The sequence below is a fragment of the Schistocerca americana genome, chromosome 1, assembly GCF_021461395.2.
Source record: "Schistocerca americana isolate TAMUIC-IGC-003095 chromosome 1, iqSchAmer2.1, whole genome shotgun sequence".
NCBI classification, from domain to species: domain Eukaryota; kingdom Metazoa; phylum Arthropoda; class Insecta; order Orthoptera; family Acrididae; genus Schistocerca; species Schistocerca americana.
The window spans coordinates 112,823,810-112,967,660 of record NC_060119.1 but is presented as its reverse complement, the minus strand read 5'-3'; the positions used below and the strand labels follow the sequence as shown (position 1 = coordinate 112,967,660).

Here is a 143,851-nt window from a genome sequence, read left to right as displayed (position 1 = left end):
TTCGGCAGCTTAAGCAGGCATGTTGGTGGCATCTAAATGCTCTTCGATGCTTGAGCCACACCAGCTGGGGCGCCGACCGATCTACCCTGTTGCGGCTCTATCAGGCATTAATCCAGTCTCGGCTGGATTATGGGAACCTGGCTTATGGCTCAGCATCCCCATCGGTGTTGCGGATGCTGGACCCCATCTTAGACAGCGGAATACGCCTTGCCGTTGGTGCCTTCCGGACCTGCCCAGTGGACAGCATACTTGTGTAGGCGGGTGTCCCTCCACTGCGATTACGCCGCCAACGTTTGCCGGCTTCTTATTCCGCCCATGTTTTCAGCTTGCCCGGGCATTCTAACTATCGGCTACTATTCCCACAGTCGCACATCCATCTTCCAGAACACAGGCCCAGGGCTGGATGTTCGATCGCGGCCCGCGTCCAAGAGCTTCTCCCGGGGCTTGGGGCTTTACCTCTCCCGCCTCCTTTCCGGGCACCTCAGCATACACCCCCGTGGTTTGTGCCTCGCCTTCGCTTTCAGCTGGCATTGGCACAGGGCCCGAAGGACTCAGTCCCTCTGCCGGCTTTCCGCCGCCGCTTTCTTTCCATCCTTGCAATGTATCAGGGCTGTGGCATTGTTTACAGTGACTGTTCGATTGTTGCTGGTCGTGTCAGTTATGCGCTAACTCTAGGGGACCATTCCGAACAACGTTCCTTCTCAGCTGGCTGCAGCGTTTACACTGCTGAGCTGGTCGCCATCTTTCGTGCCCTAGAGTATATCCGCTCCTGCTCAGGTGAGTCCTTCGTTACCTGTAGCGATTCCCAGAGCGGTTTACTAGCTGTCGACAAGAGTTTCCCTCGTTCTCGTCTGGTGATGGCTATCCAGGAGTCCCTGCATACTCTTGCCCGTTGCGGCCGCTCTGTGGTCTTTGTTTAGACCCCGGGCCATGTTGGGGTATCCGGCAATGAAAATGTTGACCGCCTGGCGAAAGAGGCCACCAGCAAACCATCTCTGGACGTTGGCCTCCCAGAGACTGATTTGAGGTCAGTCTTACGCCACAAAGTTTTTGCGCTATGGGACGATGAATGGTGCGAACTGGCCACGCGTAATAAACTCCGTGCCGTCAAGGAGACACAGCTGCATGGAGGTCATCCCTGCAAGACACCCACAGGGACTCAGTAGTCCTTTGTCGGCTCCGCATTGGCCACTCTCGGCTGACACACAGTTTTTTACTGCGCTGGGAGGACCCTCCTCTATGTCGCTGCCGATTAATAATGGATGTATGGCCGTTCTTTCGTTTAAGGCTATCGCTAAGTTTATATATTCCTATAACTGTGATCGCTGTAAGCACTCGTATATGTAATGGCTGAAGCAGACGACATTTCTGAGTGTGGAGAGAGTGGTTTTGCCCCAGTGAGCAAAACGGGTACCTCTGGGGGACTGGAAGCCACATTCCCCAGTTTAGGACACCCAATGACTTTTGCTTCTTTCCTTTTTCTTTATCCAAGCCGGACGCCTTACCTGTTTATTCAGCACCTTAACCACATTTTTCGGAGGGTTAACTACTTTTCTCTCAGATCCTTAGCCACTTTTTTCAGTGCGCTGTGCATATTTTTTGCCATTGATATACCATTTATTTTTTTCTGTGAAAATAATCCGTGCCAGGCAGGTGGGGGCACGGCAAGCATACATCAAAAATTTGAGAACTGGGCCCGATGTCTCCCCATACCCGTTCCTGAGAGACTCCCACATTTTCACCTGTGTGACAATCTTTCCTTTTTCCTCTATTTTAACTATTTTAAGTAGTTTGTATTTGTTTGTACTGGTTTTTCCCTTATGAAATAAAACACATGCTTGGCGTAAATATAAATGGAGCTACATTAAAGCAATAGAAGTTTTACCTTTCTGCCACTAAGCGGTATTAACGCCTGCTGTAAAGGGCGACTAAAAGGAGTCTCAAACGTTTCGGCCTAGATGTGATGGTCCCCTAAGGGATTGACCACTACCTTTCAAAATTTTCTGTTAGTGCGTACCATTTGGGGAAGGACGTCCTACGTGGTGCATTATCTGTCCATCTTGCCCTAAGATCTGTCATATTCGTTATTGTCATCGAGTTGGACTTAGACTGAGCTTCTGGCCACATCGGCAGCAGTGGTTTCTGGGTAGCATACATTCCTTCCATTGTGCACTTCCATCTTTGCTCCCTATACACATGGATATTTGACACCCAACAACCAGCACGGTAGCCAGTCCGTTGTAGTGTGGTCGTCATGAACCCTCTTGGTGGTAGCCACCTGATTACAGAGGGATCGCACTGCTGATGCCTGAGCTGTTACCTCCCCGCGTATGCCAAGGATTAGCTGCCTATCCCTCTGGGGCATCAGGACTATCGGCAAAGGCCATCCTACTAGGTGGTCTTCGCTGTGGCTGGGTGGCGCCTGTGGGGAGATCCCCTGTTCGGAGAGGGTGGCATCGGGGCGGATGACCCACAATGAAGCGTGGTACATCATCTCTCGCTGGTGGGCCTCCACCAGGAGTCTCCAAGCGGTCGAGGTGTAACCTCAACGGGAAGAAATATGATCCGAGATGATTGCCCTCCCTGCCCACTCCATGGGAGGAACGTATGGCTAAAGAAGGTAGTGCAGATTATTCACCCCGGTACATAGTCTGTACGCGAGCTGATTGTGAACCATTTATGGCGAACAAGCCCAAGTATTTTGTGGAGCATTTAGAGGACAGTCAGTGAGGTGGAGGGCTTGTCCAAAATGCGCTGTGGGTCAGTTCTAATCAAGACATCATCCTCAGCCCAGTCATGGGAGTTGCTCGGTTGTGATAAGTTGGGGGATGTTTCAGTTACCATCACGCCCCATAAGAGTTTAAACATGGTCCAGGGTGTTATATCCCACAGGGATCTTCTTCTGCAGTCAGACGTTGAACTACGTGCCATCCTAGAACAACGAGGTGTTCATTTTGTCTGGCACGTCCATCGGGGTCCGAGGGATAATCAGGTAGCCACCGGTGCCTTCGACTTGGCTTTCGGTGGTGACGCCTTACCCAAAAAGGTCAAGGTGATGGTTTACCGGTGTGATGTGAAACCGTATATCTCATCTCCAATGTGGTATTTTAAATGCTGGAATTTTGGGCATACGTCATCTCGATGTACTTCCGCAATCACGTGTTGAGATTGTGGACATCCTTCGCATCCCAATACTCCATGTGCACTGCCTACCGTATGTGTTAATTATGGAGAACACCATTCCCCCAGCTCACTGTACTGTGGGCTTTTCCAGAAAGAACGGAGGGTAATGACATATAATACCCTGGACCGCCTGAGATAAACTGAGACTAGGCAGAAATATGAGCAGCTACATCCTGTGCCAGTGCCATCAACCTATGCTGCTGCTGCATCATCATCTCCCGTGTTGACACATACAGCTGGATCTCTGCTACGTCAGTCTGCAGCTCGTGGTCGTGCGGTAGAATTCTCGCTTCCCATGCCCGGGTTCCCGGGATCGATTCCCGGTGGGGTCAGGGATTTTCTCTGCCTCGTGATGGCTGGGTGTTGTGTGCTGTCCTTAGGTTGGTTAGGTTTAAGTAGTTCTAAGTTCTAGGGGACTGATGACCATAGATGTTAAGTCCCATAGTCCTCAGAGCCATTTGAACCATTTTTTTTCTGCTACGTCAGAATCCACCGGCCCCCTTGATGGTGGGGGGGCACTTCACGCTCTGTTGCTACAGCTCCATCTTCTTCAGGAGCCACCCCCCCCCCCAAACCCATCGTGGACATTTGTTCCCCCTTCCCAGCTGGAGATCCACCAGATGGTGATGTTCCACAGAATGTCCTGGCTGCACTGATAGCGCAATTGCCGCCGCCTTTCATGTTACTGGGTAACTTCAATGCCCATAACCCTCTGGGGGTGGGTCAGTGGCGACAGGTCGTGGCGCCACCATTGACCGTTTCTTGGCACAGCTCGATCTTCCGATTTTAAATGATGGTGCCTTCACACACTTCAGTGCGGCGCATGGCACATAATCCGCCATCGACCTTTCGATCTGCAGCCCTAGCCTCTTACCTAGTGTCCACTGGAGTGTGCATGACGATCAGTGTTGTAGTGACCTCTTTTCGATCTTTCTGTCACTGCCACAGCATCAGTCTTCTGGGCGCTCCCCCTGTGGGTTTGGGGGTAAGAATAGGCTCGAGGTATTCCTGCCTGTCGTAAGAGGCAACCAAGAGGAGTCTAATCTGTTTTGGCCTTTAATGTGATGGTCCCCTAAGGGGTTTGACCACTACCTTTCCAAATTATCCGTTAGTGCGTACCTTTTGGGGAAGGACACCGTATGTGGCGCATCTTAAATCCATCTTGCCCTAAGATCTGGCAAACCTGATATTTTCATGGAGTTGGACTTACATCGAGCTTCCAGCCACATCTGCTGCAGGGTGTTCCGGATAGCATACATTCCCTCCATTGTGCACTTCCATCTTTACCCTTGTGATGTACATGGATATCTCAACACCCAACATCCAGCACGGTAGCCAGTCCGTTGTGGTGGGGTCGTCATGTACCCTCTTCGTGGTAGCCCCCTGACTACACAGGGATCGCACTGCTGATGCATGAGCTGTTACCTCCCCACGTATGCAGAGGAGTAAATGCCTATCCCTCTGGGGCATCGGGACTCCTGGCAAAGGCCATCCTGCCAGTTGGTCTTCGCTGCGGCTGGGTGGTGCCCGTGGGGAGAGCCCCTGGTCGGAGTGGGTGGCATAAGGGCGGATGACCCCCAATGAAGCGTGGTACATCATCTCTCGCTGGTGGGCCTCCACCATCAGTCCCTAAGCGATCGAGGTCTAACCTCAATGGCAAGCAATACAATCAAAGATTATTTCCCTTCCTGGCCACTCCATGGGAGGAACGCATGGCTAAAGACAGCAGTGGACATTATTCACACTGGTACCTTGTCTGTACATGGGTCTATGGTGAATCTTTTATGCCAACCAAGCCTCACTTTTTTGTGGCGCAATTAGAGGACTAGTCCGGGGAGGTGGAGGGATTGTCCAAAATGCGCTCTGGGTCAGTTCTCATTAAAACAGCATCCTCTGCCCAGTCATGGAGGTTGCTCACTTGTAACAAGTTGGGGGATGTTTCCGTCACCATCACTCCCCATAAGAGTTTAAACATGGTCCAGGGTATTATATTCCACAGGAATCCTCGTCTACATCCAGACGATGAACTACGCACCAACCTAGAACGATGAGGTGTTCACTTCGTCTGGCGCATCCATCGGGGTCAGAGGGTTAATCGGGTGCCTTGGACTTGGCCTTAGAGGGTGATGTCTTACCCGAAAAGGTTAAGGTGATAGTTTACCGTTGTGATGTGAAGCCATACAGGTATATCCCTTCTCTGATGTGGTGTTTTAAATGCTGGAAGTTCGGGCACATCATCTCGCTGTACTTCCGGCATCACGTGTCGAGATAGCGGACGTCCTTCCCATCCCAATACTCCATGTGCCCTGCCCCCTATCTGTGTTAACTGCAGAGAACACCACCCCCCCCTGTTCGCTGGACTGTAGGATCTTCCAGAAAGAAAGGAAGATAATGGAATGTAAGACCCTGGACCACCTGACCTACACCGAGGCGAGGCGGAAATATGAGTGGCTACATCCTGTGCCAATGACATCCACCTATGCCGCTGCTGCAACACCAATTCGAACCTCTCCCGTGTCATCACATACTGTTGCCTCTCAGCTATGTCAGATTGCACCAGACCCCTTTGTTGTGGGGGGCACTTCCCCCTCTGTTGCTCCTGCTCCATCAACTCCAGGAGCAACGCCACCCCAACCGTTGGGGACATCCGTTTCCCCTTCCCAGCCGGAGAAGCGTGAGGCTTCTTCAGCTACTCTAGCCGGGAAGGGGTCCCTTGGGGCCCTCCCATCCCAGGCTTTGCCCAGTGCCAAAGCGGACACCCGCAAATTTCTGAAACAACAACCGATTGCTGGTCATAGGGCTTCACGGTCGTCGTCTGTCCCTGAGACTGACCCAGTGGGGCCCTCCCAGCCAGACCCTCCAAAGGCACAGCATGCAAAGCAGTTGAAGGAAAAGGCTCCCAAGCATCCTGACATTGCAGTGGCATCTGTCCCACCGCAACCTTCCAACTCTGCGTCTGAGGATGAGGTGGAGGTCCTGGCGTCCGCTGCGGACCTCGATCTCGCCGGTCCCTCCGACGCCATGGAAAGCACTAGCACAATTGCTCAATCGGAGGCAGCAGGTGACCCAGTGGCGTAATCTGCCTTCCCAGTCCCGTCATGCCTTCCTCAGACATGGACAATATCCTCCTCCAGTGGAACTGCAGCGATTTCTTCCATCATCTGAGCTCCGACAACGTATCAGCCTTCACACTTTCTACTGCATTGCTATTCAGGAAACGTGCTTTCCAGCAATGTGAAGCCCCGCCCTCCGTGGCTATCGGGGTTATTATAAGAACCGAGCAGCTTATAAAAGGGTGTCTGGTGGCGTCTGCAAATGTCCTTAACTCTCTTCACAGTGAGTCTGTCCCTCTACACACAGCTTTATAGGCTGTCGCTGTTAGGGTGTGGACGCCGCAGGCTATTACCGTCTGCTGTCGTTACCTTCCACCGGATGGTGATGTCGCGCTGCATGTCCAGGCTGCACTGATAGCCCAATTGCCGCCACCTTTCTTGCTGCTGGGCGATTTCAATGCCCACTATCCTCTATGGGGTGGGACTGTCTCCGATGACCGCGGTCATCCCGTGTAGCATGTGTTGGCTCAGCTCAACCTTAGCCTCTTGAATACCGGTGCTCCCACGCATTTCTGTGTGGCCCATGGCTCGTTCTCGGCCATCGATCTCTCTCTTTGCAGCCCCGGACTTGTCCCATCCCTCCACTGGAGAGTGCATCCTGACCTGTGTGGTAGTGACCAACCCATCTGTCACTGCCCCAGTGTCATTCTTCTGGGCGCCTGCCCCGCTGGGCTCTCCACAGGGCAGACTGGCCGGCTTTTACTTCCGCTGCAACCATTGAGTCTCCCCCACAGCGTGACATTGACGAGGTGGTCCGTGTCTTGACCACGTCAATCATTTCGGTGGCCGAGGCTGCCATCCCCCGCTCTTCTGGACTCCATTGGAGGAAGGCTGTAGCCTGGTGGTCGCCGGAGATTTCTGAGGCTATTCGCAACCATAGGCGGGCTCTCCAGAGTCATAGGCGGCACCCGTCTCTGGAGACCCTCATCGCCTTTAAGAGGCTCTGAGCTTTCCTTGGACCGTCGTCTTATTGCACGGCGTAAGCAGGAGTGCTGGGAGAGGTATGTCTCATCCTTGTGCTCCTGTCTCCCCCTCGCTCGTGTGGTCCCGGATCCGGCGGATTTACGGATACCAGACCCCTATGGGTGTCCCTGGGATCTCCTTGGACGGCGCTGTCTGCACGGACGCTGCCGCCATTGCTGAACACCTTGCTGCGCACTTTGCTAAGAGCTCTGCGACTGCAACTTATCCCCCCGCCTTTCGCTCTCTAAAGGAGCGAGCCGAGCAGACGCCGTTATCATTCTACACATCGTTCTGAAAAATGCAATGCTCCTTTCAGCGAGAGGGAATTCCTCGCTGCCCTCGCCGATATCCCTGATACAGCACCAGGACCAGACTGCATCCACGCCCAGATGCTGAAGCATCTCTCCAGGGACTGCCAGAGTCACATTCTCACCATCTTTAACCACATTTGGAGCGAGGGCGTGTTCCCATCGAAATGGCGAGAGGGTCTTACTGTCCCCATCTTGAAGCCCGGTGCGGACCCACTGGCGGTGGACAGCTATCGTCCCATTACCCTCACCAACGTTTTGTGCAAATTGCTCGAACGTATGGTGGGGCGGCGTTTGTGTTGGGTCCTTGCGTCGCGCGGTCTCGTCGCTCCATCTCAGGGTGGCTTACGTCGGGGCTGGTCTGCTGCGGACAATTTGGTGCAGCTGGAATAGGTTATCCATTGGGCTTTTGCCCGACGTCAGCATCTCGTTGTTGTATTTTTTGATCTGCGGAAGGTGTATGACACCACATGGAGGCATCACATCCTTGCTACGTTGCATGAGTGGGGTCTTAGTGATCGGCTCCTGGCTTTTCTTCAAACCTTTCTATTGCGACGCTGTTTCCGGGTGCAAGTCGGTGCCGCCTCTAGTTCATCTTATACACAGGAAAATGGGGTCCCGCAGGGCTCAGTGTTGAGCGTGTCCTTATTTCTAGTGGCCATTAATGGTCTGGCTGCAGCTGTGGGGTCGTCGGTGTCTCCTTCTTTCTATGCTGACGACTTCTTCATTTCCTGTAGCTCCACGACTACGGGAGTTGCCGAACGCAGGCTGCAAGTAGCTGTTCGCAAGGCAGCATCGTGGGCTCTGACTCATGCTTTTCAGTTCTCTGCAGCCAAGACTAGAGTTGTGTGCTTCTGCAGGCGTCGGACGGTCCACTCTCATCCTGAACTTTACCTCGATGGCCACCTGCTTGAATTGGTGGACACTTGCCGCTTCTTAGGACTCGTCTTTGATGCCCGCCTCACATGGGTTCCTCACATTACTCAGCTGAAGCAAAAGGGCTGGCGGCACCTCAACGCCCTCCGCTGCCTGAGCCACACATCTTGGGGTGCAGATCGCTGCACTTTGTTGCGATTATACAGGGCATTTGTGCAGTCCAGGCTTGATTATTGGAGCCTGGCCTATGGGTCTGCATCACCCTCAGTGTTAACGTTGTTAGACCCCATACACCACTGTTGGGTTCGGCTTGCAACTGGCGCCTTTCGTACGAGCCCCGTGGATAGTCTACTGGTGGAGGCCGGGGTTCCCCACTGCGGATTCGCCGCCATCGCTTGCTCGCCGACTATGCTGTCCACGTGCATTGCTCGCCAGGCCATCCCAATCGTCGCCTGCTTTTCCCTGCCATGGTCCTCCATCTACACGAGAGGCGACCTAGGTCTGGGCTTTCCATAGCTGTCCGCGTCCAGTACCTGCTGTCGGAACTGGGTTCATTCCCTCTTCCGCCTCCCTTCCGGGTCCGTGCACCTACGCCTCCCTGGTGTTTGTCCCGGCCGTCCATCCGTCTGGACTTGGCACAGGGACCCAAGGACTCGGTTCCGCCTGTGGCCCTCCGTTGCCGTTTTCTTGCTCTCCTCGCCTCATTTTCGGACTGTGAGACTGTCTACACTGATGGTTCCCTGGTTGATGGTCGCACTGCCTACTCTTTTGCTCATGGTGCCCATGTTGAGCAGCGCTCCTTGCCGGCTGGCAGCAGTATTTTTACTGCAGAGCTGGTGGCCATATTGCGCGCTCTTGAGCATATGCGTTTCTGCTCAGGTAGGTCCGTCGTCATCTGCAGTGACTCCCTGAGCAGCCTTCAGGCCATCGACCGCTGCTATCCCTCCTCTCCTCTGGTGTCCTCCATTCAGGAGTCTGTTTCCGCCATTGCCCGTTCTGGTCGTTCGGTGGTCTTTGTTTGGACGCCAGGTCACGTTGGCATCCCGGGGAACGAACGTGTTGACAGGCTGGCCAAAGGGGCGATCGACGTCCCAGCTTTGGAGATCGGCCTCACGGCTCGCGATCAACAGTTGGTGTTGCGCCATAAGGTGCTTGGGATGTGGACTGCTGAGTGGCCTGGCACGACATTTCCGAATAAACTGCGGGCTGTTAAGGTGACGACTGATGTGTGTCGGTCCTCCCTGCAGGCTTCTCACAGGGACTCTGTTATCCTGTGTGGGCTCCGAATCGGCCATACCTACCTGACGCACGGTCATCTTTTGCGTCAGGAGGATCCCCCCTGTGTCGGTGTGGGTCCCGGCTGACGGTCGCCCACATTTTGTTGGAGTGTCCCCGACTGCACACCCTCCGGCAGTCTTTTAATCTCCCGGGCAATTTGCCTTTGGTTTTATGCGACGATGCCTCCATGGCTGATGACGTTTTAAATTTTATCCGTGGTAGTCCTTTTTATGGTTCCATTTAGGGAGGTGCTGCACCTTTCCCTTTCTGTGTCTTTTGTCCTCGCGTCTCTCAATAATTGTTGCTGTTTTGGTGTGTCGTCAGATAGTTGACTCTTTCCCTTTTTTTTGTTCTCGTGGTCAGTCAACCAGTCTCCGGCCATCTTCTTTTCATGTGTTTGTTTTTGTCTGGTGTTCATCTGTACTCTTCGTGTCTGTAGTGTTCGTTGCTGCATTTGTGTTCTTTTAGAGCCTGGGGGGAGTCTCCTTCCCCTTGGGGTTTTACCTGCTTCGTGAATCTGTCGTTTTCGGAATGGGGGACTGAGGACCTTCGCTGTTTAGTCCTCCTTACCCATCCCAATAACCACCACCACCACCACCACCACCACCACCACCATACACAGTGATGTAGGACGGAATGTGCTTCAACATGTCAATCTTCACCTGCCGGACACCGTTTAACGCCGGGAAAATGTGCATATTCGACCACTTTTCTGCCATATTGCTGATGACCGTTCCATATTCCCTCAATTTGGCATTAATTTGGTCAGCGGATATTTGAAAGTGTAATTCAAATATTCGAACAGTTCTCACTCAAAGACCAGCAAGCGAAACTCTGACATCACCAACATTGCCGTCAGAATGGTTGAACTGTAAAACTCCTTCTCAAGATTGAATTACTTTCTCGCATTTCTCGGGTCTCAACAATTATAGGTACACCGTACTGCTGACGATAGAAAGGTGAATGCCAACAATATCAATAGTGATTTTCATAACGTCTCTAATAAATAACTCAACTTCAAAGGACTTGAGTCGTGCATAGTTTGTGTCAAAACTCAATTTCAACGTGTCTTTCTGTATAAGTTGATCCATTATAATCGAGTGCAATTCATCACTCCACACTAAAACAACGCAGCTAACCGCACACTTAACAAACAATACGCGACCGCCAAAGGCGAGAGCGTAAACAACCTGCGTCCGACCGCTACGGTCGCTGCCGGCTGACTGTATCCATTAGGCCACAGAGGCTGACTGGCGTTAAGCTGGCGGTGTGCTCGCTCATATCAACACTTGCCAAGTGTACCCTTCCTGATGCGCTACTCTACGTCTGCAGAGAGTCAGGACGTCGCATGAGCCTTTCCTGTGTGCCTGTACATACTCAGACGTATCGAAGTCCAGGCACCTACTTTCTGCTGGCAATTCTTGTACCTACCGTCTTAGGCTATTCCCTTTCTGAACTCTTGCCCCCCCCCCCCCTCCGGGTTCGGGGGTTAGAATAGGCCCGCGGTATTCCTGCCTGTCGTAAGAGGTGACTAAAAGGAGTCTCAAACTTTTCGGCCGTATGTGATGGTCCCCTGTTGGGTTTGACCTCTATCTGTCAAAATATTTCCGAAGAGCGAGCCGATTGGGGAAGGGCGCCTTACTTGGTGCATTGTGTCCATCTAGCGATCAGACCTTTCGCCAGCTTCTTTGTAGTTGCATTGCAGTCCTGCCTGCTCTCCATCTCTTGGGCATGGATACGTTCCTGCGTGCACTTTCCACCTTGTGCTGTGCAGTCCACTTTCTGCACTGATGGCGACCATGGACCACATATCACCTAACATCCAGCATGGTAGCCAGTCCGTTGTGGTGGGGCCGCCATGTACCCTGTTTGTTGTAGCCCCCTGACAACACAGGGATCGCTCTACTGATGCCTGCGCCGTTAACTCACCACGTATGCCAAGGAGTAGATGCCCATCTCCCTGGGGCATCAGGACTCCCGGCAATGGCCATCCTGCCAGGTGGCTATTGCTGCGGCTGGGTGGCGCACGTGGGTAGGGCCCTTGGTCGGAGTAGGTGGCATCAGGGCGGATGACCCGCAATGAAGCGTGGTACATGATCTTTCGCTGGCGGCCAGCCGCCAGCAGTCTCTAAGTGTTCTCGGGCTCAATTTAATGCTCAGAAGTACGATCCGAAAACATTCCCCTCACTTGCCACGCCGTGGGAGGAGCGTATGTCTCAGGATGGAGGTAACAGTTATTCGCCCCGATTCTTAGTTTGCACGAGAGCTGATGGGGAGTCTTTTCTATCCACAAAGCCTCAGTTTTTCGTCGAGCATTTAGAGGACAAGTTTGGGGAGGTGGAGGGCTAGTCCAAAATGCACTCTGGGTCAGTACTGATACAAACGGCATCCTTCGCCCAGTCACGCAGGTTACTTGCTTGTGACAAGTTGGGGGATGTTAGCGTTACCATTACACCACATAAGAGTTTAAATATGGTCCTGGGTGTTATTTTCCATAGGGACCTACTTTTGCAGTCTGATGACGAGCTGCGCGCCAACTTAGAGCGTAGAGGTGTTCATTTCGTCTGGCGCGTTCATCGGGGTCCGAAGGACAATCAGGTTGCTACCAGTGCCTTCATCTTGGCCTTCGAGGGTGATACATTACCGGAGAAGGTAAAGGTGATAGTCTACCATTGTGACGTCAAGCCCTATATCCCTCCCCCGATGCGGTGCTTTAAGTGCTGAAAGTTCGGCCATATGTCTTCCCGCCGCACTTCCAGCCTCACATGTCGAGATTGCGGACGCACGTCGCATCTCAATACTCCATGTGCCCTGCCTCCCATCTGTGTCAACTGGGGAGAGCATCATTCACCTTGCTCGCCTGACTGCAAAGTCTTTCAGAAAGAGCGCAAAATCATCGAATATAAGACCCTGGACCGGCTGACCTATACTGAGGCCAAAAGGAAATACGACAGACTCCATCCTGTGAGAATGACATCTTCTTACGCAGCTGCCACAACAACTGTGCTAGCCCCCATCAGTTTTGAGACTTCCAGCCAGCTCGATGAGCAGTACGACTCCTCCTGCTCCCTTGCTCGTGGGGGGGCTCTACCCAACCGGTTGCTCCTGCACCACCTACCTCAGGAGCAGCATTCTCCAACCCATCGGGGACGTCTGTCCCTGCTTCTCAGCCGGAGAAGCGTCTAACTTCTTCGGCTACTCTCGCCCGTAAGGGTTCCCTTGGGTCCCTCCTTTCCCAGGCTCCCACCAGTAGGAAGGATGACGGCCAACAGTGGCATAAGCCCCCACCAGCGGCCGGGCGTAGTAGGGCTTCACGATCTTCCTCTGTCCCGGAGACTGAATTGGTGAAGCCTTCCCAGCCGGTGAAACCAAAGGTTCAGTGAGAGAAGTCAAAGAGAAAGACCTCTAAGGCCAAAGACCTTCCGGTGGCACCGACCCCACCGCAACCTTCTAGCTCTGCGTCTGAGGATGAGGTCGAGATTCTGGCGTACGCTGAGGACCTTGATCTCGCCGGTCCCTCCATGGATGTCACTCGCATGGGTACTGAATCGGTGGCAGTGAGTGAACAAACGGCGTAAATTGCCTTCCCAGTCCCTTCACGCCTTTCTCAGCCATGGACAATATCATCTTCCAGTGGAACTGCAGCGGTTTTTTCCACCATCTAGCTGAGCTCCGACAACTTATCAGCCCCCCCCCCCTCTGTCGGTCCGGGGCTTAGAATAGGCCCGAGGTGTTCCTGCCTGTCGTAAGAGGCGACTAAAAGGAATCCCACCCCCTTAAGGGGGTCGTTAGCGCCTGCGTCCGGAGACGGACGGTTCCACGACCTCTATTTGCGGTCATTTTGCTTTTTCACTTCTCGTTTCTTCCTTCCTTTGGTTGGTTCCTTTCTTTGCTCTTCTCCACCTCACTGTCTTCCTTACTCTTTCCCTTTTCCTTGTCTTCTTCTCCTTGCCTTCTCATTTCCTTCTTCTCCTTGCCTTCTCATTTCCTTCTTCTCATTGCCTTCTTCTCCTTGCCTTCTCATTACCTTCTTCTCCTTGCCTTCTCTGGTCTCCGCCTCGGCGTTTGAGACAGTCTGTCCTCCCTCTCCCTCTCTCTCTTCTTTTTCCTCTTCTTCCTTCCTCCCTGTGCGTGCCTGAAGGCCGACCCACGCGTTCGCACGCGTAGCCGGTGACTGGGTAACGCGTAATTCCCCGCCCTGGGTAGACATGTAAGGCACACACGTACCCCCTGGTAAAGGCCAGGCCCAGGGAGGGGTGATTGCCTGAGCTGATACCTTCTGACCATGCCGATTGGTCCCTCAGTTTGTTTCTCGGGAGGTGTGACCTGAGGTGTAAACATTCACCTAAGGCGGGAGTGCCCTCTGAGAGGGTCCCCACAAGGAAGGAGCGCGCTATCGGAGACGCTGGCAATCATGGGGGATTCCTCCGCAATGGATTTCACTCCATCTGTCTCGACTTCTGCCCAAAAATGGAAACGTGACCAGCCACCAGTGACAAAAGTACTACCGCCTGCCCCAGAGTTCCTCGTCGTTTCTCGATCTGAGGACGGAAAGGATTTTTCCTCTGTCAACCCTTTCGTTATCCAGAAGGGCGTAGATGCCATAGCCGGATCTGTCAAATCTTGTACCAGGTTGCGTAACGGTACCTTATTACTAGAAACTGAGAGCGCCTTTCAGGCACAAAAACTGCTTCTGGCCACACTCCTGTATACGTTCCCTGTGTGGGTGGAGGCTCACCGAACTTTCAATTCGTGTTGTGGTGTGGTCTATACTAGCTCCCTCGACGGATTGACTGACGAGGAGCTTCAATCATTCCTCGCTGAGCAGGGCGTGACGGCTGTCCATAGGGTCATGAAAAAGGTCAACAATGACCTTGTACTGACCCGGACACTTTTTTTGACCTTCGATAGTGTTAAGCTGCCACCGCGCATCAAGGCGGGCTACGAGGTTATTTCTGTTCGCCCCTATGTCCCGACACCTACGCGCTGCTACCAGTGTCAGCGTTTCAATCACACTCGACAGTCTTGTTCCAATGCGGCTAAATGTGTCACTTGTGGCAAGGATGCCCATGAGGGTGACTGTCCACCTCCGTCTCCTCGTTGTGTGAACTGTCAGGGTGACCATGCCGCATCCTCCCGCGACTGTCCTGTCTATAAGGAAGAACGCTGTATCCAAGAAATTCGGGTCAAAGAGAAAGTGTCCACCTCGGCTGCTCGCAAGCTATTGGCTAGTAGGAAGCCCACGCTGCTCCCAGCGGGGAAATACAGTACTGTCCTCGCCTCTCCTCAGACTACCAGGAAGGTGGCAACCCAGACATGCGATCTGACCTTCAGCACCACGGTCGTCCGTTCGGCCAGTGCTAAGATCGCGCGGTCGACGTCTCCTCTTCCTCCCGTCACCCCTCTGACACAAGCACCTTCATCAGCTTCTGCCAAGACGAAGACCCAGAAGTCAGATGCACGGGCCTTCAAGAAGGAACCGTCCCGTGCAGACTTCCTACGTACCTCGACCTCCCAGCCTTCGACCGGTACTTCCACCAAACGTCCTTCCAAGAAGGCTCATAGGAAGCACAGTTCTCCTTCTCCGCCACGGCGCATTTCTTCTCCTGCGCCACCCAGCGGTTGCCGCCCCAGGCCGTCATCCGTTTCGCCCTGCCGCACCGCTGGTAGCCGAACATCTGGCCGTTCACCGGCGGAGGAAGCTCCCCCTCCCGGCCATCTTCCCAAGATGGCCGATGAACCTATAGACCCAGTGGACGATGACTGTCCGCCTACTGATAGCGGCGGCAGTGCTTGCTCGAAGCCAGGCCCTCAGCGGCCTTCGAGGTGACCCCTTCTTTCATCTTCCTTTTCTTCTTACGATGGCACTTGTTCACTGGAATATTCGCAGCATTCGCTCCAACCGAGAGGACTTGAAGTTGCTGCTCCGCTTGCACCGTCCGCTCGTCGTAGCCCTTCAGGAAACGAAGCTACGCCCATGCGATCAAATTGCCTTGGCACACTACACCACTGTGCGTTTTGACCTACCCCCTGTGGTAGGTATCCTGGCTCATGGAGGGGTTATGTTGCTGGTCCGGGATGATATTTACTACGATCCCATCACGTTGCACACCGGCCTGCAGGCAGTTGCCATCCGCATTACTCTCCCCACTTTTACATTTTCCATTTGTACCGTTTACACTCCATCGTCATCTGCCGTTACCAGGGCAGACATGATGCAGCTTATTGCTCAGCTACCTGCCCGATTTTTGTTAACTGGAGACTTCAATGCCCACCATCCCCTTTGGGGCTCTCCAGCATCCTGCCCGAGGGGCTCCCTGTTAGCAGACCTTTTCAACCAGCTCAATCTTGTCTGCCTCAATACTGGCGCCCCTACTTTTCTTTCGGCCACATCTCACACCTATTCCCATTTAGACCTCTCTATATGTACTCCCCAACTTGCACGCCAGTTTGAGTGGTATGCACTTTCTGATACATATTCGAGCGACCACTTCCCGTGTGTTATCCATCTCGTGCAGCATACCCCCTCTCCGTGCTCCTCTAGTTGGACCATCTCCAAGGCAGACTGGGGGCTCTTCTCTTCCAGGGCGACCTTTCAGGATCAAACCTTCACAAGCTGCGATCGTCAGGTCGCACACCTCACGGAAGTCATTCTCGCTGCTGCTGAATATTCCATCCCTCACCCTACTACTTCTCCACGTCGCGTACCGGTCCCCTGGTGGACTGCAGCATGTAGAGACGCTTTACGTGCTCGTCGACGTGCTTTACGCACCTTTAAACGCCACCCTACAGTGGCGAATTGTATCAATTATAAACGATTACGTGCTCAGTGTCGTCGTATTATTAAAGAAAGCAAGAAAGCCAGCTGGGCTGCTTTCACAAGCACCTTCAACAGTTTTACTCCTTCTTCTGTTGTCTGGGGTAGCCTGCGCCGGCTATCTGGCACTAAGGTCCACTCACCAGTTTCTAGCTTGACGGTCGCGAATGACGTCCTTGTGGCCCCTGAGGATGTCTCCAATGCCTTCGGCCGCTTTTTCGCTGAGGTTTCGATCTCCGCTCATTACCACCCTGCCTTCCTCCCCCGCAAACAGGCAGAGGAGGCTAGGCCACCTAACTTCCGCTCCTCGAAACGTGAAAGTTATAATGCCCCATTCACCATGCGGGAACTCGAAAACGCACTTGGCCGATCACGGTCCTCCGCTCCAGGGCCTGATTCTATTCATATTCAGATGCTGAAGAACCTTTCTCCTGCGGGTAAAGGTTTTCTTCTTCGTACTTACAATCGCATCTGGATTGAGGGACATGTTCCCGCATGCTGGCGCGAGTCTATTGTTGTCCCGATTCCTAAGCCGGGGAAGGACAAGCACTTGCCTTCCAGTTATCGACCCATCTCGCTTACCAGCTGTATCTGTAAAGTGATGGAGCGAATGGTTAATTCTCGATTGGTTTGGCTGCTCGAGTCTCGACGCCTACTTACCAATGTACAATGTGGATTTCGTACGCGCCGCTCTGCTGTTGACCATCTGGTTACCTTGTCGACCTTCATTATGAATAACTTCTTGCGGAAGCGCCCGACCGCGGCTGTGTTCTTTGATTTGGAGAAGGCTTACGACACCTGTTGGAGGGCAGGCATTCTCTGCACCATGCATACATGGGGCCGTCGCGGTCGCCTCCCTCTTTTTATTCGTTCTTTTTTAATGGATCGACAGTTCAGGGTACGTGTGGGTTCTGTCCTGTCAGACACCTTTCGCCAGGAGAATGGGGTGCCACAGGGCTCAGTTTTGAGCGTCGCTCTCTTCGCCATCGCGATCAATCCAATAATGGATTGCCTCCCAGCTGATGTATCAGGCTCCCTTTTCGTGGACGATTTTACCATCTATTGCAGCGCCCAGTGTACACGTGTCCTGGAGCGCTATCTTCAGCGTTCTCTTGACAGTCTTTACTCCTGGAGTGTCGCCAATGGCTTCCGTTTTTCTGCCGAGAAGACGGTCTGTATTAACTTCTGGCGCTACAAAGAGTTTCTACCACCGTCCTTACGACTCGGTCCCGTTGCTCTCCCAATCGTGGAGACGACAAAATTTTTAGGTCTTACATTTGACAGGAAACTTAGCTGGTCTCCACATGTCATATTTGGCTGCCCGTTGTACCCGTTCTTTAAATGTCCTCCGTGTTCGCAGTGGTATGTCGTGGGGAGCTGATCGAACCGTCCTGCTTCGTCTATATCGGTCGATCGTCCGCTCCAAGCTGGATAATGGAGCTTCGTATACTCCTCTGCACGGCCATCCATCTTACGCGATCGGAGCGTTTTATACTAGTCCCGTAGAGAGTCTTCATGCTGCCGCTGGCGAATTGCCACTCACCTACCGGCGCGATATACTGCTTTGTCGGTATGCCTGTCGGCTACTGTCAATGCCCGACCACCCGTCTTATCGTTCCTTTTTTGACGTTTCTCTCGACCGTCAATACGGGTTGTATGTCTCTGCCCTGCTACCCTCTGGAGTTCGCTTTCGTCGCCTCCTTCAACACCTTAATTTTTCACTCCCTACAACCTTTCGAGTGGGCGAGAGCCACACGCCACCTTGGCTCCAGGCTCAGGTCCGCGTTCACCTTGACCTCAGCTCGCTCCTAAGAGAGGTTACCCCCGGTTCGGTCTACCACTCCCGTTTTGTTGAACTTCGTTCAAAGTTCATCAATATGACCTTCATTTATACAGATGGCTCAAAGACCAATGACGGGGTTGGGTGTTCTTTTATTGTCAGGGCACAAAGTTTCAAATACCAGCTCCATGGCCATTGTTTGGTCTTCACAGCTGAGCTCTTTGCCCTCTACCAGGCTGTTCTTTACATCTGCCGCCACCGACATTCTGCTTATGTCATCTGCTCCGATTCCCTGAGCGCCATCCAGAGCCTCAGTGATCCGTATCCGGTTGACCCTTTCGTGCACCGGATCCAACGCTCTCTTCAGCAGCTGGTGGACGTCGGTTCTCCGGTTAGCTTTATGTGGGTCTCTGGCCATGTCGGTATCTCTGGGAACGAAGCTGCAGATGCCGCGGCCAAGGTTGCTGTCCTCCAGCCTCGGACAGCTTCTTGTCGTGTCCCTTCATCAGATTGTAGTAGGGTCATTTGTCGGCGCATTTTATCACTGTGGCATGCCGATTGGGCTGCACTTACAGACAACAAGCTTCGGGCCTTGAAACCTCTTCCCGCGGCTTGGACGTCCTCCTCCCGCCCTTCTCGGCAGGAGGAGGTCGTTTTGGCCCGGTTACGCATTGGACACTGCCGGTTCAGCCATCGCCATCTGCTGACGGCTGCGCCGGCGCCGTTCTGCCCATGTAGGCAATTGCTGACGGTCTGCCACATTTTAATGTCCTGTCCGGATTTTAACACACTGCGTCTAGATCTTAACCTGCCATGTACTTTAGATGCCATTTTAGCGGATGACCCACAAGCAGCTGCTCGTGTTCTTCGTTTTATCAATTTGACAAACCTCTCTAAGGACATTTGATGATGCTGTTTTTTAATCCTATGCCTGTCAGTCTGTCTTTTATCGTGTTTTCCCTTTTAGTTGTTTTAAACTTGTGCTTCGCGGTGCATTCTTAACGTAGTCAGGGCGCTAATGACAATTGATGTTGTGCGCCCTAAAACCACAAAAAAAAAAACTTATCAGCTTTCACCCTTTCTTCTGCATTGCTCTTCAAGAAACTTGGTTTCCAGCAATGCGAACCCCCGCCCTCTGTGGCTATCGGGGTTATTATAAGAACCGGGCAGCTTATGAAAGGGTGTCTGGTGGCGTCTGCCTCTGTCCTTCCCACTCTGCACAGCGAGTCTGTCCCTCTCCAGACACCTTTCGAGGCTGTTGCTGTTCGGGTGTGGACGCCACAGGCTGTTACTGTCTGCAGTCTTTACCTTCCACTGGCTGGTGATGTCTCACAGCATGTCCTGGCAGCGCTGATAGCCCAATTGCCGCCACCTTTCTTGCTACTGGGTGACTTCAACGCCCATAACCCTCTGTGGGGTGGGTCAGTGGCAACAGGTCGAGGCGCCACCGTTGAGCATTTATTGTCACAGCTCGATCTCTCGATTTTAAATGATGGTGCCTTCACACACTTCAGTGTGGCGCATGGCACATACTCCGCCATTGACCGTTCGATCTGTAGTCCTACCCTCTTACTGTCTGTCCAATGGAGTGTGCATGACGACCTGTGTGGTAGTGACCACTTTCCGATCTTCCTGTCACTACCACAGCGTCACTCTTCTGGGCGCCTTGGCAGATGGGCTATGAATAAGGCCGACTGGGACTTGTTCTCCTCCACTGCCGCTATTGAGCCTCTCTCTAATGATGATACTGATGCGGTGGTTCAATCGGTCACCACCGGCATCGTTACTGCCGTCGAATCTGCCGTTCCCCGTTCCTCTGGGTCCCCTCGGCGGCGGACTGGGCCTTGGTGGTCGCCTAAGGGCGCTACAGCGTCACACGCGACATCCCTGCATTGAACACCTCATCACCTTCAAATGGCTGCGTGCGCGGTCCCGCTGCCTTACCCGCCAAAGCAAGCAGGAGTGCTGGGAGCGGTATGTGTCCACCATTGGCCTCCATGTCTCTCCATCGCAGGTCTGGGCCAAGATCCGACGCCTCTATGGCAATCGGACCCCTGTCAGCGTCCCTGCGCTCTCACTGAATGGAGCACTTTGTACAGACTCCGACGAAATTGCCAACAGCTTGGCAGAGCATTTTCCTCTTAGTTCCGCTTCTTCCAATTACCCACTGGCCTCCCGCTCCTTTAAAGAGCGGATGGAACGTCGGAGTCTTCAGTTTCACACCCACCACCCAGAATCTTACAATGCTCCATTCAGTGATTCGGAATTTCGCAGTGCCCTAGCCGCTTGCCCTGATACCGCTCCTGGGCCAGATGACATCCACTGTCAGATGCTGAAACACCTTTCAGTGGACTGCCAGCGACGCCTCCTCGCCCTTTACAACCGTTTTTGGGTCGAGGGGTAGTTTCCGTCGCAATTTCGGGAAAGCATTGTCATCCCCGTTTTGAAACCTGGAAAGAACCCTCTGGAGGTGGACAGCTACCGTCCCATTAGCCTCACCAAAGTTCTTCGCAAGTTGCTTGAACGGATGGTGAGCCGGCGCTTGAATTAGGTACTGGAGTCTCGGGGCCTTCTGGCTCCATCTCAGGGTGGGTTCCGTAAATGCCGCTCCGCCACCGACAATCTGGTGAGCCTGGAGTCGGCCATCCGTACTGCCTTTGCCCGCCGTCAGCACCTGTTCGCTGTCTTTTTCGACATTCGGAAGGCGTACGATACGACATGGCGTCATCACATCCTTTCTACTCTTCATGGATGGGGTCTTCGGGGTCCTCTGGCGATTTTTATGCGCAATTTTCTGTCGTGTCGTACCTTCCGCGTACAAGTCGCGGCCTCATATAGTTCCTCCCACGTCCAGGAGAATGGTGTGCCACAGGGTTCTGTTTTAAGTGTCTACCTGTTTTTAATCGCAATAAACGGGCTCGCTGCAGCGGTGGGAAATTCTGTCTCCGCTTCCCTGTATGCTGACGACTTCTGCCTTGACTACAGCTCTACTGGCATTGCAGCTGTTGAACGTCAGCTACAGGGCGCCATCCGCAGGGCGCGGTCTTGGGCTGTAGCGCATGGTTTTCAGTTTTCGGCTGTCAAGACCCGCGTTATGCATTTCTGCCGGCGCCGAACAGTCCATCCTGAACCGCGGCTTTATCTTGCCGACGAACTCCTTGCTGTCGTTGAGACCCACAGGTTTTTGGGTGTAGATTTTGATGCCCGGTTGACTTGGCTGCCTCATATTCGGCAGCTTAAGCAGGCGTGTTGGCGGCATCTAAACACTCTGTGATGCTTGAGCCACACCAGCTGGGGCGCCAACCGATCTACCCTGTTACGGCTCTACCAGGTGTTAATCCAATCCTGTCTGGATTATGGGAGTCTGGCTTATGGCTCCGCTTCCCCATCTGCGTTGTGGGTGCTGGACCCAATACTACACAGTGGGATACGACTTGCCACTGGTGCCTTCCGCACCAGCCCTGTGGACAGCATACTAGTGGAGGCAGGTGTCTCTCTCCTGCGGTTCCGACGCCAACGTTTTCTGGCCCCTTATGCTGCCCATGTTGTTAGCTTGCCCGGGCATCCAAACTATGGTCTCCTCGTCCTGCAATCGGTCGTCCATCTGCCAGAACGTCGGCCCCGGTCAGGTTGCACGCTCGCGGTCCACGTCAAAGAGCTCCTCTCTGGGCTTAGGATTTTCTCTTCCACCTCCTTTCCAGGCCACCTCGCGTACACCCCCATGGTGTGTTCCTCGCCCTTGCCTTCGGCTCGACTTGGCACAGGGCCCGAAGGACTTAGTCCCTCCAGAGGCCTTCCGCCGCCGCTTTTATTCCATCATGGCCACGTATCAGGGCTCTGGTATTGTTTACACTGACGGTTCGATGGTTGCTGGTTGTGTCAGTTATGCGCCTACTCTAGGGGACCATTCCGTACAACGTCCCTTGCCGGATGGCTGCAGCGTTTACGCTGCTGAGCTGGTCGCCATCTTTCGTGCCCTAGAGTATATCCGCTCCTGCTCAGGTGAGTCCTTCGTTATCTGTAGCGATTACCTGAGCGGTTTACGAGCTCTCGACCAGTGTTTCCCTCTTTCTCGTCTGGTGATGGCTATCCATGAGTCCCTGCATACTCTTGCCCATTGCGGCCGCTCTGTGGTCTTCGTGTGGACCCCCGGTCATGTCGGTATCCCGGGCAATGAACATGAACATGTTGACGGCCGGCCAAACAGGCCACTGGTGAACCCATCCTGGACATTGGTCTCCCGGAGACTGATTTGCGGGCAGTCTTACGCCGCGAAGTTCACTCCGTGCCATTATGGAGACGACGACTGTGTGGCGGTCATCCATGAGAGCCAACCGCCAGGACTCAGTCGTCCTTTGTCGAATCCGCATTGGCCACTCCTGGCTGAGACACAGTTACTTACTGCGTCGGGAGGAACCTCCTCTGTGTCGCTGCGGGGCGGCTTTGACAGTGGCCCACCTTTTGTTGGCTTGCCCCCTTTTAGCGGTGGTCAGGCAGACGTTTGCGCTGCCTGATACGCTCCCTGCCCTTTTTTCTGATGACCCTGTCATGGTTAGCTTAGTTTTACGTTTTATTCAGGCAGGGGGTTTTTATCGTTTACTCCAAGTGTTTGTTACGTTCTTTTGTGTTGATTCTGGCCATTGGCCTACGATTTTAATCTGAGTTTTTAATGCGTTTCTCGGTGGTTGGCTTTTCCTTTTTTTGTTTCTATGGTCGGCCAACCTCCGTCACACTCTGTGTGATGTTAGTTTGTCTTGTCTGGTCTTTGTCTAAGTCTCTCTTGTTCTGTGTTGTCTGTGATCTATTCTGTTAATCGTTTTTATTCCCTGTGGGTGTTTCTTAGTATTTGGAAAAAGGGACCAATGACCATCGCAGTCTGGTCCCTTTCATCCCACAAACCAACCATCGTTAAGGTGTAGATCACTTATTAACATTTATAACTGTGGCGAGTAGTTGAAGTTGCGTTGTTCATCTTTCTGGTTTAAAACACAGTTAAAATCTCCACCTAGTATAAGAGAACACGGATTTTTCCTCAATAAATAAATCAGTTCATCTTGAAAAAACTTCGCACGATCCAATTTGTGGGAATTTCCTGATGGGGCGTAAAGGTTAAGCACTGTCACATCGAATATATTTATGCGTATGGCTCTTCCTGATTCTAGTCGTTTGATTTCAGTCACCGGAATGCCTTCCCTTATAAGAATGGCTGTACCGATATTGGCTTCTGTAGAAACATTAACAATTTCAAAAAAGCCTGGGATCCGAAATTCCTTTATCGCAACTTCTTGTAACAATGCGATATCCATCCCAGACTGGTACAAGAATTCTTTTAGTGCTGCCAATTTCAAGGGTGACTGTATTTAATTAATGTTAATAGCAGTAATGCTATAAGCTTGCATCACAGACATACCATAAGAAGCTATTTGGGATGAGGATCAGTATGATTATAGCAGCAAAGTGCTTCCCTACAGGGCACGATCTTTACAAGCTGTGTGCCCATTACATGTACTAAATTCCTAGAAAAATTTGCACTGCTTTTAAACAAAGAGCTTGAGAAGAAAAGTATCCTGAAATCCCGACAATGCATTGCTATGTCACTGTGGCCATTCTCTTTCTTCTCGTCAGTGTTGGCCCTGATGACTTCATGTTTAATATTTTTCTTGATGTCTTTCTTCTCAGCCCCCTGCGGGTTCGGGGGTTAGAATAGGCCCGCGGTATTCCTGCCTGTCGTAAGAGGTGACTAAAAGGAGTCTCAAACGTTTCGGCCTTATGTGATGGTCCCCTGTCGGGTTTGACCTCCATATCTCAAAATTTTTCCGAAGAGCGAGCCAATTGGATAAGGGCGCCTTACTTGGTGCATTGTGTCCATGTTGTGTTGAGGACTTTCGCCATCTTATTCGTCGTTGCATTGCAGTCCTGCCCGCTCTCCATCGCTTGGGCATGGATGCGCTCCTGCGTGCTCTTTCTGCCAAGCACTGTGCAGGGCCATTTTCTGCACTGGCGACGCCCATGGACCACATGTCACCTAACATCCAGCACGGTAGCCAGTCCGTTGTGGTGGGGCCGCCATGTACCCTCTTGGTTGTAGCCCCCTGACAACACAGGGATCGCTCTGCTGATGCCTGCGCCGTTAACTCCCCACGTATACCAAGGAGTAGTTCCCCATCTCCCTGGGGCATCGGGACTCCCGGCACTGGCCATCCTGCCAGGTGGCCCTTGCTGTGGCTGGGTGGCGCCCGTGGGGAGGGCCCTTGGTCGGAGTAGGTGGCATCAGGGCGGATGACCCGCAATGAAGCGTGGTACATCATCTTTCGCTGGCGGCCAGCCGTCAGCAGTCTCTAAGCGTTCGAGAGCCCATTTTAAAGGTAACCTTTATGACCCCAAATCGTTCCCATCCCTCGCCACACCATGGGAGGAACGACAGGCATTGCGTGACAGTGAGACGTATTCGCCCAGATATCTTGTGTGTACCAGAGCTGATGGGGAATCTTTTCTATCTGTGAAGCCTCAGTTCTTTGTAGAGCATTTAGAGGACAAGTTCGGTAAGGTGGAGGGCTTGTCCAAGATGCGGTCTGGATCGGTGTTGATAAAAACGGCATCCTCTGCCCAGTCACGGAGGTTGCTCAATTGTGACAAGTTGGGGGATGTTTCCGTTAGCATCACACCGCATAAGAGTCTGAACATGGTCCAGGGTATTATCTTCCACCGGGATCTTCTTCTGCAGTCCGACGATGAATTACGCGCCAACCTCGAACGACGAGGTGTTCACTTCGTCCGGCGCGTCCATCGGGGTCCGAGGGATAATAAGGTCGCCACCGGTGCCTTCATCTTGGCCTTTGAGGGTGATGTCTTACCCGAAAAGGTTAAGGTGATGGTTTACCGTTGTGATGTGAAACCATATATCCCTCCTCCGATGCGGTGTTTTAAATGCTGGAAGTTCGGGCACATGTCATCTCGCTGTACTTCCAGCATGACGTGTCGGGATTGCGGACGTCCTTCGCATCCCGATACTCCATGTGCCCCGCCTCCTATCTGTGTTAACTGCGGAGAACACCATTCCCCCTGCTCGCCGGACTGTAGGATATTGCAGAAAGAATGGAAGATAATGGAATATAAGACATTGGACCGGCTGACCTACCCCGAGGCTAGACGGAAATATGAGAGGCTCCATCCTGTGGCAATGCCGTCAACCTACGCCGCTGCTGCAACGACGGTTCTCCCATCATCACGAATCGGCTCTAAGATCGGTCAGCATTCACCGGCCTCCTTGCTTGTGGGGGGCACTTCACACCCTGTTGCTCCTGCTCCATCTTCTCCAGGAGCAACACCCTCCCAACCTTCGGGGACATCAGCTCCCCCTTCCCAGCCGGAGAAGCGTAAGACTTCTTCGGCTGCTCTCGCCAGGAAGGGATCCCTTGGGGACCTCCCTTCGCAAGTTCCGACCAGTGGAAAAGCGGAAGCCCGCAAGTGGTTGAAACAACCGCCAGTCCCTGGTCGTCGGGCCTCGCGGTCGTCGTCTGTCCCTGAGACTGACCCAGTGAAGCCCATGCAGCCTGAACCGCCGAAGGCACAGCGTGACAAGCAGAAAAAGAAGAAAGTCCCCAAGACCAACGGTATTGCTGTGGCACTGATCCCACCGCTTCCTACAAGCTCTGCCTCTGAAGACGAGGTGGAGATTCTGGCGTCTGCTGAGGACCTCGCTCTTGCCGGTCCCGCGGACGCAATGGATGGCATTTGCACGGATGCTCCATCGGAGGCAGCAGGTGACCCATTGGCGTAATCTGCCTTCCCAGTCCCGTCACGCCTTTCCCAGCCATGGACAACACCATCCTCCAGTGGAACTGCAGCGGATTCTTCCACCATCTAGCTGAGCTCTGTCAACTTGCCAGCCTTCACCCTTTCTTCTGCATTGCTCTCCAGGAAACTTGGTTTCCAGCAATGCGAACCCCCGCCCTCCGTGGCTATCGGGGTTATTATAAGAACCGAGCAGCTTATGAAAGGGTGTCTGGTGGCGTCTGCATATATGTCCTTCACACTCTGCACAGCGAGACTGTCCCTCTCCAGACGCCTTTAGAGGCTGTCGCTGTACGCGTGTGGACGCCACAGGCTGTTACCGTCTGCAGTCTTTACATTCCACCGGATGGTGATGTCTCGCAGCATGTTCTGGCTGCACTGGTCGCCCAATTGCCGCCACCTTTCTTGCTATTGGGCGACTTCAACGCCCATAACTCTCTGTGGGGTGGGTCAGTGGCAACAGGTCGAGGCGCCATCGTTGAGCATTTATTGTCGCAGCTCGATCTCTCGCTGTTAAATGATGGTGCCTTCACACGCTTCAGTGTGGCGCATGGCACCTACTCCGCCATTGACCTTTCAATCTGTAGCCATAGCCTCTTACTGTCTGTCCAATGGAGTGTGCATGACGACCTGTGTGGTAGTGTCCATTTTCCGATCATTTTGTCACTACCACAGCGCCACTCTTCTGGGCGCCCTAGCAGATGGGCTATGAATAAGGCTGACTGGGACTTGTTCTCCTCCACTGCCGCTTTTGAGCCTCTCTCTACCGATGACATTGATGCGGTGGTTCAATCGGTCACCACCGGCATCGTTACTGCCGCCGAATCTGCCATTCCCCATTCCTGTGGGTCCCCTCTGCGGAAGGCTGTGCCTTGGTGGTCGCCTGAGATCGCTGAAGCGATTAAAGATCGCCGGCGGGCGCTCCAGCGTCACAAGCGACACCCCTCCCTCGACCACCTTAACGCCTTCAAACGGCTGCGTGCGCGGGCCCGCCTCCTTATCCGCCAAGGCAAGAAGGAGTGCTGGGAGCGGTATGTGTCCACAATTGGCCTCCATGTCACTCCATAGCAGGTTTGGGCCAAGATTCGACGCGTCTACGGCTATCGGCCACCTCTCAGCGTCCCTGCGCTCTCACTGAATGGAGCAGTTTGTACTGACTCCGACGTCATTGCAAATCGCTTAGCAGAGCATTTTGCTATGAGTTCCGCTTCTGCGAATTACCCCCAGGCCTTCCGCTCCATTAAAGAGCGGATGGAACGTCGGAGCCTTTCGTTTCGCACCAACCACCCAGAATCTTACAATGCTCCATTTAGTGAGTGGGAATTTCGCAGTGCCCTCGCTGCTTGCCCTGATACCGCTCCTGGGCCAGATGGCATCCACTGTCAGATGCTGAAACACCTTTCAGTGGACTGCCAGCGGCGCCTTCTCGATCTTTACAACCGTCTTAGGGTCGAGGGGGAGTTCCCGTCGCAATGGCGGGAAGGCATTGTCATCCCCGTTTTGAAACCTGGAAAGAACCCTCTGGAGGTGGACAGATACCGTCCCATTAGCCTCACCAACGTTCTTTGCAAGTTGCTTGAACGGATTGTGAGCCGGCACTTGCATTGGGTACTGGAGTCTCGGGGCCTTCTGGCTCCATCTCAGGGTGGGTTCCGTAAAGGCCGCTCCGCCGCCGAGAATCTGGTGAGCCTGGAGTCGGCCATCCGTACTGCCTTTTCCCGCCGTCAGCACCTGGTCGCTGTCTTTTTCGACATGCGGAAGGCGTACGATACGACATGGCGTCATCACATTCTTTCTACGCTTCATGGATGGGGTCTTCGGGGTCCTCTGCCGATTTTTATCCGCAATTTTCTGTCGTGTCGTACCTTCCGTGTGCAAGTCGCGGCCTCGTATAGTTCCTCCCACGTCCAGGAGAACGGTGTGCCACAGGGCTCTGTTTTAAGTGTCTGTCTGTTTTTAATAGCCATTAACGGGCTTGCTGCGGCCGTGGGAAATTCTGTCTCCGTTTCCGTGTATGCTGACGACTTCTGCCTTTATTACAGCTCTACTGGCATTGCAGCTGTTGAACGTCAGCTACAGGGCGCTATCCGTAAGGCGCAGTCTTGGGCTGTAGCGCATGGGTTTCAGTTTTCGGCAGCCAAGACCTGCGTTATGCATTTCTGCCGGCGCCGAACAGTCCATCCTGAGCCGCGGCCTTATGTTGCCGACGAACTCCTTGCTGTGGTGGAGACCCACAGGTTTTTGGGGGTGGTTTTCGATGCCCGGTTGACTTGGCTGCCTCATATCCGGCAGCTGAAACAGACGTGTTGTCGGCATCTAAACGCTCTGAGATGCTTGAGCAACACCCGCTGGGGCGCCGACCGCTCTACACTGTTGCGGCTCTACCAGGCGTTAATCCAGTCCCGTCTGGATTATGGGAGCCTGGCTTATGGCTCAGCATCCCCATCTGTGTTACGGGTGCTGGACCCGATTCTCCACAGCGGGATACGCCTTGCCACTGGTGCTTTCCGCACCAGCCCTGTGGACAGCGTACTAGTGGAGGCAGGTGTACCTCCACTGCGGTTCCGACGCCAACGTTTGCTGGCCGCTTATGCTGCCCATGTTCTAAGCTCGCCCGGGCATCCAAACTATCGCCTCCTGTTCCCGCGGTTGGTCGTCCGTATGCCAGAACGTCGGCCCCGGTCTGGTTGTACAATAGCGGTCCGCGTCAAAGAGCTTCTCTCTGGGCTCCAGGGTTTCACTGTTCCACCTCCTTTCCGGGCTACTTTGCATACACCCCCATGGTGTGTTCGTCGCCCTAGCCTTCGGCTCGACTTGGCACAGGGCCCTAAGGCCGCAGTCCCTCCAGAGGCCTTCCGCCGCCGCTTTTATTCCATCCTGGCCACGTATCAGGGCTCTGGTGTTGTTTACACCGACGGTTCGATGGTTGCTGGTCGTGTCGGATATGCGCTCACTCTAGGGGACCTTTCCGAACAACGTTCCTTGCCGGATGGCTGCAGCGTTTACACTGCTGAACTGGTCGCCATCTTTCGTGCCCTAGAGTATATCCGCTCCTGCTCAGGTGAGTCCTTCGTTATCTGTAGCGATTCCCTGAGCGGTTTACGAGCTCTCGACCAGTGTTTCCCTCGTTCTCGTTTGGTGATGGCTATCCACGAGTCTCTGCATACTCTCGCCTGTTGCGGCCGCTCTGTGGTCTTTGTGTGGACCCCCGGTCATGTCGGTATCCCGGGTAACGAACATGTTGACCGCCTGGCGAAAGAGGCCACCAGCAAGCCATCTCTGGACGTTGGCCTCCCAGCGACTGATTTGCGGGCAGTCTTCCGCCGCAAAATCTTGGCGCTATGGGACGATGAATGGCGCGAACTGCCAATGCGCAATAAACTCCGTGCTGTCAAGGAGACGACGGCTGTGTGGCGGTCATCCCTGCGAGCCACTCGCAGGGACTCAGTAGTTCTTTGCCGGCTCCGCATTGGCCACTCCCGGCTGACACACAGTTATTTACTGCGCTGGGAGGACCCTCCTCTATGTCGCTGTGGGGCAGCTTTGACAGTGGCCCACATTTTGCTGGCCTGCCCCCTTTTAGCTATGGTCAGGCAGACATTTGCGCTGCCTGCTACGCTCCCTGCCCTTTTAACAGATGACTCGGCTATGGCTGACTTAGTTTTACGTTTTCTCCGGGCAGGGGGTTTTTATTCTTTAATCTGAGTGTTTCTGTTTTTATCTTATTGTTTTGTGTTGATTCTGGCCTTTGGCCTCCGGTTTTAAACTGATTTTTTAATGTGTTTCAAGTGGTTGGCTTTTCCTTTTTTATTTCTCTGGTCGGCCAACCACCGTCACACTCTGTGTGCTTTTAGTTCGTTTTGTCTGGTCTTTGTCTCAGTTTCTCTCGTTCCGTGTCGTCTGTGCTCTATTCTGTTACTCGTATTTTATTCTCTGTGGGTGTTTTTTTAGTACTTGAACAAAGGGACCGATGACCGTAGCAGTCTGGTCCCTTTAATCCCCCAAACCAACCAACCAACCAACCAATCTTTCTTCTTTGGTGTGGCTTTCGCTTGATGACGCGGGGCAGCAAGACCCGGTGTCGGTCGCTGCCGCCGGCAGTGGCTGAATGGGGCAACGGCCGTGGCTTGCGAGTCGTCAATATTTGGTTCCGGCGTGGTGTCTGTTGTGCTGTCTTGCTGGCGAGGCGGTGATGCTTGTGTATTTCCTCCTTCGGCGCGGCGTTGCGCTTCGGAGTCAGCAGGTTGTTTACTTGGTACTTCCTCGTACTGTTCGCACTGTATGGGCTGTGCACTTGATGCGGTTATTTCAGTCGTGACCTCAGGCTCAGGGTCACATTTCCGTGAAAGGCCACTACCAGCTGCGTCACTATTTGTTCGTGGCGGTGTAAGTCATTGTGCCGAAGTGGGAGCCACATCGACCTGCATTCCATCTCCTTTTTCCGCTTCCAACAGATCTTCAGGACTTGGCTTCGGCCTCCTGGCAACGGGTGTTTCACAGGAAGAGTCCTCATCAACATTTTTTTCAGTGTCCTCTAGAGGACGCTTTTTAGTGGGAATCTCGCTGTCACGGGACGGAATTTCAGCAGTTAATGCAGGTTTTAAAGACGGAAAGTCATTAACATTAAGTGCAACATTTTCAGAGGTAGTAACAGGATCCACGACAGCCGCCGGCTCTGTTGTATTACTGGCTGGCAACAAATCGTTGAGTGTTAATTTCCGACGTTGCGTAAGGTTATTTGTTAGCACAAAGACACGGCGAGGGCAGTCCTGACGGAGGTGACCAGACTCGTTACATACATGACATGCAGGGGTTTGCCCTGAGTACATAACATGCGCCTTGTGCCCGTCAACAAAGATGTCGGAGGGAATGTTTACCTTCACTTCCATCTCAACGGAGCGAATGCCGTTAAAGCCCTGCAGCTTGAAATGCGAAGCCCACCTTTCGTTGACCATTTGCCTGACAACCCCATGTTTTGAAAGGACATCTTTAATTTTCGAGTTGTCTACTTCTATGGGAATATTCAAAACCCTAACATTCCTAATTACAGACTCGGAATTCCGGAGTTTTACAGTACTTTTAGTACCATCAAGGTGTATGAATTCCGTTTCATAACCAAATTTTGCCAGAAAGCGGTCTACACTCACGGAATCGTTAAACTTTACAAAAATGCAGTATTCATCAGAGTCTAGCTGCGTGGTATGAACAGATTCAGAATGAAGGCTAATTACCTCGGTAATCCAGTCGTGTATTTAAAGTGCAGAGGGCTGTACTCGACGAGTGTACTTGTCGAAGGTGAAAATCACGGTGTTTTCTCTCACGGAGTTTGCCATGGTGTTCTGCAGCGAAGAAATCTCGGACAACGCCGAAATCCCAACAGTACTACGTAGAAAGATGACACGACGAAGACAAAATGCTCAATTGATAACGCTTAATTCACGTGCAAAACGTCAATAAACGAGCACGAAACTCGAAAACACTGGCGTGAACACTGAACGTTCACGGAGCAAACTTCAGGAGCGTGAGACCGCTGCGACAGCTAAAGCCAGACTGCCATTAGGCCACAGAGGCTGACTGGCGTTAAGCTGGCGGTGTGCTCGCTCAAATCATCACTTGCCAAGTGTACGCTTCCTGATGCGCTACTCTACGTCTGCAGAGAGTCTGGACGTCGCATTAGCCTTTCCTGTGTGCCCGTTCATACTCAGACGTATCGAAGTCGAGGCACCTATTTTCGGCTGGCAATTCTTGTACCTGCCGTCATAGGCTATTCCCTTTCTGAACTGTAAGTCCTGCACACAAGACAGTTAAGTGACTATTCATACGGGTCATACTGTTTACCAACAAGTAATTTTAAAATAGCGTTTCCTTTCAGAGCGCCATCACGCTTTGAAACACTTCCGCAGCTAACAGGTCGATTGATAATGGCCGTCGTTTCGTTTCCGGTTGTCAGTAAGTGCTTATTTTCATATCGTCGTCGTACCTGTGATACCTGTAAGCACTCGGAAACGCCAACTTTCTCAACTATTACACCTGTATGTGGTGAGAGTGATTTTGCTCCAGTGAGTAAAACGTGTACCTATGGTGGGACTCTAACCCACAATCCCCGGTTTAGGAGACCGATGCCTTATCCATTTTTTTTTATTTTTTCTTGTGTTGATTGAACCGGGGACCTCTCGATCTGCAGTCGAATGCTCTACGACCTTTTTTTTCTCGTTTAATGAAGACGTATATTTTCCACTCATAAAACTACTTTTACATTTACCTTAGAATAGTGGTTACAAGGTACAAAAATTTTTTGCTCTGCTACTTTTTTTTAATATTATTTTCCCAAAACGAGGCGTCAGGGGCAAGGCGGTCAGGCCTCGGGATTCAACCAACTAACGTGCTTCTTGTTATTTATTTATTTAATGCGTTGCAGTGCGCTGCCACTGAAGTTAGTGATGTAAAAAAAAGGTTACTCCTAGAAAATATAACATTTCTTCTTGAAACATTTTGTGTCCTCCTTTGATGTGTTGGCGCGTCGCAATTATGTAAAAGTGGTGTTCCTGGAGAGGAAGTAAGCCAATGTAGAACGTCCCTCAGGTTGGAGGTACAGTGCAGATAAAGTTTTGGAACAACTGTTTATACTTAGGACGTTGTTTCAAATGATAATGTTGGTCCTGAAGATACAAAATGAAGGCGCTGAGATCTGCATGATTGGTAACAATGTAGTATGCACAATGTCAAAGGAGCCAGACGTAACTATTATTCTTCGCGGCGGGGAACAATCGCCAATCCGGATGTATCACATCTTCCACAGTGATCGTATGTTCCGACGTCCTGTTAATAATCGACAGCTTTTTCCTCGTCCAGTTCCAGATGACGACATTCTCTCTGCAAACGAAGGTGCGAGCCAGGGTATCTATAAGCTGACAACGAGTACAGTATGGTGTAGGACGCAGTTCTATTTTATGCAGCTTTTCGCCTGTGATGATCTTTTCATTGACAATATCATACCATACTGACGCTACGTCCTACGGCAGAATTGGGTTGCTGATGTTCGCCCATATACGTTGCCACGTTTTTTCCGGATGTTTTGTTTCGATCGGATGTCGGTGCTGCCGCTTCGTCAGTTGAGTGTAAAGGGTATAGGTAGTAAAATGTTGGGGCGACTGAGGCAGGTAACTGATTTCCGTGTAATAGACGCGGACGTATCCCAACTGTTCATTAATGCGCCCAACATTGATTGGCGGCCTCACATCCTGAGGTAGTAAGGAGGTGAAGATGCTCTTCGATAGTCCAGTGTGATTACTGCGAAGTAGTTTGGACGTTCTATTAATGAAGACTGCAAGACACTGTGAGCGTACATCGTTGATGCCTAAACAGCCTGCTTGGCGAGCCAGTGTTAACGTTTGAAGTGGAGTTTTGAAGATATTGCCTCTCCAGACAAACCAATAGATAGCAACAAGCAGCTTGTGAGCGATGTCATCGGGTATTGGCAACACGGCGGCGATGTGATAGATTTTACTAAGAACATACACATTGATAAACTGGGCTCGTTGGAGACGGTTCAGAGATCTAGTCTTATGTTCCTGGCCCCCCTGCGGGTTCGTGGGTTAGAATAGGCCCGCGGTATTCCTGCCTGTCGTAAGAGGCGACTAAAAGGAGTCTTCAACGTTTAGGCCTTAATGTGATGGCCCCCATTAGGGTTTGACCTGCATTTTTCCAAATTCCACAGAAGTACGAGCCTTTTGGGGAAGGACACCTTACTTGGTTCACCATCAGTCCTCTGTGCCCTAAGGCCTTGGCACTCTTGATCGTCTTGGCGTCGTCACTGCACCCTCCATCCGTCATTTTGGGCATACACACCTGATGGATTGTGTATGTAACGCCCTTAGTGCGTCACCATCTGCACCCACGATCACTATGGGCTACCCATGGCACCCAAAATCCAGCACAGTAGCCAGCCCGTTGTGGTGGGGTCGTCATGTACCCTCTAGGTTGTAGCCCCCTGACAACACAGGGATCGTACTGCCAATGCCTGAGCTGACACCTCCCCACGTAAGCCGAGGAGTCGATGCTCGTCTCTCAGGGGCATCAGGACCCCCGGCAACGGCCATCCTGCCAGGTGGCCTTTGCTGTGGTTGGGTGGCGCCCGTGGGGAGAGCCCCTGGACGGAGTGGGTGGCTTTGTGGCGGATGCCCCGCAATGAAGTGGGTGAAGTCTCAATCCGGTGGTCGCACGACCGCCAACGTCTCTAAGCGCGGTAAGACAGAATTTAATGCTGTGACATATAACCCCACATCGTTCCCTTCCCTAGCCACGCCATGGGAGGAACGTAGGGCTGTGTACAGACAGGAGCCACTTTCACCGTGATACCTTGTGTGCAGCAGAACCGATGGGGATTCGTTTTTGGGGACTAAGCCTCTATTCTTTGTTCACCATCTTGAAGATAAGTTTGGGGAAGTGGCATCTGTTTCCAAAACGAGGAGCGGGGCTATTTTGATACAAGCAGTTACATCTGCACAGTCACGAGCGTTACTCGCCTGTGAGAAGCTCGGTGACATCCCCGTTCATGTCACTCCCCATAAGTCCTTAAATTTGGTCCAGGGGATTATTTTTCATAAAGATCTTCTGCTACAGTGTGATGACGAGCTACGGGAGAACCTGGCACGACGAAGTGTGTACTTTGTCCGTCGTGTTTTTAGGGGGCCCAAGGATAATAGGGTCGCTACCGGTGCCTTCATCCTGGCGTTTGAGGGTGACTGCCTGCCTGAGAAGGTCAAGGTCATGATCTACCAGTGCGATGTCAAGCCCTATGTCCCACCCCCTATGTGATGCTTCCAGTGCTGGAAGTTAGGACATATGTCCTCCAGATGCACTGCCAGCCCCACGTGTCGTGATTGTGGACGATCTTCACAACCTAATGCACCATGTGCACCGCCTCCCACCTGCGTTAACTGTGGGGAGCATCATTCTCCCTGCTCGCCAGACTGTGGAGTCTACCAAAGAGAGCGGAAGATACAAGAAATTAAGACCCTGGACAGTTTAACTTACCAAGAGGCAAGGAAGAAGCTAGACCGGCTGTACCCCACTTCTATGTTGAGGAGTTATGCTGCTGCAACTCTGCCGCCACCAGTTCCTGCAAAGACTCCCTTCTCATTTGGCCCATAGAACAGTAAAGTTACGCCTGCCCCACCGCTGGTAGGGGTCACACTCTCTTCCACTGCTCCCATAACACCCGGTTTGGGGGCAGTGGACCCCGAACAAATGGGGACATCGATCCCCACCACTCAGCCGGAGAGGCGCCAGCCTCCTCCGTCTGCTCAGCCGGAGAGGCGCCAGCCTCCTCCGTCTGCTCAGCCGGAGGAGGCGCCAGCCTCCTCCGTCTGCTCAGCCGGAGGAGGCGCCAGCCTCCTCCGTCTGCTCAGCCGGAGGAGGCGCCAGCCTCCTCCGTCTGCTCAGCCGGAGGAGGCGCCAGCCTCCTCCGTCTGCTCAGCCGGAGGAGGCGCCAGCCTCCTCCGTCTGCTCAGCCGGAGGAGGCGCCAGCCTCCTCCGGCCCCAATCATTCGGAGGAGGCGCCAGCCTCCTCCGGCCCCAATCATTCGGAGGAGGCGCCAGCCTCCTCCGGCCCCAATCATTCGGAAAGGGTCCCTTGGGGGAGTCCCTTCCAAGGATTTTACCAGTGTCTCGCTAGACGCTAGCCAGTGGCTGAGGAAGCCACCAGCTGCTGGTCGAAGGGCTTCACACTCTTCCTCTGTTCATGACAATGCATCTGGAAAGCCCTCGCAGCATGCGAACCCTCCTCCCAAAGACAGGAGAGAGAAAAAGAAGCTGTCTAAGAAGCCTAAGGACCCAGTGGTTCCCGCTCCAACGCTTCCTGTCAGCTCAGCCTCTGAGGATGAGGTCGAGCTCTTTGCGTCCCCAGATGACCTCGATCTCGCCGTCTCGGAAACGATGGTAGTTGCGACGTCAGTCACTCCGTCGGGGGCAGCATGTGACTCTGTGAAGTAATTTGCTTTTTCAGTACCTTCATGCCCTTACAGGACACGCTTTGTACGATCCTCCAGTGGAATTGTGGCGGTTATTTTAGCTATCTCCCTGAGCTGCGACAGCTTCTAAGCATGACACCTGCTTTCTGCATCGCCCTCCAGGAAACCTGGTTCCTGGCAATGCGGACCCCTGTCCTTCGTGGAATACAGGGGTTACTGCTGCAACCGTAGCACTTACAATTGTGTGTCAGGTGGAGCCTGCGTGTATGTCCTTAACTCTGTATATAGTGCTCCTGTGCCCCTTCAAACATCTTTGGAAGCTGTGGCTGTACGCGTAAGGACTACCCAGGACATAATCGTCTGCGATGTCTATCTCCCTCCAGGTGGTACAGTCTCCCAGACCGAATTGGCTGCACTTGTCGCCCAACTCCCCACGCCTTTTCTTCTCCTGGGGGGATTTTAACGCCCACAATCCCTTGTGGGGTGGAACGAAGGTTACTGGCCGAGGAAGAGAGGTCGAGAATCTCATCTCCCAACTCGACCTCTGCCTCTTAAACACTGGCGCCGCCACACATTTCAGTGTGGGGCATGGCACGTTCTCGGCCATAGATCTGTCGTTGTGCAGCCCAGGGCTTGTACCATTGGTCCACTGGAGAGTACATGACGACTTGTGTGGTAGTGACCATTTTCCCAACTTCCTTTCACTACCCCAGCGTTGATCCCATGAACGCCTGCCTCGATGGGCATTTAGCAAGGCAAACTGGGAAACGTTCTCCTCTGCTGCCACTGTTGACTGCCTCCCCCACGGTACTATCGATGTGGCGGTTGAGACACTGACTGCAGCGGTTGTTTCCGCTGCGGAACGTACCATTCCTCGTTCGTTAGGGTGCCCCCGGCGAAAGTCAGTGCCTTGGTGGTCACCGGCGGTCGCTGAAGCCATTAAAGAACGTCGGCGGGCTCTTCAGCGACATAAGCGGCACCCGTCTTTGGAGAACCAAATTTTTTTCGAACGTCTCCGTGCTCGGGCACGGCGGCTGCTCAAAAGGCGGAAACAGGAGTGCTGGGAGACTTACGTTTCCACCACCTGTACTTCACCCTCCCAGGTGTGGATGAAGATTCGACGTATCTTTGGATTGCAGCACTCTATGGGTGTCGCAGGGCTTGTCATCAACGGGGTGGTATCCACCGATGCCGATGCAATCGCCGACCATTTCGCTTAGCACTATGTTCGGGCCTCTGCGTCGGGGAATTACCCGCCTGCGCTCCGCGCGCACAAACACCGGGAGGAAGGCAAACGGATTTCCTTTGCTTCTCGCCACTGTGAGGCGTATAACGCCCCATTTAGTTTGTGGGAACACCAGAGCGCCCTGGCACAGTGCCCCGATACAGCCTCTGGGCCAGATGGCATCCACAATCAGATGCTCAAACACCTTTCCCCGGACTGTCAGCGGTGTGTTCTTGCCATCTTCAACCACATATGGGGCGATGGTGTCTTTCCGTCGCAGTGGCGGTAGAGTACCGTCATTCCGGTGCTGAAGCCTGGTAAGGACCCGCTTAATGTGGATAGCTATCGGCCCATCAGCTTGACAAATACTCTGTGCAAGCTATCGGAACGCATGGTGAGTCGACGGCTGTGTTGGCTGCTCGAGTCTTAGGGTCTTCTGGCTCCGTGCCAGAGCGGCTTCCGTCAGGGCCGTTCCACTGCCGATACTTTGGTCTTTCTTGAGTCTACAATCCGCACTGCTTTTTCCAGGCGCCAACACCTCGTCTCCGTCTTTTTCGACCTCTCCAGAGCATATGACACAACGTGGCGGCACCATATTCTCGCCACGTTGCACGGGTGGGGTCTCCGGGGCTCTCCCCATTTTTATTCAGAATTTGTTATTTATTCGGACATTCCGCGTTTTAATTGGCACATCCCATAGTTCACTTCATATCCAGGAGAACGGCGTTCCACAGGGCTCTGTATTGAGCGTGCCCCTTTTCCTTGTGGCCATTAATGGCCTTGCAGCAGCAGTAGGGTCGTCTGTCTCACCCACGTTATATGCTGACGATTTCTGCATCTTTTTCAGCTCCTCCACCATTAGTGTTGCAGAATGTAGGTTGCAGGGAGCCATACGCAAGGTGCAGGCGTGGGCCCTCGCCCATGGTTTTCAATTTTCTCCTGACCTGTGTTATCCACTTTTGTCGGCGTCGTACTGTCCATCCCCACCCTGAGCTCTATCTTCAGGATGCCATGCTCAGGGTTGTTGACTCTTACCGTTTTCTGGGATTGCTGTTTGATGCCCGGCTTACTGGCTTCCACATATTCGTCAGCTCAAGCATCAGTGCTGGCAGCATCTGAATGCCCTCCGCTGCCTACGCAACACAACTTGGGGTGCAGATCGTAATACGCCCCCCCCTCTCCGGGGTCGGGGGTTAGAATAGGCCCGCGGTATTCCTGCTTGTCGTAAGAGGCGACTAAAAGGAGTCTCAAACGTTTCGGCCTTATGTGATGGTCCCCTCTTGGGTTTGACCTCCTTTTTTCTTCCAAATTTCCGTTGTCAGTGCATGCCATTTGGGGAAGGACACCTTACGTGGTGGTTTTCTATTGGTCCATCATGCTCCACCATCTTGTATGTTACGTATTGTCGTGTGGGGGGGGGGGGGGACTATGCCCAATATCTTCTGGGTTGTCTCCTTCTCGCCTTGTGCGCACTCTTCTTCTTAGCGCCCAAGACAACTGTGGACCCTTTCAACACCTAAAATCCAGCACGGTAGCCAGTCCGTTGTGGTGGGGTCGTCATGTACCCTCTTGGTGGTAGCCCCCTGACCACACAGGGATAGCACTACAGATGCCAGAGCTGTTTCCTCCCCATGCATGCCAAGGACTATGTGCCCATCTTGTCTGGGGCACGGGGACTCCGGGCAACGGGATATCGGCCAGGTACCCGTTGCTTTGGCTGAGTGGCACCCTTGGGGAGAGCCCTCGTTCGGAGTAGGTGGCATCTGGGCGGATGTGGCGCAATGAAGCGCAATAAATCACACCAAGCTGGTGGTCGCACGGCCACCAGCGTCTCTAAGCTAGGTAGAGTAGACTTTGATGCTGCGCAATATGACCCTCAGTCGTTCCCCTCGTTGGCTGCGCCATGGGAGGGACGCCGATCTAGTGCCAAGCGGGAGCCTTACGTACCGCAATACCTTGTCTGCAGCAGGACTGATGGTGACTCCTTTCTTACGACGAAGCCTCTGTTTTATGTGGAACACCTGGAGGATAAGTTTGGGGAAGTGGCGGGGTTGTCTAAAATGAGGAATGGGTCCATCCTCCTCAAGACGTCCTCCCCAGCCCAGTCACGAGCGTTGCTCTTGTGTGATAAGCTGGGTGACGTCCCTGTTACCGTCACTCCCCACAGTAGCTTAAATATGGTCCGGGGGATTATTTACCATCGTGACCTCTTGTTACAATCCGATGACGAGCTGAGAGCCGACTTGGAACGACGTGGTGTACATTTTGTCCGTCGTGTACATAGAGGACCCAAGACTAACAGGGTGGCCACCGGTGCCTTTATCTTGGCCTTCGAGGGTGATGTCTTGCCCAAGAAGGTCAAGGTGATGGTTTACCGTTGCGACGTCAAGCCATACGTCCCTTCCCCGATGCGGTGCTTCCAGTGCTGGAAGTTTGGGCATATGTCCTCCCATTGCCCATCCAGCGCTACATGTCGAGATTGCGGACGCCCCTCTCATCCCGATTCTCCATGTGCGCCTACGCCTCTGTGTGTCAACTGTGGGGAGCACCACACTCCATGCTTGCCGGATTGCCCCGTTCTTCATAAGGAGCGGAAGATCGTGGAATGTGAGACCCTGCACCGGCTTACTTATCGAGAGGCAAAACTGAAATATGAAAGGTTGTATCCTGCTTCCATTCGAACATCTTATGCTGCAGCCACGTTATCGTCGCCCACGCAAGCGACGGTTGTCGCCTCATCTGTGCCGCCTTCAGTGGGCCCTCGGGCCGTGTATCTCTGTCTGCCCCCCTCGTGTCTGGGGGCAAGCCATCCTCTGTTGCCCCCTTAGCAGTTGGGGGCAAACCCTCTTCTGTCGCTCCCCCCACGCTTACTTCGGGAGCGACATCTGCTCCACAACCGGGAGGCACGATCCCTCCCCCTCCTTCTCCGCCGGCGTTGCCTTCGCCAGTTCCTCTCTCGCAGAAGGGGTCCGTCGGGGCTCTCCCTTCCTCCGTTTCTTCTCCTACCCAGCCGGATGTCAGCCAGTGGCTGAAGATTCCGCCACCTGCTGGTCGTAGGGCTTCTGCGTCGTCGTCAGTCTCCGATGCTCCTTCAGAGAAGCTCTCCCAGCCCTCTCACCCTAAGGGCCGACGTGAGAAGAAGGAACGGCATGTGTCCAAGAAGAAGGACGTTCTGGCGGTTTCAGCACCGCCTGCTGTACATAGTCCTGGCTCCGGGGATGAGGTGGAGATCCTCGCCTCTGCCGCAGATCTCGCCCTCGCGGAACCCTTGGGGGCATCTCCTATGGACTCAGCTGACTCTCCCCGGTGGCGGCAGTTTGCGCTGAGGCGCTGTCTGCCTCTTAGTCGCATGCACACCCTCCCAGTCCCTTCCTGCTTCCATTCTCCAATGGAACTGCGGCGGTTATTTCCGCCACCTGCCTGAGCTCCGGATACTTCTGAGTGATTCCCCTGTTCTCTGCATTGCTCTGCAGGAAACTTTGTTTCTGGCAATGTGGACCCATGCCCTTCGCGGTTATCGGGGATACTATAAGAACCGCGTTGCCTGTCAACGAACGTCAGGTGGGGTTTGCCTCTATGTTCACCACTCTATCTGTAGCTCACCAGTACCCCTTCTGACGCCTTTAGAGGCAGTCGCTGCCAGGGTTGAGCTCTCGCCGGCTATTACTGTTTGCTCTGTTTACATTCCTCCGGATGGGGAGCTCCCTCGACATGTCTTGGCTGCGCTGCTGGCTCAACTCCCGCCACCTTTGCTGCTTCTGGGCGATTTCAATGCCCACAACCCTCTCTGGGGTGGGACTGTCTCCGATGACTGCGGTCGGGCCGTGGAGCATGTGTTGGCTCAGCTCGACCTTAGCCTCTTCAACACCGGTGCTCCCACGCATTTCAGTGTAGCCCATGGCTCGATCTCATCCATAGATCTCTCTATTTGCAGCCCTCGACTTGTCCCATCCCTCCACTGGAGAGTGCATCCTGACCTGTGTGGTAGTGACCATTTTCCCATCTATTTGTCACTGCCGCAGTGTCATTCTTCTGGGCGCCTGCACCGCTGGGCTCTCCACAGGGCTGACTGGCCAGCTATTGCTTCCGATGCAACCATTGAGTCTCCCCCACAGGGTGACATTGATGAGGTGGTCCATGTTTTAACTACGTCCATCATTTCAGCGGCCGAGGCTGCCATCCTCGGTTCTTCTGGCCTCCCTCGGAGGAAGGCTGCACCCTGGTGGTCGCCAGAGATTGCTGAGTCTATTCGCGACCGTCGGCGGGCTCTCCAGCGTCATAGGCGGCACCCGTCTCTCGAGACCCTCATCGCCTTTAAGAGGCTCCGTGCCTTCGCCCGTCGTCTTATTGCACGGCGTAAGCAGGAGTGCTGGGAGAGGGATGTCTCATCCTTGAGCTCCCATGTCTCCCCCTCGCTCGTGTGGTCCCGGATCCGGTGGAATTATGGATACCAGACCCCTATGGGTGTCCCTGGGCTCTCATTGGACGGCGCTGTCTGCACGGACGCTGCCGCCATTGCTGAACGGCTTGCTGCGCACTTTGCTAAGAGCTCTGCGACTGCAACTTATCCCCCTGCCTTTCGCTCTCTCAAGGAGCGAGCCGAGCAGACGCCGTTATCGTTCTGCACGCGTCGTTCTGAAATATACAATGCTCCTTTCAGCGAGAGGGAAATCCTCGCTGCCCTCGCTGATTGCCCTGGTACAGCACCAGGACCGGACTGCATCCACGCCCAGATGCTGAAGCATCTCTCCAGGGACTGCTAGAGACACATCCTCACCATCTTTAACCGAATTTGGGGCGAGGGCCTGTTCCCGTCGCAATGGCGAGAGGGTCTTATTGTCCCCATCTTGAAGCCCGGTGCGGACCCACTGGCGGTGGACAGCTATCGTCCCATTACCCTCACCAACGTTTTGTGCAAATTGCTCGAACGTATGATTGGGCGGCGTTTGTGTTGGGTCCATGAGTAGCGCGGTCTCCACGCTGCCTCCCAGGGTGGCTTCCGTCGGGGCCGGTCTGCCACGGACAATTTGGTGCGGCTGGAATCTGCTATTCGTACGGCCTTTGCCCGACGTCAGCATCTCGTTGCTGTATTTTTCGATCTGCGGAAGGCGTATGACACAACATGGAAGCATCACATCCTCGCCACGTTGCGTGAGTGGGGTCTTCGTGGTCGGCTCCCGGCTTTTCTTCAAACCTTTTTATTGCGCCGCTCTTTCCGGGTGCAAGTAGGTGCCGCCTGTAGTTCATCTTATATACAGGAAAATGGGGTCCCGCAGGGCTCGGTGTTGAGCGTCTCCTTATTTCTGGTGGCCATTAATGGTCTGGCTGCAGCCGTGGGGTCGTCGGTTTCTTCTTCTTTGTGTGCCGACGACTTCTGCATCTCATTTAGCTCCACGACTACGGGAGTCGCCGAACGCAGGCTGCAAGTCGCCGTTCGCAAGGCAGCATCATGGGCTCTGACTCATGGTCTTCAGTTCTCTGCAGCCAAGACTCGAGTTACGCACTTCTGCAGGCGTCGGACGGTCCACCCTCATCCTGACCTTTACCTCAACGGCCACCTGCTTGGAGTGGTGGACGCTTGCCGCTTCTTGGGACTCGTGTTTGATGCCCGGCTCACATGGGTTCCTCATGTTACTCAGCTGAAGCAAAAATGCTGGCGGCACCTCAACACCCTCCACTGCCTTAGCCATACGTCTTGGGATGCAGATCGCTGCACGCTGCTACGATTGTACAGAGCCGTTGTGCAGTCCCGGCTTGATTATGGGAGCCTGGCCTATGGGTCTGCGTCACCCTCAGTGTTGAAGTTGTTAGACCCCATCCACCACTGTGGGGTTCGGCTTGCCACTGGCGCTTTTCGCACTAGCCCCGTGGATAGTCTACTGGTGGAGGCCGGGGTTCCCCCGCTGCGGATTCGCCGCCATCGTCTGCTCGCCGACTATGCTGTCCACGTCCATTGCTCGCCAGGCCATCCCAATCGTCGCCTGCTTTTCCCTGCCATGGTCCTCCATCTGCCCGAACGGCGACCTAGGTCTGGGCTTTCCGTAGCTGTCCGTGTCCAGTCCCTGCTGTCAGAACTGGGGTCATTCCCTCTTCTGCCTCCCTTCCGGGTCTGTACACCTACGCCTCCCTGGTGTTTTTCCCGTCCGTCCGTCCGTCTGGATTTGGCACAGGGACCTAAGGACTCGGTTCCGCCTGTGGCCCTCCGTCGCCGTTTTCTTGCGCTCCTCGCCTCATTTCTGTGCTGTGAGCCTGTCTACACTGATGGTTCCCTGGTTGATGGTCGCACTGCCTACGCTTTTGCTCACGCTGCCCATGTTGAGCAACGCTCCTTGCCGGCTGGCTGCAGTATTTTTACTGCAGAGCTGGTGGCCATCTTGCACGCTCTTGAGCATATGCGTTTCTGCTCAGGTAGGTCCATCGTGATCTGCAGTGACTCCCTGAGCAGCCTTCAGGCCATCGACCGCTGCTATCCCTCTTCTCCTCTGGTGTCCTCTATTCAGGAGTCTGTTTCCGCCATTGCCTGTTCCGGTCGTTCGGTGGTCTTGGTTTGGACGCCCGGTCATGTTGGCATCCCGGGGAAGGAACGTGTTGACAGGCTGGCCAAAAGGGCGATCGACGCCCCAGCTTTGGAGATCGGCCTCACAGCTCGCGACCTCCAGCTGGTGTTGCGCCGTAAGGTGCTTGGGATGTGGTCTACTGAGTGGCGAGGCTTGACAGTGCCTAATAAACTGCGGGCTGTCAAGGAGACGACCGATGTGTGGCGCTCCTCCCTGCGGTCTTCTCGCAGGGACTCTGTTATCCTGTGTCGGCTCCGCATCGGCCATACATACCTGACGCACGGCCGTCTTTTGCGTCAGGAGGATCCCCCCCTGTGTCGGTGTGGGTCCCGGCTGACGGTCGCCCACATTTTATTGGAGTGTCCCCGACTGCGCACCCTCCGGCAGTCTTTTAATGTCCCGGGCACTTTGCCTTTGGTTTTAAGCGACAATGCCTCCGTGGCTGATGACGTTTTACATTTTATCCGTGGTAGTCCTTTTTATGGCTCCATTTAGGGAGGTCCTGCTCCTTTCCCTTTGTGTCTCTCTTGTCCTCGAGTCTCTCTTATTTGGTTGCAGATTTTAGTGTGTAGTCGGTTGGTTGACTCTTTCCCTTTTTTGTTGTCGTGGTCAGTCAACCAGTCTCCTGTCATCTCTTTTGTTCTGTTTCTTTTTGTCTGGTGTCTTCGTGTCTGTAGTGTTCGTTCCCGCATTTGTTCTTTTAGGGCCTGGGGGGTCTCCTTCCCCTTGGGGTTTTACCTGCTTCATGCATTTCTGTCACGCCTGTTTTTGGAATGGGGGACTGATGACCTTAGCTGTTTAGTCCCCCCTTACACATCCCAACAACAACCACCACCACCACCACCACCACCACCACCACCACCAAAGCTGTACCTAATTCGCAACTGGCCACAGGATTAGTAATCACATTATAACCTGGTATGCAATCAAGTCTGATCTGTTACTCCTTGTGCAAATAAAATGTCTACATCAGCTGCATATAAAAAGTCTTTTAAATGTTGTAGTTTAAGAGCGCTACGTATCTTATTAATATTGAGAGTAGCAAGTCGATAGGCCTGTGGCGGAATTGTGGTGGACTAAACAGGAGCAATGCCTAAAATGAGTGCAATATCAAACATAAATAACGCTGGAAAAACAAGTCACGTCGTAAAAGCACTTTGGAAGCAATTCCAGATAACAAAAACATGTATTGACAGTCACTTTAAAGGCAGAGTTAAAAATATTCTCCGTTTGAAAAGGGATCAGTCGTGCGTTCTTTTTTTGCGGTAGTTTCTGTCGAGGCGTTATCTTTCTCATTAACATCGTCGTCTTTGGAGACTGAAGTTACGGCTGTCACCGCTTCGGAAGTATCCATACTGTCGACGTCGGCAGTGGATTCTGTATCGTCTGCCCAACTAGTTGGCGGTGGCTGTGTCGAGGGCGTTACCGACTCGTGAGCAGGTTAGAGTTTGACCATGCGGACATCACAGTCGGCTCGGAGTTGAGCTGACTGTTCGGGGTTCAGAGGTAGAGCATCTGAGACATTGTCAAGGACTGATGGTAAATTAGCTGAGGGATGATCATGGTTTGTGCTATCAGATGCTTTTTCACTGAGTTGTTCACCTATCTGTTTAGCCTTTTCGCGCAGAACCGGTGCAATATGTTCTGCACCCTGGCGGGCAACTCTCCGTTTTTTAGTTTTTCTGGAAGATGTAAAATTTTGTGGGCTTTGATCGTAACCTGCTGGAGATTCCCCCCGTGGAGTAGCAGCGGTCGATGGGGACGCAGCCGTTTGCATGTGTGATGCCAGTTCTTCTGTGACTACGACGGACGGCGATATTTCTACGGGTTTAGGTGGGGTCTCTTCCGGCGTTGCAACAGTCTCCTTTCGCGTCACTGTCGCAGGCACTACAGTATTTTCACTGACTTCGGTGACCGTGGGTGTAGCCGAAAGCCCACGCGCTACGGCGACGTACGTCACAGGCAGTGTTGTCATTGCAGGGGGCCTGGCAGCCTCGCCGGCAAGCAGCTGCGCCACTCGCCTCTGCATGCATTCGTCACGCACGTGACCTGTCGAGTTGCATACGGCACACGTTCGAGGCTGATCATCGTACATTACTATCGCACGATACCCGCATACGTTAACATAAGACGGGATGTGCTTCTGCAGCTCGATTTTCAATTGCCGCACCCCATTAAGAACCGGGAATTTATGTGCACTAGACCAACGTTCCGCAATATTGCTTATGATTTTACCGTACGGACAAAGCACTGCGTTGATCTGTTCACTGGTTATTTCAAATGGAAGTTCAAAAATTCGAACAGTCCGTATTCCTAGGCCGGCATGCGAAACAGCAACTTCTCCATTTCCATCGCTATGATTATACTTTAGGATTCCACCACAAGATTCAACTATTTTCTCACACGTGTCTGATTTAGCTAATTTAACAAAAACGGTGCTATTGACAATCGAAAGATGTATCCCGATTATATCCTCAAGTCCGATCTTTACGTCATCTTCTAACCATTGCTCAACTTCAAAAGATTTAGGTCGGACAAAGTTCCTGTCAAAAGTAAACTTCAGTGTATCTTTCCTACTCGGTTGAGACATCACGAAATCGAGTTCATTTTCAGATCGCACCAAAACACTGGTAGACACTGAAGCAAGCGCAGCGACTCACCACACGTAAACAGCGACGGCGCGGCGCGCAGCACAGCACGTCCGATCTCGACCGCGTCCGCCGGATGACTGTGTCCATTAGGCCACAGAGGCTGACTGGCGTTAAGCTGGCGGTGTGCTCGCTCAAATCAACACTTGCCAAGTGTACCCTTCCTGATGCGCTACTCTTCGTCTGCAGAGAGTCAGGACGTCCCATGAGCCTTTCCTGTGTGCCTCTACATACTCAGACGTATCCAAGTCCAGGCACCTACTTTCTGCTGGCAATTCTTGTACCTGCCGTCTTAGGCTATTCCCTTTCTGAACTCCAAGTCCTGCACACAAGACAGTTAAGTGACTATTCATATGGGTCATTCACAATAAAAGGATGACAGCCAAAAACAGTTGCAGGAAAAAATTTTTTATTAAAATTCTCGACCACGGTTTCGGTACATGTAAATATACCTTCATCAGAAGTAAAACTTCTAAAATTACATCATGCAATGGAGAATAATAAAACAATTATGCCAAAGGCGTCGTCAGTAATTAAGACATCTCCATTTGTACAAACATGTGTAATGGGCTCAGGGTCAAAGCGAACAGTTTAGCACCATTACTTCGCCTATGAACGATCGTTTTTACATTTAACTTAGAATAGTGGTTACAAGGTACAAAAATTTTTTGATCTGATACTTTTTTAATATTATTTTCCCAAAAGGAGGCGTCAGGGGCAAGGCGGTCAGGGGTCGAAACCCGAGGCCTGACCACGATGTCCCGTTCTCCTCCTCTAGGATTCAACCAACTAACGTGCTTCTTGTTATTTATTTATTTAATGCGTTGCAGTGCGCTGCCACTGAAGTTATTTAGTGATGTAAAAAACAAGGTTGCTCCTAGAAAATATAACATTTCTTCTTGAAACATTTTGTGTCCTTGACTGGCGTGGGTACATGTCCTTTGATGTGTTGGCGCGTCGCAATTATGTAAAAGTGGTGTTCCTGGAGAGGAAATAAGCCAATGAAGAACGTCCCTCACGTTGGAGGTACAGTACAGATAAAGTTTTGGAACAACTGTTTATACTTAGGACGTTGTTTCAAATGATAATGTTGGTCCTGAAGATACAAAATGAAGGCGCTGAGATCTGCATGATTGGTAACAATGTAGTATGCACAATGTCAAAGGAGCCAGACGTAACTATTATTCTTCGCGGCGGGGAACAATCGCCAATCCGGATGTATCACATCTTCCACAGTGATCGTATGTTCCGACGTCCTGTTAATAATCGACAGCTTTTTCCTCGTCCAGTTCCAGATGACGACATTCTCTCTGCAAACGAAGGTGCGAGCCAGGGTATCTATAAGCTGACAACGAGTACAGTATGGTGTAGGACGCATTTTTATTTTATGCAGCTTTTCGCCTGTGATGATCTTTTCATTGACAATATCATACCATACCGACGCTACGTCCAACGGCAGAATTGGGTTGCTGATGTTCGCCCATATACGTTGCCACGTTTTTTTCCGGATGTTTTGTTTCGATCGGATGTCGGTGCTGCCGCTTCGTCAGTTGAGTGTAAAGGGTATAGGTAGTAAAATGTTGGGGCGACTGAGGCAGGTAACTGATTTCCGTGTAATAGACGCGGACGTATCCCAACTGTTCATTAATGCGCCCAACATGGATTGGCGGCCTCACATCCTGAGGTAGTAAGGAGGTGAAGAGGCTCTTCGATAGTCCAGTGAGATTACTGCGAAGTAGTTTGGACGTTCTATTAATGAAGACTGCAAGACACTGTGAGCGTACATCGTTGATGCCTAAACCGCCTGCGTGGCGAGCCAGTGTTAACGTTTGAAGTGGAGTTTTGAAGATATTGCCTCTCCAGACAAACCAATAGATGGCAACAAGCAGCTTGTGAGCGATGTCATCGGGTATTGGCAACACGGCGGGGATGTGATAGATTTTACTAAGAACATACACATAGGTAAACTGGGCTCGTTGGAGACGGTTCAGAGTTCTAGTCTTATGTTCCTGGAGCGTTGCTCGAACTGTGTTGAGTATAAGTTGCCAATTCGTCTTGGTCATCTCACGCGGGTCCGGCACCAGAGTCATTCCAAGTTGCTTAATCTTGTCAACACGTTGCAACCAAGATGATACCATACATACATCAATTGGACCGAGAGGAAGAATTTTAGATTTATGGTTATTGATCAACGCACCGGAGGAATGCGTGTACTGTGTGGTCAGGCGGCGCACCGTTTCAATATCATCCGTCGTATTTACAATGACGCTAATGTCATCATCATAAGCATGGCAAACCGTTTTGACATTAAAGACCGTGAGGCCGGCGAGTTGTTCATGCAGATTAAATAACAGCGGCCCAACCGCTATGGCAAACAACGACATCGAGAGAGGGTAACCTTGGCGAACAGATTGTTTGATGGGCACACGAGTAGTGAGTTGACCATTAACCTTTATTCGGGACGTTGTTCCAACGATGCAGTGCTGTACAAGCTGAAGGAACAGATGATTGAACCCCATTTTGTGCATTACATGTGTTAAAAACTTGTGGCTAATCCTGTCAAAGGCCTTTTCAAAATCTAAAACCATAATCCCTAGTTGACATTTACAAAGCCAAGTTAAATGTAGGACGTCCCTGTAGGCACATAAAACAGTCGTCATGGACCGACCTGTGCCGACGCTCGTCTGGTACGGACCGATAACTTTCGTGAGAATGGGTTTCAGCCTATGATTTAAAAGACGAGTCAAGATTTTAAAACCAGTGTTCAACAATGTAATGGGTCGATAATCGTGCAAAGAACGGCTGTGCACTTTCTTGGGAATCAATACGACTAGGCCTTCAGTAAAGTCTATTGGAAAGGGGTCACCGTTCAGCAATTCATTGTACATAGTTGTTAATTCATCACCAATAAGGTCCCAGAAGCGGATGTAAAATTCCACAGGGAGACCGTCTAATACTGCCGCTTTGTGACGTGGTGATCATGCTATGACAACGTTGAGGTCTTAATTCGTGACATTTTCCAGAAGGTCAACATTGTCGTCAGCAGTAACTGTCGTTGCAATGGGAGATAAAAGAATTTCTTCCATTGATGAGTCGATTTCCGGCTCTGCATAAAGATTCATATAGTATGTGACAACATGATTTTTGATGTCATTCTACGTGTTGTACTCCCGTCCTCGGTCGTCTCGAAGATTGTGGAGTAGCTTCTGCCGTCCACGTTTAGCGTCCCTGATACCACGGAAAATTGAAGGCCTTTCCTGCATAATATCAGTCCCAGTCCGCGCTCTTACTTTAGGACCGTCCAGTGACCGCCGCACCAGAGTTGTAATTTTGGCTTCAACGCGTTTGATTTGAAGGTTCTGGCTGATGATCCGTGCGGGATCACCGTACAACTCGCGCAAGCATGAGAAATGAAATTCTAATGTGCGCTTTCTCCAGTATGCTGTTTCCCGTGCGTATTGGATCATACATTTCTTTAATTGCGGCTTTACGAATTCGGTCCACCAAACTAGACGTCGTGCGTATCTCGCTTGATCGCGCATACACTTGTCCCAAGTGCGGACGAGGGATTGTCGCAGTTCGACGTCATCGAGGTGAGAGAGATTTAGCTGCCATACACCGCGTCCCAAAAATGTTGTTTGCTTAGTAGAGTTGACTATTATATGGAAGGCACAATGATCCGAAAAATTTACAGGCCATATCTCACAGTCAGTTACATTGTGCAGGAATCCTTTGGTGACATATATTCTGTCTAATCGACTTGCTGAACTATGGCACACGTAGGTGTACGCCTGAGCCTGTGGACGAAGATGGGTCCAGATATCTATCAGACCTTAACTATCAGTTAAAACTTTCAACTCTTCACAAAAATTAAAATTTGGGCACTGGTCCTCGCGGCGTAACACACAATTAAAATCCCCGCCTAAAATTCTATTACGTCTGACGTTAGTGAAGAGGTGTACTACGTCCTCTCTGTAAAAGTCGCGCCTGTCGCGTCGACCGTCAGACCCAGTTGGGGCATAGATATTTATTAAAAGCAACCCGTTTAGTTTTGCCGTGATCCCGCGCCCAGTTTCTAGCAAGGTGTCTAATTCACACTGAATGCCGGCTTTATACAGGATCGCTGTACCACATTCATCGCCATTGTTCACAATGGCTTCATAACTGGGAATATCTTCGACCTTAGTGGAAACAACTTCTTGTAACATAGCTATGTCGACGTCTGCTGCGTACAAGTAATCACGTAAGCTCTTCCATTTAACGTCTGAGATGATTCTATTGACATTAATTGTTGCAATCTTGTACGCTTGTGTCATCCCTGAGTCTACTAGTCTCGTTCCACGTCCTCAGACCACGAAGTGGTCGTCGCAGGTATTTCTGGGGCCGTCGTTTCCATTGGTTCACCAGTACGGGCATCGACATGCATAGAACCACCATCCTCTCGCGGCTTGGATGTACCGTTCCCCTCTGTGTTGAGCAACAACACTTCAGAGGAATTCTTCTTGAGGATTTCCTGGGTTGGCAACAGCTCACTTTCCAACTCGTCTAGTTCCTCTTGACTTTGTTTCCGAGCAGCACGTTTAGATCTGGCGGCCGGTTGTTTGAAACTGGCTTTGCCAGCAGTTGTCGGACCACCGAAGGATGCGCTATCGACGCCGATGCCATACCTACCTGACGCACGGCCATCTTTTGCGTCAGGAGGATCCCCACTGTGTCGGTGTGGGTCCCGGCTGACGGTCGCCCACATTTTATTGGAGTGTCCCCGACTGCGCTCCATCCGGCAGTCTTTCAATCTCCCGGGCACTTTGCCTTTGATTTTATGCGACGATGCCTTCATGGCTGACAATGTTTTACATTTTATCCGTGGTAGTCCTTTTTATGGTTCCATTTAGGGAGGTGCTGCACCTTTCCCTTTCTGTGTCTTTTGTCCTCGCGTCTCTCAATAATTGTTGCTGTTTTGGTGTGTCGTCAGATAGTTGACTCTTTCCCTTTTTTTTGTTGTCGTGGTCAGTCAACCAGTCTCCGGCCATCTTCTTTTCTTCTGTTTCTTTTTGTCTGGTGTTCATCTGTACTCTTCGTGTTCGTAGTGTTCGTTACCGCATTTGTGTTCTTTTAGGGCCTGGGGGGGGGGAGTCCCCTTCCCCTTGGGGTTTTATCTGCTTCGTGCATTTATGTCTCGCCTGTTTTTGGAATCCCAACAACCACCACCATCGACGCCGACCAGATAGCACAGTTGTTTTCGTGGGAGTAGGAACAACAGACGTCAACTGTTGACGACTTTGGTGCGGAGCCGACGTTTTCTCCCCTTCAAGTCGCACCTGGCTGGCAGGTGGGAGGTCAGGTATGTTATCAGTCTGACGATCGCGATGATCGGCGGCATTTTGACTATGATCGGCAGCGGAGGCCGCAGGCTGTACCGCGGTGGCGGTGTCGCCCGGGTCAGGTTCTGACGCGGCCGCCAGTGTGGTCGGCCGCTGCAAGACAGGCGAGTCTGCCAGCGTCTGCGCGTACGTTAACTTGTCACCCGTCTCGGCGCCCTCCGCACCAAGGAGAGGTCGAAATTCGCGGCGAGGGGACTTAATACGTGGACATCCTGCCTTTATATGATCAGAGGACCCACAACTAACGCAGTGCGTGGTTGTACATCGTAATCAACTAAGGCCTTAAAGCCACGTACAGTTACAAATGACGGTATATGGCGATGCAAATCAATCTTGACATTACGGACACCATTGTCGACATTGAAATGCCTGTTCCCCTGCCACTTCTCGCCATAGATATGAATGACTTGGCCATATGGTTCAAGCGTTCGCTTGATGTGCTCGAATTCCATTTCGAAGGGTAAGTTAAAGACGCGGACCGTTCTCAAACCTAAACCAGAATAACTGATCCCCACTTTCAAAACTTCGCCTTTCGAGGTACGAAAATTAGAAGAACCTTATGTTGTCGTCTTAATCCTATGACACGTCGTCATTTTTAAGACCAACGTACAGAGCGTTAGCGAGAAAATCATACTGCAAACCATTAACATCACCGTCTCGCAAACCTAATTGGTCGAAAAGCCAGTCGTCGATATCGAGTACATTAGGTCGTTCACAACCGAACGGGAACTCAACTTTGATTGCACTTGCGGTATCTAGCCTCCATTATAAGGTTCTTTTATCGTTAATTATAAACACTGAGAAGCTGTAAACAGCAGCAAGCACGCGCGCGGCGAGGGCTGCAACACGTACGCAACACACACGTCCGACCGCTACGGCGACTCGGCCGCGACTGTCCCATTAGGCCACAGAGGCTGACTGGCGTTAAGCTGGCGGTGCTCGCTCAAATCAACACTTGCCAAGTGTACCCTTCCTGATGCGCTACTCTACGTCTGCAGAGAGTCAGGACGTCGCATGAGCCTTTCCTGTGTGCCTGTACATACTCAGACGTATCGAAGTCCAGGCACCTACTTTCTGCTGGCAATTCTTATACCTGCCGTCTTAGGCTATTCCCTTTCTGAACTGTAAGTCCTGCACACAAGACAGTCAAGTGACTATTCATATGGGTTATAGAGTTTACCTACAAGTAATTTTAAAATAGCGTTTCCTTTCACAGCGCCATCACGCTTTGAAACACTCCCGCAGCTAACAGGTCGATTGATAATGGCCGTCGTTTCGTTTCAGGTTGTCAGTAAGTGCGTATTTTCATATCGTCGTCATACCTGTGATACCTGTAAGCACTCAGAAACGCCAGCTTTCTCAACTATTACAGCTGTATGTGGTGAGTGATTTTGCCCCAGTGAGTAAAACGTGTACCTCTGGTGGGACTCGAACCCACAATCCCCGGTTTAGGAGACTGATGCCTTATCCAATTTTTTTTTGTCAATGAACACACACACATTTATGTAATACTCAGTCTGTTACACAATTCAATCTAGAACTATAAAGTGATACATAATACTGTTGCAGGTTCACTTTCATACTGAAATGACAACTAAGCAATGCCTGAAAGTGTACATACAACATTAAATAAATTATTTTAACTGTAAAATGATCTCATTGCAGATGTGAACAGTAAAAAAAAATTGCACAAAAAGGCTCATTTAATCACTAACTAGGATGAAGGTTTTGTACAAGCATCACTGAGTGTAGAAGTAATGGCCTAATACAATTTCTAACTTTGATGTTTTTTCCAAGTGAGATTTTGTATCAGTGTCAACTATAACATAAAATTTGAAGTTGTTTCCAACTCAGTTCTAATTTACTGTTTATTCACAGACATATAAACATAGGTTATGCAACATGTTGAATACACAGATTAAGTATCACTAACTTGTTTTTTCGAACTTCTTGCTACAGAACTGTTAGGCAAGCAAAATTACACATATGCAGCAATTATCTTGCACTGGATAACACAAGTGTTCTTTTTCATCATTATTTGTAGTTACAACAGGTATAGCTTGAGTGTATCTATGTATACAAAGAAGACTGAAAGAACAGATGGTGAACTGTGGATTGTTCAAGTTCTATTTTAGGCCACAGGAAGACTATCACATTCATATATAGATTCAAAAAGTATCTCTTGACACATTTACATACTTGACTATGTTGATGTATAACTGTATGCTTTCCCTGTAACTACCATGTGTATTACAAAGTAAAATATTTATCAGTCTGAATTCTAGCTAAAATTTTTGGAATGGGTAGTAAAAACAGAAACAGAGAAAATTACAATTGCTTCATATAAAAGTTAAAGGCTGTAGGCATTTTGATTCAGATTAAGAATTTTGGGAAACTGATAGTACGGACAAGGATTCTTTATTGTAATTTTCACTCTGTATCTCTCTGTTGATGTAGCAGGTTGTCATAATGACAGGACATTAATAATACAAGTGATCAATGGTAAGCCTATGTTTGAGAGCACCTGTCCTGAATAGATGGTAACACAAACAGTTGCAGAAAGCCAAGATGCTAACTAACACAAAAGAAGGAAAATCTTTTACAAGGAGTATGTTTAACACATTCCTCCTAAACAAGATCAGTGTAGTGTGCTCTCAGTGACAAAGGCCTTGTTTTGCCTAGCAGACAAACAAATCAAGGTGTTTAAGAACTCATTCAAATGGAAGGGAAATTGCCCTTTAAGACTACAATTTAAGTATTTTCAAAATACATTGCTGTCCTTCAAGGCACACACTTCACTTTGTCAAGATACAACATTTTGAGTTGTTGTGATCTCAGGATTGTCTTCTACAAATGAACATGCTGCTGTACTATTCTCATGCACTTAGTTAGCGACGGTGCTATACCCTCCAGCATCAAAATGTGTGTCCAGCAAAAATAACAACACATATCATCTCCAACTTTAAGAACTCACCATGAAGAAATATGAGGGGTATAATGTTTAACAGTCATTTGCAAAGCAGTAAGATAGTTTTACAACACTTGTTGCTTGACACTCCATAAATATGTTAAAATACTATCTACTTAAATGTATCTCTTTAACAATTATTTCTTGTGACGCAACATGTGTCCCTCTCATCATAATGCCCTTTGGGATATGAATTACAAATTGCTAAGACTTCCTGTACCCAAATGACTCGCATAACAATTCTACCCAAATGACTCGCATAACAATTCAAATTTGAGATGGATCAAAAATTCTTCCCAAAACTTGAGCAAATATGTGTATGTAGTCACCTGTGTGAACTGCAAGACAATTACAGAAGTATCACACTGCTGGAAGAACCTATGAATGTCAAGTCAGTCAGTCAGTCTATTGAGAAGTGCTATAGTGTATCTGAAATGGAATAACCTGACATCCTATGCAAAGACTTACCCTGTTTCACAGTAATGCTCAAACAAAATTATTACAAAGACAGAAACTCATACTCTCTAGTTTCACACATCATTTTCTGAATGCAAATGTACTGTCACAATCAAAAGTGCACAATAACAGTGAAAATAATAAAATCTATAAATTGGATATCTTTCAAATGGTCCTTACTAATACAATGCACAGAATATCAACATTATATTTGCCATGTATACATGCCAGCAGCTCAGTCAATCAGTTCCACGTAATTTGCCGGGAAGAGACCAAATGTTCCATCAGGTCCAAGTCCTTGCCACCAGCCTTAATCAATCTGATCAATATGTGTAATTATATCACCAGGGTCAAAAGTTATTTCTGTAGCATCGGCAGCTTGGTAATCATACAGAGCTCGAGCTCCAAGTCCAACATCATCACTCAACAAAACTTCTTGCTCTGGTTCTATATCACTGTGGTGGACGTGCCAGTTAACTAAGTTGGGGTTTGTGCCTGCCTCCTGAGGAAGAAGTTCTGTAGGAGACTCTTGCTCGAACTGCCTTGGTGGAGCTAGAACCTCTTCTTGTATAGTCTCAGATTTAAACATTTCTGGAACTTTCACAAGACTCTGCTCTGGAGTTGGAACAGACTGTACTTCCTCTTAGATTCCATTCTCCATTTTTGGAGGCCACACTGGCAATGAAGCTTTCCTGCCAAGAGGACTGGAGTTTGCCGATAAGTCAGGGGGCGTTGCTGATGCAGGGCGTAAATTGTGTAGCTGTCCTGCACATGTATTCTTCTCAAACACAGCTCGGGCATCAAATTTGCGTTGTGATATGAGATCCTGTGCTTCCTTGTTGCGTTCCTGTCGCAGTCTTTCACTAGCATCATCCCCCCTGCGGGTTCGGGCGTTAGAATTGGCCCGCGGTATTTCTGCCTGTCGTAAGAGGCGACTAAAAGGAGTCTCAAATGTTTCGGCCTAATGTGATGGTCCCCTCTCGGGTTTGACCTCCATCTTTCTAAATTATTCCGAAGAGCGAGCCAATTGGGGAAGGGCGCCTTACGTGGTGCACTGTATCCGTCGTGCATTGAGACCTTTAGCTGGCTTTTTCGTCGTTGCAGTGGTGTCCCACTCGTTTTCCATCTCTTGGGTACGATTCCCACGCTGCACTCTGTAGTGTTGCTTTTAACTGCGACGACGACCTTGGACTTTATTGCGCCTAAGATCCAGCACGGTAGCCAGTCCGTTGTGGTGGGGCCGCCATGTACCCTGTTGGTTGTAGCCCCCTGACAACACAGCGATCGCTCTACTGCTGCCTGCGCCGTTAACTCCCCACGTATGCCAAGGAGTAGATGCCCATCTCTCTGGGGCATCAGGACTCCCGGCAATGGCCATCCTGCCAGGTGGCCTTTGCTGCGGCTGGGTGGCGCCCGTGGGGAGGGCCCTTGGTCGGAGTAGGTGGCATCAGGGCGGATGACCCGCAATGAAGCGTGGTACATCATCTCTCGCTGGCGGCCAGCCGCCAGCAGTCTCTAAGCGTTCTCGGGCTCAATTTAATGCTGAAAAGTACAATCCGAAAACGTTCCCCTCTCTGGCCACGCCGTGGGAGGAACGTAAATCTCAGGATGGCAGTAGCACTTATTCGCCCCGATTCTTAGTTTGTACGAGAGCTGATGGGGAGTCTTTTCTCTCAACAAAGCCTCAGTTCTTCGTCGAGCATTTAGAGGACAAGTTTGGGGAGGTGGAGGGCTTGTCAAAAATGCGCTCTGGATCGGTCCTGATCCAAACGGCATCCTCTGCCCAGTCACGACGGTTACTTGCTTGTGATAAGTTGGGGGATGTTGCTGTTACGATCACACCGCATAAGAGTTTAAATATGGTCCAGGGAGTTATTTACCATAAGGACCTTCTTTTGCAGTCTGATGACGAGCTGCGCGCCAACTTAGAGCGCAGAGGTGTACATTTCGTCCGGCGCGTTCATCGGGGTCCGAAGGAAAATCAGATAGCTACCGGTGCCTTCATCTTGGCCTTCGAGGGTGATACGTTACCGGAAAAGTTCAAGGTGATGGTCTACCGATGTGACGTCAGGCCCTATATTCCTCCCCCGATGCGGTGCTTCAAGTGCTGGAAGTTTGGCCATATGTCTTCCCGCTGCACTTCCAGCCTCACATGTCGAGATTGCGGACGCCCGTCTCATCCCGATACTCCATGTGCCCCGCCTCCCATCTGTGTCAACTGCGGGGAGCACCATTCACCTTGCTCGCCAGACTGCAGAATCTTCCAGAAAGAACGCAAAATCATGGAATATAAGACCCTGGACCGACTGACTTATACTGAAGCCAAGCGGAAATACGACCGATTACATCCCGTGCGAATGACGTCATCCTACGCCGCCGCTACGACACCTGTGCCCGCCCCATCAGTTTCACGACTTCCAGCCAGCTCGATAACCAGTAAGACTCCTCCTGCCCCCTTGCCAGTGGGGGGCTCTACCCACCGGGTTGCTCCTGCGCCACCTACCTCAGGGGCAACACCATCCCCCCCATCAGGGACGTCCGTCCCTGCTTCTAAGCCGGAGAAGTGTCCAACTTCTTCGGCTTCTCACGCTCGCAAGGGGTCCCTCGGGTCCCTCCCTTCCCAGGTTTCCACCAGTGGGAAGGCTGACGACCGCCAGTGGCGTAAGTGCCCGCAATCAGCTGGTCGACGGGCTTCACGATCCTCCTCAGTCCCGGAGACTGAATCGGTGAAGCCCTCCCAGCCAGTTAAACCCAAGGAGCAGCGTGAGAAATCAAAGAAGAAGAGCTCTAAGCCCAAGGAACTCGCGGTGGCAGCTACCCCACCGCCACCTTACAGCTCTGCGTCTGAGGACGAGGTGGAGATCCTGGCGTCCGCTGAGGACCTAGAACTCGCCGGTCCCTCAGACGCCATGGATAACACTAACACTAGCACGGGTGCTCAATCGGAGGCAGCAGGTGACCCAGCGGCGTAATCTGCCTTCCCCGTCCTGTCACGCCTTTCTCAGCCATGGACAATACCATCCTCCAGTGGAACTGCAGCGGTTTCTTCCACCATTTAGCTGAGCTCCGCCAACTTCTCAGCCTTCGCCCTTTCTTCTGCATTGCTCTCCAGGAAACTTGGTTTCCGGCGATGCGAACCCCCGCCCTCCGTGGCTATCGGGGTTATTACAAGAACCGAGCAGCTTATGAAAGGGTGTCTGGTGGCGTCTGCATTTATGTCCTTCACACTTTGCACAGCGAATCTGTCCCTCTCCAGACGCCTTTAGAGGCTGTCGCTGTACGCGTGTGGACGCCACAGGCTGTTACCGTCTGCAGTCTTTACATTCCACCGGATGGTGATGTCTCGCAGCATGTCCTGGCTGCACTGGTCGCCCAATTGCCGCCACCTTTCTTGCTATTGGGCGACTTCCACGCTCATAACCCTCTGTGGGGTGGGTCAGTGGCAACAGGTCGAGGCGCCATCATTGAGCATTTATTGTCGCAGCTCGATCTCTCGCTGTTAAATGATGGTGCCTTCACACACTTCAGTGTGGCGCATGGCACCTACTCCGCCATTGACCTTTCAATTTGTAGCCATAGCCTCTTACCGTCTGTCCAATGGAGTGTGCATGACGACCTGTGTGGTAGTGACCACTTTCCGATCTTTTTGTCACTACCACAGCGCCACTCTTCTGGGCGCCCTAGCAGATGGGCTATGAATAAGGCTGACTGGGACTTGTTCTCCTCCACTGCCGCTTTTGAGCCTCTCTCTACCGATGACATTGATGCGGTGGTTCAATCGGTCACCACCGGCATCGTTACTGCCGCCGAATCTGCCATTCCCCATTCCTGTGGGTCCCCTCGGCGGAAGGCTGTGCATTGGTGGTCGCCTGAGATCGCTGAAGCGATTAAAGATCGCCGGCGGGCGCTCCAGCGTCACAAGCGACACCCCTCCCTCGACCACCTTATCGCCTTCAAACGGCTGCGTGCGCGGGCCCGCCTCCTTATCCGCCAAGGCAAGAAGGAGTGCTGGGAGCGGTATGTGTCCACCATTGGCCTCCATGTCACTCCCTCGCAGGTCTGGGCCAAGATTCGACGCGTCTACGGCTATCGGCCACCTGCCAGCGTCCCTGCGCTCTCACTGAATGGAGCAGTTTGTACTGACTCCGACGTCATTGCCAATCGCTTAGCAGAGCTTTTTGCTATGAGTTCCGCTTCTGCAAATTACCCCCAGGCCTTCCGCTCCATTAAAGAGCGGATGGAACGTCGGAGCCTTTCGTTTCGCACCAACCACCCAGAATCTTACAATGCTCCATTTAGTGAGTGGGAATTTCGCAGTGCCCTCGCTGCTTGCCCTGATACCGCTCCTGGGCCAGATGGCATCCACTGTCAGATGCTGAAACACCTTTCAGTGGACTGCCAGCGGCGCCTTCTCGATCTTTACAACCGTCTTTGGGTCGAGGGGGAGTTTCCGTCGCAGTGGCGGGAAGGCATTGTCATCCCCGTTTTGAAGCCTGGAAAGAACCCTCTGGAGGTGGACAGCTACCGTCCCATTAGCCTCACCAACGTTCTTTGCAAGTTGCTTGAACGGATGGTGAGCCGGCGCTTGCATTGGGTACTGGAGTCTCGGGGCCTTCTGGCTCCATCTCAGGGTGGGTTCCGTAAAGGCCGCTCCGCCGCCGACAATCTGGTGAGCCTGGAGTCGGCCATCCGTACTGCCTTTTCCCGCCGTCAGCACCTGGTCGCTGTCTTTTTCGACATGCGGAAGGCGTACGATACGACATGGCGTCATCACATTCTTTCTACGCTTCATGGATGGGGTCTTCGGGGTCCTCTGCCGATTTTTATCCGCAATTTTCTGTCGTGTCGTACCTTCCGCGTGCAAGTCGCGGCCTCGTATAGTTCCTCCCACGTCCAGGAGAACGGTGTGCCACAGGGCTCTGTTTTAAGTGTCTGTCTGTTTTTAATAGCCATTAACGGGCTTGCTGCGGGCGTGGGAAATTCTGTCTCCGCTTCCCTGTATGCTGACGACTTCTGCCTTTATTACAGCTCTACTGGCATTGCAGCTGTTGAACGTCAGCTACAGGGCGCTATCCGTAAGGCGCAGTCTTGGGCTGTAGCGCATGGGTTTCAGTTTTCGGCAGCCAAGACCTGCGTTATGCATTTCTGCCGGCGCCGAACAGTCCATCCTGAGCCGCGGCTTTATCTTGCCGACGAACTCCTTGCTGTGGTGGAGACCCACAGGTTTTTGGGGGTGGTTTTCGATGCCCGGTTGACTTGGCTGCCTCATATCCGGCAGCTCAAACAGACGTGTTGGCGGCATCTCAATGCACTGCGATGTTTGAGCCACACCCGCTGGGGAGCCGACCGCTCTACCCTGTTACGGCTCTACCAGGCGTTAATCCAGTCCCGTCTGGATTATGGGTGCCTGGCATATGGCTCAGCATCCCCGTCTGCGTTGCGGGTGCTGGACCCAATTCTCCACAGCGGGATACGCCTTGCCACTGGTGCTTTCCGCACCAGCCCTGTGGACAGCTTACTCTTGGAGGCAGGTGTCCCTCCACTGCGGTTCTGGCGCCAACGTTTGCTGGCCGCTTATGCTGCCCATGTTCTAAGCTCGCCCGGGCATCCTAACTATCGTCTCCTGTTCCCGCCGTCAGTCGTCCATCTGCCGGAACGTCGGCCCCGGTCGGGTTGTCCGATCGCCATACGCGTCAAGGAGCTTCTCTGCGGGCTTGGGTTTTTCCCTGTTCCGCGTCCTTTCCAGGCGCCTCTGCGCACACCCCCGTGGTGTGTTCCTCGCCCTTGCCTTCGGCTCGACTTGGCACAGGGCTCGAAGGACACGGTCCCTCCAGAGGCCTTCCGCCGCCGCTTTTATTCCATCCTGGCCACGTATCAGGGCTCTGGCATTGTTTACACCGACGGCTCGATGGTTGCTGGTCGAGTCGGTTATGCGCTCACTCTAGGGGACCATTCCGAACAATGTTCCTTGCCGGCTGGCTGCAGCGTTTACACTGCTGAGCTGGTCGCCATCTTTCGAGCCCTAGAGTATATCCGCTCCTGCTCAGGTGAGTCCTTCGTTATCTGTAGCGATTCCCTGAGCAGTTTACGAGCACTCGACCAGTGTTTTCCTCGTTCCCGTCTGGTGATGGCTATCCATGAGTCCCTGCATACTCTTGCGCGTTGCGGCCGCTCTGCGGTCTTCGTGTGGTCCCCGGGCCATGTTGGAATCCCCGGCAACGAGAATGTTGACCGGCTGGCGAAAGAGGCGACTAGTGCACCATCTCTGGACGTTGGCCTCCCGGAGACAGATTTGCGAGCGTTCCTACGCCGCAAAATTCAGGACCTTTGGGACACTGAATGGCGCGCCCTGCCTTCACGCAACAAACTTCGGGCCATCAAGGGGGCTACCGGTGTGTGGCGCTCCTCCTTGCGGGTCTCTCGCAAGGAGTCTGTTGTCCTCTGCCGGCTGCGCATTGGGCACACTCGGCTTACGCACGGCCACTTATTGCGCCGTGAGGACGCGCCTCTATGTCGCTGCGGCTCCGTTTTATCCGTGGTTCATGTTTTATTGGAGTGTCCGTTTTTAGCTGCGCTCAGGCAGTCGTTCGCACTGCCTGACTCGCTCCCTGCCCTTTTAACAGATGACTCGGCTATGGCTGACTTAGTTTTACGTTTTATTCGGGCAGGGGGTTTTTATTCTTTAATCTGAGTGTTTCTGTTTTTATCTTATTGTTTTGTGTTGATTCTGGCCTTTGGCCTCCGGTTTTAAACTGATGTTTTAATGTGTTTCAAGTGGTTGGCTTTTCCTTTTTTATTTCTCTGGTCGGCCAACCACCGTCACACTCTGTGTGCTTTTAGTTCGTTTTGTCTGGTCTTTGTCTCAGTTTCTCTTGTTCAGTGTCGTCTGTGCTCTATTCTGTTACTCGTTTTTTTTTATTCTCTGTGGGTGTTATTTAGTACTTGGACAAAGGGACCGATGACCGTAGCAGTCTGGTCCCTTTAATCCCCCAAACCAACCAACCAACCATCATCAAAACGGCATCCTCTGCCCAGTCCCGGATGTTGCTCAATTGTGACAAGTTGGGGGATGTTTCAGTTAGCATCACGCCGCATAAGAGTCTCAACATGGTCCAGGGTATTATATTCCACAGGGATCTTCTTTTGCAGTCCGACGACGAATTACGCGCCAACCTCGAACGACGAGGTGTTCACTTCGTCTGGCGCGTCCATCGGGGTCCGAGGGATAATCAGGTAGCCACCGGTGCCTTCATCTTGGCCTTTGAGGGTGATGTCTTACCCGAAAAGGTTAAGGTGATGGTTTACCGTTGTGATGTGAAAAATTACATCCCTCCTCCGATGCGGTGTTTTAAATGCTGGAAGTTCGGGCACATGTCATCTCGCTGTACTTCCGGCATCACATGTCGGGATTGCGGACGTCCTTCGCATACTGATACTCCATGTGCTCCGCCTCCCATCTGTCCCCTCAGGGGACTCAGCATCTATGTGCTGGGTACGGGCTTGGCGAACCCGGGATCCCTGAGCTGGGGACTGGTGTGCGCCGCCAGTCCTCTGACACCGTAAGCTCTGGGCATGCTTCAGCGACCACCGTGTGGCGCAACGGTGGAACGTTGTGTGTCGCAGGGACCGGGGATCTTGGCTTGATTGCCTGGATCGCGAGGATGGTACATACCTCTCTAAAAAACCCTTCAATCTTAAGGTGTGCTGCGCGCCGATAAGATGCATGGCTGTTGAGGTGGAACAGTCGCTAGCAGGCGACCTCTGAGGAACCTGCCGCACCTCAGTTGTATAAGGCTTACCCAGGCATGCGGGGCTCTGTCTGGGCTGACGTTTCGTTCCCTAGCTGCTCGTGGGACGCACATGGCAACCACGTATTTCCCTTCACCAACTTCGCAATCAGTCAAGCGCATGAGGGAGGCTAGTCCTCCAGATATGCAGATGGAACAGAGTAACAGGGCTCATGGAGTCGTAAATGACAATGTTTTCATCGTGATTAAGAGGAAGGAGGGCTTATTTGAAAAAGTGTCTCCTTTCTATATACATAAAGGTTTAGAAGGACTCGCAGGTACACTGAAATCTATCAAACGCCTGAGGAATGGTACCCTGTTAGTTGAGACTACTAGGGCATCGCAAGTGGAGCTGCTTCGGAAGTCACCCAAGTTAGGCGAGTATGATATTACTGTCGAGTTGCACACTTCCCTCAACTCCAGTAAAGGCGTTGTCACCTGCCGTGATTTAATGGATATCGATGTCGACGAGCTGAAGCAAGAATTGGCAACACAGGGGATTGTAGACGTGGAACAAAGGACACGTAGAAATAATGGAGTCACTGAGAACTCTGCCACTTTCATTGTGACTTTCAATTCGCCTGTCTTACCTGAATACGTTCTGGCTGGTTTCCTCAGACTTAAGGTTCGGCCTTATACACCTAACCCTGTGCGCTGTTTCAAATGTCAGCGATTTGGCCATACGACAATGAGTTGTGGGGGTGAACCAACCTGCGGTATCTGTGGCAAGGCAGCTCATGAAGCTGGGACCAACTGCACATCCCCCTGCGGATTCGGGGGTTAGAATAGGCCCGTGGTATTCCTGCCTGTCGTAAGAGGCGACTAAAAGGAGTCTCACATGTTTCGGCCTTATGTGATGGTCCCCTCTCGGGTTTGACCTCCATCTTTCTAAATTATTCCGAAGAGCGAGCCAATTGGGGAAAGGCGCCTTACATGGTGCACAGTATCCGTCGTGCAATTAGACCTTTAGCCGTCTTTCTCGTCGTTGCAATGGTGTCCCACTCGTTTTCGATCTCTTGGGCGATTACCACGCTGCACTCTGCAGTGTTTCTTTTAACTGCAACGACGACCTTGGCCATTTTTGCACCTAAGATCCAGCACGGTAGCCAGTCCGTTGTGGTGGGGCCGCCATGTACCCTCTTGGTTGTAGCCCCCTGACAACACAGGGATCGCTCTACTGATGCCTGCGCCGTTCACTCCCCACGTATGCCAAGGAGTAGATGCCCATCGCCCTGGGGCATCGGGACTCCCGGCAATGGCCATCCTGCCAGGTGGCCTTTGCTGTGGCTGGGTGGCGCCCGTGGGGAGGGCCCTTGGTCGGAGTAGGTGGCATCAGGGCGGATGACCCGCAATGAAGCGTGGTACATCATCTATCGCTGGCGGCCAGCCGTCAGCAATCTCTAAGCGTTCGAGAGCCCATTTTAAAGGTAACGTTTATGACCCCAAATCGTTCCCCTCCCTCGCCACACCATGGGAGGAACGACAGGCATTGCGTGACAGTGAGACGTATTCGCCCAGACATCTTGTCTGTACCAGAGGTGATGGGGAATCTTCTCTATCTGTGAAGCCTCAGTTCTTTGTAGAGCATTTAGAGGACAAGTTTGGGGAGGTGGAGGGCTTGTCCAAGATGCGGTCCGGATCGGTGTTGATCAAAACGGCATCCTCCGCCCAGTCGCGGGCCTTGCTCGCTTGTACTAAGCTGGGGGATGTCTCTGTCACTATCACGCCCCACAAGAGGCTGAACATGGTCCAGGGCATTATCTTTCACAGGGATCTCCTTTTACAGTCCGACGACGAGCTGCGCGCCAACTTGGAGCGCCGAGGTGTCCATTTCGTCCGGCGCGTCCACCGGGGTCCGAGGGATCGTCAAGTTGCCACCGGTGCCTTCATCTTGGCCTTCCAGGATGACACGTTACCTGAGAAGGTCAAGGTGATGGTGTACCGTTGTGATGTCAAGCCGTATATCCCTCCCCCGATGCGGTGCTTCAAGTGTTGGAAGTTCGGCCACATGTCTTCACGCTGTGCGTCCGACCTCGTCTGTCGCGATTGCGGTCGACCTTCCCATCCTGATCATCCCTGTGCGCCGCCTCCAATCTGTGTGAACTGTGGTGCGCACCATCCGCCTTGCTCGTCAGACTGTCCGATTCTGCAGAAGGAGCGGAATATCATGGAAATCAAGACTCTCGACCGCCTGACGTACACTGAGGCGAAGCGGAAATATGATCGGCTTCATCCGGTGCGCATGACAGCTTCTTATGCCGCAACTGTCACTCCTTCTACAATTCCCTCCGCTCCAGGCAGCTCTCAGAGTCGCAGTCCCACACCTGCCCCCTTGATGGTGGGGGGCACTAAACCTCCTGTTGCTCCTGCTCCATCTACTTCAGGAGCAACACCCCCCCAACCATCGGGGACATCAGTCCCCCCTTCCCAGCCGGAGAAGCGTAAGACTTCTTCGGCTACTCTCGTAAGGAAGGGGTCCCTTGGGGACCTTCCTTCGCACGCTCCGACCGGTTCCAAAGCTGACAGCCGCAAGTGGCTCAAACAACCGCCAGTCCCTGGTCGTCGGGACACACGGTCATCGTCTGTCCCTGAGACTGACCCGGTGACGCCCTCTCAGCCTGAACCACCCAAGGCGCAGCGCGAGAAGCAGAAGAAGAAGAAACTCCCCAAGGCTACCGACATTGCGGTGGCACCCATTCCACCGCTTCCTACAAGCTCTGCGTCTGAGGATGAGGTGGAGATTCTGGCGTCTGCTGAGGACATGGATCTCGCCGGTCCCTCGGTGCTGTTGTCCAGGTGGTGCCTCAGTCGCAGCAGGGGCCCCGGAGGTGTAATCTGCCTCCCCAATCCCTTCACGCCTTTCCCATCCATGGCTAATACCATCCTCCAGTGGAACTGCAGCGGTTTTTTCTACCATCTAGCTGAGCTCCCCCAACTTATCAGCCGTCATCCTTTCCTTTGCATTGCTCTGCAGGAAACTTGGTTTCCAGCAATGCGAACCCCTGCCCTCCGTGGCTATCGGGGTTATTTTAAGAACCGGGCAGCTTATGAAAGGGTGTCTGGTGGCGTCTGCATATATGTCCTTAACTCTCTTCACAGCGAGTTTGGACCTCTACAAACAGCTTTAGAGGCTGTCGCTGTTCGGGTGTGGACGCCACAGGCTATCACCGTCTGCAGTATTTACCTTCCACCTGATGGTACTGTCGCGCAGCATGTCCTGGCTGCTCTGATAGCACAACTGCCGCCACCTTTTTTGCTGCTGGGCGATTTCAATGCCCACAAGCCTCTATGGGGTGGGACTGTCTCCGATGATCGCGGTCGGGCCGTGGAGCATGTGTTGGCTCAGCTCGACCTTAGCCTCTTGAACACCAGTGCTCCCACACATTTCAGTGTGGCGCATGGCTCGTTCTCGGCCATCGATCTCTCTGTTTGCAGCCCTGGACTTGTCCCATCCCTCCACTGGAGGGTGCATCCTGACCTGTGTGGTAGTGACCATTTTCCCATCTATTTGTCACTGCCACAGTGTCATTCTTCTGGGCGCTTGGCCCGCTGGGCTCTCCACAGGGCTGACTGGCCAGCTTTTACTTCCGCTGTAACCATTGCGTCTCCCCCACAGGGTGACATTGACGAGGTGGTCCGTGTTTTCACCACGTCCATCATTTCAGCGGCCGAGGCTGCCATCCCCCGTTCCTCTGGCCTCCCTCGGCGGAAGGCTGTCCCCTGGTGGTCGCCGGAGATTGCTGAGGCTATTCGCGACCGTAGGCGGGCTCTCCAGCGTCATAGGCTGCACCCGTCTCTGGAAACCCTCATCGCCTTTAAGAGGCTCCGTGCCTTCGCCCGTCGTCTTATTGCACGGCGTAAGCAGGAGTGCTGGGAGAGGTACGTCTCCTCCCTGGGCTCCCGTGTCTCGTCCTCGCACGTGTGGTCCCGGATCCGGCGGATTTATGGCTCCCAGACCCCTATGGGTGTTCCTGGGCTCTCCTTGGACGGCGCTGTCTGCACGGACGCTGCCGCCATTGCTGAACGGCTAGCCGCGCACTTTGCTCAGAGCTCTGCGACTGCATCCTATCCCCTCGCCTTTCGCTCTCTAAAGGAGCGAGCCGAGCGGACGCCGTTCTCATTTCACACGCGTCATTATGAAACATACAATGCTCCTTTCAGCGAGAGGGAATTCCTCGCTGCCCTAGCCGATTGCCCTGATACAGCACTAGGCCCAGACTGCATCCATGCGCAGATGCTGAAGCATCTCTCCAGGGACTGCCAGACACACATTCTCGCGATATTTAATCGCATTTGGAGCGAACGCGTGTTCCCGTCGCAATGGCGGGAGGGTGTTATTGTCCCCATCTTGAAACCCGGTACGGACCCACTGGCGGTGGACAGCTATCGTCCCATTACCCTCACCAACATTTTGTGCAAATTGCTCGAACGTATGGTGGGGCAGCGTTTGTGTTGGGTCCTTGAGTCGCGCGGTCTCCTCGCTCCATCCCAGGGTGGCTTCCATCAGGGCCGGTCTGCAGTGGACAATTTGGTGCGGCTGGAATCTGCTGTCCGTATGGCCTTTGCCCGACGTCAGCATCTCGTTGCTGTATTTTTCGATCTGCGGAAGGCGTATGACACCACATGGAGGCATCACATCCTCGCCACGTTGCATGAGTGGGGTCTTCGTGGTCGGCTCCCGGCTTTTCTTCAAAGCTTCCTATTGCGCCGCTCTTTCCAGGTGCAAGTCGGTGCCACCTCTAGTTCCTCTTATATACAGGAAAATGGGGCCCCGCAGGGCTCGGTGTTGAGCGTCTCTTTATTTTTAGTGGCCATTAATGGTCTGGCTGCAGCAGTGGGGTCGTTGGTGTCTCCTTCCTTGTATGCCGACGACTTCTGCATCTCATTTAGCTCCACGACTACGGGAGTCGCGCAACGCAGGTTGCAAGTCGCCATTCGCAAGGCAGCATCATGGGCTCTGGCTCATGGTTTTCAGTTATTTGCTGCCAAGACTCGGGTTATGCACTTCTGCAGGCGTCGGACGGTCCACCCTCATCCTGCACTTTACCTCGAAGGCCACCTGCTTGAAGTGGTGGACACTTGCCGCTTCTTGGGACTCGTGTTTGATGCCCGGCTCACATGGGTTCCTCATGTTACTCAGCTGAAGCAAAAATGCTGGCGGCACCTCAACGCCCTCCGCTGCCTTAGCCACACGTCTTGGGGTGCCGATCGCTGCACGCTGCTGCGTTTGTACAGAGCCCTTGTGCAGTCCCGGCTTGATTATGGGAGCCTGGCCTATGGGTCTGCGTCACCCTCAGTGTTGAAGTTGTTAGACCCCATACACCACTGTGGGGTCCGGCTTGCAACTGGCGATGTTCGTATGAGTCCCGTGGATCGTCTACTGGTGGAGGCCGGGGTTCCCCCGCTGCGGATTCGCCGCCATCGTCTGCTCGCCGACTATGCTGTCCACGTGCGTTGCTCGCCAGGCCATCCCAATCGTCGCCTGCTTTTCCCTGCCATGGCCCTCCATCTGCCCGAACGGCGGCCTAGGTCTGGGCTTTCCGTCGCTGTCCGCGTTCAGTCCCTGCTGTCTGAATTGGGTTCATTCCCTCTTCCGCCTCCCTTCCGGGTCCGTGCACCTGCGCCTTCCTGGTGTTTGTCCCGGCCGTCCGTCCGTCTGGACTTGGCACAGGGACCCAAGGACTCGGTTCCGCCTGTGGCCCTCCGTCGCCGTTTTCTTGCTCTCCTCGCCTCATTTTCGGACTGTGAGACTGTCTACACTGATGGTTCCCTGGTTGATGGTCGCACTGCCTACTCTTTTGCTCATGCTGCTCATGTTGAGCAGCGCTCCTTGCCGGCTGGCTGCGGTATTTTTACTGCAGAGCTGGTGGCCATATTGCGCGCTCTTGAGCATATGCGTTTCTGCTCAGGTAGGTCCGTCGTGATCTGCAGTGACTCCCTGAGCAGCCTTCAGGCCATCGACCGCTGCTATCCCTCCTCTCCTCTGGTGTCCTCCATTCAGGAGACTGTTTCCGCCATTGCCCGTTCTGGTCGTTCGGTGGTCTTGGTTTGGACGCCCGGTCATGTTGGCATCCCAGGGAACGAACGTGTAGACAGGCTGGCCAAAGGGGCGATCGACGCCCCGGCTTTGGAGGTTGGCCTTACGGCTCGCGACCAGCAGATGGTGTTGCGCCGTAAGCTGATTGGGATATGGGCTGCTGAGTGGCGTGGCATGACAGCCCCGAATAAACTGCGGGCTGTCAAGGGGACGACCGATGTGTGGCGTTCCTCCCTGCGGGCTTATCGCAGGGACTCAGTAGTCCTGTGTCGGCTGCGCATCGGCCATACATACCTGACGCACGGCCATCTGTTGCGTCAGGAGGATCCCCCCTTGTGTCGGTGTGGGTCTCGGCTGACGGTCGGCCACATTTTGCTGAAGTGTCCTCGACTGCGCACACTCCGGCAATCTTTTACTCTCCCGGGCACTTTGGCTCTGGTTTTATCCGACGATGCCTCCATGGCTGACAATGTTTTACATTTTATCTGTAGTAGTCGTTTTTATGGTTCGATTTAGGGAGGTCCTGTGCCTTTCCCTTTCTGTGTCTTTTGTCCTTGTGTCTGTTGCTGTTCTGGTGTGCCGTCAGATGGTTGACTCTTTCCCTTTTTTTCTCATGGTCAGTCAACCAGTCTCCGGCCATCGCCCTTTCTTCTATTTCTTTCTGTCTGGTGTTCCTCTGTCCTGTTCTTGTCTGTAGTGTTTGTTGCTGCATTTGTGTTCTTTTAGCCCCTGGGGGGACGTCTCCTCCCCCTTTGGTTTTTATCTGCTCCGTAGATTTTCGGCCCGCCTGATTTTGGAATGGGGACTGATGACCTTCGCTGTTTAGTCCCCCTTAAACATCCCAACAACCACCACCACCACCACCACCACCACCACACCGTGACGACATGTACCCAAAGCGCAAACACCGAAAACAGCGCAAAGGAGGCGGGACGTAAGGTCGCACGTCGCACTGGTGGCACATCACCTTTACTTTCTCCGGGAGAACGTCCCCCTCGAAGGCGAGGATAAAGGCTCCGGTGTCGATGGATGGTCTTTGGGGCCGCGCTGGACTCGCTGGACGAAATGCGCGCCTCGGCGCTCCAGGTTGGCCCTCAGCTCCTCATCAGATTGTAGCAGGAGGTCACGATGAAAAATAACCCCCTGCGTCCTACCCCCCTGCGGGTTCGGGGGTAAGAATAGGCCCGCGGTATTCCTGCCTGTCGTAAGAGGCGACTAAAAGGAGTCTCAAAGGTTTTGGCCTTAATGTGATGGTCCCCATTAGGGTTTGACCTCCATTTTTCCAAATTCCACAGAAGTACGAGCCTTTTGGGGAAGGACACCTTACGTGGTGCACCATCAGTCCTCTGTGCCCTACGACCTTGGCACTCTTGATCGTCTTTGCGTCGTACCTGCACCCTCCATCCCTCATTTTGGGCATAGACACCTGATGTATTGTGTAAGTACCGCCCTTAGTGCGTCACCACCAGCACCTACGATCACTATGGACTACCCATGGCACCCAAAATCCAGCACGGTAGCCAGCCCGTTGTGGTGGGGTCGTCATGTACCCTCTAGGTTGTAGCCCCCTGACAACACAGGGATCGTACTGCCGATGCCTGAGCTGACGCCTCCCCACGTAAGCCAAGGAGTAGATGCTCGTCTCTCTGGGGCATCGGGACTCCCGGCAACGGCCATCCTGCCAGGTGGCCTTTGCTGTGGCTGGGTGGCGCCCGTGGGGAGAGCCCCTGGTCGGAGTGGGTGGCATCGGGGCGGATGCCCCGCAATGAAGCGGGTGAAATCTCAATCTGGTGGTCGTCCGACCGCCAATGTCTCTAAGCGTGGTAAGGTGGAATTCAACGCTGTGACATATAACCCGAAGTCGTTCCCTTCCCTAGCCACACCATGGGAGGAACGTAGGGCTGCAGACAGACAGGAGCCGTATTCGCCATGATACCTTGTATGCAGCAGAACTGATGGGGATTCGTTTTTGGGGACTAAGCCTCTTTTCTTCGTGCACAATCTCGAAGATAAGTTTGGGGAAGTGGCATCTCTTTCCAAAATGAGGAGCGGGGCCATTTTGATACAAGCAGCTTCATCTGCGCAGTCCCAGGCATTACTCGCCTGTGAGAAGCTCGGTGACATCCCCGTCACTGTCACTCCCCATAAGTCCTTAAATTTGGTCCAGGGGATTATTTTTCATAAAGATCTTCTGCTACAGTCTGATGACGAGCTACGTGAGAACCTGGCACGACGAGGTGTACACTTTGTCCGTCGTGTCTTTCGGGGGCCGAAGGATAATAGGGTCGCTACCGGTGCTTTCATCCTGGCCTTTGAGGGCGACTGCTTGCCTGAGAAAGTCAAGGTCATGATATACCGGTGCGATGTCAAGCCCTATGTCCCGCCCCCTATGCGATGCTTCCAGTGCTGGAAATTCGGACACATGTCCTCCAGGTGCACTTCCAGCCCCACGTGTCGTGATTGTGGACGACCTCCACATCCTAATGCTCCATGTGCTCCGCCTCCCACCTGCGTTAACTGTGGGGAGCATCATTCTCCCTGCTCACCAGACTGTGCAGTCTATCAACGAGAGCGGAAGATACAAGAAATTAAGACCTTGGACCGTTTAAGTTACCAAGAGGCAAAGAAGAAATTAGAACGGCTCAACCCCACACCTATGTTGAGGAGTTATGCTACTGTCACACTGCCGCCACCAGCTCCTGCACAGACTCCCTTCTCTGTTGGCCCACAGAGAAATCAGGTAACGTCTGCCCCACCGCTGGGACAGGCCGCTCTCTCTTCCACTGCTCCCAAAACACCGAGTTTGGGAGCAGTGCGCCCCAAGCAACCGGGGACGTTGGTCCCCACCTCTCAGCCGGAGCGGCGACAGCCCTCTCCGGCTCCTCAGCCGGGGAAGCGACAGCTCCCTCCGGCTGCTCAGCCGGGGACGCAACAGCCTCCTCCGGCCTCACTTGTTCGGAAGGGATCCCTTGGGGGCGTCCCTTCCAAGGACTTCCCCAATGTCTCACAAGACACTAGCCAGTGGCTGAAGAAGCCACCAGCTGCTGGTCGAAGGGCTTCACGCTCTTCCTCTGTTCCTGATGATGCGTCAGGAAAGCCCTCCCAGCATGACAACCCTCCTCCCAAAGACAAGAGAGAGAAAAGGAAGCTCTCCAAGAAGAATAAGGACCCAGTGGTTCCCGCACCAACGCTCCCTGTCAGCTCAGCCTCTGAGGACGAGGTCGAGCTCTTTGCGTCCCCTGATGACCTGGATCTCGCCGTCTCCTCAGAAACGATGGCCGTAGTGACGTCCGTCGCTCAGTCGGTGGCAGCATGTGACCCTGCCAAGTAATTTGCCTTTTCAGTGCCTGCATGCCCCTACCGGACACGCTTTGTACAATCCTCCAGTGGAATTGTGGCGGTTATTTTAGCCATCTCCCTGAGCTACGACAGCTCCTAAGCCTGACACCTGCTTTCTGCATTGCCCTCCAAGAAACCTGGTTCCCGGCAATGCGGACCCCTGTTCTTCGTGGATACAGGGGCTATTACTGCAACCGTAGCACTTACAATTGTGTGTCAGGTGGAGCCTGCGTGTATGTCCTTACCTCTGTATATAGTGCTCCTGTGCCCCTTCAAACATCATTGGAAGCTGTGGCTGTCCGTGTAAGGACTACCCAGGACATAACCGTCTGCAGTGTCTATCTCCCTCCAGGTGGTACAGTCTCCCTGACCGAAATGGCTGCGCTTGTCGCCCAACTCCCCACGCCTTTTCTTCTCCTGGGGGATTTTAACGCCCACAATCCCCTGTGGGGTGGAACGAAGGTTACTGGCCGAGGCAGGGAGGTCGAGAATCTCATCTCCCAACTCGACCTCTGCCTCTTAAACTCTGGCGCCGCCACACATTTCAGTGTGGCGCATGGCACGTTCTCGGCCATCGATCTGTCGTTGTGCAGCCCAGGGCTTGTACCATCGGTCCACTGGAGAGTCCATGAGGACTTGTGTGGTAGTGACCATTTTCCGATCTTCCTTTCACTACCACAGCGTCACTCCTTTGCGCGCTCGCCTAGATGGGCATTTAGCAAGGCGAACTGGGACACGTTCTGCTCTGCTGCCACTGTTGACTCTCTCCCCCATGGTACCATCGATGTGGCGGTTGAGACACTGACTGCAGCGATTGTTTCCGCTGCGGAACGTACCATTCCTCGTTCGTTCGGGTGCCCCCGGCGAAAGTCGGTGCCTTGGTGGTCTCCAGAGGTCGCTGCCGCCATTAAAGAACGTCGGCGGGCTCTTCAGCGACATAAGCGGCACCCGTCTTTGGAGAACCTCATTTTATTCAAACGTCTCCGTGCTCAGGTACGGAGGCTTATCAAACGGCGGAAACAGGAGTGTTGGGAGAGGTACGTTTCCAAGATTGGTTCCCGTACTTCCCCCTCCCAGGTGTGGCTGAAGATTCGGCGCATCTTTGGATTGCAGTACTCTACAGGTGTCCCAGGGCTTACCATCAACGGGGCAGTATCCACCGATGCCGATGCAATCGCCGAGCATTTCGCTCAGCACTATGTCCGGGCCTCTGCGTCGGGGAATTACCCGCCTGCGTTTCGCGCGCTCAAACGCCGGGAGGAAGGCAAACGGCTTTCTTTCGCTTCTCGCCACCCTGAGGCGTATAACGCCCCATTTAGTTTGTGGGAACTCCAGAGCGCCCTGGCACAGTGCCCCGATACAGCCTCTGGGCCAGATGGCGTCCACAATCAGATGTTAAAACACCTGTCCCCGGACTGTCAGCGATGTGTTCTTGCCATCTTCAACCGCCTATGGGGTGATGGTGTCTTTCCGTCGCAATGGCGAGAAAGTACCATCATTCCAGTGCTGAAGCCTGGTAAGGACCCGCTTACTGTGGATAGTTATCGGCCCATTAGCTTAACCAATACTCTGTGCAAGCTGCTGGAACGCATGGTGAGTCGACGGCTGTGTTGGCTGCTCGAGTCTCGGGGTCTCCTGGCTCCATGCCAGAGCGGCTTCCGTCAGGGCCGTTCCACCGCCGATACTTTGGTCCTCCTTGAGTCTGCAATCCGCACTGCTTTTTCCAGGCGCCAACACCTCGTCTCCGTCTTTTTTGACCTCTCCAGAGCATATGACACGACGTGGCGCCACCATATTCTCGCCACGTTGCACGGGTGGGGTCTCCGGGGCTCTCTCCCCATTTTTATTCAGAATTTTTTATCTGTTCGGACATTCCGCGCTTTAATTGGCACATCCCATAGTTCCCTTCATATCCAGGAGAACGGCGTTCCACAGGGCTCTGTATTGAGCGTGCCCCTTTTCCTTGTGGCCATTAATGGCCTTGCAGCAGCAGTAGGGTCCTCTGTCTCGCCCACGTTATATGCTGACGATTTCTGCATCTTTTTCAGCTCCTCCACCATTGGCGTTGCAGAACGTCGGTTGCAGGGAGCCATACGCAAGGCACAGGCGTGGGCCCTAGCCAATGGGTTTCAGTTTTCTCCTGCGAAGACTTGTGTTATGCACTTTTGTCGGCGTCGCACTGTCCATCCCCACCCTGAGCTTTATCTTCAGGATGCTAAGCTCAGGGTTGTTGACACTTACCGTTTTCTGGGATTGCTGTTCGATGCCCGGCTTACTTGGCTTCCACATATTCGTGAGCTCAAGCGTCAGTGCTGGCAGCATCTGAATGCCCTCCGCTGCCTCAGCAACACAACTTGGGGTGCCGACCGTAACACGCTGCTGCAGCTCTACAAAGCCCTTGTGCTGTCCCGACTGGATTATGGGAGTGTGGCGTATGGCTCAGCGTCGCACTCAGCGTTGCAACTGCTGGACCCCATTCACCACTGTGGGGTTCGACAGGCGACAGGAGCATTCCGCACCAGTCCTGTTAATAGCCTACTTGCTGAGGCTGGGGTTCCTCCGCTCTACATTCGGCGTCAACAACTCTTAGCCAACTATGCTGCCCACGTCCGTTGTTCTCCCCGTCACCCTAACTACCGTCTCCTTTTCACCGATGCGGCAGTCCATCCTCCACGCCGGCGGCCGCGATCAGGCCATGCAATTGGGATCCGTGTTCAGTCCCTGCTTAGTGAACTCGAGTCTTTGCCTCTTCCATCTGCTTTTCAGGTCCGCCCACATACACCACCTTGGTGTATCCGTCGGCCGCAGCTTCAGCTGGACCTCTCCCAATGGCAAAAGGATTCAGTTCCTCCTGCAGTCTTGCGCCGCCAATTTCTTGCTCTCCTCGACGAATCCCGTGACTCGGAGGTTATCTATACCGATGGCTCGATGGTTGATGGCCGTGTGGGGTACGCTTATGTTCATGCGGACTATGTCGACCAACGCTCCTTGCCGGACGGCTGCAGTGTTTACACTGCAGAGCTAACAGCTATTTTTCGTGCCCTTCAGCGTGTTCGTACCAGCACTGGCGAGTCTTTTGTCATTTGCAGTGACTCTCTCAGTAGTCTCCAGGCTCTTGACCAGTGCTACCCACGCCATCCCATTGTTGTTGCCATCCAGGAGTCCGTTCATGCTCTTGCACAACGTGGCCGTTCAGTGGTGTTCATATGGACCCCGGGACACGTTGGGATAGCGGGCAACGAACACGCCGACAAGTTAGCTAAAGAAGCCACCCGCAAACTGCCGTTGGAGATCGGCCTCCCGGCCACTGATCTCCGATCGGTGTTACGCCGTCGGGTCTTTGGGATGTGGGCCGACGAATGGCGCACCCTGTCTGTGCCCAACAAGCTGCGGCGTGTAAAGGAGACAACGACTGTGTGGGGTTCCTCCATGCGGGCCTCTCGGAGGGACTCTGTGGTTCTCTGTAGGCTCCGCATTGGTCACTCTTGGCTGACGCATGGTCATCTGCTGCGTCGAGAGGACCCCCCTCATTGTCGCTGTGGTGTGCTTATGACGGTGGCCCATATATGGTTGGACTGTCCTCTTTTAACCGCCCTCAGGCGAACTTTTAATCTCCAGGGTGCTTTATCATCTCTCTTAGGTGACAATGTCTCTATGGCAGATCGGGTTTTAAGTTTTATTCGCGCAAGCGGCTTTTATAGGTCCATTTAAATTTTTTTTTAACATCACCCTCTTTTGAGCTCTCTCTTTTACTTAGTTTTGTGTTGTGATTCGACTCCGCCCTAAACGTTTAGGCTGGAGGTTTTAACGTGTTGCAGAGTGGCTGGCTCATCCTATTATTTTCGTGATCAGCCAGCCACAGTTCTCTGCTGTGCAGTTTTAATTCCATCTGCCTTTGTTCTCTATGTTGTTTTTGTTGCTGTGCTCTGTTTTCCATGTTGTCTTACAATGGACCATGGGGCTTTTCTTCCCCTGGAGTTTTTCTTTTAGTGCTTCGCTTGACTGGTGGATAGTTCCCCTGTGCTCTGTGTTTTTATGAAATAAGGGACCGATGACCTTTGTAGTTTGGTCCCTTTAATCTTTAACCCAACCAACCAACCGGGAGTGACATCTGCTCCACAACCGGGAGGCTCGATTCCTCCCCCTCCTTCTCCGGCGGCGTTGCCTCCGCCGGTTCCTCTCTCGCGGAAGGGGTCCCTCGGGGCTCTCCCTTCCTCCGTTTCTTCTCCTTCCCAGCCAGATGTCAGCCAGTGGCTGAAGGTTCCGCCACCTGCTGGTCGTAGGGCTTCTGCGTCGTCGTCAGCCTCTGACGCTCCTTCAGAGACGCTCTCCCAGCCCTCTCACCCTAAGAGCAGACGCGAGAAGAAGGAACGGAATGTGTCCAAGAAGAAGGACGTTCCGGCGGTTTCAGCACCGCCTGCTGTACATAGTCCTGGCTCCGGGGATGAGGTGGAGATCCTCGCCTCTGCCGCGGATCTCGCCCTCACGGAACCCTTGGGGGCCTCTCCTATGGACTCCGCTGACTCTCCCCCAGTGGCGGCGGTTGGCTCTGAAGCGCTGTCTGCCTCTTAGTCGCATTCACGCCCTCCCAGTCCCTTCCTGCTTCCATTCTCCAATGGAACTGCGGCGGTTATTTCCGCCACCTGCCAGAGCTCCGGATGCTTCTGAGTGATTCCCCTGTTCTCTGCATTGCTCTGCAGGAAACTTGGTTTCCTGCACTGCGGACCCCCGCCCTTCGCGGTTATCGGGGATACTATAAGAACCGTGCTGCCTGTCAACGAGCGTCAGGTGGGGTTTGCCTCTTTGTTCACCACTCTGTCTGTAGCTCGCCAGTACCCCTTCAGACGCCCTTAGAGGCAGTTGCTGCCAGGGTTGAGCTCTCGCCGGCTATTACTGTTTGCTCTGTTTACATTCCTCCGGATGGGGAGCTCCCCCGACATGTCTTGGCTGAGCTGCTGGCTCAACTCCCGCCACCATTGCTGCTTCTGGGCGATTTCAACGCCCACAATCCTCTTTGGGGTGGGACTGTCTCCGATGATCGCGGTCGGGCCGTGGAGCATGTGTTGGCTCAGCTCGACCTTAGCCTCTTGAACACCGGTGCTCCCACGCATTTCAGTGTGGCCCATGGCTCGTTCTCGGCCATCGATCTCTCTATTTGCAGCCCTGGACTTGTCCCATCCCTCCACTGGAGGGTGCATCCTGACCTGTGTGGCAGTGACCATTTTCCCCTCTATTTGTCACTGCCACAGTGTCATTCTTCTGGGCGCTTGCCCCGCTGGGCTCTCCACAGGGCTGACTGGCCAGCTTTTACTTCCGCTGTAACCATTGCGTCTCCCCCACAGGGTGACATTGACGAGGTGGTCCGTGTTTTCACCACGTCCATCATTTCGGCGGCCGAGGCTGCTATCCCCCGTTCCTCTGGCCTCCCTCGGCGGAAGGCTGTCCCCTGGTGGTCGCCGGAGATTGCTGAGGCTATTCGCGACCGTAGGCGGGCTCTCCAGCGTCATAGGCGGCACCCGTCTCTGGAGACCCTCATCGCCTTTAAGAGGCTCCGTGCCTTCGCCCGTCGTCTTATTGCACGGCGTAAGCAGGAGTGCTGGGAGAGGTACGTCTCCTCCCTGGGCTCCCGTGTCTCGTCCTCGCACGTGTGGTCCCGGATCCGGCGGATTTATGGCTCCCAGACCCCTATGGGTGTCCCTGGGCTCTCCTTGGACGGCGCTGTCTGCATGGACGCTGCCGCCATTGCTGAACGGCTAGCCGCGCACTTTGCTCAGAGCTCTGCGACTGCATCCTATCCCCCCGCCTTTCGCTCTCTAAAGGAGCGAGCCGAGCGGACGCAGTTCTCATTCCACACGCGTCGTTCTGAAACATACAATGCACCTTTCAGCGAGAGGGAATTCCTCGCCGCCCTCGCCGATTGCCCTGATACAGCACCAGGACCGGACGGCATCCACCCGCAGATGCTGAAGCATCTCTCCAGGGACTGCCAGAGACACATCCTCACCATCTTTAACCGCATTTGGAGCGAGGGCGTGTTCCCGTCGCAATGGCGAGAGGGTCTTATTGTCCCCATCGTGAAGCCCGGTGCGGACCCACTGGCGGTGGACAGCTATCGTCCCATTACCCTCACCAACGTTTTGTGCAAATTGCTCGAACGTATGGTGGGGCGGCGTTTGTGTTGGGTCCTTGAGTCGCGCGGTCTCCTCGCTCCATCTCAGGGTGGCTTCCGTCGGGGCCGGTCTGCAGTGGACAATTTGGTGCGGCTGGAATCTGCTGTCCGTACGGCTTTTGCCCGACGTCAGCACCTTGTTGCTGTCTTTTTCGATCTGCGGAAGGCGTATGACACCACATGGAGGCATCACATCCTCGCCACGTTGCATGGATGGGGTCTTCGTGGTCGGCTCCCGGCTTTTCTTCAAAGCTTTTTATTGTGCCGCTCTTTCCGGGTGCAAGTCGGTGCCACCTCTAGTTCCTCTTATATACAGGAAAATGGGGTCCCGCAGGGCTCGGTGTTGAGCGTCTCGTTATTTCTTGTGGCCATTAATGGTCTGGCTGCAGCAGTGGGGTCGTCGGTGTCTCCTTCTTTGTATGCCGACGACTTCTGCATCTCATTTAGCTCCACGACTCCGGGAGTCGCCGAACGCAGGTTGCAAGTCGCCGTTCGCAAGGCAGCATCATGGGCTCTGGCTCATGGTTTTCAGTTCTCTGCTGCCAAGACTCGGGTTATGCACTTCTGCAGGCGTCGGACGGTCCACCCTCATCCTGACCTTTACCTCGACGGCCACCTGCTTGAAGTGGTGGACACTTGCCGCTTCTTGGGACTCGTGTTTGATGCCCGGCTCACATGGGTTCCTCATGTTATTCAGCTGAAGCAAAAATGCTGGCGGCACCTCAACGCCCTCCGCTGCCTTAGCCACACGTCTTGGGGTGCAGATCGCTGCACGCTACTGCAATTGTACAGAGCTCTTGTGCAGTCCCGGCTTGATTATGGGAGCCTGGCCTATGGGTCTGCGTCCCCCTCAGTGTTGAAGTTGTTAGACCCCATACATCACTGTGGGGTTCGGCTTGCTACTGGCGCTTTTCGCACCAGCCCCGTGGATAGTCTACTGGTGGAGGCCGGGGTTCCCCCGCTGCGGATTCGCCGCCATCGTCTGCTCGCCGACTATGCTGTCCACGTACATTGCTCGCCAGGCCATCCCAATCGTCGCCTGCTTTTCCCTGCCTTGGTCCACCACCTGCCCGAACGGCGACCTCGGTCTCGGCTTTCCGTAGCTGTCCGTGTCCAGTCCCTGCTGTCAGAACTGGGGTCATTCCCTCTTCTGCCTCCCTTCCGGGTCCGTACACCTACGCCTCCCTGGTGTTTGTCCCGGCCGTCCGTCAGTCTGGATTTGGCACAGGGACCTAAGGACTCGGTTCCGCCTGTGGCCCTCCGTCGCCGTTTTCTTGCGCTCCTCGACTCATTTCCGGGCTGTGAGCCTGTCTACACTGATGGTTCCCTGGTTGATGGTCGCACTGCCTACGCTTTTGCTCACGCTGCCCATGTTGAGCAACGCTCCTTGCCGGCTGGCTGCAGTATTTTTACTGCAGAGCTGGTGGCCATCTTGCGAGCTCTTGAGCATATGCGTTCCTGCTCAGATGCGTCCGTCGTCATCTGCAGTGACTCCCTGAGCAGCCTTCAGGCCATCGACCGCTGCTATCCCTCCTCTCCTCTGGTGTCCTCCATTCAGGAGGCTGTTTCCGACATTGCCCGTTCTGGTCGCTCGGTGGTCTTGGTTTGGACGCCCGGTCATGTTGGCATCCCTGGGAACGAACGTGTAGACAGGCTGGCCAAAGGGGCGATCGACGCCCCGGCTTTGGAGATCGGCCTTACGGCTCGCGACCAGCAGCTGGTGTTGCGCCGTAAGCTGATTGGGATGTGGGCTGCTGAGTGGCGTGGCATGACAGCCCCGAATAAACTGCGGGCTGTCAAGGTGACGACCGATGTGTGGCGTTCCTCCCTGCGGGCTTCTCGCAGGGACTCGGTAGTCCTGTGTCGGCTGCGCATCGGCCATACATACCTGACGCACGGCCATCTGTTGCGTCAGGAGGATCCCCCCTTGTGTCGGTGTGGGTCCCGGCTGACGGTCGGCCACATTTTGCTGGAGTGTCCTCGACTGCGCACACTCCGGCAATCTTTTAATCTCCCGGGCACTTTGGCTTTGGTTTTATCCGACGATGCCTCCATGGCTGATACCGTTTTAAATTTTATCCGTGGTAGTCCGTTTTATGGTTCGATTTAGGGAGGTCCTGCGCCTTTCCCTTTCTGTGTCTATTGTCCTTGTGTCTGTTGCTGTTCTGGTGTGCCGTGAGATGGTTGACTCTTTCCCATTTTTGATCTCGTGGTCAGTCAGCCAGTCTCCGGCCATCTTCCTTTCTTCTGTTTCTTTCTGTCTGGTGTTCCTCTGTCCTGTTCTTGTCTGTAGTGTTTGTTGCTGCATTTGTGTGCTTATAGCGCCTGGGGGGACGTCTCCTCCCCCTTTGGTTTTTATCTGCTTCGTCGATTTTCGGCTCGCCTGATTTTGGAATGGGGGACTGATGACCTTCGCTGTTTAGTCCCCCTTAAACATCCAACAACCACCACCACCACCCATTCCTGTGGGTCCCCTCGGCGGAAGGCTGTGCCTTGGTGGTCGCCTGAGATCGCTGAAGCGATTAAAGATCGCCTGCGGGCGCTCCAGCGTCACAAGCGACATCCCTCCTTAGCGCACCTTATCGCCTTCAAACGGCTGCGTGCGCGGGCCCGCCTCCTTATCCGCCAAGGCAAGAAGGAGTGCTGGGAGCGGTATGTGTCCACCATTGGCCTCCATGTCACTCCCTCGCAGGTCTGGGCCAAGATTCGACGCGTCTACGGCTATCGGCCACCTGCCAGCGTCCCTGCGCTCTCACTGAATGGAGCAGTTTGTACTGACTCCGACATCATTGCCAATCGCTTAGCAGAGCATTTTGCTATGAGTTCCGCTTCTGCGAATTACCCCCAGGCCTTCCGCTCCATTAAAGAGCGGATGGAACGTCGGAGCCTTTCGTTTCGCACCAACCACCCAGAATCTTACAATGCTCCATTTAGTGAGTGGGAATTTCGCAGTGCCCTAGCTGCTTGCCCTGATACCGCTCCTGGGCCAGATGGCATCCACTGTCAGATGCTGAAACACCTTTCAGTGGACTGCCAGCGGCGCCTTCTCGATCTTTACAACCATCTTTGGGTCGTGGGGGAGTTTCCGTCGCAATGGCGGGAAGGCATTGTCATCCCCGTTTTGAAACCTGGAAAGAACCCTCTGGAGGTGGACAGCTACCGTCCCATTAGCCTCACCAACGTTCTTTGCAAGTTGCTTGAACGGATGGTGAGCCGGCGCTTGCATTGGGTACTGGAGTCTCGGAGCCTTCTGGCTCCGTCTCAGGGTGGGTTCCGTAAAGGCCGCTCCGCCACCGACAATCTGGTGAGCCTGGAGTCGGCCATCCGTACTGCCTTTTCCCGCCGTCAGCACCTGGTCGCTGTCTTTTTCGACATGCGGAAGGCGTACGATACGACGTGGCGTCATCACATTCTTTCTACGCTCCATGGATGGGGTCTTCGGGGTCTTCTGCCGATTTTTATCCGCAATTTTCTGTCGTGTCGTACCTTCCGCGTGCAAGTCGCGGCCTCGTATAGTTCCTCCCACGTCCAGGAGAACGGTGTGCCACAAGGCTCTGTTTTAAGTGTCTGTCTGTTTTTAATAGCCATTAACGGGCTTGCTGCGGCCGTGGGAAATTCTGTCTCCGCTTCCCTGTATGCTGACGACTTCTGCCTTTATTACAGCTCTACTGGCATTGCAGCTGTTGAACGTCAGCTACAGGGCGCTATCCGTAAGGCGCAGTCTTGGGCTGTAGCGCATGGGTTTCAGTTTTCGGCAGCCAAGACCTGCGTTATGCATTTCTGCCGGTGCCGAACAGTCCATCCTGAGCCGCGGCTTTATCTTGCCGACGAACTCCTTGCTGTGGTGGAGACCCACAGGTTTTTGGGGGTGGTTTTCGATGCCCGGTTGATTTGGCTGCCTCATATCCGGCAGCTGAAACAGACGTGTTGGCGGCATCTAAACGCTCTGCGATGCTTGAGCAACACCCGCTGGGGCGCCGACCGCTCTACACTGTTGCGGCTCTACCAGGCGTTAATCCAGTCCCGTCTGGATTATGGGAGCCTGGCTTATGGCTCAGCATCCCCATCTGCGTTACGGGTGCTGGACCCGATTCTCCACAGCGGGATACGCCTTGCCACTGGTGCTTTCCGCACCAGCCCTGTGGACAGCGTACTAGTGGAGGCAGGTGTACCTCCGCTGCGGTTCCGACGCCAACGTTTGCTGGCCGCTTATGCTGCCCATGTTCTAAGCTCGCCCGGGCATCCAAACTATCGTCTCCTGTTCCCGCGGTCGGTCGTCTGTATGCCAGAACGTCGGCCCCGGTCTGGTTGTACAATAGCGCTCCGCGTCAAGGAGCTTCTCTCTGGGCTCCAGGGTTTCACTGTTCCACCTCCTTTCCGGGCTACTTTGCATACACCCCCATGGTGTGTTCGTCGCCCTAGCCTTCGGCTCGACTTGGCACAGGGCCCTAAGGACTCAGTCCCTCCAGAGGCCTTCCGGCGCCGCTTTTATTCCATCCTGGCCACGTATCAGGGCTCTGGTGTTGTTTACACTGACGGTTCGATGGTTGCTGGTCGTGTCGGATATGCGCTCACTCTAGGGGACCATTCCGAACAACGTTCCTTGCCGGATGGCTGCAGCGTTTACACTGCTGAACTGGTCGCCATCCTTCGTGCCCTAGAGTATATCCGCTCCTGCTCAGGTGAGTCCTTCGTTATCTGTAGCGATTCCCTGAGCGGTTTACGAGCTCTCGACCAGTGTTTCGCTCGTTCTCGTCTGGTGATGGCTATCCACGAGTCTCTGCATACTCTCGCCTGTTGCGGCCGCTCTGTGGTCTTTGTGTGGACCCCCGGTCATGTCGGTATCCCGGGTAACGAACATGTTGACCGCCTGGCGAAAGAGGCCACCAGCAAGCCATCTCTGGACGTTGGCCTCCCAGAGACTGATTTGCGGGCAGTCTTCCGCCGCAACATCTTGGCGCTATGGGACGCTGAATGGCGGGAACTGACAATGCGCAATAAACTCCGTGCTGTCAAGGAGACGACGGCTGTGTGGCGGTCATCCCTGCGAGCCACTCGCAGGGACTCAGTAGTTCTTTGCCGGCTCCGCATTAGCCACTCCCGGCTGACACACAGTTATCTACTGCGCCGGGAGGACCCTCCTCTATGTCGCTGTGGGGCAGCTTTGACAGTGGCCCACATTTTGCTGGCCTGCCCCCTTTTAGCTGTGGTCAGGCAGACATTTGCGCTGCCTGCTACGCTCCCTGCCCTTTTAACAGACGACTCCACTATGGCTGACTCAGTTTTACGTTTTCTTCGGGCAGGGGGATTTTATCATTTACTCTGAGTGTTTCTGTTTTCTTTTAATTTCCCCCCTGCGGGTTCGGGGGTTAGAATAGGCCCGCGGTATTCCTGCCTGTCGTAAGAGGCGACTAAAAGGAGTCTCAAACGTTTCGGCCTTATGTGATGGTCCCCTCTCGGGTTTGACCTCCATCTATCTAAATTATTCCGAAGAGCGAGCCAATTGGGGAAGGGCACCTTACATGGTGCACTGTATCTTTCGTGCAATTAGACCTATAGCCGTCTTTCTCGTCGTTGCCATGGTGTCCCGCTCGTTTTCGATCTCTTGGGCGAATACCACGCTGCCCTCTGCAGTGTTTCTTTTAACTGTGACGACGACCTTGGCCATTTTTGCACCTAAGATCCAGCACGGTAGCCAGTCCGTTGTGGTGGGGTCGCCATGTACCCTCTTGGTTGTAGCCCCCTGACAACACAGGGATCGCTCTACTGATGCCTGCGCCGTTCACTCCCCACGTATGCCAAGGAGTAGATGCCCATCCCCGTGGGGCATCAGGACTCCCGGCAATGGCCATCCTGCCAGGTGGCCTTCGCTGTGGCTGGGTGGCGCCCGTGGGGAGGGCCCTTGGTCGGAGTAGGTGGCATCAGGGCGGATGACCCGCAATGAAGCGTGGTACATCATCTATCGCTGGTGGGCCTCCACCAGCAGTCTCTAAGCGATCGAGGTCTAACCTCAACGTGAAGAAATTGGATCAGAGATCGTTTCCCTCCCTAGCTACTCCATGGGAGGAACGACTTGCTAAAGAAGGCAGTGGAGAATATTCACCCCGGTACCTCGTGTGTACGCGGGTTGATGGAGAATCTTTCATGTCGACCAAGCCCCAGTTTTTTGTGGAGCATTTAGAGGACAAGTTCGGGGAGGTGGAGGGCCTGTCCAAGATGCGCTCGGGTTCTGTGCTCATCAAAACGGCATCCTCTGCCCAGTCACGGAGGTTGCTCAATTGTGACAAGTTGGGGGATGTTTCAGTTACCATCACGCCGCATAAGAGTCTCAACATGGTCCAGGGTATTATATTCCACAGGGATCTTCTTCTGCAGTCCGACGATGAATTACGCGCCAACCTCGAACGACGAGGTTTTCACTTCGTCCGGCGCGTCCATCGGGGTCCGAGGGATAATCAGGTAGCCACCGATGCCTTCATCTTGGCCTTTGAGGGTGATGTCTTACCCGAAAAGGTTAAGGTGATGGTTTACCGTTGTGATGTGAAACCATATATCCCTCCTCCGATGCGGTGTTTTAAATGCTGGAAGTTCGGGCACATGTCATCTCGCTGTACTTCCAGCATCACGTGTCGGGATTGCGGACGTCCTTCGCATCCTGATACTCCATGTGCTCCGCCTCCCATTTGTGTTAACTGTGGAGAACACCATTCCCCCTGCTCACCGGACTGTCGGATCTTCCAGAAGGAAAGGAAGATAATGGAATATAAGACCCTGGACCGCCTGACCTACACTGAGGCACGGCGGAAATATGAGCGGCTACATCCCGTGCCCATGATATCCACCTATGCCGCTGCTGCACAAGCAGTCCGATCCTCTCCCGTGTCGTCACGTACTGCTGCCTCTCAGCCATGTCTCAATGCACCGGCCCCCTTGGTTGTTGGGGGCACTTCGCCCACTGTTGCTCCACCTACTCCAGGAGCAACACCACCCCAACCATCGGGGACATTCGTCCCCCCTTCCCCGCCGGAGAAGCGTAGGGCTTCTTCGGCCACTCCAGCCAGGAAGGGGTCCCTTGGGGCCCTCCCTTCCCAGGCTTTGCCCAGTGTCAAAGCGGATACCCGCAAAGTTTTGAAACAACAACCGGTCGCTGGTCATAGGGCTTCACGGTCGTCGTCCGTCCCTGAGACTGACCCAGTGGGGCCCTCCCAGCCAGACCCTCCCAAGGCACAGCGTGCGAAGCCGTTGAAGAAAAAGGCTCCCAAGCAACCTGACATTGCGGTGGCACCTGTCCCACCGCCACTCTCAAACTCTGCGTCTGAGGACGAGGTGGAGATCCTGGCGTCCGCTGAGGACCTCGATCTCGCCAGTCCCTCCGGCGCCATGGAAAGCACTGGCGCAGGTGCTCACTTGGAGGCAGCAGGTGACCCAGCGGCGTAATCTGCCTTCCCAGTCCCGTCACGCCTTTCCCAGCCATGGACAACACCATCCTCCAGTGGAACTGCAGCGGTTTCTTCCACCATCTAGCTGAGCTCCGCCACCTTATCAGCTTTCACCCTTTCTTCTGCATTGCTCTCCAGGAAACTTGGTTTCCAGCAATGCGAACCCCCGCCCTCCGTGGCTATCGGGGTTATTACAAGAACCGAGCAGCTTATGAAAGGGTGTCTGGTGGCGTCTGCATATATGTTCTTCACACTCTGCACAGCGAGTCTGTCCCTCTCCAGACGCCTTTAGAGGCTGTCGCTGTACGCGTGTGGACGCCACAGGCTGTTACCGTCTGCAGTCTTTACATTCCACCAGATGGTGATGTCTCGCAGCATGTTCTGGCTGCACTGGTCGCCCAATTGCCGCCACCTTTCTTGCTATTGGGCGACTTCAACGCCCATAACCCTCTGTGGGGTGGGTCCGTGGCAACAGGTCGAGGCGCCATCGTTGAGCATTTATTGTCGCAGCTCGATCTCTCGCTGTTAAATGATGGTGCCTTCACACACTTCAGTGTGGCGCATGGCACCTACTCCGCCATTGACCTTTCAATCTGTAGCCATAGCCTCTTACCATCTGTCCAATGGAGTGTGCATGACGACCTGTGTGGTAGTGACCACTTTCCGATCTTTTTGTCACTACCACAGCGCCACTGTTCTGGGCGCCCTAGCAGATGGGCTCTGAATAAGGCTGACTGGGACTTGTTCTCCTCCACTGCCGCTTTTGAGCCTCTCTCTACCGATGACACTGATGCGGTGGTTCAATCGGTCACCACCGGCATCGTTACTGCCGCCGAATCTGCCATTCCCCATTCCTGTGGGTCCCCTCGGCGGAAGGCTGTGCCTTGGTGGTCGCCTGAGATCGCTGAAGCGATTAAAGATCGCCGGCGGGCGCTCCAGCGTCACAAGCGACATCCCTCCCTCGACCACCTTATCGCCTTCAAACGGCTGCGTGCGCGGGTCCGCCTCCTTATCCGCCAAGGCAAGAAGGAGTGCTGGGAGCGGTATGTGTCCACCATTGGCCTCCATGTCACTTCCTCGCAGGTCTGGGCCAAGATTCGACGCGTCTACGGCTATCGGCCACCTGCCAGCGTCCCTGCGCTCTCACTGAATGGAGCAGTTTGTACTGACTCCGACGTCATTGCCAATCGCTTAGCAGAGCATTTTGCTCTGAGTTCCGCTTCTGCGAATTACCCCCAGGCCTTCCGCTCCATTAAAGAGCGGATGGAACGTCGGAGCCTTTCGTTTCGCACCAACCACCCAGAATCTTACAATGCTCCATTTAGTGAGTGGGAATTTCGCAGTGCCCTCGCTGCTTGCCCTGATACCGCTCCTGGGCCAGATGGCATCCACTGTCAGATGCTGAAACACCTTTCAGTGGACTGCCAGCGGCGCCTTCTCGATCTTTACAACCGTCTTTGGGTCGAGGGGGAGTTTCCGTCGCAATGGCGGGACGGCATTGTCGTCCCCGTTTTGAAGCCTGGAATGAACCCTCTGGAGGTGGACAGCTACCGTCCCATTAGCCTCACCAACGTTCTTTGCAAGTTGTTTGAACGGATGGTGAGCCGGCGCTTGAATTGGGTACTGGAGTCTGGGGGCCTTCTGGCTCCATCTCAGGGTGGGTTCCGTAAAGGCCGCTCCGCCGCCGACAATCTGGTGAGCCTGGAGTCGGCCATCCGTACTGCCTTTTCCCGCCGTCAGCACCTGGTCGCTGTCTTTTTCGACATGCGGAAGGCGTATGATACGACGTGGCGTCATCACATTCTTTCTACGCTCCATGGATGGGGTCTTCGGGGTCCTCTGCCGATTTTTATCCGCAATTTTCTGTCGTGTCGTACCTTCCGCGTGCAAGTCGCGGCCTCGTATAGTTCCTCCCACGTCCAGGAGAACGGTGTGCCACAGGGTTCCGTTTTAAGTGTCTGTCTGTTTTTAATAGCCATTAACGGTCTTGCTGCGGCCGTGGGAAACTCTGTCTCCGCTTCCCTGTATGCTGACGACTTCTGCCTTTATTACAGTTCTCCCAGCATTGCAGCTGTTGAACGTCAGCTACAGGGCGCTATCCGTAAGGCGCAGTCTTGGGCTGTAGCCCATGGGTTTCAGTTTTCGGCAGCCAAGACCCGCGTTATGCATTTCTGCCGGCGCCGAACAGTCCATCCTGAGCCGCGGCTTTATCTTGCCGACGAACTCCTTGCTGTGGTGGAGACCCACAGGTTTTTGGGGGTGGTTTTCGATGCCCGGTTGACTTGGCTGCCTCATATCCGGCAGCTGAAACAGACGTGTTGGCGGCATCTAAACGCTCTGAGATGCTTGAGCCACACCCGCTGGGGCGCCGACCGCTTTACCCTGTTGCGGCTCTACCAGGCGTTAATCCAGTCCCGGCTGGATTATGGGAGCCTGGCTTATGGCTCAGCATCCCCATCTGCGTTACAGGTGCTGGACCCAATTCTCCACAGCGGGATACGCCTTGCCACTGGTGCTTTCCGCACCAGCCCCGTGGACAGCGTACTAGTGGAGGCAGGTGTACCTCCGCTGCGGTTCCGACGCCAACGTTTGCTGGCCGCTTATGCTGCCCATGTTCTCAGCTCGCCCGGGCATCCAAATTATCGTCTCCTGTTCCCGCGATCGGTCGTCCATCTGCCAGATCGTCGGCCCCGGTCTGGTTGTACAATAGCGGTCCGCGTCAAAGAGCTTCTCTCTGGGCTTCAGGTTTTTACTGTTCCACCTACTTTCCGGGCTACTTTGCATACACCCCCATGGTGTGTTCGTCGCCCTTGCCTTCGGCTGGACCTGGCACAGGGCCCGAAGGACTCAGTCCCTCCAGAGGCCTTCCGCCGCCGCTTTTATTCTATCCTGGCCACGTATCAGGGCTCTGGTATTGTCTACACTGACGGTTCGATGGTTGCTGGTCGTGTCGGGTATGCGCTCACTCTAGGGGACCGTTCCGAACAACGTTCCTTGCCGGATGGCTGCAGCGTTTACACTGCTGAACTGGTCGCCATCTTTCGTGCCCTAGAGTATATCCGCTCCTGCTCAGGTGAGTCCTTCGTTATCTGTAGCGATTCCCTGAGCGGTTTACGAGCTCTCGACCAGTGTTTCCCTCGTTCTCGTTTGGTGATGGCTATCCACGAGTCTCTGCATACTCTCGCCTGTTGCGGCCGCTCTGTGGTCTTTGTGTGGACCCCCGGTCATGTCGGTATCCCGGGTAACGAACATGTTGACCGCCTGGCGAAAGAGGCCACCAGCAAGCCATCTCTGGACCTTGGCCTCCCTGAGACTGATTTGCGGGCAGTCTTCCGCCGCAAAATCTTGGCGCTATGGGACGATGAATGGCGCGAACTGACAATGTCCAATAAACTCCGTGCTGTCAAGGAGACGACGGCTGTGTGGCGGTCATCCCTGCGAGCCACTCGCAGGGACTCCGTAGTTCTTTGCCGGCTCCGCATTGGCCACTCCCGGCTGACACACAGTTATTTACTGCGCAGGGAGGACCCTCCTGTATGTCGCTGCGGGGCGGCTTTGACAGTGGCCCACATTCTGTTGGCCTGCCCCCTTTTAGCTGTGGTCAGGCAGACATTTGCGCTGCCTGATACGCTCCCTGCCCTTTTAACAGACGACTCCGCTATGGCTGACTTAGTTTTACGTTTTATTCGGGCAGGGGGATTTTATCATTTAATCTGAGTGTTTCTGTTTTATTTTATTGTTTTGTGTTGATGCTGGCCTTTGGCCTATGATTTTACACTGATTTCTTAATGTGTTTCTAAGTGGTTGGCTTTTCCTTTTTTATTTCTATGGTCGGCCAACCACCGTCATTCTCTATGTGGTTTTCGTTCGTTTTGTCTTGTCTTTGTCTCAGTCTCTCCTGTTCGGTATCGTCTGTGATCTCTTCTGTTCCTCGTTTTTATTCTCTGTGGGTGTTCTTTGTCTTTGGAAAAAGGGACCGATGACCATAGTAGTCTGGTCCCTTTAATCCTCCAACCAACCAACCAATCTTTTAATGATTTGTGTTGATTCTGGCCTTTGGCCTCTGGTTTTACACTGATATTTTAATGTGTTTCTCAGTGGTTGGCCTTTCCTTTTTATGTCTATGGTCGGCCAACCACCGTCACACTCTGTGTGGTTTTAGTTTGTTTTGTCTTGTCTTTGTCTCAGTATCTCTTGTTCTGTGTCGTCTGTGATCTCTTCGGTTCCTTGTTTTTATTCTCTGTGGGTGTTCTTTGTCTTTGGAAAAAGGGACCGATGACCATGGCAGTCTGGTCCCTTTAATCCCCCAAACCAACCAATCTTCGGGGTCTTCTGCCGATTTTTATCCGCAATTTTCTGTCGTGTCGTACCTTCCGCGTGCAAGTCGCGGCCTCGTATAGTTCCTCCCACGTCCAGGAGAACGGTGTGCCACAGGGCTCTGTTTTAAGTGTCTGTCTGTTTTTAATAGCCATTAACGGGCTTGCTGCGGCCGTGGGAAATTCTGTCTCCGCTTCCCTGTATGCTGACGACTTCTGCCATTATTACAGCTCTACTGGCATTGCAGCTGTTGAACGTCAGCTACAGGGCGCTATCCGTAAGGCGCAGTCTTGGGCTGTAGCGCATGGGTTTCAGTTTTCGGCAGCCAAGACCTGCGTTATGCATTTCTGCCGGTGCCGAACAGTCCATCCTGAGCCGCGGCTTTATCTTGCCGACGAACTCCTTGCTGTGGTGGAGACCCACAGGTTTTTGGGGGTGGTTTTCGATGCCCGGTTGACTTGGCTGCCTCATATCCGGCAGCTGAAACAGACGTGTTGGCGGCATCTAAACGCTCTGCGATGCTTGAGCAACACCCACTGGGGCGCCGACCGCTCTACACTGTTGCGGCTCTACCAGGCGTTAATCCAGTCCCGTCTGGATTATGGGAGCCTGGCTTATGGCTCAGCATCCCCATCTGCGTTACGGGTGCTGGACCCGATTCTCCACAGCGGGATACGCCTTGCCACTGGTGCTTTCCGCACCAGCCCTGTGGACAGCGTACTAGTGGAGGCAGGTGTACCTCCGCTGCGGTTCCGACGCCAACGTTTGCTGGCCGCTTATGCTGCCCATGTTCTAAGCTCGCCCGGGCATCCAAACTATCGTCTCCTGTTCCCGCGGTCGGTCGTCCGTATGCCAGAACGTCGGCCCCGGTCTGGTTGTACAATAGCGGTCCGCGTCAAGGAGCTTCTCTCTGGGCTCCAGGGTTTCACTGTTCCACCTCCTATCCGGGCTACTTTGCATACACCCCCATGGTGTGTTCGTCGCCCTAGCCTTCGGCTCGACTTGGCACAGGGCCCTAAGGACTCAGTCCCTCCAGAGGCCTTCCGCCGCCGCTTTTATTCTATCCTGGCCACGTATCAGGGCTCTGGTGTTGTTTACACTGACGGTTCTATGGTTGCTGGTCGTGTCGGATATGCGCTCACTCTAGGGGACCTTTCCGAACAACGTTCCTTGCCGGATGGCTGCAGCGTTTACACTGCTGAACTGGTCGCCATCTTTCGTGCCCTAGAGTATATCCGCTCCTGCTCAGGCGAGTCCTTCGTTATCTGTAGCGATTCCCTGAGCGGTTTACGAGCTCTCGACCAGTGTTTCCCTCGTTCTCGTTTGGTAATGGCTATCCACGAGTCTCTGCATACTCTCGCCTGTTGCGGCCGCTCTGTGGTCTTTGTGTGGACCCCCGGTCATGTCGGTATCCCGGGTAACGAACATGTTGACCGCCTGGCGAAAGAGGCCACCAGTCAGCCATCTCTGGACGTTGGCCTCCCAGAGACTGATTTGCGGGCAGTCTGCCGCCGCAAAATCTTGGCGCTATGGGACGATGAATGGCGCGAACTGCCAATGCGCAATAAACTCCATGCTGTCAAGGAGACGACGGCTGTGTGGCGGTCATCCCTGCGAGCCACTCGCAGGGACTCAGTAGTTCTTTGCCGGCTCCGCATTGGCCACTCCCGGCTGACACACAGTTATTTACTGCGCCGGGAGGACCCTCCTCTCTGTCGCTGTGGGGCAGCTTTGGCAGTGGCCCACATTTTGCTGGCCTGCCCCCTTTTAGCAGTGGTCAGGCAGACATTTGCGCTGCCTGCTACGCTCCCTGCCCTTTTAACAGACGACTCCACTATGGCTGACTTAGTTTTACGTTTTCTTCGGGCAGGGGGATTTTATCATTTACTCTGAGTGTTTCTGTTTTATTTTATTGTTTTGTGTTGACTCTGGCCTTTGGCCTATGATTTTCCACTGGTTTTTTAATGTGTTTCTAAGTGGTTGGCTTTTCCTTATTTATTTCTATGGTCGGTCAACCACCATCACATCCCCCTGCGGGTTCGGGGGTTAGAATAGGCCCGCGGTATTCCTGCCTGTCGTAAGAGGCGACTAAAAGGAGTCTCAAACGTTTCGGCCTTATGTGATGGTCCCCTCTCGGGTTTGCCCTCCATCTATCCAAATTATTCCGAAGAGCGAGCCAATTGGGGAAGGGCACCTTACATGGTGCACTGTATCCTTCGTGCACTTAGACCTATTGCCGTCTTTCTCGTCGTTGCGATGGTGTCCCGCTCGTTTTCGATCTCATGGGCGATTACCACGCTGCACTCTGCAGTGTTTCTTTTAACTGTGACGACGACCTTGGCCATTTTTGCACCTAAGATCCAGCACGGTAGCCAGTCCGTTGTGGTGGGGTCGCCATGTACCCTCTTGGTTGTAGCCCCCTGACAACACAGGGATCGCGCTGCTGATGCCTGCGCCGTTCACTCCCCACGTATGCCAAGGAGTCGATGCCCATCTCCCTGGGGCATCGGGACTCCCGGCAATGGCCATCCTGTCAGGTGGCCTTTGCTGTGGCTGGGTGGCGCCCGTGGGGAGGGCCCTTGGTCGGAGTAGGTGGCATCAGGGCGGATGACCCGCAATGAAGCGTGGTACATCATCTATCGCTGGTGGGCCTCCACCAGCAGTCTCTAAGCGATCGAGGTCTAACCTCAACGTGAAGAAATTGGATCAGAGATCGTTTCCCTCCCTAGCTACTCCATGGGAGGAACGTCTTGCTAAAGAAGGCAGTGGCGAATATTCACCCCGGTACCTTGTGTGTACGCGGGTTGATGGAGAATCGTTCGTGTCGACCAAGCCCCAGTTTTTTGTGGAGCATTTAGAGGACAAGTTCGGGGAGGTGGAGGGCTTGTCCAAGATGCGCTCTGGCTCTGTGCTCATCAAAACGGCATCCTCTGCCCAGTCACGGAGGTTGCTCAATTGTGACAAGTTGGGGGATGTTTCAGTTACCATCACGCCGCATAAGAGTCTCAACATGGTCCAGGGTATTATATTCCATAGGGATCTTCTTCTGCAGTCCGACGATGAATTACGCGCCAACCTCGAACGACGAGGTGTTCACTTCGTCCGGCGCGTCCATCAGGGTCCGAGGGATAATCAGGTAGCCACCGGTGCCTTCATCTTGGCCTTTGAGGGTGATGTCTTACCCGAAAGGGTTAAGGTGATGGTTTACCGTTGTGATGTGAAACCATATATCCCTCCTCCGATGCGGTGTTTTAAATGCTGGAAGTTCGGGCACATGTCATCTCGCTGTACTTCCAGCATCACGTGTCGGGATTGCGGACGTCCTTCGCATCCTGATACTCCATGTGCTCCGCCTCCCGTCTGTGTTAACTGTGGAGAACACCATTCCCCCTGCTCACCGGACTGTCGGATCTTCCAGAAGGAAAGGAAGATAATGGAATATAAGACCCTGGACCGCCTGACCTACACAGAGGCACGGCGGAAATATGAGCGGCTACATCCTGTGCCCATGACATCCACCTATGCCGCTGCTGCAACAGCGGTCCGATCCTCTCCCGTGTCGTCACGTACTGTTGCCTCTCAGCTATGTCAAAATGACCCGGCCCCCTTGGTTGTGGGGAGCACTTCGCCCTCTGTTGCTCCATCTACTCCAGGAGCGACACCACCCCAACCATTGGGGACATTCGTACCCCCTTCCCAGCCGGAGAAGCGTAGGGCTTCTTCGGCTACTCTAGCCGGGAAGGGGTCCCTTGGGGCCCTCCCTTCCCAGGCTTTGCCCAGTGTCAAAGCGGATACCCGCAAAGTTTTGAAGCAACAACCGGTCGCTGGTCATAGGGCTTCACGGTCGTCGTCCGTCCCTGAGACTGACCCAGTGGGGCCCTCCCAGCCAGACCCTCCCAAGGCACAGCGTGCGAAGCCGTTGAAGAAAAAGGCTCCCAAGCATCCTGACATTGCGGTGGCACCTGTCCCACCGCAACCTTCAACCTCTGCGTCTGAGGACGAGGTGGAGATCCTGGCGTCCGCTGAGGACCTCGATCTCGCCAGTCCCTCCGACGCCATGGAAAGCACTGGCACAGGTGCTCACTTGGAGGCAGCGGGTGACCCAGTGGCGTAATCTGCCTTCCCCGTCCCGTCACGCCTTTCCCAGCAATGGCCAGTACCATCCTCCAGTGGAACTGCAGCGGTTTCTTCCACAATTTAGCTGAGCTCCGCCAACTTATCAGCCGTCATCCTTTCCTTTGCATTGCTCTGCAGGAAACTTGGTTTCCAGCAATGCGAACCCCCGCCCTCCGTGGCTATCGGGGTTATTTTAAGAACCGGGCAACTTACGAAAGGGTGTCTGGTGGCGTCTGCATATATGTCCTGAACTCTCTTCACAGCGAGTTTGTGCCTCTACAAACAGCTTTAGAGGCTGTCGCTGTTCGGGTGTGGACGCCACAGGTTATCACCGTCTGCAGTATTTACCTTCCACCTGATGGTACTGTCGCGCAGCATGTCCTGGCTGCTCTGATAGCACAACTGCCGCCACCTTTTTTGCTGCTGGGCGATTTCAATGCCCACAACCCTCTATGGGGTGGGACTGTCTCCGATGATCGTGGTCGGGCCGTGGAGCATGTGTTGGCTCAGCTCGACCTTAGCCTCTTAAACACCGGTGCTCCCACGCATTTCAGTGTGGCCCATGGCTCGTTCTCGGCCATCGATCTCTCTATTTGCAGCCCTGGACTTGTCCCATCCCTCCACTGGAGGGTGCATCCTGACCTGTGTGGTAGTGACCATTTTCCCATCTATTTGTCACTGCCACAGTGTCATTCTTCTGGGCGCTTGCCCCGCTGGGCTTTCCACAGGGCTGACTGGCCAGCTTTTACTTCCGCTGTAACCATTGCGTCTCCCCCACAGGGTGACATTGACGAGGTGGTCCGTGTTTTAACCACGTCCATCGTTTCAGCGGCCGAGGCTACCATCCCCCGTTCCTCTGGCCTCCCTCGGCGGAAGGCTGTCCCCTGGTGGTCGCCGGAGATTGCTGAGGCTATTCGCGACCGTAGGCGGGCTCTCCAGCGTCATAGGCGGCACCCGTCTCTGGAGACCCTCATCGCCTTTAAGAGGCTCCGTGCCTTCGCCCGTCGACTTATTGCACGGCGTAAGCAGGAGTGCTGGGAGAGGTACATCTCCTCCCTGGGCTCCCGTGTCTCGTCCTCGCACGTGTGGTCCCGTATCCGGCGGATTTATGGCTCCCAGACCCCTGTGGGTGTCCCTGGGCTCTCCTTGGACGGCGCTGTCTGCACGGACGCTGCCGCCATTGCTGAACGGCTAGCCGCGCACTTTGCTCAGAGCTCTGCGACTGCATCCTATCCCCCCGCCTTTCGCTCTCTAAAGGAGCGAGCCGAGCGGACGCCGTTCTCATTCCACGCGCGTCATTATGAAACATACAATGCTCCTTTCAGCGAGAGGGAACTCCTCGCTGCCCTCGCCGATTGCCCTGATACCGCACCAGGACCGGACTGCATCCATGCGCAGATGCTGAAGCATCTCTCCAGGGACTGCCAGAGACACATCCTCGCCATCTTTAACCGCATTTGGAACGAGGGCGTGTTCCCGTCTCAATGGCGAGAGGGTCTTATTGTCCCCATCGTGAAGCCCGGTGCGGACCCACTGGCGGTGGACAGCTATCGTCCCATTACCCTCACCAACGTTTTGTGCAAATTGCTCGAACGTATGGTGGGGCGGCGTTTGTGTTGGGTCCTTGAGTCGCGCGGTCTCCTCGCTCCATCCCAGGGTGGCTTCCGTCGGGGCCGGTCTGCAGTGGACAATTTGGTGCGGCTGGAATCTGCTGTCCGTACGGCTTTTGCCCGACGTCAGCACCTTGTTGCTGTATTTTTCGATCTGCGGAAGGCGTATGACACCACATGGAGGCATCACATCCTCGCCACGTTGCATGGGTGGGGTCTTCGTGGTCGGCTCCCGGCTTTTCTTCAAAGCTTTTTATTGCGCCGCTCTATCCGGGTGCAAGTCGGTGCCACCTCTAGTTCCTCTTATATACAGGAAAATGGGGTCCCGCAGGGCTCGGTGTTGAGCGTCTCGTTATTTCTAGTGGCCATTAATGGTCTGGCTGCAGCAGTGGGGTTGTCGGTGTCTCCTTCTTTGTATGCCGACGACTTCTGCATCTCATTTAGCTCCACGACTACGGGAGTCGCCGAACGCAGGTTGCAAGTCGCCGTTCGCAAGGCAGCATCATGGGCTCTGGCTCATGGTTTTCAGTTCTCTGCTGCCAAGACTCGGGTTATGCACTTCTGCAGGCGTCGGACGGTCCACCCTCATCCTGAACTTTACCTCGACGGCCACCTGCTTGACGTGGTGGACACTTGCCGCTTCTTGGGACTCGTGTTTGATGCCCGGCTCACATGGGTTCCTCATGTTATTCAGCTGAAGCAAAAATGCTGGCGGCACCTCAACGCCCTCCGCTGCCTTAGCCACACGTCTTGGGGTGCAGATCGCTGCACGCTACTGCAATTGTACAGAGCCCTTGTGCAGTCCCGGCTTGATTATGGGAGCCTGGCCTATGGGTCTGCGTCACCCTCAGTGTTGAAGTTGTTAGACCCCATACACCACTGTGGGGTCCGGCTTGCAACTGGCGCTTTTCGTACGAGCCCCGTGGATAGTTTACTGGTGGAGGCCGGGGTTCCCCCGCTGCGGTTTCGCCGCCATCGACTGCTCGCCGACTATGCTGTCCACGTGCATTGCTCGCCAGGCCATCCCAATCGTCGCCTCCTTTTCCCTGCCATGGTCCTCCATCTGCCCGAACGGCGACCTAGGTCTGGGCTTTCCGTCGCTGTCCGTGTTCAGTCCCTGCTGTCGGAATTGGGTTCATCCCCTCTTCCGCCTCCCTTCCGGGTTCATGCACCTACGCCTCCCTGGTGTTTGTCCCGGCCGTCCGTCAGTCTGGACTTGGCACAGGGACCCAAGGACTCGGTTCCGCCTGTGGCCCTCCGTCGCCGTTTTCTTGCTCTCCTCGCCTCATTTTCGGACTGTGAGACTGTCTACACTGATGGTTCCCTGGTTGATGGTCGCACTGCCTACGCTTTTGCTCACGCTGCCCATGTTGAGCAACGCTCCTTGCCGGCTGGCTGCAGTATTTTTACTGCAGAGCTGGTGGCCATCTTGCGAGCTCTTGAGCATATGCGTTCCTGCTCAGATGCGTCCGTCGTCATCTGCAGTGACTCCCTGAGCAGCCTCCAGGCCATCGACCGCTGCTATCCCTCTTCTCCTCTGGTGTCCTCTATTCGGGAGTCTGTTTCCACCATTACCCACTCTGGTCGTTCGGTGGTTTTTGTTTGGACGCCAGGTCACGTTGGCATCCCGGGGAACGAACGTGTAGACAGGCTGGCCAAAGGGGCGATAAACGCCCCAGCTTTGGAGATCGGCCTTACGGCTCGCGACCAGCAGCTGGTGTTGCGCCGTAAGCTGATTGGGATGTGGGCTGCTGAGTGGCGTGGCATGACAGCCCCGAATAAACTGCGGGCTGTCAAGGAGACGACCGATGTGTGGCGTTCCTCCCTGCGGGCTTCTCGCAGGGACTCGGTGGTCCTGTGTCGGCTGCGCATCGGCCATACATACCTGACGCACGGCCATCTGTTGCGTCAGGAGGATCCCCCCTTGTGTCGGTGTGGGACCCGGCTGACGGTCGGCCACATTTTGCTGGAGTGTCCTCGACTGCGCACACTCCGGCAATCTTTTAATCTCCCGGGCACTTTGGCTTTGGTTTTATCCGACGATGCCTCCATGGCTGATACCGTTTTAAATTTTATCCGTGGTAGTCCGTTTTATGGTTCGATTTAGGGAGGTCCTGCGCCTTTCCCTTTCTGTGTCTATTGTCCTTGTGTCTGTTGCTGTTCTGGTGTGCCGTGAGATGGTTGACTCTTTCCCATTTTTGATCTCGTGGTCAGTCAACCAGTCTCCGGCCATCTTCCTTTCTTCTGTTTCTCTCTGTCTGGTGTTCCTCTGTCCTGTTCTTGTCTGTAGTGTTTGTTGCTGCATTTGTGTGCTTTTAGCGCCTGGGGGGACGTCTCCTCCCCCTTTGGTTTTTATCTGCTTCGTAGATTTTCGGCTCGCCTGATTTTGGAATGGGGGACTGATGACCTTCGCTGTTTAGTCCCCCTTAAACCTCCAACAACCACCACCACCTTTGGCCTATGGTTTTACACTGATTTTTTAATGTGTTTCTAAGTGGTTGGCCTTTCCTATTTATGTCTATGGTCGGCCAACCACCGTCACACTCTTTGTGGTTTTAGTTTGTTTTGTCTTGTCTTTGTCTCAGTATCTCTTGTTCTGTATCGTCTGTGATCTCGTCTGTTCCTTGTTTTTATTCTCTGTGGGTGTTCTTTGTCTTTGAAAAAAGGGACCGATGACCATGGCAGTCTGGTCCCTTTAATCCCCCCCCCCCAGGGGCTCAGCATTCATTTGCTGGGTACGGGCTTGGCGACCCCGGGGTTCCTGAGCTGGGGACTGGTAAGCGCCACCTGTCCCCCGTCACCGTAAGCTCTGAGTACACTTCAGCGACCACCGTGCGGCGCGGCGGTGGAATGTTGTGTGTCTCAGGGAATGGGGATCTTGGCTTGGCCGCCCGGATCGCGAGGATGGAACAAACCTCTATAAAAAACCCCTCAATCTTCCGGTGTGCTCCGCGTCTATGAGATGCATGGCTGTTGAGGTGGAACAGTCGCAAGCGGGCAACCTCTGGGGCACCTGCCACACCCCAGTTGTATAGGGCTTACTCAGGCATGCGGGGCTCTGTCTGAGCGGACCTTTAGTTCCCTAGCTGCTCGTGGGACCGCAATGGACCCTTCGACTTCTACATTTCCCCCTACCAGTGGATTGGGTGGGCCACTGGTAGGCAAACACACCCCTTCGAAAAAGCGACTTCGTGCTTCGAGTCCTCCAGCTCCTGGTGTTGCTAGAGATTTATCAGACTGTTGTAACAGAGCACATGCTGATAATCAGAATGTGTTTTTGATTATTAAACGAAAGGAGGGTAGCTTTGAGAGGGTTTCTCCCTTTTACATCCACAAGGGTCTTGAAGGGACTGCAGGTACACTGAAATCTGTTAAGCGACTGCGCAATGGTACTCTCTTAGTTGAGACTTCTAGTTCCCGTCAAGTCGCTTCTCTTCGGAAAGCACCCTGTCTCGGAGAGTACGCTATCGAGACCGAGCTCCACTCCACACTCAACTATAGTAAGGGTGTTGTGACATGTAGGGACTTGGCGGATATCTCCACAGACGAGTTGAAATCTGAGTGGGCTGCCGAAGGTATTGTTGATGTGCAGAATATTATGAGGCGAGTCGATGGGGACCTAGTAAAATCCGACTCGTTTATTCTCACGTTCAGTTGCCCGCGACTTCCAGAGCATGTTAAAGCGGGGTTCTTACGTTTGCCAGTACGGCCATATTTCCCCAACCCAATGCGCTGCTTTAAATGTCAGCGCTTTGGGCATACTACATTGGGGTGCAATGGGATAGCCACTTGCGGTAAATGTGGTCAGCCTGCCCATGAAGGAGCTGATTGTTCGTCGCCTGTGAAGTGCGTGAATTGCTCTGGGAGTCACCCTGTCTGGAGCCGGGTCTGCCCCATCTATCTCGACGAACGGAAGATACAGGAGATTAAAACATCTAAGCGCATACCCTATGGTGAGGCCAAGAAGCTCTTTAAGGCCATGCAACCTCCTGTGTTTACTACATCTTTCGCTTCCGTTCTGAAGAAACCGGTACAAATGGCCACTGTTGCTACGCAAACGGAGGTTGCTAGTGTTAGCACTAATACCTGCGTTTGCCAGTGCACTTGTGCTGCTGCGGTTGTTTTGCAACCTGCAGCTCTCCCCGCAACGTCGGACAAGGCCGTGGTTGCTGACATTGGGGTACTTCCTGCCTCTTCCCCTATGGCGCCTTCTGCCCAGGCGAGTAAAGCTCCAACTGCTGACAAGGCTCTGCCTTCTAAGCCCCCTAAGACCAAGACGCCGAAGGTGAAGATTTTGCCACCTGCGGAGACTGATCAGGGTCGGTCCGATGACGAGACCATCGTACTGTCTGACATCTCCCGTGGGTCGTCATCGGAGCTGATGGACATTGATGTCGACCGGGGGCGCTCTTCTCGCCCCAGGAATAAATCTCCGGCCAGTACGGGCTCTCCTCCAAAACACAGAGGCAGGGTGAAAGTTCAGCCACCCTGATCACTGGCTCCCATCTTACAGTGGAACCTGAATGGGTTCAGGACGCATGTGGCCGAACTACAACTCCTTGTACGAGAGTTCCCTTTGTGCTTCTGTCTCCAAGAGACACATTTTCGGGCCACTGATGCTCCTTCTTTACGGGGCTATACCGTCTATCGGAAAGATGATCTGACGGGGGAAAGGGCAAAGGGTGGTGTTGCGGTTTTTGTCCGTGACATGCACCCCTCATCTGAGCTTCCTCTCGTTACAGACTTGCAAGCAGTTGCAGTTAACCTTCTTGTGGGTCGGAGGCTCACAGTCTGTTCACTTTACTTACCTCCTCAGGATGCGATAGACTCTGAGGCTCTCTCAGACCTTATTGGCCAACTTCCCCGCCCCTTTCTTCTTCTGGGGGACTTCAATGCTTATAATGTCTTATGGGGCTCGTCGACTACTTGCCCCAGGGGTCGCATTCTGGAACGCCTCATGGTGTCTGAAGAACTGTGCATCCTCAACTCTGGTGCCCCCACTCATTTCTGTACTGCTTCTGGGTCGTCGTCAGCTATTGACCTTTCCTTTTGCTCTCCAGCACTAGCGGATTCTGCTCTATGGGAGGTTGATGCTGACCTCCATTCTAGTGACCACTTCCCCCTTTGGATTCGCCTCCTGGATGAGGCTATGGCATTTCCGGTACCGCCCCGGTGGCACCTCTGCAGGGCTGACTGGACACTTTTTAGCCACCTGGCCGTTTTGGAACACCGTGACAGCGTCCACGAATGGGTAGACCATGTTACAGCTGTGATCTCCCATGCTGCTGAATTGTCAATCCCACGGTCATCCGGTCATCCCAAGAGGCGTCCTGTCCCTTGGTGGACCCCTGCGTGCCGCTCAGCCATCCGAGCCCGCCGTGCCGCTCTGCGCCGCTTCAAGTGCCGTCCCACAGCTGACAATCTTGCAGCCTTTCGGGTGGCAAGGGCTAAAGCGCGACGCGTGATTAAAGAGAGCAAACGACGGTCATGGCAATCGTTCTTGAACTCCATCTCCCGCTCCACTAGTTCTACGAAAGTATGGGAAGCCATCAGGAGGATTTCCGGGAAACTCGGCCAGCTACCTGTCACGGCCTTGCTGCATCAGGGAAGTCTCCTCACGGCGCCGAGAGACATTGCCCAGACACTGGCCATGCATTTTGCGGAATCTACCGCCACTATTAACTGTGATCCAGATTTCTGCCGCTACCGCACTGCCATCGAGAGGGGTCACTTGGATTTCCGGTCTCCTAATTCTGAACCCTACAACTGCCCCTTCACAATGTGGGAACTGGATTCGGCGCTGTCTGTGGCTCATGATACTGCGCCTGGTCATGATCAAATCCGGTATAGCATGCTGCGGCACTTGTTACTGCCTTCCAAGGAAGTTCTCCTGAATTGTTTTAATATGATATGGTTATCCGGCACGTACCCTGACTCGTGGAGGGAAGCGATTTTGATACCCCTCCTCAAACCAGGGAAGGACCGAACGCATCCCAGTAGTTATCGAAGTATCGCCTTGCCGAGCTGTGTCGGGAAGACGTTGGAACGCATGGTCAATCGTCGCCTGGTTTGGCTGCTCGAGACCAGGCAGCTCCTTAGCCCCTCTCAGTGTGGCTTTCGGAGATGGCGTTCCACTATAGACAACTTGACCCTGCTTGAGGCGGCCATCCAGCAGGCTTTCCTGCGTAACCAGCATTGTCTAGGTGTATTCTTTGACATTCATAAGGCGTATGACACTACTTGGCGCCGCCATATCCTCAATCAACTCCATGAGTGGGGCTTTCGTGGCCGTCTCCCCATTTTCATTCGGTCCTTTCTTTCCCACCGCCTCTTTCGCTATAGGGTTGGTAATGTGCTATCTGATTTGTATGTGCAGGAGAATGGTGTTCCTCAGGGAAGCGTTTTAAGTGTCACCCTCTTTGCCGTCGCCATTAACAGTATCACGTCCACTATCCGGAGTCCTGCCCAATGCTCCTTGTTTGTGGACGATTTTGCAGTTTTCTGTACTTCCTCCAGTCTTGTCACTGCTAGTCGGCAGTTGCAGCTTACGATACAGCGATTAGAGGCATGGACTGTGAAGACGGGTTTTACCTTTTCTGCCGACAAATGTGTGTGTGTTCATTTTAATCGTTCTCGACGTCTTTTTACCTCCCCTGAATTGCGTCTGAGGGACACCATTCTTCCTTTTAGCGACACTGTGCGGTTCCTGGGCCTCACTTTTGATTCCAAACTGTCGTGGCTGCCTCACCTTAAAGACCTGAAGGTGCGGGCCCTGAAGGCACTGAATATTTTGAAGTGTCTGAGCCATCGGTCCTGGGGAGCAGATCGGGCACGTCTGCTGCAGTTTTATAGGGCTTTCGTCCGATCGCGTCTTGACTATGGTTGCACCGTGTATGGGTCAGCAAGGCCTTCGTATCTGAAGATACTTGACGCAGTACACCATGAGGGTATCAGGCTGGCCACTGGTGCCTTCCGTACCAGTCCCATCCCCAGCCTGTGTGCTGAGGCAGGGGAACCGCCGCTCGCCATCCGGCGGCAACTCCTCATGGTGCGTCGGGTGTGTCAATTCCTTGCCTGTCCTACATCCCCTGCGTACCCTACCGTTGCCCGACCGCCTATGGAACGTCTCTTTTCCAGTCGTCCCAGGGCAACGAGACCATTTGGGATTCGTGCCAAGCATTTGCTTGAGTCCCTTGGTGTGGAGCGTGTGGCCCCCCAACGACAAGGTTTTACTCGCCTGCCTCCCTGGTTGCTCCAGAGGCCCAGCGTCCTTTTAGACTTGTCGGAGTGCCGGAGGAGCTGCACTCCTGCGTTTGTTTTTACCGCCTTATTTTATGATATTTTAAACCAGCATCCCGACCATGTACCAGTATTTACAGATGGCTCTAAACAGGGGGACTTTGTTGGTTGTGCTGTTGTTTTCCCCGATCGAGTCGTCAAGTTACGGCTTCCTGCGGCGTTTACCATCTTTGATGCCGAATTGTTTGCGATCTTGCGGGCATTGGAGCAGATGAGATGTGTTCCCAGTCGTACGTTCCTCATCTGTTCTGACTCCCTGAGTGCCCTTCAGACCATGCAACACTTGTACCCAGCGGATACGGTCGTCCAGAACATCCATGATGCCCTACTCCACCTGCAGCGGCAGGGGAAGGAGGTTTCCTTCTGCTGGGTGCCGGGGCACGTGGGTATTAGGGGAAACGAGCTGGCGGATGTGGCTGCCAAAGATGCATGTTCCCTCCCTGACGTTGTTGAATGTGCCGTCCCCCTCCATGCTGTTACCTCCCTCCTGCGTTTTCGCGTTATGCGTCAGTGGGAAGAGGAGTGGCTGGCAGTCAGTGAAAATAAGCTACGTCTGGTCAAGGCCACCACGCGGCCATGGCGTACGTCCTACCAGTCATGCAGGCGGGATGAGGTTCTCCTCACTCGCCTCCGCATCGGGCACAGTCCCTTCACACATGGTTTTTTACTCCGGCGGGAGGATCCCCCAATCTGCAGTGCTTGTGGCGTCCAGATTACTGTCCGCCACATTTTACTTGACTGTCTTTTATTCTCTGACCAGAGGGCGGTGGTTTCTTTGCCACCGGATTTGCCCTCTATTTTGAAAGACGACGCAACGTCTGTGTTTAAGGTTTTACGGTTTTGTGTCCTGTCCAATTTGTTGCCACGGCTTTTAGGGAGAGGTTTTTAATGTGCAGCTAGATGACTGGCTCACCCAGATTTTAGGTAAGAGGTCAACCAGTCACGTCTAACTCCTTGTTTCCTTTCGGTTTCTGTCCTCCTTTCTTTGTGTTTCCTTTCCTTTTTTAGTGCACTCCTTCTCCTCTTGTTTTGCCTCGGTATGTGCGGATTTGGAACTGCGTCAGGTCTGTCTCTTTTAGCTGTTCCCCTTGTTCGTTGTTCGTCTTAGTCCCTTCACTGCATGTGTTCCTGTTTTTTATGCGTTTGGGCGCTGATGACCCTGCTGTTTAGCGCCCGTAAACCTCAAACAAACACACACACACACACACCTTTAATCCCCCAAACCAACCAATCTTGGCGCTATGGGACAATGAATGGCGCGAACTGACAATGTCCAATAAACTCCGTGCTGTCAAGGAGACGACGGCTGTGTGGCGGTCATCCCTGCGAGCCACTCGCAGGGACTCAGTAGTTCTTTGCCGGCTCCACATTGGCCACTCCCGGCTGACACACAGTTATTTACTGCGCCGGGAGGACCCTCCTCTATGTCGCTGTGGGGCAGCTTTGACAGTGGCCCACATTTTGCTGGCCTGCCCCCTTTTAGCTGTGGTCAGGCAGACATTTGCGCTGCCTGCTACGCTCCCTGCCCTTTTAACAGACGAGTCCACTATGGCTGACTTAGTTTTACGTTTTCTTCGGGCAGGGGGATTTTATCATTTACTCTGAGTGTTTCTGTTTTACTTTATTGTTTTGTGTTGACTCTGGCCTTTGGCCTATGATTTTCCACTGGTTTTTAATGTGTTTCTAAGTGGTTGGCTTTTCCTTATTTATTTCTATGGTCGGCCAACCACCGTCACACTCTGTGTGGTTTTAGTTCGTTTTGTCTTGTCCTTGTCTCAGTTTCTCTTGTTCTGTATCGTCTGTGATCTCTTCTGTTCCTCTTTTTTATCCTCTGTGGGTGTTCTTTGTATTTGGAACAAGGGACCGATGACCGTAGCAGTCTGGTCCCTTTAATCCCTCCAAACCAATCTGTATCCGACTCGTAAAGATATTGTTGTAGAGCACGCACCTTGACGTCATATCGGATCTTCTTAATATTTAACGTTGTTATTTTATATGCCTGTGACATACTGAGACCTATGCAGGAAGGGGGAGGAATTAATCATCGCCAGCGGTGGGATCGTCATGCCATTCCATTTCTTTATCCGGTTGTAAAGCCAAGTCATGCTCGTTGTGTTTGCCCCCGGCATCTTTATTCTTAGTTTTCTTTCGGACAACGTTCACATTTGGTTGGATTCTGTTCCTGCGGCGCCCACTATGAGCCATCTCGGCAGACTGCGGCGTGGGCGGGTCGTGGGGAATGTCAACGGCCGACGATGGTCCCGACACTACGGCCGGAATCACTCGCGCCGTGTCCTCCGGCGGCAGCCCAGCTGCGGAAGTACTTTCGCTGTCAACACGTTTGTTATCAAACTCCACATGAAGTGGTGTGTTGACATTTTCCGTCACCGACTGCTGTTTACGTTCGCGTTCCGTGTTATGACAACATTCCTGTTGTGTTGCCGTGTTGCGAGCCGCCGCCGGTGGCTGTTCGGCATCCTCAGCTAGAGGCGTGGTATGTTTACTATCACGACTGTCTACGCCGTGGTGAACCCCTGCAGCGACCTGCTGTTCACATGTCGGTCGGTCCACCGGAACCTGTTGCTGTGGTTGGTTGGAGGGCCGACCATCCGTCCCCTGCGACGCCGCGACAGCAACTGAAATGTCACTATGTGACATGCCAGAGGAAATATCGTCTACTAGAACGGAACCTTTTAAGAACTTAGTATCAGATCTACGTTCCTGCGAGTCTTGTCTCTTTGATTCTGGTGTACTGTGGGCTTCGTCCTCAGAACTACTACCGTCACAAGTCCTACGCCCCCCTGCGGGTTCGGGGGTAAGAATAGGCCCGCGGTATTCCTGCCTGTCGTAAGAGGCGACTAAAAGGAGTCTCAAACGTTTCGGCCTTATGTGATGGTCCCCTCTCGGGTTTGACCTCCATCTATCTAAATTATTCCGAAGAGCGAGCCAATTGGGGAAGGGCACCTTACATGGTGCACTGTATCCTTCGTGCAATTAGACCTATAGCCGTCTTTCTCGTCGTTGCCATGGTGTCCCGCTCGTTTTCAATCTCTTGGGCGATTACCACGCTGCACTCTGCAGTGTTTCTTTTAACTGTGACGACGACTTTGGCCATTTTTGCACCTAAGATCCAGCACGGTAGCCAGTCCGTTGTGGTGGGGTCGCCATGTACCCTCTTGGTTGTAGCCCCCTGACAACACAGGGATCGCTCTGCTGATGCCTGCGCCGTTCACTCCCCACGTATGCCAAGGAGTAGATGCCCATCGCCCTGGGGCATCGGGACTCCCGGCAATGGCCATCCTGCCAGGTGGCCTTTGCTGCGGCTGGGTGGCGCCCGTGGGGAGGGCCCTTGGTCGGAGTAGGTGGCATCAGGGCGGATGACCCGCAATGAAGCGTGGTACATCATCTGTCGCTGGCGGCCAGCCGTCAGCAGTCTCTAAGTGTTCGAGAGCCCATTTTAAAGGTAACGTTTATGACCCCAAATCGTTCCCCTCCCTCGCCACACCATGGGAGGAACGACAGGCATTGCGTGACACTGAGACGTATTCGCCCAGATATCTTGTCTGTACCAGAGCTGATGGGGAATCTTTTCTATCCGTGAAGCCTCAGTTCTTTGTAGAACATTTAGAGGACAAGTTCGGTGAGGTGGAGGGCTTGTCCAAGATGCGGTCTGGATCGGTGTTGATAAAAACGGCATCCTCTGCCCAGTCACGGAGGTTGCTCAATTGTGACAAGTTGGGGGATGTTTCCGTTAGCATCACGCCGCATAAGAGTCTGAACATGGTCCAGGGTCTTATATTCCACCGGGATCTTCTTCTGCAGTCCGACGATGAATTACGCGCCAACCTCGAACGACGAGGTGTTCACTTCGTCCGGCGCGTCCATCGGGGTCCGAGGGATAATCAGGTCGCCACCGGTGCCTTCATCTTGGCCTTTGAGGGTGATGTCTTACCCAAAAAGGTTAAGGTGATGGTTTATCGTTGTGATGTGAAACCATATATCCCTCCTCCGATGCGGTGTTTTAAATGCTGGAAGTTGGGGCACATGTCATCTCGCTGTACTTCCAGCATGACGTGTCGGGATTGCGGACGTCCTTCGCATCCCGATACTCCATGTGCCCCGCCTCCTATCTGTGTTAACTGCGGAGAACACCATTCCCCCTGCTCGCCGGACTGTAGGATATTGCAGAAAGAACGGAAGATAATGGAATATAAGACCTTGGACCGGCTGACCTACCCCGAGGCTAGACGGAAATATGAGAGGCTCCATCCTGTGGCAATGCCGTCGACCTACGCCGCTGCTGCAACGACGGTTCTCCCGTCATCACGAATCGGCCCTAAGATCGGTCAGCATCCACCGTCCCCCTTGCTTGTGGGGGGCACTTCACACCCTGTTGCTCCTGCTCCCTCTTCTTCAGGAGCAACACCCTCCCAACCTTCGGGGACATCAGCTCCCCCTTCCCAGCCGGAGAAGCGTAAGACTTCTTCGGCTGCTCTCGCCAGGAAGGGATCCCTTGGGGACCTCCCTTCGCAAGTTCCGACCAGTGGCAAGGCGGACGCCCGCAAGTGGTTGAAACAACCGCCAGTCCCTGGTCGTCGGGCCTCGCGGTCGTCGTCTGTCCCAGAGACTGACCCAGTGAAGCCCATGCAGCCTGAAGAGCCGAAGGCACAGCGTGATAAGCAGAAAAGGAAGAAAGTCCCCAAGACCAACGGTAATGCGGTGGCACCGATCCCGCCGCTCCCTACAAGCTCTGCCTCTGAGGACGAGGTGGAGATTCTGGCGTCCGCTGAGGACCTCGCTCTTGCCGGTCCCGCGGACGCAATGGATGGCATTTGCACGGATGCTCCATCGGAGGCAGCAGGTGCCCCAGTGGCGTAGTCTGCCTTTCCAGTCCCGTCACGCCTTTCCCAGCCATGGACAACACCATCCTCCAGTGGAACTGCAGCGGTTTCTTCCACCATCTAGCTGAGCTCCGCCAACTTATCAGCCTTCACCCTTTCTTCTGCATTGCTCTCCAGGAAACTTGGTTTCCAGCAATGCGAACCCCCGCCCTCCGTGGCTATCGGGGTTATTACAAGAACCGAGCAGCTTATGAAAGGGTGTCTGGTGGCGTCTGCATATATGTCCTTCACACTCTGCACAGCGAGTCTGTCCCTCTCCAGACGCCTTTAGAGGCTGTCGCTGTACGCGTGTGGACGCCACAGGCTGTTACCGTCTGCAGTCTTTACATTCCACCGGATGGTGATGTCTCGCAGCATGTCCTGGCTGCACTGGTCGCCCAATTGCCGCCACCTTTCTTGCTATTGGGCGACTTCAACGCTCATAACCCTCTGTGGGGTGGGTCAGTGGCAACAGGTCGAGGCGCCATCGTTGAGCATTTATTGTCGCAGCTCGATCTCTCGCTGTTAAATGATGGTGCCTTCACACACTTCAGTGTGGCGCATGGCACCTACTCCGCCATTGACCTTTCCATCTGTAGCCATAGCCTCTTACCGTCTGTCCAATGGAGTGTGCATGACGACCTGTGTGGTAGTGACCATTTTCCGATCTTTTTGTCACTACCACAGCGCCACTCTTCTGGGCGCCCTAGCAGATGGGCTGTGAATAAGGCTGACGGGGACTTGTTCTCCTCCACTGCCGCTTTTGAGCCTCTCTCTACCGATGACATTGATGCGGTGGTTCAATCGGTCACCACCGGCATCGTTACTGCCGCCGAATCTGCCATTCCCCATTCCTGTGGGTCCCCTCGGCGGAAGGCTGTGCCTTGGTGGTCGCCTGAGATCGCTGAAGCGGTTAAAGATCGCCGGCGGGCGCTCCAGCGTCACAAGCGACACCCCTCCCTCGACCACCTTATCGCCTTCAAACGGCTGCGTGCGCGGGCCCGCCTCCTTATCCGCCAAGGCAAGAAGGAGTGCTGGGAGCGGTATGTGTCCACAATTGGCCTCCATGTCTCTCCATCGCAGGTCTGGGCCAAGATTCGACGCGTCTACGGCTATCGGCCACCTGTCAGCGTCCCTGCGCTCTCACTGAATGGAGCAGTTTGTACTGACTCCGACGTCATTGCAAATCGCTTAGCAGAGCATTTTGCTTTGAGTTCCGCTTCTGCGAATTACCCCCAGGCCTTCCGCTCCATTAAAGAGCGGATGGAACGTCGGAGCCTTTCGTTTCGCACCAACCACCCAGAATCTTACAATGCTTCATTCAGTGAGTGGGAATTTCGCAGTGCCCTCGCTGCTTGCCCTGATACCGCTCCTGGGCCAGATGGCATCCACTGTCAAATGCTGAAACATCTTTCAGTGGACTGCCAGCGGCGCCTTCTCGATCTTTACAACCGTCTTTGGGTCGAGGGGGAGTTTCCGTCGCAATGGCGGGAAGGCATTGTCATCCCCGTTTTGAAACCTGGAAAGACCCCTCTGGAGGTGGACAGCTACCGTCCCATTAGCCTCACCAACGTTATGTGCAAGCTTCTCGAACGGATGGTGAGCCGGCGCTTGCATTGGGTACTGGAGTCTCGGGGCCTTCTGGCTCCGTCTCAGGGTGGGTTCCGTAAAGGCCGCTCCGCCACCGACAATCTGGTGAGCCTGGAGACTACCATCCGTACTGCCTTTGCCCGCCGTCAGCACCTGGTCGCTGTCTTTTTCGACATGCGGAAGGCGTACGATACGACATGGCGTCATCACATTCTTTCTACGCTTCATGGATGGGGTCTTCGGGGTCCTCTGCCGATTTTTATCCGCAATTTTCTGTTGTGTCGTACCTTCCGCGTGCAAGTCGCGGCCTCGTCTAGTTCCTCCCACGTCCAGGAGAACGGTGTGCCACAGGGCTCTGTTTTAAGTGTCTGTCTGTTTTTAGTAGCCATTAACGGGCTTGCTGCGGCCGTGGGAAATTCTGTCTCCGCTTCCCTGTATGCTGACGACTTCTGCCTTTATTACAGCTCTACTGGCATTGCAGCTGTTGAACGTCAGCTACAGGGCGCTATCTGTAAGGCGCAGTCTTGGGCTGTAGCGCATGGGTTTCAGTTTTCGGCAGCCAAGACCTGCGTTATGCATTTCTGCCGGTGCCGAACAGTCCATCCTGAGCCGCGGCTATATCTTGCCGACGAACTCCTTGCTGTGGTGGAGACCCACAGGTTTTTGGGGGTGGTTTTCGATGCCCGGTTGACTTGGCTGCCTCATATCCGGCAGCTGAAACAGACGTGTTGGCGGCATCTAAACGCTCTGAGATGCTTGAGCCACACCCGCTGGGGCGCCGACCGCTTTACCATGTTGCGGCTCTACCAGGCGTTAATCCAGTCCCGTCTGGATTATGGGAGCCTGGCTTATGGCTCAGCATCCCCATCTGCGTTACGGGTGCTGGACCCGATTCTCCACTGCGGGATACGCCTTGCCACTGGTGCTTTCCGCACCAGCCCTGTGGACAGCGTACTAGTGGAGGCAGGTGTACCTCCGCTGCGGTTCCGACGCCAACGTTTGCTGGCCGCTTATGCTGCCCATGTTCTAAGCTCGCCCGGGCATCCAAACTATCGTCTCCTGTTCCCACGGTCGGTCGTCCGTATGCCAGAACGTCGGCCCCGGTCTGGTTGTACAATAGCGGTCCGCGTCAAGGAGCTTCTCTCTGGGCTCCAGGGTTTCACTGTTCCACCTCCTTTCCGGGCTACTTTGCATACACCCCCATGGTGTGTTCGTCGCCCTAGCCTTCGGCTCGACTTGGCACAGGGCCCTAAGGACTCAGTCCCTCCAGAGGCCCTCCGCCGCCGCTTTTATTCTATCCTGGCCACGTATCAGGGCTCTGGTATTGTCTACACTGACGGTTCGATGGTTGCTGGTCGTGTCGGGTATGCGCTCACTCTGGGGGACCGTTCCGAACAACGTTCCTTGCCGGATGGCTGCAGCGTTTACACTGCTGAACTGGTCGCCATCTTTCGTGCCCTAGAGTATATCCGCTCCTGCTCAGGTGAGTCCTTCATTATCTGTAGCGATTCCCTGAGCGGTTTACGAGCTCTCGACCAGTGTTTCCCTCGTTCTCGTTTGGTGATGGCAATCCACGAGTCTCTGCATACTCTCGCCTGTTGCGGCCGCTCTGTGGTCTTTGTGTGGACCCCCGGTCATGTCGGTATCCCGGGTAACGAACATGTTGACCGCCTGGCGAAAGAGGCCACCAGCAAGCCATCTCTGGACCTTGGCCTCCCTGAGACTGATTTGCGGGCAGTCTTCCGCCGCAAAATCTTGGCGCTATGGGACGAGGAATGGCGCCAACTGACACTGTCCAATAAACTCCGTGCTGTCAAGGAGACGACGGCTGTGTGGCGGTCATCCCTGCGAGCCACTCTCAGGGACTCGGTAGTTCTTTGCCGGCTCCGCATTGGCCACTCCCGGCTGACACACAGTTATTTACTGCGCCGGGAGGACCCTCCTGTATGTCGCTGCGGGGCGGCTTTGACAGTGGCCCACATTCTGTTGGCCTGCCCCCTTTTAGCTGTGGTCAGGCAGACATTTGCGCTGCCTGATACGCTCCCTGCCCTTTTAACAGACGACTCCACTATGGCTGACTTAGTTTTACGTTTTATTCGGGCAGGGGGATTTTATCATTTAATCTGAGTGTTTCTGTTTTATTTTTGTTTTGTGTCGACTCTGGCCTTTGGCCTATGATTTTACACTGATTTTTTAATGTGTTTCTAAGTGGTTGGCTTTTCCTTTTTTATTTGTATGGTCGGCCAACCACCGTTTATCTCTATGTGGTTTTCGTTCGTTTCGTTTTGTCTTGTCTTTGTCTCAGTCTCTCCTGTTCTGTATCGTCTGTGATCTCTTCTGTTCCTCGTTTTTGTTCTCTGTGGGTGTTCTATGTCTTTGGAAAAAGGGACCGATGACCATGGCAGTCTGGTCCCTTTAATCCCCCAAACCAACCAACTAACCAACCAACAAGTCCTACGCCGTTTGTTGGTAGCAGTGTCTCCGGTCGCAAGTGTCGGTTCGTCCGTACTTGTCCGAGGCAAGGTTGGAAATTCCTCAATGCGCACGACTTCCGGTTCATGCAACGCAGCTACACCACCGGCTGTAGCACTTTCTGCCGCTTGAGTATCGGTAATAATCTCCGCGAGCGTTAGCCGTTTCCGTTGCTGTAAGGAATTTTTTAAGACGAAAACCCGGTTGGGACAATCTTGACGCATGGGGCTACTCTCATTGCAGATGTGACACGTCAAAGTTTGACCAGAGTACGTAACTTGAACCCTATAATCGCAAACCATAATATGGGAAGGAATATTGACTTTCACATGCATATCTACTGACCGAACACCACTGAAACGCTGCAAGCGATGTTGGCTAGACCAGCGTTCATTTCGAATCTGTTTGACATCCCCATACTTGCGTAACACATCTTTTAAATAGAATTTTCAACTTCCGGGGGCAGTTAAAAATACGTACATTTTTATATTCTACGTCGGCATTAGTAACGGTGACGGTACTTACAGAGTTATCCCGATGCCGGAATTCAACTCGCCCGCCATGCTTCATGAGTATCTTATCCAGCAACACAGGGTTCAGCAATTTGACAAAGAAACAATGTTGCTCCATGTCGTAATATGCAGTGTGCACCTGATCAGAATTGATACCAATAACGTCCACTATCCAGTCATGAATTTCCAGTGATGTCGGTTGTACGTGACGGGTTGACTTTTCAAATTCAAAACGGAGGGTACTTTTCCTGGGAAATAACCTGGCCATATCAGAAATTAACAAGCGGTCGAGGCCGCTAAATAATAACAAAGAAAACGGTTAGAAACTCCAAAATAATTAACGGAAAATTTCACTGCACTTATAACAGAAAGCAAACACAACACAAATATCACAACTCGCAAACTCTCCGGTTAACAGCGCTCTCAGCACGTCCGTGTAGCTCCGTGTCTCAAGCGCGACTATCCATTAGGCCACAGAGGCTGACTGGCGTTAAGCTGGCGGTGTGCTCGCTCAAATCAACACTTGCCAAGTGTACCCTTCCTGATGCGCTACTCTACGTCTGCAGAGAGTCAGGACGTCGCATGAGCCTTTCCTGTGTGCCTGTACATACTCAGACGTATCGAAGTCCAGGCATCTACCTTCTGCTGGCAATTCTTGTACCTGCCGTCTTAGGCTATTCCCTTTCTGAACTCCAAGTCCTGCACACAAGGCAGTTAAGTGACTATTCATATGGGTCATACTATTTACCAACAAGTAACTTTAAAATAGCGTTTCCTTTCACAGCGCCATCACGCTTTGAAAACACTTCCGCAGCTAATAGGTCGATTGATAATGGCCGTCGTTTCGTTTCTGGTTGTCAGTAAGTGCGTATTTTCGTATCGTCGTCATACCTGTGATACCTGTAAGCACTCAGAAACGCCAGCTTTCTCAACTATTACAGCTGTATGTGGTGAGAGTGATTTTGCCCCAGTGAGTAAAACTTGTACCTCTGGTGGGACTCGAACCCACAATCCCCGGTTTAGGAGACCGATGCCTTATCCATTTTTTTTTTAGCATATTTTCCCAAAGCAGGAATCATACCCCCTTTTTTTTTTTTTTTTTTTTTTTATCGGAGTCCTATAGTACTCATATGTGGACATGCTTCTTAGGAATCGTTGTCCATCCAAACAGGTAAAAGCTTAACAGGAAGGCAAAATAACTAAAAACTAGCGAGAATGTCTTTCCCATCAGGAAGGTAGATCAGTATGCCCCTATACCGGTGGCATTAGTGAATCTGGCACAGGAGCGATCAATAGAAATGGCAACTTAACCAACCCCCTGTTTTTCGAAAACAATACTAAGCATATTCGCAAAGTCCCTCTTAAGATGTGGGGAAGATTGCTGCGTCCAGTACTCATGAAGCATGTAACCAGTAGACGAAATAAAATCGGAAATACCATCACCATCAACCACTGAATAAATGTAACGGCCAAGAAGCCACATAATGGTGTTATTCTTGGTCCGGGGATAAAAAACCGTGTCCGGGCAGCAGAGAATATCAGTTGTAAATGCCGATTCCGAGCTCCTGGTGAGTAAAGCCAATTGTCGGCGCAGCCAGTACCACATGCGAAGACGGTCAGCGCAGGTAAATCGGTGTTGGAGTGTATCAACACAACCACACGTGTGACAAAGCGGAGAGACACATAAACCTATACGATGAAGTCTTTCGTTCGTAGGAATCAGCTGATTGACTACCTTATACCATAGGGAGGCAACAGTTGCAGACTGAACGGGTAAGCTAATATTCGTCCATATGTTACGCCAATTAAAGCGGGGATATTGCAAAACAACCGGGTTGGATGAAGAAGACCTGTGCCATTTTTCAAGCAGTGTTCGCGTCGTAAAAACAGGACGACGTTGTAAGTGGAGATCTAGATAACTAATCTCAATATAGAAGTCCCGAACATGCCGTAGCTTCGCATTTAGAGGCCCAACGTTAATTGGCGGTGACAAGCTTGCAGGACGAACGACATGGAATAATCGCGAAGTAACAGTCTGGGACTCAGAAAATAAAAGATGGAGGGTGCGCTTAACATAAAGGGCCGCAGCCTTGACACGGACATCGGTGAACGACAAGCCGCCCGCAAGACGCGGCTTCGTAAGAACATCACAACGTAATTTAAAAATGTGCCCCCGCCAAATATACCTGTTAAGAAGCTGGACCATTTTTGCACCCTGCAGTCGGGGAAGCGGAAACAACTGAGCAACGTAATATACCTTAAATAAAACATAAGTGTCTAATACACGCTTTTTTTGCAGTAGCGGTATCGAACGCCATGAGTGTTCGAATAAAACACCTTGAAGCTTGGAAATGGCCACTTGCCAAATTTTTGCAGCCATACGAAGAGGACACCGTTCAAGATAGATACCCAAATGTGTATGGTGTTCAACAGCCGTAACCCAAGGAACAACCACACGTTCAAAGCCCCGCAAATTCAGGAGTTTGCTTTTACGGGGGTTGATACGAGAACCTGAGGCCGCAGAAAATTTATGTAGTTCCATTTTCAACTGCAGCACTTCTGCAGCGGAACGAAGCAAAACAACCATATCATCAGCATAAGCTGTTGCTGTCAGGGTAACCCCAGAAATCGTAAGACCACGCAGTGTCGAGTTGAGACGAGAGAGGAGTGGTTGAAGGGAGAGAGCATAAAGGGTCATGGATAAAGGGCTACCTTGCGGGACGCCACGTTTAATATCAATGACCTTCGTTAGCTGGCCATTAATGTCAATCTTAGCAGAAATACCAGTCGTCATATTCTTAAGTACCAGCAGCGCCTTTTCATTAAAACCGAGTCGGCGCAGCAGAAGCTCTAAAAACGAATGGGACACAAGATCAAAAGCCTTACTAAAATCAACAAATAAAAGCGCACAGGAAATATTGGTGACAGCGACAATCGACACGACATCACGATACCCCGCCAGAGGAGTCAATATGGAGCGCCCTGGAAAGCAGCTTTGACAAGGAGTTATCACAGGTGTAAGCAAGAGGGATAGACGTGCATTAACAGCCCTAGCAGCCGTCTTATAATCAAAATTTAAAAGGGTTAAAGGACGAAAGTCACTAGCTGTCTTCAAACCAGCAGATTTTGGTATCAGGACAACCGTACCTCTCTTGAAATCGGCTGGAATTGTGCCACCATTCAAGATTTCATTTACAATATCCGTAAAAACAGGCCCTATAATAGTCCAAAAGCGAACAAAAAACTCCTTAGGCAGGCCATCCGGACCAGGAGATTTGTGAGATGGTGAACAAGCAATGAAAGCTGAAATTTCGTCTGCAGTAAAAGGAGCTAAAAATTCCATATTATGGTCCTCTGTTAAAATTGATGGGATAGCAGTTAAAATCTCATCAACATCAAGCGGATCAGAATCAGCCACAGCATATAAGGTCTCATAGTAGCAGGTAAGTTCATGGGTTATTTGATTCTGTAAGGTAAGCCGGCAACCATCAGCTGCCATAAGGCCGTCAATCAATACACGTCGACGGTTCTTGTGGTGACGAAACAGGTGGTACATGGAAGTCATTTCATGTGCTAAGGTGGACGGCGGTTTAGATTTAATCTTCAATCCTTCAATCTGAAGCCGTTTAATACTAAGGAGCTTGGCTTTAATTTTTCGAATCTCAGAAAGGTGGGCACATGTCATTCGAGAAGTATCATAAAGTTCGCGAAGCACCGAATAATAATACTCAAAAGTCAGTTTCAGATCTCGCGCTCTATTATAACTGTAGGACATTAAAGTGCGACGTAGTTTTGGCTTCGCACAGTGGATCCACCAGTGAAGCTTAGACGGATAGTATCGCAGAGAACGTAAACACATGTCCCACGCCGTCTGTATTAGAGGTTCGATGTCAGGGTCATCGAGCAAGGAGACATTTAATTTCCACAGCGGCCGATAAAGTTTAAGAGGCTGACGCTCTAAATTAATTATAACCGCAAGGGCACAATGATCCGTAAAACTGGCTGGAATAACATCTACATTTAAAACAGAAACACTAAGGGGATCAGAAATATACAATCGGTCCAGTCGACTACTTGACGTGGCAGTAAAAAATGTAAATTTAACTAAAGTGGGGTGTTTAACCTCCCACGCATCGCGTAGTCGTAGTTGACGTACAAGAGAATGTAGCTCGAAATAATAATTAAAATGAGGGGATTGGTCCTTAGCTTGTAATACACAATTAAAATCACCCCCCAATATCAAAGTCGCAGGATTTTTGCGTAAAAGATAAATCAGATCCTCTTTATAAAAACGAGACCTTTCCTGCCGTTTGCTGGAACCAGAGGGGGCGTAAATATTAACCAAGGTTGTGTCAAATAACCGACAACCAATACCCCTTCCCGAGTCTAAGAGCTCAATTTCGGTAACGGGGATACCGTCACGAATTAGTAAGGCAGTACCTGTGGAAAACTCAGGCGCAAAATTTATAATAGTGCGAAAGCCAGGAACAAACAAGTGTGCAACGGAGACTTCCTGCAGGAAAACAACATCAGCTGCAGAGTCATAAATGAACTGCTGCAGAGACGCTAACTTCAGAGCAGATTGAATGCTATTTATATTTAAGGTAATAAACGTGTACGCCTGCAACATCAACCAAAAAAGGGAAAATGAACCCTAATTACACCACATTAGAAGCAACTACATCCAGATCATCAACATCAGACATGGCAGAGGGTGATTGCCCGGAATCAACGGAATCAGAGTCATCCTTTGCATGCTTGTGTTTTTTCCGCGCCGCGTGAAGATTGGGGGGCACTTTCACCCGACGACGTATCTGATGCACACCAGATTCAAGAGCAGGTGGAGTGGGGGGTTCGAGATCAGGCACGTCAACCAAGGCATCCGAAGGATTAGCAGTACGAGAGGAATCAGAAGAAGGAGCAAGCAAGGGGAAAACTGCATCAGGAACATCGGCACCGGCATCAGAAGGTGTAGGTATTGAAAGTGTAGGAGGTGGAGATATAGGTGTGGAATCCGCTGAAGCGGAGCGCGCAGTTCTAGAAGCGATTTTCCGACAAACAGCTGTCTGCACCGAAGTGTCGTCAACATGTTGTGATGCCTGTGTCGGGGGGGATGTCAACACCACCTCGATCGAATGTTGGGGCTCTTGCGCCGACGGCGTGGCAGCAAGTTTGACGTCATCAGGCAAAGCAGGAGACACAGTGGGAACAGAATCCAAAACAAGCATGGGAGATTCCGGAATTCTCTCGTCAGATTCGCAAACCGGCTGCGAAACAGCAGCTTCGTCATCAGTGCTACCGGTATCACTAGCACGACGGCGTTTGTTATTGGAAACAGACGGGATCGGTGTAGAAGCAGCCGATACATCTGGGCGAGTGGGTAACGGGGGAAAACCTGCATCAGAGGAAGGTGTCACCCGTTGTGAAGAATCTACTGCAGGAGGCTGACAGGAGACAGTGGAGGAAGCTGCTGGCACAAGATCGGCAACCGTTAATTTGCGGCGTTGTGCTAGCCCATTCTTAAGCACAAACACCCGCTTAGGGCAATTAGCACGAACATGACCATTTTCATTACATAGAAAACACGTACCAACTTGCCCCTCATAAGTAAGATGAACACGATAACCGCATACAACCAGATGGGACGGTATATTCGACTTAATATGCATTTCAACCGATCTGATACCATTATAACATTGCAGCTTATGTTGTGCAGACCAACGTTCATTTCGAATTGACCGAACGGTACCATAACCAAGCAAAGCTTCCTTGAGATAACTGTTTTCAACTTCAGGGGGTAAATTATAAACCCGGACTGTGGTATACGTAATTTCCGCATTTGAAACATGACACTGCTGACAGAACCATCTCTATGACGGAACGACACTTGCTCACCATGTTTAAGTAAAATCTTATCTAGCAAAACCGGGTTCAACAATTTCACAAAAAAGCAGTATTGTGCTGTGTCAAAATACGCCGTATGTACCTGGTCCGATGTAATGCCAATCGTATCCACAATCCATTCGTGAATTTCCAACGAAGTTGGTTGAACATTCCTGGTAGCCTTGTTAAACTGAAAACTGAGAGTACACTTCCGCGGAAACAACCGGGAAGACATAACTCTTAACTAAAGCGGCAACAGCCGCTATACAACACAAGACACAACACAAACACTAAGGCGACGAAACAACGAAGAAAGGAAGACAAAGAAACGCCACACACAGAAAGTAAATAGTCACAACCCGAGGGAAACGGCGGATCGAATACACAGCACGTCCGATCGCTGTCGCGTCTCAAGCGGAACTGTATCCATTAGGCCACAGAGGCTGACTGGCATTAAGCTGGCGGTGTGCTCGCTCAAATCAACACTTGCCAAGTGTACCCTTCCTGATGCGCTACTCTACGTCTGCAGAGAGTCAGGACGTCGCATGGGCCTTTCCTGTGTGCCTGTACGTACTCAGACGTACCTACTTTCTGCTGGCAATTCTTGTACCTGCCGTCTTAGGCTATTCCCTTTCTGAATTCCAAGTCCTGCACACAAGACAGTTAAGTGACTACTCATATGGGTCATAGTGTTTACCTACAAGTAATTTTAAAATAGCGTTTCCTTTCACAGCGCCATCACGCTTTGAAACACTTCCGCAGCTAAGAGGTCGATTGATAATGGCCGTCGTTTCGTTTCTGGTTGTCAGTAAGTGCGTATTTTCATATCGTCGTCACACCTGTGATACCTGTAAGCACTCAGAAACGCCAACTTTCTCAACTATTACGCCTGTATGTGGTGAGAGTGATTTTGCCCCAGTGAGTAAAACGTGTACCTCTGGTGGGACTCGAACCCACAATCCCCGGTTTAGGAGACCGATGCCTTATCCATTTTTTTTTATTTTTTTATTTTTTATTTTTTATTTTTTTTTTTTTTTGCTGCCACAAATGAGCTACAATCCTATTCAATGAAAAAATTTTTCCGAAACGCATCAAATCTACTTGAAATGTTACGTGGCTATCAGCACCATTGTACAACACACATGCTCGACTGTGCGCAGACGCCGGTGGCGTAGCTTTTGGGTCCTGAGTCAGACGCAGTAGTTCCAAAAAAACTCTCCTGATCGGCACTGTGCCGAAAGTTTCGCTACACAACCCCTGTGCCTTGCTTGAGCTCCAGGTAGACGCCGGTTTGCAGCCAGGAAGCGGACAGCAGCAACTGTCAACTAGTTTTGTAGTACTCAAACAACACAGTAAAACAGCATGCATCTTTTGCAGAACTGGAAAAACTCGACCGTGACAGGATTCGAACCTGCAATCTACGGATCCGAAGTCCGACGCCTTATCCATTTTTTTTTCTTTTTGCATCTCCAAGCAGGAAATGGACAACAGCAACATTCAGACGATTTCGTACTGCTCAATAGCTACACTAAAACGGTGTGTTTCTTTTGCAGAATTGGAAAAACACGACCGTGACAGGATTCGAACCTGCAATCTTCGGATCCGAAGTCCGACGCCTTATCCATTTTTTCATTTTTTTACTGTACTTTGTCTGAAAATTTTTAAATTTTTTTGTTCCTGATCCTTTTGTTTTTTTTTTCGTTTTGACTAATTTTCCAAATGGTATTTTTTTTTCCCTTACTCTCCAATCCCTTTGTTCGTTGTATTGTGTTTATTCGTTTTTCTTCTGTCCATCGTCTTTGTCCGTTTTCTTTCTTCTGGTTTGCATTTTTGTGTATGCAAATACACCAAATTATGTATGTCGGCGAAAGAACTGCTACTGGGAAGGAAATATTCGCGAAATTCAGACGTTGTCACATGCATCATCCCCAGTAGACAAACGAATGTCTTCGCAGAGAGTATATCCTTCGGCTGTAGTACAGGGATGACGAATTGTTGTAACAGATGTCCCACTTATCCATGGCCTATGGCATCTCAAGAACGACGTGAAGAAAATGTTGAAATGTTGAGTGATACCGGTGACCATATTGGCTGGTTGTGCGCCAGTGTTGGGTTGAGAGATTGACTTGAAAATCTAAGACATTAGGGGCACTGCCGGACAGAATATAGTTGATAACATGTCCCACGAGCCGTAGGTAACTGTTATGTTTGGCAGCCGGGAAAAGTCGGAAATCTGGGCGCAGAATGTCGTGGATCTGAATCGCATGAGGCGCAGTCCGGTTAAGCACAGCGAGTTTTTTGCGCGTCCAGTTCCAGGTGTGCACTTGATCCCTGCAGACAAACAGATGGGCAATAGTCGCCACCACGTGGCATAAACCCCCTGCGGGTTCGGGGGTTAGAATAGGCCCGCGGTATTCCTGCCTGTCGTAAGAGGCGACTAAAAGGAGTCTCCAACGTTTCGGCCTTATGTGATGGTCCCCTCTCGGGTTTGACCTCCATCTATCTAAATTATTCCGAAGAGCGAGCCAATTGGGGAAGGGCACCTTACATGGTGCACTGTATCCTTCGTGCAATTAGACCTATAGCCGTCTTTCTCGTCGTTGCAATGGTGTCCCGCTCGTTTTCGATCTCTTGGGCGATTACCACGCTGCACTCTGCAGTGTTTCTTTTAACTGTGACGACGACCTTGGCCATTTTTGCACCTAAGATCCAGCACGGTAGCCAGTCCGTTGTGGTGGGGTCGCCATGTACCCTCTTGGTTGTAGCCCCCTGACAACACAGGGATCGCTCTACTGATGCCTGCGCCGTTCACTCCCCACGTATGCCAAGGAGTAGATGCCCATCTCCCTGGGGCATCGGGACTCCCGGCAATGGCCATCCTGCCGGGTGGCCTTTGCTGTGGCTGGGTGGCGCCCGTGGGGAGGGCCCTTGGTCGGAGTAGGTGGCATCAGGGCGGATGACCCGCAATGAAGCGTGGTACATCATCTGTCGCTGGCGGCCAGCCGCCAGCAGTCTCTAAGCGTTCTCGGGCTCAATTTAATGCTGAAAAGTACAATCCGAAAACGTTCCCCTCTCTGGCCACGCCGTGGGAGGAACGTAAATCTCAGGATGGCAGTAGCACTTATTCGCCCCGATTCTTAGTTTGTACGAGAGCTGATGGGGAGTCTTTTCTCTCAACCAAGCCTCAGTTCTTCGTCGAGCATTTAGAGGACAAGTTTGGGGAGGTGGAGGGCTTGTCAAAAATGCGCTCTGGATCGGTCCTGATCCAAACGGCATCCTCTGCCCAGTCACGACGGTTACTTGCTTGTGATAAGTTGGGGGATGTTGCTGTTACGATCACACCGCATAAGAGTTTAAATATGGTCCAGGGAGTTATTTACCATAAGGACCTTCTTTTGCAGTCTGATGACGAGCTGCGCGCCAACTTAGAGCGCAGAGGTGTACATTTCGTCCGGCGCGTTCATCGGGGTCCGAAGGAAAATCAGATAGCTACCGGTGCCTTCATCTTGGCCTTCGAGGGTGATACGTTACCGGAAAAGGTCAAGGTGATGGTCTACCGATGTGACGTCAGGCCCTATATTCCTCCCCCGATGCGGTGCTTCAAGTGCTGGAAGTTTGGCCATATGTCTTCCCGCTGCACTTCCAGCCTCACATGTCGAGATTGCGGACGCCCGTCTCATCCCGATACTCCATGTGCCCCGCCTCCCATCTGTGTCAACTGCGGGGAGCACCATTCACCTTGCTCGCCAGACTGCAGAATCTTCCAGAAAGAACGCAAAATCATGGAATATAAGACCCTGGACCGACTGACTTATACTGAAGCCAAGCGGAAATACGACCGATTACATCCCGTGCGAATGACGTCATCCTACGCCGCCGCTACGACACCTGTGCCCGCCCCATCAGTTTCACGACTTCCAGCCAGCTCGATAACCAGTAAGACTCCTCCTGCCCCCTTGCCAGTGGGGGGCTCTACCCACCGGGTTGCTCCTGCGCCACCTACCTCAGGGGCAACACCATCCCCCCCATCAGGGACGTCCGTCCCTGCTTCTAAGCCGGAGAAGTGTCCAACTTCTTCGGCTTCTCACGCTCGCAAGGGGTCCCTCGAGTCCCTCCCTTCCCAGGTTTCCACCAGTGGGAAGGCTGACGACCGCCAGTGGCGTAAGTGCCCGCATTCAGCTGGTCGACGGGCTTCACGATCGTCCTCAGTCCCGGAGACTGAATCGGTGAAGCCCTCCCAGCCAGTTAAACCCAAGGAGCAGCGTGAGAAATCAAAGAAGAAGAGCTCTAAGCCCAAGGAACTCGCGGTGGCAGCCACCACACCGCCACCTTACAGCTCTGCGTCTGAGGACGAGGTGGAGATCCTGGCGTCCGCTGAGGACCTAGAACTCGCCGGTCCCTCAGACGCCATGGATAACACTAGCACGGGTGCTCAATCGGAGGCAGCAGGTGACCCAGCGGCGTAATCTGCCTTCCCCGTCCTGTCACGCGTTTCTCAGCCATGGACAATACCATCCTCCAGTGGAACTGCAGCGGTTTCTTCCACCATTTAGCTGAGCTCCGCCAACTTCTCAGCCTTCGCCCTTTCTTCTGCATTGCTCTCCAGGAAACTTGGTTTCCGGCGATGCGAACCCCCGCCCTCCGTGGCTATCGGGGTTATTACAAGAACAGAGCAGCTTATGAAAGGGTGTCTGGTGGCGTCTGCATTTATGTCCTTCACACTCTGCACAGCGAATCTGTCCCTCTCCAGACGCCTTTAGAGGCAGTCGCTGTACGCGTGTGGACGCCACAGGCTGTTACCGTCTGCAGTCTTTACATTCCACCGGATGGTGATGTCTCGCAGCATGTCCTGGCTGCACTGGTCGCCCAATTGCCGCCACCTTTCTTGCTATTGGGCGACTTCAACGCTCATAACCCTCTGTGGGGTGGGTCAGTGGCAACAGGTCGAGGCGCCATCATTGAGCATTTATTGTCGCAGCTCGATCTCTCGCTGTTAAATGATGGTGCCTTCACACACTTCAGTGTGGCGCATGGCACCTACTCCGCCATTGACCTTTCAATCTGTAGCCATAGCCTCTTACCGTCTGTCCAATGGAGTGTGCATGACGACCTGTGTGGTAGTGACCATTTTCCGATCTTTTTGTCACTACCACAGCGCCACTCTTCTGGGCGCCCTAGCAGATGGGCTATGAATAAGGCTGACTGGGACTTGTTCTCCTCCACTGCCGCTTTTGAGCCTCTCTCTACCGATGACATTGATGCGGTGGTTCAATCGGTCACCACCGGCATCGTTACTGCCGCCGAATCTGCCATTCCCCATTCCTGTGGGTCCCCTCGGCGGAAGGCTGTGCCTTGGTGGTCGCCTGAGATCGCTGAAGCGATTAAAGATCGCCGGCGGGCGCTCCAGCGTCACAAGCGACATCCCTCCTTAGCGCACCTTATCGCCTTCAAACGGCTGCGTGCGCGGGCCCGCCTCCTTATCCGCCAAGGCAAGACGGAGTGCTGGGAGCGGTATGTGTCCACCATTGGCCTCCATGTTACTCCCTCGCAGGTCTGGGCCAAGATTCGACGCGTCTACGGCTATCGGACCCCTGCCAGCGTCCCTGCGCTCTCACTGAATGGAGCCGTTTGTACCGACTCCGACGTCATTGCAAATCGCTTAGCAGAGCATTTTGCTACGAGTTCCGCTTCTGCGAATTACCCCCAGGCCTTCCGCTCCATTAAAGAGCGGCTGGAACGTCGGAGCCTTTCGTTTCGCACCAACCACCCGGAATCTTACAATGCTCCATTCAGTGAGTGGGAATTTCGCAGTGCCCTAGCTGCTTGCCCTGATACCGCTCCTGGGCCAGATGGCATCCACTGTCAGATGCTGAAACACCTTTCAGTGGACTGCCAGCGGCGCCTTCTCGATCTTTACAACCGTCTTTGGGTCGAGGGGGAGTTTCCGTCGCAATGGCGGGAAGGCATTGTCATCCCCGTTTTGAAGCCTGGAAAGAACCCTCTGGAGGTGGACAGCTACCGTCCCATTAGCCTCACCAACGTTCTTTGCAAGTTGCTTGAACGGATGGTGAGCCGGCGCTTGAATTGGGTACTGGAGTCTAGGGGCCTTCTGGCTCCATCTCAGGGTGGGTTCCGTAAAGGCCGCTCCGCCGCCGACAATCTGGTGAGCCTGGAGTCGGCCATCCGTACTGCCTTTTCCCGCCGTCAGCACCTGGTCGCTGTCTTTTTCGACATGCGGAAGGCGTACGATACGACGTGGCGTCATCACATTCTTTCTACGCTCCATGGATGGGGTCTTCGGGGTCCTCTGCCGATTTTTATCCGCAATTTTCTGTCGTGTCGTACCTTCCGCGTGCAAGTCGCGGCCTCGTATAGTTCCTCCCACGTCCAGGAGAACGGTGTGCCACAGGGTTCCGTTTTAAGTGTCTGTCTGTTTTTAATAGCCATTAACGGTCTTGCTGCGGCCGTGGGAAACTCTGTCTCCGCTTCCCTGTATGCTGACGACTTCTGCCTTTATTACAGCTCTCCCAGCCTTGCAGCTGTTGAACGTCAGCTACAGGGCGCTATCCGTAAGGCGCAGTCTTGGGCTGTAGCGCATGGGTTTCAGTTTTCGGCAGCCAAGACCTGCGTTATGCATTTCTGCCGGCGCCGAACAGTCCATCCTGAGCCGCGGCTTTATCTTGCCGACGAACTCCTTGCTGTGGTGGAGACCCACAGGTTTTTGGGGGTGGTTTTCGATGCCCGGTTGACTTGGCTGCCTCATATCCGGCAGCTGAAACAGACGTGTTGGCGGCATCTAAACGCTCTGAGATGCTTGAGCCACACCCGCTGGGGCGCCGACCGCTTTACCCTGTTGCGGCTCTACCAGGCGTTAATCCAGTCCCGTCTGGATTATGGGAGCCTGGCTTATGGCTCAGCATCCCCATCTGCGTTACAGGTGCTGGACCCAATTCTCCACAGCGGGATACGCCTTGCCACTGGTGCTTTCCGCACCAGCCCCGTGGCCAGCGTACTAGTGGAGGCAGGTGTACCTCCGCTGCGGTTCCGACGCCAACGTTTGCTGGCCGCATATGCTGCCCATGTTCTAAGCTCGCCCGGGCATCCAAATTATCGTCTCCTGTTCCCGCGATCGGTTGTCCATCTGCCAGATCGTCGGCCCCGGTCTGGTTGTACAATAGTGGTCCGCGTCAAAGAGCTTCTCTCTGGGCTTCAGGTTTTTACTGTTCCACCTACTTTCCGGGCTACTTTGCATACACCCCCATGGTGTGTTCGTCGCCCTTGCCTTCGGCTGGACCTGGCACAGGGCCCGAAGGACTCAGTCCCTCCAGAGGCCTTCCGCCGCCGCTTTTATTCTATCCTGGCCACGTATCAGGGCTCTGGTATTGTCTACACTGACGGTTCGATGGTTGCTGGTCGTGTCGGGTATGCGCTCACTCTAGGGGACCATTCCGAACAAAGTTCCTTGCCGGATGGCTGCAGCGTTTACACTGCTGAACTGGTCGCCATCTTTCGTGCCCTAGAGTATATCCGCTCCTGCTCAGGTGAGTCCTTCGTTATCTGTAGCGATTCCCTGAGCGGTTTACGAGCTCTCGACCAGTGTTTCCCTCGTTCTCGTTTGGTGATGGCTATCCACGAGTCTCTGCATACTCTCGCCTGTTGCGGCCGCTCTGTGGTCTTTGTGTGGACCCCCGGTCATGTCGGTATCCCGGGTAACGAACATGTTGACCGCCTGGCGAAAGAGGCCACCACCAAGCCATCTCTGGACCTTGGCCTCCCTGAGACTGATTTGCGGGCAGTCTTCCGCCGCAAAATCTTGGCGCTATGGAACGAGGAATGGCGCGAACTGCCATTGTCCAATAAACTCCGTGCTGTCAAGGAGACGACGGCTGTGTGGCGGTCATCCCTGCGAGCCACTCGCAGGGAATCGGTAGTTCTTTGCCGGCTCTGCATTGGCCACTCCCGGCTGACACACAGTTATTTACTGCGCCGGGAGGACCCTCCTGTATGTCGCTGCGGGGCGGCTTTGACAGTGGCCCACATTCTGTTGGCCTGCCCCCTTTTAGCTGTGGTCAGGCAGACATTTGCGCTGCCTGATACGCTCCCTGCCCTTTTAACAGACGACTCCACTATGGGTGACTTAGTTTTACGTTTTATTCGGGCAGGGGGATTTTATCATTTAATCTGAGTGTTTCTGTTTTATTTTATTGTTTTGTGTCGACTCTGGCCTTTGGCCTATGATTTTACACTGATTTTTTAATGTGTTTCTAAGTGGTTGGCTTTTCCTTTTTTATTTCTATGGTCGGCCAACCACCGTCCATCTCTATGTGGTTTTCGTTCGTTTTGTCTTGTCTTTGTCTCAGTCTCTGTCTCTCCTGTTCTGTATCGTCTGTGATCTCTTCTGTTCCTCGTTTTTGTTCTCTGTGGGTGTTCTATGTCTTTGGAAAAAGGGACCGATGACCATGGCAGTCTGGTCCCTTTAATCCCCCAAACCAACCAACCATCTGTGCCGCCTTCAGTGGGCCCTCGGGGCCATGTATCTCTGTCTGCCCCCCTCGTGCCTGGGGGCAAGCCTTCCTCTATTGCCCCCTTAGCAGTTGGGGGCAAACCCTCTTCTGTCGCTCCCCCCAAGCTTACTTCGGGAGTGACATCTGCTCCACAACTGGGAGGCTCGATTCCTCCCCCTCCTTCTCCGGCGGCGTTGCCTCCGCCGGTTCCTCTCTCGCGGAAGGGGTCCCTCGGGGCTCTCCCTTCCTCCGTTTCTTCTCCTTCCCAGACAGATGTCAGCCAGTGGCTGAAGGTTCCGCCACCTGCTGATCGTAGGGCTTCTGCGTCGTCGTCAGCCTCCGACGCTCCTTCAGAGAAGCTCTCCCAGCCCTCTCACCCTAAGGGCAGACGCGAGAAGAAGGAACGGAATGTGTCCAAGAAGAAGGACGTTCCGGCGGTTTCCGCACCGCCTGCTGTACATAGTCCTGGCTCCGGGGATGAGGTGGAGATCCTCGCCTCTGCCGCGGATCTCGCCCTCACGGAACCCTTGGGGGCCTCTCCTATGGACTCAGCTGACTCTCCCCCAGTGGCGGCAGTTGGCTCTGACGAGCTGTCTGCCTCTTAGTCGCATTCACGCCCTCCCAGTCCCTTCCTGCTTCCATTCTCCAATGGAACTGCGGCGGTTATTTCCGCCACCTGCCTGAGCTCCGGATGCTTCTGAGTGATTCCCCTGTTCTCTGCGTTGCTCTGCAGGAAACTTGGTTTCCTGCACTACGGACCCCCACCCTTCGCGGTTATCAGGGATACTATAAGAACCGGGCTGCCTGTCATCGAGCGTCAGGTGGGGTTTGCCTCTTTGTTCACAACTCTGTCTGTAGTTCGCCAGTACCCCTTCAGACACCTTTAGAGGCAGTTGCTGCCAGGGTTGAGCTCTCGCCGGCTATTACTGTTTGCTCTGTTTACATTCCTCCGGATGGGGAGCTCCCCCGACATGTCTTGGCTGCACTGCTGGCTCAACTCCCGCCACCTTTGCTGCTTCTGGGCGATTTCAATGCCCACAACCCTCTATGGGTTGGGACTGTCTCCGATGATCGTGGTCGGGCCATGGAGCATGTGTTGGCTCAGCTCGACCTTAGCCTCTTAAACACCGGTGCTCCCACGCATTTCAGTGTGGCCCATGGCTCGTTCTCGACCATCGATCTCTCTATTTGCAGCCCTGGACTTGTCCCATCCCTCCACTGGAGGGTGCATCCTGACCTGTGTGGTAGTGACCATTTTCCCATCTCTTTGTCACTGCCACAGTGTCATTCTTCTGGGCGCTTGCCCCGCTGGGCTTTCCACAGGGCTGACTGGCCGGCTTTTACTTCCGCTGTAACCATTGCGTCTCCCCCACAGGGTGACATTGACGAGGTGGTCCGTGTTTTAACCACGTCCATCATTTCAGCGGCCGAGGCTACCATCCCCCGTTCCTCTGGCCTCCCTCGGCGGAAGGCTGTCCCCTGGTGGTCGCCGGAGATTGCTGAGGCTATTCGCGACCGTAGGCGGGCTCTCCAGCGTCATAGGCGGCACCCGTCTCTGGAGACCCTCATCACCTTTAAGAGGCTCCGTGCCTTCGCCCGTCGACTTATTGCACGGCGTAAGCAGGAGTGCTGGGAGAGGTACGTCTCCTCCCTGGGCTCCCGTGTCTCGTCCTCGCACGTGTGGTCCCGTATCCGGCGGATTTATGGCTCCCAGACCTCTGTGGGTGTCCCTGGGCTCTCCTTGGACGGCGCTGTCTGCACGGACGCTGCCGCCATTGCTGAACGGCTAGCCGCGCACTTTGCTCAGAGCTCTGCGACTGCATCCTATCCCCCCGCCTTTCGCTCTCTAAAGGAGCGAGCCGAGCGGACGCCGTTCTCATTCCACACGCGTCATTATGAAACATACAGTGCTCCTTTCGGCGAGAGGGAACTCCTCGCTGCTCTCGCCGATTGCCCTGATACTGCACCAGGACCGGACTGCATCCACGCGCAGATGCTGAAGCATCTCTCCAGGGACTGCCAGAGACACATCCTCACCATCTTTCACCGCATTTGGAGCGAGGGCGTGTTCCCGTCGCAATGGCGAGAGGGTCTTATTGTCCCCATCGTGAAGCCCGGTGCGGACCCACTGGCGGTGGACAGCTATCGTCCCATTACCCTCACCAACGTTTTGTGCAAATTGCTCGAACGTATGGTGGGGCGGCGTTTGTGTTGGGTCCTTGAGTCGCGCGGTCTCCTCGCTCCATCCCAGGGTGGCTTCCGTCGGGGCCGGTCTGCAGTGGACAATTTGGTGCGGCTGGAATCTGCTGTCCGTACGGCTTTTGCCCGACGTCAGCACCTTGTTGCTGTATTTTTCGATCTGCGGAAGGCGTATGACACCACATGGAGGCATCACATCCTCGCCACGTTGCATGGGTGGGGTCTTCGTGGTCGGCTCCCGGCTTTTCTTCAAAGCTTTTTATTGCGCCGCTCTTTCCGGGTGCAAGTCGGTGCCACCTCTAGTTCCTCTTATATACAGGAAAATGGGGTCCCGCAGGGCTCGGTGTTGAGCGTCTCGTTATTTCTAGTGGCCATTAATGATCTGGCTGCGGCAGTGGGGTCGTCGGTGTCTCCTTCTTTGTATGCTGACGACTTCTGCATCTCATTTAGCTCCACGACTACGGGAGTCGCCGAACGCAGGCTGCAAGTCGCCGTTCGCAAGGCAGCATCATGGGCTCTGGCTCATGGTTTTCAGTTCTCTGCTGCCAAGACTCGGGTTATGCACTTCGGCAGGCGTCGGACGGTCCACCCTCATCCTGACCTTTACCTCGACGGCCACCTGCTTGAAGTGGTGGACACTTGCCGCTTCTTGGGACTCGTGTTTGATGCCCGGCTCACATGGGTTCCTCATGTTATTCAGCTGAAGCAAAAATGCTGGCGGCACCTCAACGCCCTCCGCTGCCTTAGCCACACGTCTTGGGGTGCAGATCGCTGCACGCTACTGCAATTGTACAGAGCCCTTGTGCAGTCCCGGCTTGATTATGGGAGCCTGGCCTATGGGTCTGCGTCCCCCTCAGTGTTGAAGTTGTTAGACCCCATACATCACTGTGGGGTTCGGCTTGCTACTGGCGCTTTTCGCACCAGCCCCGTGGATAGTCTACTGGTGGAGGCCGGGGCTCCCCCGCTGCGGATTCGCCGCCATCGTCTGCTCGCCGACTATGCTGTCCACGTACATTGCTCGCCAGGCCATCCCAATCGTCGCCTGCTTTTCCCTGCCTTGGTCCACCACCTGCCCGAACGGCGACCTCGGTCTGGGCTTTCCGTAGCTGTCCGTGTCCCGTCCCTGCTGTCAGAACTGGGGTCATTCCCTCTTCTGCCTCCCTTCCGGGTCCGTACACCTCCGCCTCCCTGGTGTTTGTCCCGGCCGTCCGTCCGTCTGGATTTGGCACAGGGACCTAAGGACTCGGTTCCGCCTGTGGCCCTCCGTCGCCGTTTTCTTGCTCTCCTCGACTCATTTCCGGGCTGTGAGCCTGTCTACACTGATGGTTCCCTGGTTGATGGTCGCACTGCCTACGCTTTTGCTCACGCTGCCCATGTTGAGCAACGCTCCTTGCCGGCTGGCTGCAGTATTTTTACTGCAGAGCTGGTGGCCATCTTGCGAGCTCTTGAGCATATGCGTTCCTGCTCAGATGCGTCTGTCGTCATCTGCAGTGACTCCCTGAGCAGCCTTCAGGCCATCGACCGCTGCTATCCCTCCTCTCCTCTGGTGTCCTCCATTCAGGAGGCTGTTTCCGACATTGCCCGTTCTGCTCGTTCGGTGGTCTTGGTTTGGACGCCCGGTCATGTTGGCATCCCTGGGAACGAACGTGTAGACAGGCTGGCCAAAGGGGCGCTCGACGCCCCGGCTTTGGAGATCGGCCTTACGGCTCGCGACCCCCCTGCGGGTTCGGGGGTTAGAATAGGCCCGCGGTATTCCTGCCTGTCGTAAGAGGCGACTAAAAGGAGTCTCAAACGTTTCGGCCTTATGTGATGGTCCCCTCTCGGGTTTGACCTCCATCTATCCAAATTATTCCGAAGAGCGAGCCAATTGGGGAAGGGCACCTTACATGGTGCACTGTATGCTTCGTGCAATTAGACCTATTGCCGTCTTTCTCGTCGTTGCGATGGTGTCCCGCTCGTTTTCGATCTCATGGGCGATTACCACGCTGCACTCTGCAGTGTTTCTTTTAACTGTGACGACGACCTTGGCCATTTTTGCACCTAAGATCCAGCACGGTAGCCAGTCCGTTGTGGTGGGGTCGCCATGTACCCTCTTGGTTGTAGCCCCCTGACAACACAGGGATCGCTCTACTGATGCCTGCGCCGTTCACTCCCCACGTATGCCAAGGAGTAGATGCCCATCTCCCTGGGGCATCGGGACTCCCGGCAATGGCCATCCTGCCAGGTGGCCTTTGCTGTGGCTGGGTGGCGCCCGTGGGGAGGGCCCTTGGTCGGAGTAGGTGGCATCAGGGCGGATGACCTGCAATGAAGCGTGGTACATCATCTGTCGCTGGCGGCCAGCCGCCAGCAGTCTCTAAGCGTTCTCGGGCTCAGTTTAATGCTGAAAAGTACAATCCGAAAACGTTCCCCTCTCTGGCCACGCCGTGGGAGGAACGTAAATCTCAGGATGGCAGTAGCACTTATTCGCCCCGATTCTTAGTTTGTACGAGAGCTGATGGGGAGTCTTTTCTCTCAACAAAGCCTCAGTTCTTCGTCGAGCATTTAGAGGACAAGTTTGGGGAGGTGGAGGGCTTGTCAAAAATGCGCTCTGGATCGGTCCTGATCCAAACGGCATCCTCTGCCCAGTCACGACGGTTACTTGCTTGTGATAAGTTGGGGGATGTTGCTGTTACGATCACACCGCATAAGAGTTTAAATATGGTCCAGGGAGTTATTTACCATAAGGACCTTCTTTTGCAGTCTGATGACGAGCTGCGCGCCAACTTAGAGCGCAGAGGTGTACATTTCGTCCGGCGCGTTCATCGGGGTCCGAAGGAAAATCAGATAGCTACCGGTGCCTTCATCTTGGCCTTCGAGGGTGATACGTTACCGGAAAAGGTCAAGGTGATGGTCTACCGATGTGACGTCAGGCCCTATATTCCTCCCCCGATGCGGTGCTTCAAGTGCTGGAAGTTTGGCCATATGTCTTCCCGCTGCACTTCCAGCCTCACATGTCGAGATTGCGGACGCCCGTCTCATCCCGATACTCCATGTGCCCCACCTCCCATCTGCGTCAACTGCGGGGAGCACCATTCACCTTGCTCGCCAGACTGCAGAATCTTCCAGAAAGAACGCAAAATCATGGAATATAAGACCCTGGACCGACTGACTTATACTGAAGCCAAGCGGAAATTCGACCGATTGCATCCCGTGCGAATGACGTCATCCTACGCCGCCGCTACGACACCTGTGCCCGCCCCATCAGTTTCACGACTTCCAGCCAGCTCGATAACCAGTAAGACTCCTCCTGCCCCCTTGCCAGTGGGGGGCTCTACCCACCGGGTTGCTCCTGCGCCACCTACCTCAGGGGCAACACCATCCCCCCCATCAGGGACGTCCGTCCCTGCTTCTAAGCCGGAGAAGTGTCCCACTTCTTCGGCTTCTCACGCTCGCAAGGGGTCCCTCGGGTCCCTCCCTTCCCAGGTTTCCACCAGTGGGAAGGCTGACGACCGCCAGTGGCGTAAGTGCCCGCAATCAGCTGGTCGACGGGCTTCACGATCCTCCTCAGTCCCGGAGACTGAATCGGTGAAGCCCTCCCAGCCAGTTAAACCCAAGGAGCAGCGTGAGAAATCAAAGAAGAAGAGCTCTAAGCCCAAGGAACTCGCGGTGGCAGCCACCCCACCGCCACCTTACAGCTCTGCGTCTGAGGACGAGGTGGAGATCCTGGCGTCCGCTGAGGACCTAGAACTCGCCGGTCCCTCAGACGCCATGGATAACACTAGCACGGGTGCTCAATCGGAGGCAGCAGGTGACCCAGCGGCGTAATCTGCCTTCCCCGTCCTGTCACGCCTTTCTCAGCCATGGACAATACCATCCTCCAGTGGAACTGCAGCGGTTTCTTCCACCATTTAGCTGAGCTCCGCCAACTTCTCAGCCTTCGCCCTTTCTTCTGCATTGCTCTCCAGGAAACTTGGTTTCCGGCGATGCGAACCCCCGCCCTCCGTGGCTATCGGGGTTATTACAAGAATCGAGCAGCTTATGAAAGGGTGTCTGGTGGCGTCTGCATTTATGTCCTTCACACTCTGCACAGCGAGTCTGTCCCTCTCCAGACGCCTTTAGAGGCTGTCGCTGTACGCGTGTGGACGCCACAGGCTGTTACCGTCTGCAGTCTTTACATTCCACCGGATGGTGATGTCTCGCAGCATGTCCTGGCTGCACTGGTCGCCCAATTGCCGCCACCTTTCTTGCTATTGGGCGACTTCAACGCTCATAACCCTCTGTGGGGTGGGTCAGTGGCAACAGGTCGAGGCGCCATCATTGAGCATTTATTGTCGCAGCTCGATCTCTCGCTGTTAAATGATGGTGCCTTCACACACTTCAGTGTGGCGCATGGCACCTACTCCGCCATTGACCTTTCAATCTGTAGCCATAGCCTCTTACCGTCTGTCCAATGGAGTGTGCATGACGACCTGTGTGGTAGTGACCATTTTCCGATCTTTTTGTCACTACCACAGCGCCACTCTTCTGGGCGCCCTAGCAGATGGGCTATGAATAAGGCTGACTGGGACTTGTTCTCCTCCACTGCCGCTTTTGAGCCTCTCTCTACCGATGACATTGATGCGGTGGTTCAATCGGTCACCACCGGCATCGTTACTGCCGCCGAATCTGCCATTCCCCATTCCTGTGGGTCCCCTCGGCGGAAGGCTGTGCCTTGGTGGTCGCCTGAGATCGCTGAAGCGATTAAAGATCGCCGGCGGGCGCTCCAGCGTCACAAGCGACACCTCTCCCTCGACCACCTTATCGCCTTCAAACGGCTGCGTGCGCGGGCCCGCCTCCTTATCCGCCAAGGCAAGAAGGAGTGCTGGGAGCGGTATGTGTCCACCATTGGCCTCCATGTCACTCCCTCGCAGGTCTGGGCCAAGATTCGACGCGTCTACGGCTATCGGCCACCTGCCAGCGTCCCTGCGCTCTCACTGAATGGAGCAGTTTGTACTGACTCCGACGTCATTGCCAATCGCTTAGCAGAGCATTTTGCTATGAGTTCCGCTTCTGCGAATTACCCCCAGGCCTTCCGCTCCATTAAAGAGCGGATGGAACGTCGGAGAATTTCGTTTCGCACCAACCACCCAGCATCTTACAATGCTCCATTTAGTGAGTGGGAATTTCGCAGTGCCCTCGCTGCTTGCCCTGATACCGCTCCTGGGCCAGATGGCATCCACTGTCAGATGCTGAAACACCTTTCAGTGGACTGCCAGCGGCGCCTTCTCGATCTTTACAACCGTCTTTGGGTCGAGGGGGTGTTTCCGTCGCAGTGGCGGGAAGGCATTGTCATCCCCGTTTTGAAGCCTGGAAAGAACCCTCTGGAGGTGGACAGCTACCGTCCCATTAGCCTCACCAACGTTCTTTGCAAGTTGCTTGAACGGATGGTGAGCCGGCGCTTGCATTGGGTACTGGAGTCTCGGGGCCTTCTGGCTCCATCTCAGGGTGGGTTCCGTAAAGGCCGCTCCGCCGCCGACAATCTGGTGAGCCTGGAGTCGGCCATCCGTACTGCCTTTTCCCGCCGTCAGCACCTGGTCGCTGTCTTTTTCGACATGCGGAAGGCGTACGATACGACATGGCGTCATCACATTCTTTCTACGCTTCATGGATGGGGTCTTCGGGGTCCTCTGCCGATTTTTATCCGCAATTTTCTGTCGTGTCGTACCTTCCGCGTGCAAGTCGCGGCCTCGTATAGTTCCTCCCACGCCCAGGAGAACGGTGTGCCACAGGGCTCTGTTTTAAGTGTCTGTCTGTTTTTAATAGCCATTAACGGGCTTGCTGCGGCCGTGGGACATTCTGTCTCCGCTTCCCTGTATGCTGACGACTTCTGCCTTTATTACAGCTCTACTGGCATTGCAGCTGTTGAACGTCAGCTACAGGGCGCTATCCGTAAGGCGCAGTCTTGGGCTGTAGCGCATGGGTTTCAGTTTTCGGCAGCCAAGACCTGCGTTATGCATTTCTGCCGGCGCCGAACAGTCCATCCTGAGCCGCGGCTTTATCTTGCCGACGAACTCCTTGCTGTGGTGGAGACCCACAGGTTTTTGGGGGTGGTTTTCGATGCCCGGTTGACTTGGCTGCCTCATATCCGGCAGCTCAAACAGACGTGTTGGCGGCATCTAAACGCGCTGAGATGCTTGAGCAACACCCGCTGGGGCGCCGACCGCTCTACACTGTTGCGGCTCTACCAGGCGTTAATCCAGTCCCGTCTGGATTATGGGAGCCTGGCTTATGGCTCAGCATCCCCATCTGCGTTACGGGTGCTGGACCCGATTCTCCACAGCGGGATACGCCTTGCCACTGGTGCTTTCCGCACCAGCCCTGTGGACAGCGTACTAGTGGAGGCAGGTGTACCTCCACTGCGGTTCCGACGCCAACGTTTGCTGGCCGCTTATGCTGCCCATGTACTAAGCTCGCCCGGGCATCCAAACTATCGCCTCCTGTTCCCGCGGTCGGTCGTCCGTATGCCAGAACGTCGGCCCCGGTCTGGTTGTACAATAGCGGTCCGCGTCAAAGAGTTTCTCTCTGGGCTTCAGGTTTTCACTGTTCCACCTACTTTCCGGGCTACTTTGCATACACCCCCATGGTGTGTTCGTCGCCCTTGCCTTCGGCTGGACCTGGCACAGGGCCCGAAGGACTCAGTCCCTCCAGAGGCCTTCCGCCGCCGCTTTTATTCTCTCCTGGCCACGTATCAGGGCTCTGATATTGTCTACACTGACGGTTCGATGGTTGCTGGTCGTGTCGGGTATGCGCTCACTCTAGGGGACCGTTCCGAACGACGTTCCTTGCAGGATGGCTGCAGCGTTTACACTGCTGAATTGGTCGCCATCTTTCGTGCCCTAGAGTATATCCGCTCCTGCTCAGGTGAGTCCTTCGTTATCTGTAGCGATTCCCTGAGCGGTTTACGAGCTCTCGACCAGTGTTTCCCTCGTTCTCGTCTGGTGATGGCTATCCACGAGTCTCTGCATACTCTTGCCTGTTGCGGCCGCTCTGTGGTCTTTGTGTGGACCCCCGGTCATGTCGGTATCCCGGGTAACGAACATGTTGACCGCCTGGCGAAAGAGGCCACCAGCAAGCCATCTCTGGATCTTGGCCTCCCAGAGACTGATTTGCGGGCAGTCTTCCGCCGCAAAATCTTGGCGCTATGGGACGAGGAATGGCGCGAACTGCCATTGTCCCATAAACTCCGTGCTGTCAAGGAGACGACGGCTGTGTGGCGGTCATCCCTGCGAGCCACTCGCAGGGAATCGGTAGTTCTTTGCCGGCTCCGCATTGGCCACTCCCGGCTGACACACAGTTATTTACTGCGCCGGGAGGACCCTCCTGTATGTCGCTGCGGGGCGGCTTTGACAGTGGCCCACATTCTGTTGGCCTGCCCCCTTTTAGCTGTGGTCAGGCAGACATTTGCGCTGCCTGATACGCTCCCTGCGCTTTTAACAGACGACTCCACTATGGCTGACTTAGTTTTACGTTTTATTCGGGCAGGGGGATTTTATCATTTAATCTGAGTGTTTCTGTTTTAATTTTGTTTTGTGTCGACTCTGGCCTTTGGCCTATGATTTTACACTGATTTTTTAATGTGTTTCTAAGTGGTTGACTTTTCCTTTTTTATTTGTATGGTCGGCCAACCACCGTTTATCTCTATGTGGTTTTCGTTCGTTTCGTTTTGTCTTGTCTTTGTCTCAGTCTCTCCTGTTCTGTATCGTCTGTGATCTCTTCTGTTCCTCGTTTTTGTTCTCTGTGGGTGTTCTATGTCTTTGGAAAAAGGGACCGATGACCATGGCAGTCTGGTCCCTTTAATCCCCCAAACCAACCAACCAACCGGGGACGTCGGCTAGGAGTGGAGTCATTGCTTCCTGTACGAACAGAATATCTATATCAGCGGCCCGTAAATACTGTCGAAGGCTGTGGAGCTTTGCTTGAGAGACAATGCGGTTTACATTCATAGTAGAAATCTTATAGGATTGTCGTGAACGGAGCGATATGGGACGACTGGTCATCTGCAGATGGAAACAGGTAAGATTTTTATCCCTTCGGCAGTCGTCCGCTTTGGAGGTCGAATAAGACTAGACGTCGCCGTCCGTGGAAGCTGCATTGCGCCGAGGCGTAAGCAGCGTATCACCAGTTGCCATCGGTTCGTCACGGTCGGGAGTGCCGGCCATATCGTCAGTGTTATCCGCCCAACTGACAACAGACACAGCCGTTGTCGCGCCTGCTGTGGCGGTTCCGGAACCGCATAGCGGGCCGTCACCCTGCGCATCCGGCACTTGGTCCGTCCGCGGTGGTGCACAAGTCTCTGCCCTCCCCGTGTCAAGGTTGGAGACATCATCGTCAATAGTCATGGGTGAGGCCAACGACGGAAGACAATCGTCGGTCCCCGAAGTGTCATCGCAGATCATGCGGCCTGCTTGTTTGGCCTTTTCACGCAAGAGGGGCGCCGATTGGGCTGCCTCAGGACGAGCGATCCGACGTTTCTTGTGTTTTTTCGGGGAGGGCCTACCGACGGAGACTTCCGCATTCTCTAAAGGAAGAGGAAGAGTACCTGTCTCTTGCCGTCTGTCAACATCGGTAGTAGCAGCCTCTACGCCGTCGACCCGAGCTTCCTCACGTGAGGCGTCACGGGGCACCGCGGCTAGTAAGCCAGTGGCCGGCAAAGCTTCCTGAGTGGTAGATATGTCCATAGGTACATCTCCGTCCTGCGTAATATCGGCCACACGAAGGCCCACGTCCACAGCCGGCGCCGTGGGTGTATTTGCACGGACCGCCGCTACATAAGTAGTCGGTAATATTGTCGGTTGCGTGGGAGTGGCTAGTTCACCCGCAGGCAGCTGTGTCACACGTCGTTGGATGCACTGTGCTCGGACGTGTCCTGTGGAATTACAGCCGGAACATGTACGGGGCTGTCCCTCATACATGATTATCGCCCTATAGCCACAAATCGTTAGGTAGGATGGAATATGCCGTTGCAATTCGATCTTAATTTGCCGCACACCATTCAAGACAGGTTACTTATGGAACGAGGCCCACTTTTCGGCAATGTTACTGATAATTTTGCCGTAGGACTTAAGAGAAGCATTAATTTGTTCGGCCGTGATTTCAAAAGGCAACTCGAAAATTCTGACGGTGCGAATACCAAGACCAGCGTGGACAACAGTCACCTCACCCACATTCCCGTCACTGTGTCGAAATTTATAGGTACCGCCACATGACTCGATGATTTTGTCGCACAATTCTGGGTCGCGCAATTTGATATAAACCGTGCTACTAACAATAGACAAATGGATACCAATGATATCGGTGGGGGGTAATTTTACGTCTTCATCAAGAAATCGTTCGACTTCGTAATACTTCGGTCGAGAGAAACTGCCATCAAACATAAACTTCAAAGTATCTTTTAGCTCTGGGTGATCCATGTTAGGTTCTAGTCGTTAACAACAAGATGTAATGCGCGCCGCAACGGCCCTCGACTCACCACGTGCCGCACCGCAAGCCGCAGCTGAGCACGTAAACAACGCTCCAGGCACGTCCGACTGGCACGACGGCCGCACCTCGACTATCCATTAGGCCACAGAGGCTGACTGGCGCTAAGCTGGCGGTGTGCTCGCTCAAATCAACACTTGCCAAGTGTACCCTTCCTGATGCGCTACTCTACGTCTGCAGAGAGTCAGGACGTCGCATGAGCCTTTCCTGTGTGCCTGTACATACTCAGACGTATCGAAGTCCAGGCACCTACTTTCTGCTGGCAATTCTTATACCTGCCGTCTTAGGCTATTCCCTTTCTGAACTGTAAGTCCTGCACACAAGACAGGTAAGTGACTATTCATATGGGTCATACTGTTTACCAACAAGCAATTTCAAAATAGCGTTTCCTTTCACAGCGCCATCACGCTTTGAAACACTTCCGCTGCTAATAGGTCGATTGATAATGGCCGTCGTTTCGTTTTTGGTTGTCAGTAAGTGCGTATTTTCATATCGTCGTCATACCTGTGATACCTGTAAGCACTCAGAAACGCCAGCTTTCTCAACTATTACAGCTGTATGTGGTGAGAGTGATTTTGCCCCAGTGAGTAAAACGTGTACCTCTGGTGGGACTGGAACCCACAATCCCCGGTTTAGGAGACCGATTCCTTATCCATTTTTTTTTTTTTTTTTTTTTTTTTTTTTTTTTTTTTTTTTTTTTTTTTTTAGGGCCTCCCAACTCCCCTTATAGCCCTCCTTACAGAGGAATAACTTAAAACAAAATCATCTTCTGCTCAGATGGTGTGGTGTCTTCTTCCACAGAAAAATGAGGAACTAAGAGTAATTTTATCGCGGAATTCGTGGACGGTCTTCTTTCCTAAGCTGGTTCAACTCTTCTGCGCGTAGTTCAACTAAAATCATATCCCGCTTAAAAGGAAAATATTCTCCCTCCTGACTAACGTCAGTCACTCCGATGTAGCAGAGAGTTGTTACAAAACAGGTGTCAACGCAGCACAACAGCACAACATGAGAGTTTATGTCGATGTGTACATCACACGAAAGAAACAGAAATCACAGGAAAGTAATAAAATGAAATCGCGACAGTCCGGGAACAGAAATTAAGAGACTGTATCTTCTAAAATACCCATGAGGTCTTGTAAACAAAATAAAATTCCTCAAAATTAAAAGGACACTCCTCTCTTGGAGATAAAACCAGAACGACCCGTAGTGAGGTTGTGGCACAAGTCACCAACCATAACACAACTAAAACAAATAAAAGAAGGAAAAAGAAATTAAAGGTGGAACGCGTCAGCTCAGTAAATCTCAGTTCAAGGTGTTTGCCGCAGTTCCATTTCATAGCCGTAATCCAAGGCCGCCTTCAAAAAATTCGCAAACAGTTCGCGAAATTGAACGCAATCCTTCAGTGTCATATACTGGGCCCACAAATAATCCAGGTAAATCACAGTATCAGTGACGGCCATATCGATAAGGGCATAAATCGTATGCCCTAAGATCCAGACAGTGGCGTTATTTTTCGTCCGCGGGAAAGCTTTGAAGTTAGGCACTATCACACGACGAACAGTCACAAGGTGAGGAGGCGTTCTATTAATGTGGGCGACCATTCGTTGACACAGCCGCCATACCGTCGACACCGATGCACACTCAAAACGATGTTCCCGTGTGTCCACATCACCACATCTACCACAGTTGGCAGAGGGAAGGAGATGAATGTCGGCAAGCCGCTGGTTCGTCGCTAGGGTGTTGTTGACGATCTTAAACCAGAGAGCACTCACGTCCGACGGCAACACCGGGTTGTTGATGTTTGCCCACACGTTCACCCATTCCACTGTGGGGTTCCGGAACACCAGTTTATGACGCGGAGGTTGTCCAGTCAGGGCAACGTAGAGTCCGCGGGCGGTCCTGTGTCTGTCGGTAGCCGTTGACAGAGCGTAGCTCCTCGTTAAAAAGTACTCCCGTATGTAGGACATCTTATACGGGATGGCCGCGAGAGAGACGGGCGCCGCTTCAGAGTGTGGGCGGTAGAGCTCCAGGAGTGCCGCGGTGGTTCCTGCCGGGTTGTCGGACTGCAGGGTGGCTGTCCGGTGGACGAGCAGCGCGCCGCATTTGCGTGGAACGTCGGTGAAACCGAGGCCGCCCAGCTGCCTGTCGATGACACAGGTCGAAGCCTTGACTTTAAAAATTTCATGCCGCCACAGGAGCCAGTAGACTGCCTGCGAAATCGCCCTCCCGATCGGCTTCGGAACACTAAGCAGTTGGGCGATGTACCACGCGTTCGATAAGATGAATGTGTTAATGACAGCCACACGTTGATGTAAGTTGAGTCGGCGACCTGAGTGGCTGCGACATAGGGCCTTCACAGTGCCAAGAATTCGCCTCCAGTTTAAAACTTGCATTTTTTGTGGGCACGCTACAATGTCGAGTCCTAAAATTTTGTGGGTGCGCACAACACGGAACCAGTCCCGTTCAGCAGACAGTCCCCGCCGACCCAGTGGTACCAATACAGTTTTCCGCGTATTCAGAACGGCGCCAGAGGCACGTTCGTACAGTATCAGAACATCGCGAACTCTGTCCAAGTCATGTGCCCGCCCCATGAAAAGTCCCACGTCGTCAGCATAGGCAGCACATTTGAGAGAGACGTGACAGACCTGGACACCTTCAATGATTCGACCGACTGCGCGCAAAAACGGGTCGAGCGCAATGACAAATAGGAGCATTGATAAAGGACAGCCCTGTCTGACGGATCTTGTAATAGGAATGGGCGGCGACTGCCAACCATTGATGACAATTACTGACGTCGCCGATGTTAAAAGATTCCGTATAGCATCGAGAAAGTGGCCGCCGAACCCCAGTTTTGTCATGACGGACAGAAGATAATCGTGCCCGATACGGTCGAATGCATTGGCAAAATCGATGGAGAGAATGCCAGCGGACAGGTCATTAATGGCTGCGTACGCGACCACGTCTCGGTATGAAGCCGCAGCGTGAAAAATGCTACGGCGTTGCACACCACACGACTGAAAGGGACTGATTATCTTGCCATGACCACATTGAGTTTCGTTGCGAGGCATCGTGCCGCCAGTTTATAGTCTGCATTTAAAAGTGTGATAGGGCGTAATGCCTCAACACGGCATGCTGTCGGTGTCTTCGGAATTAATATAATACGCCCTGCAACGAACTTCGAAGGGACAGCAGCACCACGAACAATTTCATTTATCAAGATCGTCAGTGTCTCACCGAAAATATCCCAATAAGCCAGGTAAAATTCGATGGGAAGGCCATCTGGACCTGGAGACTTCCCTCGACGACACGAACGTAACACGTCTTTCACATCGTCCCGTGACAACATCTCATCCAGTGACTGACGGTCAGATTCGGAGATGACAGTATCCAATTCATCTAACAGAAAGGAACGTGCGACATCATCGGCAGCTGTCCGTCCGAACAATCTCTTAAAGTGGTCGGTGACGTGGGGAACGAGCTCATGCTTCGCCGTGAGACGAGCACCAGTGTCCGTGATGAGGGTGGTAATGTCTTTCCTCCGCGCCAACCGTTTCTCGCGTGCCAAGTGGTAAAGCGTTGGCACTTCGTCAATGGTCTCACACTGCGGTCGGCTCCTGATCAGAACACCTTGTGCCTTGTGGAGGTGATGCTGGAGTATCTTGCTTTTAATTCTATTCAAACGTGCGCGTAAGTTTTGATCTGGCGCCACGGGTGCATCAAGCGCATCTTGGAGGCACTGTTGATAAAAGGCAATGGTGCGCCTCTCCCAAAATGACGCCTCCCTTGCGTACCGCATCGCAACACTGCGCAACTGCGGTTTGGCTAAGTCGACCCACCATTGTAAGACTGAGGCATAACTTCCCCGTTTTTCAGAACAGAACTGCCACACGTTCTGAATCTCGCAACGTAAACCGGCGTCAGAGAGATGACGGGTATTGAGTTTCCAAACACGGGAAGGTGGCGCCTGCCTATTTGCCAGTAATTGCACGTCACACACAACACCGCAGTGATCGCTAAAAGCGACGGGATGTACCGCAACCCTCTGAAGATAGGTTTGAAGCGGCCGCGACACATAAATGCGATCAATTCTGCTGGCACCGTTCGCATAAAAATGTGTGTATTGCGTCGTGGCAGGATGAAAATGACGCCAAACATCGATCAAGTCATTTGTCACAATTAGTTGGGAAAGTTCCGGGCACATGGTAGCCGTGGGAAATTGATCGGCTGCGGCAGTAACACAGTTAAAATCGCCGCCAACTACTACATTGCGGGTCGACGCAAAGAACGGAACCACATCTTGATTAAAGAAAACAGAACGTGCACGTTTATGATCAGTGCCACTCGGCGCGTATATATTAATAAATGTGACATCCTGGATCGTACACGTAAGTAAGCGGCCATTCGGTAAAAATTGAACGTTAGTTGGTTGCAATACAGTTTTATAAAGAACAGCGGTGCCACAAGTACCTTCAACGTTAATGTTATAGATGACATCATAACCAGGGACGTTATTGAAGCGCTTAACAGTAACTTCTTGGAGCAATGCAACGTCATAGCCTCCCAAAGTTAAAAAGTCTATAACACTTGCTATTTTATGCGCAGCTATGATGCGATTTACATTGAGTGATAAAACTGAGAATATCTTTAGATGTTGACGAGCGGCGGCCATTTAAAACACAGACACTCAAGTATTAGCAAGAAAAATGAGAAACGGAAGACGCAGATGCAGCGTCTCAAGCACACCAATAAAACTGTCAAGAAGCACTGCAACCCATTACGTAACTCGTGGACAATACTGTGCAGAAAATTACTGTCAGCGTGCAGGAACAGCGTAACATAACGTCGCAGGTAAACGGGGCACGAATTACAGCAGGTCCGCCGAAAG

General features: G+C 53.3%; 1 pseudogene; it reads right to left on the bottom strand.

The window, feature by feature from the left end:
• Positions 1–55,553: 55,553 nt before the first annotated feature.
• LOC124603823 lies at positions 55,554–105,390 on the bottom strand (annotated as a pseudogene).
• Positions 105,391–143,851: the final 38,461 nt, after the last annotated feature.